This window comes from Xenopus laevis, chromosome 3S, assembly GCF_017654675.1.
Source record: "Xenopus laevis strain J_2021 chromosome 3S, Xenopus_laevis_v10.1, whole genome shotgun sequence".
NCBI lineage: Eukaryota > Metazoa > Chordata > Amphibia > Anura > Pipidae > Xenopus > Xenopus laevis.
Window position 1 is genome coordinate 46,446,365 of NC_054376.1, and position 144,179 is coordinate 46,590,543.

General features: G+C 39.6%; 1 protein-coding gene across 1 annotated transcript; it reads right to left on the reverse strand.

Moving 5' to 3' along the window:
- Positions 1 to 2,303: 2,303 nt before the first annotated feature.
- furin.S (furin, paired basic amino acid cleaving enzyme S homeolog) lies at positions 2,304 to 109,517 on the reverse strand. The gene is given in 16 exon segments (NM_001087807.1): positions 2,304 to 3,280; positions 6,558 to 6,668; positions 11,062 to 11,186; positions 11,971 to 12,150; positions 18,538 to 18,655; positions 19,577 to 19,680; positions 20,787 to 20,887; positions 22,460 to 22,672; positions 23,017 to 23,189; positions 24,016 to 24,104; positions 30,633 to 30,709; positions 32,017 to 32,145; positions 36,406 to 36,501; positions 47,782 to 47,880; positions 96,946 to 97,296; positions 109,389 to 109,517. Coding segments are annotated over 15 exon segments (2,352 nt in total). The 5' UTR covers positions 97,117 to 97,296; positions 109,389 to 109,517; the 3' UTR covers positions 2,304 to 2,714.
- Between the last annotated feature and the right edge of the window lie 34,662 nt (positions 109,518 to 144,179).

Sequence of the window (144,179 nt, forward strand, 5' to 3'; positions counted from 1 at the left end):
TTTTCCAAGGCATGCCCGGCACTCACTGTCCAACATTATTGCTCATTTGTACAAACGCCGTCCTGGAGATGCAACAGGCTGTGCGGATATCGGCACACAATCAGACGGGGGAGAGAAGGCACACAATTCAGGTAACCAGGATTCCTTAACACCAAAGCTTTTCTGGATGGGTAAGAAAGCCTAGATGGCAATGAAGTGACAATTGTATAAAATACCCTAGTAGACCTCAGCACATACAAACAAAATGTTTACATTTTGTCTCTCTCTGTAATAATAAAACAGTACCTTGTACTTGATCCTTACGAAGCTGTATAGATCCACACTGGTGACAAAACAAGCCCACTGGCTTTATGTCAGGTTTTTTTTTTTTAGTAGACATGGGGGTATGTAATAAAAGTCGCAAAGATAATTTGAACAAATAAGAATTAAAATTCGCATTTCGCAATGTAATACTCTTCTTTAAACTGTGCATTGCCACTTTTTAGAAGCGCTTGAAGGTGTTGCAGCAAACGTAAACTTTTTCAGTAAGACGTTTTATTACATTCACTGCGCACTGGCGCAAACGATACAATTCGCTAATCTTCTTCCCCTGTCAGAAGTGGTTGCTAAAAAGGTTCGCAAAAGCTATAGTAAATTCACGCAAAGGAAAATTTGTTCGCAGAGAGGCGTGACTTTATGCATTGCGAATATTTTTTCTGTTACCGAATTTTATTACATTCCCCCAATAATGTGTGAAGATTGTGGCGATCCCTTTGCTTCAGCAGTTGCATCCTCCATAGCTTGTTATAACTGTTTATTGTTATCTAGGTAAATAGTGTGTGTACTAAGTGATCTGGGTACCTACCTAAATAATTCTTGCCAAGCTTAACAGGCTTGCCCACCGATTTAGAATAATGAATACAGTAATTAAAATAATTAACACTTAGGGGCACATTTATTCAGCTCGGGAGTGAAGGAATAGAATAAAAAATACTTTGAATTTGAAGTATTTTTGTTGGCTACTACGACCTCAACTCGAACGATTCAAACTAAAAATTGTTTGACTATTCGATAGTCGAAGTACTGTCTCTTTAAAAAAAACCTACTGAGCACCAAAGTTAAGGTGGCCATACACGGATAGATCCGCTCGTTTGGCGATGTCGCCAAACGAGCGGATCTCCCTCCGATATGCCCACCTTGAGGTGGGCAATATCGGGCTGATCCGATCGTGGGCCCTAGGGCCCAACGATCGGATCCTAGCGTTCGCCAAACGGGCGGTCGGATCGCGGGACCGCATCAACGAACAGATGCGGCCGCGATCCGACGGGATTTTTAACCCCATCCGATCGAGATCTGGCCGACTTTCGGCCAGATCTCGATCGGGGAAGCCCGTCGGGGGCCCCCATACACGGGCCAATAAGCTGCCGACTCGGTCTGTCGGCAGCTTTTATCGGCCCGTGTATGGACACCTTTAGCCTATGGGGAAGGTCTCCGTAGGCTTTCTAGGCAATTTGGGATCGAAGGAAAATCATTTGATCGATGGATTAAAATCCTTCAAATCGTTCGAACGATTTTTCCTTCGAATCGAAGGAATTGAGCTAAATCCTTGACTTCGATATTCTAAGTCAAAGGATTTAACTTTGAGGGTCGAATATCAAGGGTTAATTTACCCTCGATATTCTACCAATAGTAAATGTGCCCCTAACTGTATCACTGCTAGGATAATCCAAGCATCTCTATGCAGTCATTCCTGTACAGAATGAGCTGAACCTCCCCAATGAAAATCCAATAATCAGGGTGTCTAGGGTGCATTCATCATATAACTGGCTTCCCTTTCAGTCAGACTATGTCAGCAGTGTACGAAACATGGCTTTGGTTCTTTGCATTAATATTCATCTAGATTATCTTTTAAAATGTTTAGGGGGGGACGATTGGTTGTTTCAGTTCATCTACGGTGTCTGGTGGCCCTTACAAAATGTGCTCTACATTAAAGGGCAGATTTATCAAAGGTCGAAGTGAAAATTCAAACTAAAAAAATTTGAATTTCAAGCTAATTTTTGTGTACTTCGACTAGGGAATAGTCCAAATTCGATTAAAATTTGAAAAAAATTTGAAATTTCTCTCTCTTTAAAACTCCAACTACAATCATTCACCATCTAAATCCTGCCAAATTGCTGTTTTAGCCTATGGGGGGGCCTCCTAGAACACATTTGGATTCAATTGGTGGACTTTGAAAAATCTAAAAAAAAGTTTGATTCGTATGATTCAAATTCAATCGAAAATGGACCTATTCAGCCAAAAAAAAAAAAATACGATTTTTTTTAAAATAAATTTTGGTTGGTCGAATTTGAAAGTTTTTTTTAAATTCCTTGATAAATCTGCCCCTAAATCATTCTGATATGCAGAATCACATCTTAAACCTGTCACACAGCCAATAAAAAGGCATTCTGTCACTGAAGGGGTTCATTTAAAAAATGGTAACGGACAGTGGGGCAAAATAATAAATTAAAAAAAATAATCACAAGACAGCATCATGAAAAAGGGTTAAACATAGTGATAATACCATGATTCAAAACAGGAAAAAAACAAAAAAAAAACAGGTTAAGCATTTGCTGGAGCCAACATTTTGCAGTATACCTCGTATCTTACGTGGACACGTCCAGTGTTGAAAAGTAAGGTAAAAAGGGATCTGGCTGAACGTTTTGGTGAGTGGTGAAGGGAAGTGATCATAGTCATCAAAGGGTGCTCTGTTGCTTTAAGAAAGCAGTTCTCTCGCTGTGAGCAGCAGTCTCTTCTGTTTCAGACTCTGAAAACCCCTCTTCTTGCCACGCCCCTGAGGGGATTCCCTTGTAGGAGATAATCCCGCTGTCCAACATGTACAATCTCTTTCTTCCAAGGACTCCCCCGGATCGCAGTTGAAGAAAGAGGAATATACTGCCAAACACCACGATTATGAATAAGCAGCTCAGGATGGCCACAATAAAGGGCAGATTAGATGTCCTGGCAACGTAATCATGACTGGAGTCTTTTAATGTGGGAGATTCTCTGCTCCTTTGAGTCTGGTGAGTGCAGCTATAGTCCAGCAGGTTGTAGTGTGAGTGTGCCGGACATGTCAGGCAGTCATTGATTGTGGTGCCTTTACAAGTGGCACATGAAACATGGCACGGCACACACACATTTACCAAGAGAGGCTCTATGTTGTTGTCAAGGGTGTAGTGGATATTCTGGATACTGGACGTGAAGCCCTGTGGGCAAGATTTTATGCAGCTCTTTTGATGGAGGAAGTAGCCTTCTTCACACACTGCAGACAACAGAAAACACAATTGTCAAAACAGTGACCAATAAAGAAGAAAAAAAACAAGACAAAAGAAATGTATAAATTCAAAAAGTGCAAGTATTACAGTTAAGGGACCTGTTTTCTAGAAAACCCCAGTCCCTGAGCATTCTGGATAAGAGGTCTTCCCACAATTGGGATCCCCATACTTTAAATTATTTTTAGTTAAATGACCCCAATAGGATTGGTTTGCCACCTATTCGGATTTAGTATATCTAAAGGTGGCCATAGACGCAAAGATCAGCTCGTTTGGCCACATCGCCAAACGAGCGGATTTTTCCCCGATATGCCATTAACAAACATGGCTCTATCGGGGGTAATCTGATTGTTCGGCCGTATGGCCGAACAACCCAATTATGATGTGCCGTGGGCTCCGGCGGGTCAGAAACAGACCTGACCGATCGACCGATCTCGCCGGACGAAAGATGGCGGCACACGCCACACACGATCTTAAAATCGTACGAATCCTCGATTCGTACGATAGGATCTGTGTGTCTATGGCCACCTTTAGCTGGGATCAAGTAGCCGGTACAGTTTTATTATTACAGAGGAAATAGAGTCTATGGGAAATGACTTCTTGTAATGCTGAGCTTTCTGGATAATGGGCTTCCACATAACGAATCCCATCCCTGTACTTATGGCCATCTGTCATTAAAGAGGGTGCAATTCCAAATAGAAAATTCCACCTGACAGCAGGGTTCTTCTAAGCACTTTTTTAATTGACACTAATTTGCTATTTTTAGGAGTTTTAAAGATGGTATTCGCAGATTATAGTGCTAAATGGGATTTATGGCTCAGACAATCTGACAATTGCTGTGCTGGCAATCTTGCAGGTGTATGCAGTAAATATCCAGTTCTACTGTCAAAGAGCCCAGCTCCGTTTCCTAAATCCCAATATCAGGGTAATGGCAGATGTTGGGCTTTTTATTGGCCACACTGAGTTGCCTTGTGGACCCTTATATTCATTAACAATGGAATCCTATCCCAACCGGCACAGAGGATTTATTGCTTGAAGCTGCTAAATGCCAAATTGTGTAATAAAACATTGTGTGCCATCAAGACAGGGTTGCCAGGTCTAATTTTCTAAACCAGCCAAAGTCGGCTACGAAACCAGCCAAGAGGCACTTCAAAAGTAGCCCAAAAACATGTGCAGTGAAAAAAAGTATAAAAAAAATAAATGAACATATGTGAAAATATGTCCTTTTCACTGTTTTGCTAATTTTTCCATGAAGCAAAATGGGACATATTCGCCCATCACCAGGGGGGCCCAGGAGGTATAGAGGCCCCATAAGGCCCTAATTCATATACAATTTCAATAAATATTGGTAAAACAGCTCAACCTCTAGACATTTTGTTGGCCAGATGATTTTTGCCCCAAAATTGTCTGAAATTGAGAAAAGGCACCAGAAAACGCGAGAATGCTTAAGGGAGACAGAGCCCAAAACCTGGTAACTCCCGACCTCTACACAAGTCAGTCCCATTGCATGCTGGTCTTACATTAAACTTGGCAGTTGGCAAATTGTTAAATAAAAACTACATTACCCAACATACATTGGGAGACTCAGGCGTGGCACTTTAGGGCAAGAAAAACGTTGGCTAGTTTCCAAACCAGCCAAACGCCCAAAAAGTAGCCCAAATCCATACCTTGGCGCTTGGCTAGTTTGTATTTTCAAAACCCACCCACAAATCCCTGGGCTTTAAATTAGTAGCCCAATTTGTCCGGAAACCCACCAACCCTGCAACAAGAACAGAGTGGTTTCACAGCCACTCAATGTAAAGTTAAGTTTGGATATATTGTTGCCTGTGGTTTCCCAGGGGTGACAAACACCCCATCTGCTCTTATCCATGTGACAAACACCCCAATTGCTCATATACATGTGACAAACACCCCATCTGCTCTTATCCATGCTTTCACTCTTGGGAAGGTGAAATTAGGAATTAAAGAGAGGAGCAAAAGTGCTCTGAAGAACACGGAGCAAGTCCTAAATAATTTTGCCTAGTTCTGTAGTATTTACTGTACTGCACTGCAATGGGAGAGAGATTCCTTATTGGCAAAGAGGTTTAATTAGTGGAAATTGAGCCCTCATTTACTCTGTAATTAGATTTGAGAATCTCATTACCACAAGGTGGATGGGGCCTCACCGGTGATATCAAAGTACTTCAGTTGGAATTAATCTATTATGGACTTTCTCTAGAGAAACCACTTTAATCTGCTGCCACATGGATAGAAAATAGGAACGACTCTTTTAACTTATGTTACTCTGGGGCATCAAATCGCACAAGAAATTTTGGTCAGTGACAAATCAGCATCACTTCTTGGGAGAATGCCCTGTCCAAGAATACTAAAGAGCACCGCATATTTGTCTCCTGTCATCAAATGGTAATATGTAGTTGTAGCTGCCACGCCAAGAGGGTATAGAATTATTTGTAGCTCTTACAAGCTAAATATTAGGCATAAAAGATTCCACCCAGCACTCGGGCACAGATAGAGAGAGCGCGCTATGTAAATACCACCTTTATGCCCTTGGTCTGTTAGTTCTATAAAAACTTTACTGCGGGTGGATAAGCAAATGGTAAAATTAATTATTAAAGAAGCGCATTACTTCGGGCTAGTGTAGTTTTCTCTTATCTCAAAGAGTTCTCTAGCCCACCTGTGCTTATTACATGTTCTGCAAGCAGGGCTATTGTAAGCAGAATCTGCCTCTGAAAAAGCAGTCGTGAAGCTAGATTGAATTATGCAAATAAGTCCTAGATTTTTCTTCCCTAGAAGGATCAATTTTGGAGAGAGAGAGAGAGAGAGAGAGAGAGAGAGAGAGAGAGAGAGAGAGAGAGACAGACACAGAGAGAGACAGAGACAGTGAGAGAGAGAGAGAGAGAGAGTAAAAAATGTGTAGTATTTGTTAATTTAATTTTTTGGTGTTACTGATCCTTTAAGCCTACCAACACATTGTTTTTCTTTAACACTTAGCAGGGCTATTGTAAGCAGAATCTGCCTCTGAAAAAGCAGTCGTGAAGCTAGATTGAATTATGCAAATAAGTCCTAGATTTTTCTTCCCTAGAAGGATCAATTTTGGTGAGTGAGTGAGAGTGAGTGAGTGAGTGAGTGAGTGAGTGAGTGAGTGAGAGAGAGAGAGAGAGAGAGAGAGAGAGAGAGTGTAAAAAATGTGTAGTATTTGTTAATTGAATTTTTTGGTGTTACTGATCCTTTAAGCCTACCAACACATTGTTTTTCTTTAACACTTACCAATGCAAGACTGGCTGGAGGCCACATTTCTGGATCCATCCCCATCAAACTTCCTGGAGAGGCCTTCTGATGCAGTTCCATACAACACCAAGACAAACTGGGTAAGTGTTCCTAATAAAACAAGGAATGAAAATATTTGACTTAATATTAAGATATTTAAACATTTGCTGTCTCTTACTTCGAAGGTGTCTGCTGGATATGAGATATCATACAGTTCAATGGATTACAACAGTGATCCCCAAACGGTAGCTTGTGAGCAGCATGTTGCTCCCAGTGGCCTCAATGTGTACAAGAAACAGATCCGCACACACGCTGATTAATGCAGTCGGGGAATATCCCATTTTATCCAGCCACCAAACATCAGCCACAACATCGATGTTTGGTGGCTGAATAAAAGGGGATATTCCCCGACTGCATTAATCAGCGTGTGTGCGGATCTGTTTCTTATACACATTGGTTGCTAAGGGACCCGCCCGGGTCAACAGAAGGAACGCACCACCAATTGCAGGATTGGTGAACTACCGGTGTGTGGTAGAAGAATTACATTGTAACCCAGTGGCCTCAAAGCATTTTTTAATTCCAGGCTTGGAGGCAAGTTTTTGCTGCATAAAAACCAGGTACACTGCCAAACAGAGCCTCAATGTAGGTTGACAATCCACATAGGGGCTACTAAATGGCCAATCACAGCACTTATTTGGCACCCCAGGAACATTTCCCATGCTAGTGTTGCTCCCCAAATCCTTTTATATCTGAATGTTGCTCACGGGTTCCCTGGATTACAACTTTACCATATTATACCTGTACACACACACTCTTCGTCATGATCCGGGAAGCTTCAGCACTGCTTTGAGAAAGTATTGCACTTGCTAGATGCCTCAAACTATATCTCAGTCCCTTTGAAAACCCACATGTAACAAGCACTTCCCTGTATTTATAGTTTATAGGAGAAGCGGAGAAAAAAACAGGGGGGTTTTCTTCACAGCTGGCGGCTTTTTCCCTTATGGAACACTATTTTTATTACTATTTTTATTAGTGGGGAACCACTTGAGAATTACTCTATTATTAGTGGTGGTACCACTTGAGAGTGGGTTATAGTCTCTTCATGGAAACATGTGCCATGGAGCAGAATGATAAGGGCCTTCTGATTGCTTGTGTTCTATCTGCTGACTGAAAGCAATAAACCTGGAAATACTTTTCCCACCCAGATAAGCAAAACACACAAACGTATTGAGACAAACGTATTGAGAGAGTGCAGCAAGCAGGGCCTCTTGCCTTCATGTATCTCGATTCATTATTGTTATGTTAATATGCATTTGTGCAGCTCTGCGGATTATAAAATGAAGGTTAATAATAGCGATACAATGCAGAGAAATGGCAGGGTGTTGTGTTGTACTAAATGATTTTTTAAAGGACAAGCTTTGAAGGATTATGTCTTCCATTCCTCAGATCTCCAGCAAAGCGAATAAATTGAACATTGACATGACAGCTGAGATTAATATCTGGGATTTCTACAATATGCTCTTTCCCAAAGCAGCACACAGTCTTGGTGGGTTTGAAGCTTATTCCACAAAAAGCCTTTATTCCTATGCCGCTTAATAAGTTAGGGCACCCATGATGCACTTCCTTACTTTTCACAATCCCCCAGTGGCTAGACAATTCTTTGTAGGACAGGAATCTAACATATTTACACCATTTTTATACTCAGAGGGGGGTTTTGGGCCAAGATCCATGCTAAGAGCTGAGGAAGGACTTTGTTTATGTTGTTATAATGAAAATGGCTTTTTAAAAACTATCCAGTCAGTGACTTGTCTCTATTGAACTATACTTGAAATATGCTGCCAGTCATTTGATCTAATAAAATATGTGCAGGGATCCCCAATCACAAGGGAACTAATGTTCCCATCATGCTCTGCAAAGCTAAAAAAATATGATAGACAAGTTCTGTTTTTTCCCCAGCAGCAAATGTTGGCTCTAAGGATTATCAATAATATTATAACGTTAGAAATGCCTTTGCTTTGCGCTCGGTCTCCTGGAGTTTATTCGGAATCGGCAGGGGACAGAAGCATCAATATCCAGTTTCTTGTATCATAATGAAAACTGTTCAGAGAAATATGAGCTATGTGTAAAAAAAAAAACTTTTAATATCTTCTGAATATAGGAACAGATCTGAGCTCAAGGAAAAAATGAAAACACAGATGCTTTCACACTTTTTACATAATCTTCATAAATGTCACACCCCTAGTATATTAAGAACTGGCTACATGGATGTGAAAATGAATTTTACTTGTAATTAAAGAAACACATGGTGGGTGATTATTTATAGGTTTGGTTGCAATTAATTATAATTCAATAATCATGCATTCTCTATCTGCCACAATATATTTAGGGGGATCTAGAATGTGTGTTGTATTTAACGCTCTTCTAAAACCCTCTATACTTCTGTAAAGCTTTCCCCTTCACCTGCTTTGGAACAAAACTAGAGAATAGGCAATAGTTTTATTGACTCCGAGCCCAAGAGAAATAAACGTTTATGTGTTATGCAGAGAAACACTGCAAGCTTGAGTCTCTCAACACCATTTTCCAATAAAATTATCATCTTGTATTCTTTCATCAATACCCACGGATAAAAATGAAACTGCTATATTTAACAGTCATGTGTTCTACTAACCTTAAAGGAGAAGTAAAGAAGTAGCTAGAAATGTTGTACATTATGTTTTGGGCTTCTGTACCAGCCCAAGGCAACCACAGCCCTTTTGAAGTAAATATATGTATCGACAAAGATGCCCCAGTAGCTCCCCATCTTCTTTTCTGCTGATACACTGCACATGCTCTGTGCTACTGTCACTTACTGAGCTTTGGGACACACTCACAATATACAGTACACATAGAATAGAAATGTCACAATATAAGGCCAATTAGTAATTAATACAGATAATTACTACATGACAGCACATGAAACCAGTGCAATTAGCATCAGAATTTAATAATCAGCCCTGTAGCATCAGCTTATATTACAGACCAACCTCATTTTCTGCTTGATAATTAGTGATGACCCCTAAGCTTAGCTTCTCAACAGCTGCTCAGAGCCCACTGAGCATGTGAGTGTCAGACACTTTCCAAGATGGTGACCCCCTGTGATAAGTTTGATATTGACAAGCTGAAACCTTAGGCTGGTGCAATAAGTGCATTTTTAGACACATCCATTCTTAGGGTTTAGTTCTCCTTTAAGGCTGATGAGTATGTCAAGCTGCACAACCCCCCCCCCAAAAAAAAACCCATTTCAGTGGGTTGTTTAACCCAGTTAAGGAGAGACAGAGGGTAACTAAATGCATCAGAAAGTACATACAGTATTACCACTAAACAGAATTTAACTCCGAATACGAGAACTGGTCTTTATTTATAAGAAGCGGTAAAAGTCATTTATTTTCAATTAAATAAATGTAATTGAAAAATAAATTCAATTAAATAAATTTGATTAAATTGAAATGGCTATCTGGTGTAATTAACAGAAACTCAGCTCTTAAAGGCATACGTTAATAGTGCTACTCCAGCAGAATTCTACACTAAAATCCATTTTTTAAAAGATCAAACTTTTTTGGAAATTTGTCATGGGGCTAGACATATCGTCCATTTCCCAGGTGCCCCCAGTCATGTGACGTGTGCTCTGATAAACTTCAGTCACTCTTTACTGCTACACTGCCAGTGGGATTGATAAACTTTTATGGGGGACCCTGGCGCCAATGCTTTTATTTTTAACTTATAGGGGGGCCCTGGTCACCAATTATTATTATTATTATTTTTTTTTTTTTTAACTTTTAAAGGGGGCCCTCACCATCAATGGCTTTTTATAACTTGTATGTGTGTGGGGTGTTTACCGTTTTCAATGCTGATGTCCGTGTGGTCTTTTAACTGTGGTGTGGGGTGGGACTTGGGGGCAGGGCCCAGAAAATTTTGTTGTACGGGCTCCGTGATTTCTAATGGAGGCCCTGCTTGTAGGTTAATTCTCACCTTGTCAGGAGCAACATAAATATTGGCAAGATGATACTATCTGCAAAGCTGCGCCTAATTTAGAACATGTCCCTTTTTTCTGGATGATGGGCAAGTCTAATGCACTTTGCATTAGCAGTGATGACTTGTTTTGATATTTTCATAAAGAAGTCAGCACAGGACTAAGGTAACAGGACTAACGAAGAACAGATTAGATGTAGCTGGAAAAAACATGCCGAGGTGAATGAATACACCGAGGCAAAGGAATTCACATTGTTCATCGGAATATTATACACAGGTGAGCAAGCAGCATATTTTAATGCATTACTTACATAAAACATTGGAGGCCATACAAAGAACCAGGAGTATCTATAGTAATAAATCAAACCAACAAGACTTGCTGTATGTTTTTCTCTTGAAAGAGTCCAGTTGATTTGACTCATTACAAGATATACCATGACCTTAATGAATGAGAACCTTTAGAGACACAGAACCAGTGTACATAAACGACACTTACCGTAATTATTGTTGTTGCTGACATTTTCAATTTCCAAAACCCACTCTCCTGCAGGATCCTCATCCCATGAATGTGTTGTCATAAAGGACCAATCATTGAAGCCATCAGCTGAGTAATCATGGGGTCTATGGCAAGTTGCAGATAACAAAAATATGTGGTTAGTAAAACGGACAGTTCTGAAAAGTGATGCCACAGAGTTAGTACCCCCTCTTCACAGTAAAACTTTTTTTCAGGGGCACACCACGCCTCAAATCCTGCAGATAATTTCTGACAAAAACACAAAAAATACCCAGGATACTCTCAGGGTATGAGTATGCTGCATGTATGGTTATGCTGATGTATACTAGCAATGCCTGTGTCATCTACAGAGTTTTAGGTTAAAACCCTTAGCGCAGAGACACACGCTCAGATTCGGGGAGATTAGTCTTATTCTTGGCAACTAATCTCCCCAAACTGCCTCCCCTTCCTTCCCTACCGTGGGATGGCACTCTGAAACTTCGGAAAACGAAGCGCTCCGAGTGCCACCCTGCCAGTGATTTACATTCTAGCCAGCGGGAAGGATGGGTAAGTCAGTTCGGGGAGATTAGCCACCCCGAAGAAAGGGAGATTTGTCACCGGGCAACTAACCTACTCGAATCTGAAAGTGTGTCTCTTTCCTTAACAGCAACTGTGTTTTTATTAGTGGCAAATACCTACAGTAGGCTCTGGGATCTGCAGTTTACTACTGCTGGGTTGCGGATTTGAATATAAATGGTATTTCTAGCATCAACCAAAGAAGAAGAAATCCTGCTGTAAGAGGATTAATTGGCACAGTGCAAGTAATAAGCTGCCTCTTCGGCTGATCAGTCACATGGAAGTGGTCCCCGAGGCAGATATTATATAGTGAGGAGAAGGTTTAAATGTACTTACCTGGGTGCCAACAGGCAAGAGCGGGTGCCCATTGGGCTGGTTAAATAGATGGCCAAGTCTCCTCTGCAATTGTAGGACAAGCTGAGTCTTGCCTGAACGTGTTCCAGGGTGCTGATGTAATTGGACATCCCTGCACAGGGCTCTACCTTGCGTCTGACTTCCAAACGTTTCCCAATGTCCCTGAGATACAGACAGCAAAATGACAAGAAGCATTTGTAAAACAGCAAATTGAACCAAGCAGTGAATTCATTCATTATTTAGGTTATTTGTTGTTCCACTAGCCAAAAAAGCCCTCCTTTGTGAGTCACTAGTCTTAGAATAGTCAGAAATGCTGGGGAAGGCAGGATGCTGGGAGTTTAAAGCTGCCAACAAAACTCCAAATACATTTTCAGACCTGTCCTAAATAAAACAAAAAATAAATAAAAATAAAATAGCAGTAAAGCTGGCCATACACAGAGAGATCTACTTATTTGGCGATGTTGCCAACGAGTGGATCTCTCCCCGATATGCCCACCTTGAGGTGGGTGATATCGGCTGATCTGATCGTTGGGCCAATCATAATGCAGGACTACGGGCTGTCGGATGTCAGGACTGTATCAACTAACACACGGTCCGCGATCCAACGGGATTTTTAACCCTGCTGATCGACATCTGGCCGATTTTCAGACCGATATCCATTGGGGAAGCTCGCCGGAGGCCCCCTTACATGCGCCAATAAGCTGCCGACTTGGACTGTCTGCAGCTTTTATCGGCCCGTGTATGGCCACCTTAAAGGGGAAGGAAACCTAGTTGGCGCAAAAACCCTCCCCCCCCCGTGTGTTGCCCACCCTCCCTCCTCCCCCCTGGCCTACCCGTCCCGCTGGGCAAATGCCCCTAACTTGTTACTTACCCTTCTGCGCAGGTCCAGTCCAGGGAGTTCACAGACGGACATCTTCTTCCACGCGATCTTCTTCCTGCTTTGACCGGCGTTTTGGCGCATGCGCCAGTAGATCGTACCGGCGAACTGCTCCTACTGTGCATGCACCAGTCAAAGCAGGAAGAAAGATCGCATGGAAGAAGATGTCGTCAGTGAACTCCCTGGACTGGACCTGCGCAGAAGGGTAAGTAACAAGTTAGGGGCATTTGCCCAGCGGGACGGTAGCCCAGGGGGAGGGTGGGCAACACATGGGAGGGGGGGAGGGTTTTTGCACCAACTAGGTTTCCTTCCCCTTTAACCATTTCAAAAACTGCGTAAACAGTTTTATTTGTAGGCAGTCGGATATCCTAGTAAATGTAATATTTACATGTAAGAAGTAAACCAGTGCTCATGCCCAGAATCCAGCTTTTCCTCACAAAGCAACAGCAAAATATTCTCATTGAAATAAACCGCTAATGGGAATTTCCTACCAAGGTGTAGAACATTTACTTTACACATCAATACCTATTAAGGCAATCTACACTAAGCAAGAACAGTTACTTTGGCAAAAAAACAAAAAACACAAGTTTCTTTGATAATAGCAGATGGGAGGCACATTATAAAGTTGAATAGAGCTGTTGTTTTTACAGAAGCCATACAGAGAAATGGGACAGCGTGTGCCCACCACCACAAATACACACCAACACGCAGCAGATGGGGTATTAAAGGAGGATATTGAGACCAGTTTGCTCACAGAAACCACAAGCAGAGGAGAAAGCTGCATCTGTTTCTCCTGCACTGCTCCATTCACACACATCAGGACAGAAGCTTTTTTGTCAGCCAATGAGGTGTGAATGGGAAGTGTGTGTTCTATGTTCCCTATGAACCAAGTTCAGGTACTAAAAGCAGGGTATATATTAAAAGAACATTTGTGCTTCGGAGAAAGAAGCTATTTACAAATGGCTGGCAAGAAGCAGATAGATAAGGCAAATAGAGTAAAAGAATCGTGTCTTGTGAGGGCACTGGGAGCAATAAAAGTCTGTCCTGTGGTTTGGTGAGTCAGTGACCCCCTTCCCTGCAGACGCAACCCTTCAGGCACAAATCATGTGCTCACCATCTGATTCACAGTCAGCACATGGACTAACAGAATTACTGCTTGTAAATTAATCAGCAGCACAATCCAAAGAGCTAAATACTGGAGATCTCTCTCTCTACCCAGGGGAATATTTAGAATGGAAAACACTGTTCAGTGTGTGTTTCTTTGAAGAAAAACAATTGTTGCCTCATTTCTTATTAAAACAAAGTTGAGGCTATCCTATCGCGGGTTTAAAAAAAAAAAAAAGAAAACCATGAAAATGGGGTTCAATGTAAAGGGGAACTATCGCGTAAATTAACATTTAATATAAGCTTCCTCATACTGAATTAAGAAACTTTCTAAATACAATCCATTAAAAATTCTGTATTGTTTCTGAAATAATCAAGTTTATATTCACTATCCCTCTCTCAACATCTGTTTCTCTTCATTCCGTCTTCCTGCAGCAGTTGGGTGAATGATCTAATTATAGGGGGGCTCCCTTTCCTAGCAGATGTATTAGAGCTCACTCAAATAATTGATTTTAGTACAAACAAACTCCAACAAAATAACTGCCTTTTGCACAAGTGAGCTCTAACACATCGTCTAAGCAAGAGGAGCCCCCCTATAAGATATATTGGATCATTCATCCGACACCCAACTGCTGTATGAAGACAGAATGAAGAGAAACAGATGCTGAGAGAGGGATAGTGAAGATAAACTTGATTATTTTGTATTTATTTTACTATGCTGAAGCTTATATTAAATTTTCATTTTCGTGATAGTTCCCCTTTAATGCTAGAAAGGCTAGAACTCAAAAGAATTTAAAAAAACAAACCTAAGCTGCTCTAACTGCTGCTGAATTTCAAGTCCCAAAAGGAACCCTCCCATTGAACAACAGTTAAGTGCATACTGTAAAGCTAATGAAGCCAAGGCATCTTGGGAACCAAGCCAGGGGTATCTTATTTGACTATGGCGTAACAAATATGCTGTTGTGCATAATATTAAGCTGCTCCTGATCTATTATGCTCCAACGACTGTACAATGTGCAGTGGGACACGTCAAGGACCAATCTTCTCCAGCAAAGAAAAGAACGCTGTTGCCATTCAACAGCCACTGAGGGATTTCAAAGTATGTTAATTCTGCCATTGTATATTATTATAGGGAATATTTATAAAGGCTATGTAAAACTGTCCAGAAACACAATTTCTACCACTGCTGGTGCAGCCACAAGTCAGAAAATACACTTACAAAAAAAAAAAGGATCTTTAAATGCTAAAAATGCCATATTTATATACTGAACTTATTGCACCAGCCTAAAGTTTCAACTTCCCAATAGTAACAATGATCCAGGACTTCAAACTTGTCACAGGGGGTCACCATCTTGGAAAGTGTCTGTGACACTCACATGCTCAGTGGGCTCTGAGCAGCTGTTGAGAAGCTAAGCTTAGGGGTTGTCGCAAATTATCAAGCAGAAAATGAGGTTGGCCTGTAATAAAAGCTGAAGCTACAAGGCTGATTATTCTGATGCTAATTGTACTGGTCTCTGTGCTGCCATGTAGTAATTATCTGTATTATTTATTAATCAGCCTTATATTGGAACATTTCTATTCTATGTGTACTGTAAATTTTGAGTCGGTCCCTAAGCTCAGTAAGTGACAGCAGCACAGAGCATGTACAGTGAAGCAGCAGTAAAAAAGATGGGAAGCTACTGGGGCATCTTCAGAGCCCTGCTAAAGGGCTGTGGTTGCCATGGGCTGGTATAGAAGCCCAAAATATAAATGTACAACATTTCTAGCTACTTCTTTAATTAAGCTTTAGTTCTCCTTTAAGGCATGGTAACAAAGCTAGAGCAACACGGCAATTGCCTTCAAACTATGCTTAAGATGCTAATCCAGGAGACTGCTTTTTGTTTATAGAATTGAGGCCCTGGTTTAAGCAGAATACAAAGCCAAAGCACAGTATGGACATTGAGAGCAGCTCAGCACAGTCACCCTCTGACCGCCACATCCAGCTCACTGGCTCTTTCAAAAATTCCAGTAATTACAATAGAGCACAGCCCAGCATGAGAAAATAGACTCACGCTGCATCACATGAAGGTTCTGCTGAACCCAGAAATAGGTCACTTCTCAAGAACAAGGCTACTCACAGTGTGGCCCTAGGGGCTTAAACGCAAGCTGCATCTTTACACTAAAAACACAGATATTGCAGACAGGATTCCTGTCAGTCCAACTTGAACGTTCATTCGTTTAGTTGCCAGGTATGCAATCTGAAAAGTGCGAATTTCTACAATAAAAACATTGTTATATATAACATAATAGTGAATGTTTTAAAAATGAAGCACAAGGTGCAGAGCACAACTCCCAAGGATATAATGTAACCCTGTCCTTAAAGGGATACTGTCATGGGAAAAAAAAAAATTTTTCAAAATGAATCAGTTAATAGTGTTGCTCCAGCAGAATTCTGCACTGAAATCCATTTCTCAAAAGAACAAACAGATTTTTTTATATTCAGTTTTGAAATCTAACATGGGGCTAGACATATTGTCAGTTTCCCAGCTGCCCCAAGTCATGTGACTTGTGCTCTGATAAACTTCAATCACTCTTTACTGCAAGTTGGAGTGATATCACCCCCCCCCCTTTTCCCCCCCAGCAGCCAAACAAAAGAACAATGGGAAGTTAACCAGATAACAGCTGCCTGGTAGATCTAAGAACAACACTCAATAGTAAAAACCCATGTGCCACTGAGACACATTCAGTTACATTGAGAAGGAAAAACAGCAGCCTGCCAGAAAGCATTTCTCTCCTAAAGTGCAGGCACAAGTCACATGACCAGGGGCAGCTGGGAAATTGACAAAATGCCTAGCCCCATGTCAGATTTCAAAATTGAATATAAAAAAATCTGTTTGCTCTTTTGAGAAATGGATTTCAGTGCAGAATTCTACTGGAGTAGCATTATTAACTGATGTGTTTTGAAAAAAACAAGTTTTCCCATGACAGTATCCCTTTAAATACAAAGCTCCCTATTACCTTCGATCCTTTGCAACTTACATTCTGAATTCCCCTTATGGGGTACATTTATCAAAGAGTGAAGTTCCGCAGCTCTCAATTCATTTCTATGGGATTTTGAAAGGCGTATTTATCAATGGGTGAAAGTTCACCCTTTGATAAATACGCCTATAAAAATCCCATAGAAATGAATGGAGAGTGCGGAATTTCACTCTAGTGGCGGAACTTCACTATTAACTTCACTCTTTGATAAATATACCCCATAAGGGGAAGTTTGAAGATATAACTGAGCCACCCACCTCCTGACCGCAAAGAGTTGCAACTCAAAAGCTGTAAAAAGCAGAGCGAAGTACAAAAAATGGAGTTCTGCACCTTTTCCCACAATAGTAAAAAAAAAAAAAAGGCCTCATTAGCAGTTACAATAGGAGGTCAAAAGCAACTTTCAGTTCAGAAGATATTTTCAAAATAAATTTTGTTAATGTAAGCAAAACTTCCTACCTTCCAGCAGTAGAACTACAACTCACAGAATGCTGGGGTCTACAGTTAAACAACATCCAAGGGCAGAGAACCTCCCCACAGTACATAGAAAGACAGTACATTTCACAGCTAATCGTTTACACTGTACAGCAGAACTATGCAAAGTGAAGCACCCCTGGTTCTCTCATTTGTAGTGTCCACAGGGAGAGCTATGAATGAAAGGTTTTTGTGTAAAGCACAGGTGGAATTATCTCAGCGGATGACCCAATATGACAAATACCCCCTTTAAACAGTTCCTGTAACTCTGAAAACCTGTGCAGCCAGGGACTCTTGAGGGCTTGCACCTTCCCCCAGACTAAAGGTTTAAACCCTTCAGTAAGGATCAGTAAAGTATAGAAAGAAAAGAAACCACAAAGACATATTAAACTTTTAAATCACTAAGTCTTTATTAAAAAATAACCAAAACTCCGCTTGCGCTCCTCACAATGGCATATCGACGATTCATCATGCGGCGCTCGATTTCTCCTCCCTGGCTATCTCCTATAAGGAAAGCAGGGAGGAGAAATCGAGCGCCGCAAGATGGATCGCCTTTTCTGAATAGGGTCGCCACCTTTTCTGGAAAAAAATCCCGGCCTTCCTATATATTTTTCTTTTTTTCCTATTAATAACATTGTAATCAACCATCATTTTTACCAGCAACCCTATTTCTGAAGAGGAGCGCAAGCGGAGTTTCATTATTTCTTAATAAAGACTTAGTGATTTAAAAGTTTAATATATATCTTTGTAGGTTTTTTTGTTCTATACTAACGAAATTTTTTAAAAAAAATTTTTTATGTCACTGGTCCTTTATAGCAGAGGTCCCCATCCTTTTTTACCTGTAAGCCACATTCAATTTTTATGCAACCAAAACTTGCCTCCAAGCTAGGAATTCTAAAATAAGTATCTGGTTTGAGGCCACTAGAAGCAACATCCAAGGATTGGGGAGCAGCATGTTGCTGATAAGCTACTCATTGGGGATCACTGCCTTACAGTAATAACTCACAGCCTTTCCCTTAGCAGCTGTAAAACCTAAGGAGAATAATAATATTTTATAAAAAATATTGCTTGATTCTCACTTGGGCTCACTAAGAATGTCAATGACGTATTTTCTTTGAGGTCCAACGGTGACCCAAGTCTTAGCCATTGCCACCATGGCTCCAGCATCCAGCAGACCATATCCATATGAATGGCTCACTGCAAAAAAAATAAAAAATAAATGGGAGTGCATTAAGGAACGGGTCAATACTGCATAACAACAGAAGAGAAATGTGAATAGATCGCCCATTCAGTACATTAACCTTGAGGGGTAAAAAGTTAATTTATTGAAATAGAGTGGCAGTTGAACAAATGAACTCTCTGATGACATAAAATAGGGAATGTTTGAATGTGAATATTGACGGTATAAATAATAGCAAATTAAAGATTAATTGCAATTAAACATGCAAAGAGGAAAGCAATAAAACATACCGCATTCTCTCGCACAACAAAAAAACAAACGTACAATTGATTAACGCTTTAAACTTTACAATTCGCCCTTGTCATTCTATATTATATACTCTTTTGCCTTTTCACCCAAGTAACAATGTAAATTCGGCAGCTGTTGATGTTGCACTACACTGCTGTAAAAAATAAACATCTCAATGTGAAATGTGCAAGATAATCTGAAGGGGTTACATAAGAGACTACTTTTGTTGAATATCCGCAAGAATCCCGAGTCCTGTTCTGCTCACTTTTAATTGAAGATGTAAGATGAAGAAAGTATAAATGGATCTATAGCCTTCACACTTTACTGCTGATGCAGGAGAAGCCTTTTCCAGAGGCTGAGCATACAATGACACGAGCAGAATTTCTGTGTATTCAGACTCTCTGCAAAGGGACTGCAAGTCAGATATAATCACTGTTGCTGCTTAAGCAGGGGCATATATGTGTTGAGTTTAGACTTTTAAAGAATATGTAAGATAAATGGAATCTGGAAAGCACAAACTTGCATTTAAGAAATCGAATAGAGCTGGTACAGAGGCATCCTCTCTGGAAAAGAACATACATAGCTTGCTACTACTGCTAATGGGCCCTTTAACTTCAAACCCTCGGTAAAGTTGCACTGATAAAAGTTACCTTTGCGCCCAACACCATTGGTAATCCAGTCATTCGCATTCAGGCCAGCTGGGTTTGACGTCTGTACAACCAGATGCTGCATGTCTCTCCAAGTAAGATTTTTACTGCAAATTGAGGAAGCGGAAAAAAAAAATGAAATAATGGATTACAATTCTAAAAAAAATGGTTTAACCAAATTCACACCAACATAGAAAGGACTTATCAGTGGGGCAGCCTTGTGTAGCAGGTGTATGACGATGTACAGCTGGAAATAAGTGCAAGTGCACAGCTTATCCAGAAAAAAGCAATTGTTTCCCAAAAATTCTTGCATCAGAAAAAAAAAAAGAATGTCTGGATATGGAAAGATCTGAAACCATGTGTGGTCCAATTATTAGAATTATGAAACAATCTCCTTGTACAGGTATGGGACCTGTTATCGAGAATCCTCGGGACCTGGGGTTTTCCGGATAACGGATCTTTCCGTAATTTGGGTCTTCATGCCTTAAGTCTACTAGAAATTCATTTAAGTATTAAACAAACCCAATAGGCTGGTTTTGCTTCCAATAAGGATTAATTATATCTTAGTTGAGATCAAGTACAAGCTACTGTTTTATTATAACTGAGAAAAGGGAAATCATTTTTAAAAATTTGGATTATTTGGATAAAATGGAGTCTATGGGAGACGGCCATTCCGTAATTCAGAGCTTTCTGGATATCAGGTTTCCGGATAAGGGATCCTATACCTGTACTTCTATTTTATGATTTATTACTGCTCTACAATGCTCTTGCTTTCCAAGATTTAGGACAGGAGTGTCCATACTTTACTAATGCGAGGTCTACTTTCAGTGATGTTGTCCCATTATGATCTACATCCATAAAATAATTTTCAGCACTCTGTTCCATGGAAAATATTACTTAAATATTATATTGATTTATGAGAAAATGTATATTGCTATATTTAACAAATAACTATTTCTTATGTAACAATAACTTCAATATCTGAATGAAAAGCATGAAATAGAAGGTTCATTTAGACAAGCCGTTTGTTGACAGTGTCTTGAGATCTACTGTTTACCAGCTAAAGGTCTACTGGTAGATCCCGATCTACCTTTTGGGCACCCCCGATTTAGGAGGTTGTGAAAAGATTATACAGTTTAAGTTTAACCCCCTTTCTCCAGCGCTACAGTAGGATGAAGGGCTCTCCCAGAACATTATTGCACACAATTCATACTTTGCTTCCAGAGCGAGAGCGATGATTCCTGCAGCCAGCGGTGCGGATGCTGATGTCCCGGTGTGAGAGTCTGTGCACTTCTGTCTCAGATCTGTCGTAACCTGGTAAAAACAAATACTATTGAGATCTCTAAAATCTTGTGCCCGCATTATAAACTCCCAGAATACTAATCCGTGGATGGAGGCCATGGATTTACCAACACTGTTCTAAACAGACCCAAAAGCAAACATGAAAATACAGTTTACCTTGATGAGAGGAAGAGACAAAACAAGATAAAGAATCCTGAGTGCACTGAAAATGGGCCTAACTAATCAATTTAAGGCTGATACATAATTCATATAGATTTGAGGCTTAACAATTAGAGACAAGCAAATAAATACTTCAAATGCATGAAAATCCTTCTCAGCATATCCCAAATCATGTTACACAATTAATAGATTGGAAACAACTCATTAGGCGCAGAAATAATTCTCATTAATTATGTATAAGGCTCTATGATCATTTCATCGGAGCTGTAAAACAGGGGTGAACAGAACAATTGGTAAACAATTACCCAAACACTAGCTGGGATTTTACTGCATTATGTCTACAATGGTGCAGTGAGTTAATGGCCCATAACAATAAACGTGGCCCTCGGGGGAAACTATAGAGATTAGGACATTCCTCGGTCATCACTAATAAGAATTATTACATATATAATAACAATCGACCGCAGTGACAGTCTAACAAACAGAACTTATAGTTCACCAGTCAAATCCAGGGAGAAGAACAATTTAGTAAATATTCCTAGCAATACTCTTCATTCCTATGCTGGGACTATAAACCACTTATTCACTGAAACTTCAGCTTTCAATAATACATGTGGGATAATAGGAAATCTGTGCTAATCTGTACAAAGCAATCTTGAAGGAAATGTCAACCCAATAAATTATTTATTGCCTAATAAAAGAAAATACAATTATAAGCAACTTCCAATATGAATTTATTAAAAATCGTTAGAGCCTTACAAGTTATTTGTAAATATAATTGCTATTGAAAGCAGCATTTGCTTAACTCCTGGTTGTTACTTTTTAAACAATGTTGCAAAAGTCTTGGTGCCCAACATTCTGGAAAATGGTTAAAATGTCAGCATTCACCAAAAGCAAAAGAGAAAAAATAAATATATACATAATATATAGCTCCCGAGTCTGAACCACTTCCAACAAAATTAATTTGATCAGACTGCATATGTAAAAGGGCTTTATGCATTTTTAAAGGCACACGTAAACATAAAATAACACAGCTATAGGGTTTTTTAGAGATACAGGTTATACTGGGGTAACTAAAGAGTAATAAACTACTCAAGAGAATTCCTGTTTAGCAGCTCTTGAGAAACTGTAAACTAACGGAAGCCATACAAAAGGAAGTATCTGTTTCAGGAAAACATAGGGGCATATTTCTCAAAAGAGTGAAAACAGAGCTTGCAAATTGCAACCTCTATTCATTTCTAATGATTTTTAAGAGACTATTTGTCAAAGGTGAACACTCACCGTTACCCATTGATAAATACACCCTCAAAAATCTCACTAAATGAATAGAGTATGACAATTCCACTTTGGTGGGCAGCAGCAAGCTTTACTTTCACTGTTTGAGAAATATCCCCAATGGTGAGATGCCCGTCCATTTAAACTTACAATTTGCTTCTCGTTCTGGTTGCCACTGCTGTACGTAGTCGCAAGAGTGGAAGAACATGCCTCACTGTACCAAGGAACATTCCCCATCTGGGTGGTGCTGCTTATAGAAAGGGTGTAAATGCTGTTGGTGTAGCCATCACAGTTACAGCTGTCGTGTTCTCTTCCACCATTGCCAGAGGCCCAAACATATATGGAGCCCAGGCCTCCACGACCCTGCAACAAAAGTCAATAGATGCAACATATTCAGATTCATGGTACAAAGACGCTACAAAATCCTTGCTGATTTAAATAGATGCACAGGAAGCCCTTTGAACTCAAGAAACTGCTGAAATGACTATTAGCAGTATCAGTATGGCCAAACTGCAGCGGAGAACCCCAACAGGCTATGATATTAGCCTCCAAGGGGAATTCTGGCTTAGTAATTATTGCACATTTAAATATTAAATACTATAAATTGACTTTTATTGTTCTAAAGATGCTCCGTAACCAAGAGTAGCATGGTTGCCTCTTTAAGCAGTTTAGAACTTGTTTGCTCTCAGACTAATCTCTTATTTCACCTGTGTAACTCCTCTATAAAAAGCTTCTTCAGCCAACTTTGCTGGCCCATCCACAGTTTTCCCATCATCTTCTGGTCCCCAGCTGGCACTATAGATGTGGATGTGGTTAGGGTTGAGTCCCAAAGACCTTGCTTCCACAGCATCAGTCACTTCTCCATCCAACATCCGCACTCCTATGTATGGGGGAAAAAGTGCGTTTAATTGTACAAAAAAACAGGTAACAATACTAATTATACAAGTTGCAACATATCTTTGCATAGGTTTCATTATACATTTCCAAGCAGACTATGTACCAGTGTTCACACCAATAAATACCGGATTATTCAGTTAAAGGGTAAATATGTCCATCTTTTTGACATAGGCTTATGTAGAAAAGGTGCATAAACACTATCTCAATGTACAGCGATATAAAAGTATGTATTTTTGCACAGACAAACTTCATTCCACAGATTAAAAATCCATACTGCAACCCACGTCATTATGTCTGAGGGTCAAAGTGTAATGGACTCCCTCCATCTCACCTTGTTCCACTGTGAAGTGATGGATTCTGCAAAGCACATTGTCTGGAAAAGACTTCAAAAAGTAGTATCCATGACTTGACAATGAAACAAGGTATGGAAGGGGTTGAATCACTTCTGGCAGTTCAGACAGTGTTTATGCAACCTTTTAACACAAGCCCAACTGAATGAGCCCATTGCTCCTTAGGGCAATGACACACAATGAGCTTTTGACAACAAATCTTCCAAAGCTGAAGGTTAGTGGGTGGCAATGCAGATTTCCCACGGGTGCCAAAACTCTGTGCGCCAAAACTCTTGTGTGCGATTGCCCTTTTAAGTGGCTTAGAACACAACAGAAGGCTATGAGGGGGATAAGGAAGACTGTGGGACAACCAACATGAAAACAATAGAGGCTTGCATATGGAGGCCTGCATAGAAGCTAAAGGTAAAAGATAGAAGGCAAGTATATTTAGCTACTGTAGATTATGAAATTCTTCCTTACCTCCAATATTAGCATTATATGCAATGCCAACACCACAGATGCCATTATTTGCCACTGCCGCCACCTCTCCGGCACAGCGAGTGCCATGCCTTAAATCAGAAAGAAAAAAAGCACTAAATATCTGTGATTCGTAGGCATCATATCTGCATGGCAGTACTTAATGTAAATAACAAACAGTATCTGCTCAAGGGACACCTGGTATGTGCTACATCTAGTGGGTTATTTATCAAAACCCAAAAATATCTCATATTTCCCCTTATTTATCAATACATTTTCCCAAACATTTCATGTTTGGGAAAAAACCTGAAAATTTTTTTTTGAAAAATTTGCATTGTATGAATTTTTATTTTCAGACTTCTCCCATTGACTTATATACAACCTTGGCAGGTCTAAGATGCTGGATTTTTGGATTCCTCGGGGTATCATAAATACTGAAACATTCAAGTTTTTTTTTTTTTCACAAAAAAAAAAAAAAAAAAATATCGGATTTTATAGTAAAAAAAAAAAGTTTTTGGCATTCAGACTTTAAAAAAATAGCCGCTTAATGCCGTATTGATAAATTATGTTCTATACAATGTGCCAGGTCACCAGGCCCTTTCCATAATTCTCCAATAAAACATTAAGTTAATAAAAAAGATCCAAGCATGGTCTGCCATCTGCCTGCATATAAAAACCCCTCTGAAGCAAGGAAATGGTTAATCTTATATTATATGGAAAATGATATCAATACAATCTGTGCATCTCTCACCAATTCCACTACTTGCATTACACTAGTTAATGCTTTAGCCCAGACAACAGAAATGTATGAGTTAGACCGTTTATCTAAACCAAGAGCAGTGGTGGTGCTGCAGTAGGGTAACCAGCTATTTACTAGTTTACAGGCACTCCTTCAAACCCATAAAATATTGCTGCACCAATGTAAGCGTGAACAGAGCGGAGTATTCCTGGATACGAATGAAATGGGGCTTTGTGAAGACAGAACATTAATCTTGTGTGTCTGCAGCATCACGCAGTAGAGACAAGACCCACATCTCTGCAAGTCAAACAGGAGAACGGCAGGAACTTTGGCAAGAACTCGGCTGGTATTCGGTGTGCTGCCAGTCATCTTAACCAATTGTTTGCACACCACCGCCATCTGTTAGTGTCAAGGCTATGCTCTATGAATGACCCCAGGCACCCGTTTGCTATTGAGAGCAATACTGGAATTTTACAATGGAACAATACATTGTCTGTGCGGTTTATTCCTACAACTTTACATTTATAGCTGGGAATAAAATATTCACTTTTACCTGGGTGAGACAGCTTTGAAACAGAATGTTTGTTGCAGTTATGAACGAGTCTTAGATTCCTATGGTGGCTACTATGGCTATAAAATAACAATATGCACATTGCCCACATTTATGACCGGAGCCAAGACCTGCAAAACCAACTTGAATCCTCTGCATGTATGCAATACTATAGGAACTGTATTTTGTATTATTAAATGTGCAGATTGGGGGCTACTCTACAGCTCAACTGAAATATATAAAGGAGAGCATACGATTGGACGTTTTCCAGCAGAAACAGTCTCTTGTATAAGAAAAGATCAGTAGCCATATACTCAGGAATTTTAAGGTTAAGGTCACACTGGGAGATTCAGGAAGATTTTGTTTTCCAAAGTCACCCGAATTTGCCTCACGAGGAAACTTTGGGCGATTTGGAAAACGAATCTCCGCGAGTGCCATGCCGATTTTTCATTCTAGCAGGCGGAAGCAGTTCGGGGAGATTATTCGCCCCAAAGAAGAGGCGATTAGTTGCTGGGCGACTAAATCTTCCCGAATCTCCCAGTGTGACCTTACCCGAAGGCAACATTTAAAGGAAAACTATACCCCCAAAATGAATACTTAAGCAACAGATAGTTTATATCAAATTGAATGACATATTAAAGAATCTTACCAAACTGGAATATATATTTACATAAATATTGCCCTTTTACATCTCTTGTCTTGAACCACCATTTCGTGACTCTATCTGTGCTGTCTCAGAGATCACCTGACCAGAAATACTACAACACTAACTGTAACAGGAAGAAGTGTTGAAGCAAAAGGCAGAACTCTGTCTGTTAATTGGCTCATGTGACCTTACATGTGGTTTGTATGTGTGCACAGTGAATCTTACGATCTCAGGGGGCGGCCCTTATTTTTTAAAATGGCAATTTTCTATTTATGATTATCCAATGGCGCATACTACTAAAAAAGTATATTATTATGATAATGGTTCATTTACATGAAGCAGGGTTTTACACATGAGCTGTTTTACTCAGTATCTTTTAATAGAGACCTACATTGTTTGGGGGGTATAGTTTTCCTTTAAGGGAAAAACGTGCCCTTCAATAAAATTCCTTCAACAGGAACAGTCCAGTTAGAGCAGCTATGTGAGTAAAAGAGAAGCGCAAAACATCTTTATGCAGCAATTGCAGTAATAAGACCTTCTTAGCCAGAGCATGGCAGGCAGCTGTGATATGTACATTCATCTGGAACAGAACAACATTTTCCATGCACAGCTCTTAAGCCTTTAGAATCCTTGCCGAGTCTTCACTTGATAGTGATACCAATGTGTTGGCAAAGGTTAAACAGATGAAGCTGGGCTATAAAACTTCAAATAAAAACTTCCTGTAACTAAAAGTGAACTGTGAAACTGTCACAAATCTCTATATACAGTATGTAGGTTTGAAGACACCCCAAGTCTCCGTATAAGAAATGGCAATCAAATAGTGATGTATGAAAGCAGGTGTGAAGCCTATAATTATTTAAAAGCAGGAACCAATGCGCAATATTTAAAGCCTTTGTCAATACCTCCCAACTGTCCCGTTTATCACAGACAGTCTCAATTTTGACAACTCAACCCGCAGTCCCAGATTGTTACTGAAATGTTCCGACTTTTTCTTTGATCTCCTGCACTGAACAGTCAGAAAAAGATACAGTTTCTAAAACTTAATTGGTTTTTGGCAGAGAGCCCAGAATATGGTGCACTTAGATACTTTTGTAACAACTTAAGATAAGCAAGCAAACAAGGAAGATAAAACATTTTTTCCCCCCTTCTCACCCCTAATTTGCATATGCAAATTAGGATTCGGTTTAGTATCGGCAGAATCTTTCACGAAGGATTCAGGGGTTCGGCTGAATTGAAAATAGTGGATGCGGTGCATCCCTATTTTATAATACACAACTAGCGAGGTATGAATTTTATTTCTGCGTTAGAATAGAATGCAGAGAGAAAAACATAAACTTTGATTTTTAATTTTATGGGCACATTTCAATTTTATTATTCTGCAAGATACAGATTTAAGACTAAAAGCAACTAGAATCTCAGAGCCGTTTTTTATTAACGGTAACATGACAGCCAAAAGAATCAACCAAATCTAACACTGCGGACTTGATAGCTGCCCCCCCCCCCTAGAAAAACAAGCACTGGTTTAAAGGATCAAATGATCATCAAGGCAAGTAAGTTTAGACAATGTTAGTGTTGTGTCTCACTTTGCATATGTGGCTCTGAAAGTGACAAATGTTTCCATTACTTGACAGAACAGAAGATTTATAGAGTTGGCTGCTTTTCAGCAGGGCATAAGAAATAATGCTTCTTTTGCAGAATCTATCCTACTGTCAAAAAGGATAGGGATTGGAAAGACAAAATCGCTTTAAGAAATACTAATTGTGTGCTAGTTCTTGTAAAAGGGAAACAAATTCTTAAAGGGCAGTTCAACTTCATCTCTTTGTACACCACAAATTATATTTTTCTATTGCTATTTAAAATAAAATAAAACACCCTTAAAGGGTGGTTCACTTTTAAGTCAACTTTTTAGTATGTTATAGACTGGTTAATGCTAAGCAACTTTTCAGTTGGCCTTTTTTTTTTTTTTTTTTTTTATAAATTATGTCTTTATCCGCTGACTCTTTCCAGCTTTCAAATATAAGATACAAAGGCTACAAATGTACGGTTCTTGCTACTTTATATTACTCATCTTTCTATTCAGGTCCTGTCCTGTTCATATTCCAGTCTCTTATTCAAGTCAATGCATGGTTGCTTTGGTAATTACGAGCCTAGCAACCAGATTACTGAAACTGCAAACTGGAGAGCTGCTTAATTGAAGAGCTAAAAAGCTCAAACCCCACAAATAATAAAAACCATGTGGGGGCAAACAACCATGTAAACTAGGGATGCACCGAATTCCAGGATTCGGCCAGGATTTGAATCCTTCTGCCCGCCCGAACCCGAATCCTTATTTGCATATGCAAATTAGGGGCAGGGAGGGAAATCGTTTGACTGTCACAAAAACAGGAAGAAATGTTTTCTCCTTCCCACCCCTAATTTGCATATCCAAATTAGGATTCGGCTTGGTATTCGGACGAATCTTTCGCAAAGGATTCAGAGGTTCGCCTGAATCCAAAATAGTGGATTCGGTGCATCCCTAGTGTAAACCCACATAAATTGGGATAGTTATAGTTAAATGGCATAGTAAAGGTGGCCATAGACTTGGAGATCCGCTCATTTCGCGATGTTGCCAAATGAGCGGATCTCTCCCAGATAGACATTGAAGTGGGCGATATTGGGCCCAACGATCAGATCATAATGGATCCGATACGGACGATGGGATCTTGGGACCACATACACACATAGATGCGGCCGTGATCAGACGGGCCGGCCAGATATGGATCGGGGAATCCCGTCGGATGGCCCCACATACGGGCCAATAAGCTGCCGCCATAGTCTGTCGGCAGCTTTTATCGGCCCGTGTATTGCGGCCTTTAGAAACCACAACATCTGACCAAACCAACATTTCACCTTGCTGCCCATTTTAGCCAACAAAGTTATAAATATGAAAATGTCAACTTAAATAGGGACATATAGTGCTTTGAGTTCCCCGGGCCACAGCAACAGAGTTTGGAATGTATGATTTCACCTTTTTTGCATTCCTAAAGTTTCAAACAACTGGAAGAAAATAAGAAAGGAGAATAGAGGCATGCAGAATGGATATGTTCTGAAAAAATCGTATTGCACTGCATTTCGCGTCTGTAAAGTACGGACTAGTTAGAAATCAAGATGGATGCTTGGAAACGAGGTTAACAGCTACCAAGAGGATCACAATTCTCTGTCGTCGTTAACAGAATGGCACAGTACAAACACCCACCAGTCATGAATAGATGATTAATTTCCTCCAACTCAAAGCCAATATAATTGTAAGTGTCTCAATGGAAAACAAGGTGAGAGGTGATTATAGACAAGAGAGAATAAAGTGAGGACTGAGATATGAATGCTACAGCTTGCCACAATAAATGTAGCCATAATATAACTCCGGGAGAAATAAAGCAGGAGTGCATTAATAGCTCAGATTCAAAATGCATATTTAATAGGTTTTTACTAGGTAACATCAAAGAAGAACTAAAGCTCAGCACAGACTAGAAAACGCTTTAGGCTTTTGTACCAAAACAGGGACACCAGAGCCTCCAATGTTTGACCCAGTAGCCCTTCATCTTTTTTCACAGCATATACTTATAGCTTCCGTTAGTTTCCTAAGCTTAAAGCCTATCTCGCAATATACAACTTCATAAAGCAAGCTGATTATCGACTGATGCAGATTGCTGCCATATCAAAAACTAATCAGCATTGTCTGACAGTGATCTACCATCTGCTAATATTTTGATTTCTGAATTATCCTTATCCTTAGCTTCTCCACAGCTGCCCAGCAAACATTGAGCATGTGCAGTGTCACTTATATTTGTCTCAACAAGACCAGAAGATGGACAGCAGACGCCTGTGTCATGGACCATTACTGTAAGAGGGTGGCTGAACCTCTGGGCAAAATTATTATACAAAATACAGCCTTTCTAGTCTATATATTCTATATTAATCTTAAACTCTCATTTTATCTATAGAAGGGAAGATTTGCAAAAAAATCTTTGATTCTGATCTGAATTTTAAAAGTGCAATATAATATAAACATACTAAATAAGATATTTCACCCATACTTGTTTGAATTCTACTCTTGGATTATCCCCAACAAACCTGGAAGTTTATTCCAAGCGTTTATCTACCTTTCCAAAAAGTTGTATTTTCTCTTCAGGTGTTTCTTTAAATTTTATTTTATGTTCATAGCCATCTTCCCCAGAAGCAAATTTCTTATTTTATACCCAGACAATTAACATATTCTAGATCTATAATTTTTACATTTAAATGAGTGCTCTCAGCCTAATTATATGAAAGGAAATTATTTTTCTCTAAAATGTCATTGGGATGGATTACCCAATGTACCAATCCAAGAAATCACAAAACCCAAAACCAACCAATTAGATTTTGCATATGTGTATGTGTCTGACTGTCTGGATGCCCATAAAAAAAAGGTCATGTATACAAAACTAGTTTACGTCAATTATTCTGGTTTTAGGAAGGTTATTATTATTGGGCCCTGGATGCAAAAAGAAGAGAAATAGACTTGCAGACTTATTTTTAAAGATAAAATCAATAGGCATGATCCTTTAAAGCAAACATTTTTAAAAGATAAAGCTTAGCTTTTAAGATGTAACCTAAACAATAAAATCAGCATTGGCGATTACTTATGAATAAAACATAGCAGTGCCCACCTGTTATCATTCAGCTGAGTATATCTAGGCTGGGGATCTGGATCTTGGTCATTGACATCATAGCTGGCAGCCGGATCCTGAAAACAAACCATTGTACAATTAAGAAAAAAAACACACAAAAGGACTATAATCAGTTTTAGTGACACCCACATTCATCTCGCTTCCCTTATCGCTTTTGCCCTGCTCATTTATATTTCTGCAAACTGGCGTGAAAAGATCAAGATGTCTAACTGCATTCGGCTTTTTTTCCCACTGTTCAATCAACTTAATGGCTTCTTGCTCATAAATTTCAAGCGCACCGGAGCAAGTGCATCTCTAGAGTGGCGGGGATCGATAATCTATCCTTGTTTTTAACCCCACAAAGCAGATGAATGTATACACATGCATTATCGAATTGCTCATTAAATACACATGCAGAGAAAGTAAATTACACTAAAAAAAGAAGGCTCACAAATGTCTATTTACTATTGCAGTCCATAGTAATGTTAAAAGCCATCTCAGTAAAATAAAAAAAAGTGTGAAAAAAGCCTTTTAGCTCATACGCACTGGGATGTGTGCAAACTGTGTATGTAGAACAAGCGGCTATCTGAGGTGCTCCTAATAGCAAGGCACCTTTTTTGGTTCAATGATTTAGTTATACGTCGTTATACCATCACCTGACATATAAGTGCACCTGCCACTCTAAGGCTATTGAGTAAGTGACATTCAAAGTGAGTGAGTGAGACATAGGGGCCGATTCATCAAGAGTCGAATATCGAGGGTTAATTAACCCTCGATATTCGACTAGGAACTAAAATCCTTCGACTTCGAATATCGAAGTCGAAGGATTTAGCGCAAATGCTGCGATCGAACGATCGAAGGATTATTCCTTCGATCGAACGATTAAATCCTTCGAATCGAACGATTCGAAGGATTTTAATCCAACGATCGAAGGAATATCCTTCGATCAAAAAAACTTAGGCAAGCCTATGGGGACCTTCCCCATAGGCTAACATTGACTTCGGTAGCTTTTATCTGCCGAACTAGGGGGTCGAAGTTTTTTTAAAGAGACAGTACTTCGACTATCGAATGGTCGAATAGTCAAACGATTTTTAGTTCGAATCCTTCGATTCGTAGTCGAAGGTCTAAGTAGCCCATTCGATGGTCGAAGTAGCCCAAAAAACACTTTGAAATTCGAAGTTTTTTTACTTCGAATCCTTCACTCGAGCTTCATGAATCGGCCCCTTAAACAGGACAGGGATTTAGTTGTTCATAGAACTGCCCTGCACTTTCAAGCAAAGCCAGGCATAGTTTTGTAGATTACAAAAAGGGCAAACTTTCCACATTCTATAAAGTGGCAAGTTTAGAGTCAGGCAGATTCTTATTGGACTGGTAATTAACTCACATAATTCGCTTGCAGATCTGGGTGATTCTTTTCAATACCGTCGTCCAGAATAGAGACCACAATGCCTTTGCCAGTAAAGCCTTGCTCCCAAGCCTCCTTCACATGCAGATCGTGTCGGTTTGTATCAAGCTGGAAAAGATATTGGCTCTTCAGAATACATCACATACTGACAGTTTTTTTTTTTTTTTTTACTTTTTTTTAAATAAACCAGTTGCCTAATATGAGAATACAGATAAAATAATTCAACGATCTGTAAGTGGAAACTATGAAATAACATAATGAAGTTTACTTTACTTTTTGTGCTTGTTCAACTCTCCTTTATCCAAGCATATGTGAATACAATTTTGCATCCCAGCAGCACCATCTCCATAATACCCATTTTAGCATTGCAGTGTTACAACTTAAAGGCACCCAAGAGGAGGATGTGCAGCTCTGACATTAAGATCCAGCATTGGACTTTGTGGGACATTCACTAAAATTCGTAGTTGCGCCAGGCGTAACTTCGCCAAGCGTAGTTTCGCCAACGCTCCGCAAATTCACTAAAATCCGAAGTTGCGCTCAGGGGTAGCGTAAGGTTGCGAAGTTGCGCTAGCGTTGATTCACTAAGCGAAGCGAAGTTACGCTAGCGATGGTTAATTTGCATACGGCACCAAAATTCAAATTTCAATGGAGGAATATGTAGCAGCACTACAAATGCCTGGGAAACCTTCAAAACATCAAATAAAATTTTTATTTTGACCTATACATGTGCCCACTGTATAGTTAAGTTGCCATGAGTCAGGAAATGTAGGGGGGAAGGAGGGGAGCCCCAAAAAATGTTTCGATCTTTTCCAGCCTATCACCCATAATATAGAAAAAACGCCAGCTTTTTTTGGGACTTAGAAAAAAATGTTAACTTTTTTTGAAGAAATCCCTATCTACTCGATTGCGCTTCGCCTGGTCTGAGGTGGAGAAGGAAGTCTAGCGTAAAAGGTAGCGTTCAGAACAATGCACGCGTTAGTGAATTTGCATAGTTACGTCCGTTGCGCAAATTCGCCAGGCGTAAAGGTGCGAAGTTACACTAGCGAAGTTGCACCAGCGTCCGTTAGTGAATTTGCGAAGTAACAAATTCACTATGCTTCGGCGCATAGTGAATTTGCCCAGTTGATTCTAGAAAGTCTGAGTTCAAGTCCCGATGTTCTTTGTGATGAGAAATTTGCAGAAATTTGTTTTTATGTTCTTTCCCAGTTAACTTTATAAAATGAAAGGTGTGATTGGCTGGTATGGATTACTGGTGAAGGGCACAATTTGCTGTTTTGTTGAGTTTCTATTCTAAACATGCCCCAAAAAACCCTAAATATATAAAGAGAATTTTTACTACAGTATATGTTTACATTTTGCTTGGGAATGGAATAAGAGGAACTGCAAAAATGAAAACTGAAGAGTATAATCTTCCCTTGTACCATAACAATGGTGGGCACAAGGAGCTTGCCCATTTGCTATTCCTAACATCAGTGATCCCCAATCAGTGGCTCGCAAGCAACATGTTGCTCACCAACCCCTTGATGTTGCTCCCAGTAGCCTCAAAACAGGTGCTTATTTTTTTGTTTTAACTTCTGGTTTGAAGGAAAATTTTAGTTGCATAGAAACCACGTGTACTCTCAAATGGAGCCCCCTATAGGATTCCAGTCCATATAGGTGCTACTAATAGCCAGTCAGAACTCATATTTGGCACCCCCAGGAACACAAACCCTGAGAAAAAAAAATTGGTGCCCCTGCCTTACATGATGGCACACCAACTCAATGTCATGAACAAATCATTGTGCCCAATTCCAGAGGTCCAAATTTCTACTCTTGACTGTGGTGGGGGCACAAATTAGCGAGCAGTTTACATTATTGCACACAACATTTTTCCCTCCTCTCATAAACGAGTCATTAATGCGATACTCTAATGTCTGTCATGTTGCACTCGATTAAAGTCAACTGCAAATAGGAAGACTTCATGCTAAAGAGCTCCAGAGAACCATGTGTCATAAAGGAAACTCATTACTTCAATATTTCTTACTTTTCCTGGAGGAAGAGAAATGTAATTGCTACTAGCTGGGTGAAATGATCTCTCCAGTGTACAGAAAGATCATATTTTAAACCCTTAACTGGTGAACGGAGGAATCACTCACATTAAGTTAATAGTACTTTTAATATAAATGCATTCTCGGATCTGAACTAAAACTGCAGAACAAGCAATTCTAATCTCCATGGTTTAAGTTACGATGCGTGAACAGGAACAAAGATGGACGATTTTTAGAAAGTTCCTGGTATCAGTGGAGCATAGGTGTCATTGAAAAGTAACTGAAAATGTTCTGATCTTGATAAGGAACTCATATTATCATGCTATGTGCACTGCTCTGTGTTGTGTGTGCACATGGGTGGAAGTCAGCAAAAATCCATGAAACAATGCAGTTTGCACTGAAATACACTATGGGGTTATTTATTAAACTCTGAATGCTAAACCCCCCCCCCCAAAAAAAAAAATCTAATTTTTCTGGATTTATTACACCCAGAGGATGGAAAAAGTCAGAATCCGAAAATCCGGCATCTCAGACCTACCAAGGTTGCATATAAGTCAATGGGAGAAGTCCCGAAGATATCTTGATCTGCGCTGGGTTTCGTATACAATAATCCGAAGTTTTTTTGGTGGAAAATCGGAAAAATTCTTACCATGTTTGTTTTTTTTTTCAAGTTTTTTCCAGCACAGAAAATTTTTGGTAAATTGCATTGATAAAGGGAAAAAAAACGGTGTGGATTTGTTCAGAGTATTTTTCAGAAAATAATGAGATAAATTCGGACTTTGATAAATGGGTCTCCGTGTGTACTGTTAGGCTGATGCCATGCCGGTCAGTGTACAAACAACATGGAGCTGAAGCCTTTTCTCCTCCTGTGCTGTGTGTGCCACTGACCAAGGAAAGTTATACTATACTATGAGACGGTCCTTGCTTCTGTTTCTATTCATAGAAAGAATTTTCAATATTTGTGTATATCTATCTATTTCTCTCTACACACACATACACTGGGGACTCTAAACTATCTTTCAAAACTCTGCAACATATGCAAAGACTAGATAGACAAGAAATCCATGCAAGTGTAACTGCTAGGGACTGAAGAATTAGAACTCTTCCTGTAAAACTCCGCACACACCAGTAACAATGATTTTTTTTTTTTTTATATTACACATTGTAAATTGTTTTGCACGCATGTTTGCAAGTCCTTTAACCTAATTTAACCTGACGTCTCTGCTAGCCAGATGTTTTCTGTTCTCCAAGGATTGCTTACAGTGTTGGAATACTAATCACCAAGGATAAAGCAGAAAGGCTGATTTCATTTTAATGGGAGAAAAAAAACCCTTAAAAATGTGCACTGAATGACTTTCCTGTCTCACCGGGGATAAGCATATTTTCTCATAAGCAATAATTTTGGCAGAACAAGTGCAAAGTCAGTAGTTCTGAGACTTTGCTACAAGCCACAAGATGCCCACTGGGTGTTTCGCTCAACCTTTGTGAGTTATACTTACATTTTTCTCTTCAACTGTGTAGGTCAGCTCATATAACTCAACTCAAGGCAGTGTTCAGTAACAATGCAGCAATGGAAGCAAAGCCGGAGCTAGAGTATCCTATATAGCCATATCCACAGGTTAGGTTTACTTACACACACACAAATGTGGAATTAGTATTGACAGAATGTTGACTTTATTGGGGATATTATTTTAAAACCTTGCAAGGGCAATCTGGACAATGTTATGAAAAGAGCAAGTGTTAAAGGGGCCATTTTAAATATAAGAATGCAAACAATTCTTTTAACAGTACATTTAGTGTTTTTTTTCTGTATGTATGCTAGCGAGAAGCAAAACTATAAACCACATATGTAATGCATTTTTTTCAGACAAGCACATATGGATTTATTTTTCCCATTAAACGTTACCCAGAATCCTTTGATAAACTGGAATATTAATTGTGTGATTACGTGGTAAGGCAACTAAGCATATACAGCCAGTTTACTGCAGCCAGATGAATACGGTCACTTGTTAACCAAGGTCACAAAGCCAATCCGAACAGCAAAAATATAGGTTCACTTTTATTCTTATATTTTATTTTATAATATTTATATATTTATTTCAGTTAAAGCTGGGTGGGGGGAAGAAAGACACTAACAGACAATCTACCAATTACTGTATTCATGAAAATACAGTAATTAAAACATTATTGAAAGTTTTAGAGAATGCAGTAGAAGAGATGTGATTAAGGGATTTCTGCATGTTCCTTAGAATTCAAATGGAGTGTGAAATTCACTTACACCTTAAAGAGGCTCTGCAGAAATACTGAATTGGTCTTTGCATCTCAAGGATCTGTTACTTACCAGGTACCACTGCTGCATAAATTTGGGATCTGTTGGATCTGTATAAATATCTCTCTTTTTCCTTTTTTTTGCCACTTGCTGCTCCAACCAGTGCACCTGATATTGAGAAAGACACAATAATTAAATTATAACTCTATAAACCTTCCACGTGCAAGAAGGTTAAATCTAAAAGCTAATGTAATGCAGTACTAACAGGTACAGTCATCCTTTTACAGGACTTCTAGCTACATTATCACACTAGGAATATTAGTTAACATCTCTAAATCAATAATCTTGAAAAATTAAAGTTTCCATTTTTTTGCTTTAATCACTGTAACCTGAAAAGGTCACATTAAAAAAGCACAATACAGGACAGATAAGAAGTTAGCAAACAACTTTTTTCTAATTTTGGTTCTGTCTTGAACTCATGGACATCACCAGATTCTGGGTTTCCTCCTTTTTAATGCTCTGCCAGGCCTTTACTGCAGCGGCTTTCAGTTGCTGTTTGTTTATGGGCCTTTCTGTCCGAAGTTTAGTCTTCAACAAGTGAAATGCAGCTCAATTGGGTTCAGATCAGGTGATTGACTTGGCCATTCAAGAATATTCCACTTCTTTGCTTTAATAAACTCCTGGGTTGCTTTGGCTGTATGTTTTGGGTCATTGTCCATCTGTATTATGAAATCCCTCCCAATCGATTTGACTGCATTTAGCTGGATTTGATCAGACATTATGTCTCTGAAAACCTCAGAATTCATTCGGCTGCTTCTGTCCTGTGTCACATCATGGATAAACACTAGTGTCCCAGTGCCATTGGCAGCCATGCACGCCCATCCATCACACTGCCTCCGCCATGTTTTATAGATGATGTGGTATGCTTTGGATCATGAGCTGTTCCACACCTTCTCCATACTTTTTTCTTGCCATCATTCTGGTAGAGGTTAATCTTGGTTTCATCTATCCAAAGAATGTTTTTCCAGAACTCTGCTGGCTTTTTTAGATGTTTTAGCAAAGTCTAATCTACCCATTCTATTCTTGATGCTTATGAGTGGCTTGAGCCTTGCAGTGCACCCTCTGTATTTACTTTCATGCAGTCTTCTCTTTATGGTAGACTTTGAAATCATAAGCCTACCTTCTGGAGAGTGTTTTTCACTTGTTTGGCTGTTGTGAAGGGTTTCTCTTCACCATGGAAATGATTCTGCGATCATCCACCACTGCGGTCTTCCAGGTCTTTTTGCGTTGCTGAGTTCACCAGTGCTTTCTTTCTTTCTCAGAATGTACCAAACTGTAGATTTTACCACTTCTAATATTGTAGCAATTTCTTGGATGTTTTTTTTTCTGTTTTTGCAGCTTAAGGATGGCTTGTTTCACCTGCATGGAGAGCTCCTTTGACTGCATGTTTTTTGTTCACAGCAAAATCTTCCACATATAAGCACCCCCCCCCCCAAATCAACTCCATGGTGCTTCATTGATAATGACACAATAAAGGTATTGCCCACACTTGCCCATGAAATAGCCTTTGAGTCAATAGTCTAATTACTTTTGAGCCCCTGAATGAAGGCTTTAGTTCCTCACATTTTTATGCAATCTTTTTGTTCAACCCACTGAATTAAAGCTGAAAGTCTGCAGTTCAACTGCATGAGTGGTTTCATTTAAAATTCATTGTGGTAATGTACAGAACCAAAATTAGAAAAAAAAAGTGGTCTCTGTTCAAATATTTATGGACCTAACTGTTCTGGTGTACCCAAAAAACATAAGGACAATTGCACTTCCTGATGACTGCTTCGATGTAGGGGCTGAAAGGTTGAATAAATCCACCTCAATTTTCACAAGACCTGTGAGTATATATATATATATATATATATACACACACACTTGTATGCTACCAGCTACTTACCTGCTGTCTAAGCTTGTGAAAAATAAATATAAAAAGTAGATGATTGGAGTTATTTCTTAGGGCAACAGATCCACAAATTAATTTCTATTGTGCTAGTTAAGCAAAATAAACTTTGTTACACTGTATACATTTAAATCTTGTTTTCTTCAGTCTTGGAATACACAATTATAGTAAGCAGGTATGAGCCATTTTATGAACCTTGTTAAGGCAATTTTTGCATCATTCCAAAATGTTATTTATGCAGGAATGGGGAACCTGATACTCATGTCCATGCACAGGCTACACAATTATAGATAGTAAGGATGAAAGGGGAAATGCACAAACATCTATAGAAAGTGAAAAACACAAACCGCACCACAGATCCCTTTGTTTACTGTAAACGTTTTTACCCTTATGATTCCAGCAGAGGTCTGACTTCTGTCAGTATTAGGTAATTCACAATATAAAAGAAGACTGAAAAGTACCCCCGCTTGATCAATTAAACTAAAGCAGTCACAATATAGGCTATCTTCTATCAAGCGGGGGTACTTTTCAATCTTCTTTTATATCTATAGAAAGTGAAAATAGTAGTCTGCCCTGCTGCTATGCCTCGGGCATAGAAGGGGCAGGCAATATATGATAGAAAGCTGAGATTTTAAGATAACTTTATAACAAATATGGATGTTTTAATTTAAAAAAATTGCATTGCATGTTTAAATTGGTAAAGGACGGTTATTCTACAACTTTTATGTCTGGGTGGCAGGTCTCCTTAAAGAAGGAAAAATTATCATTTAAAGACGGGGACAAAGTCACAAAAGCTACGTTTTTACAGGGGATTGGGGGCAGGCCAAGGGGTATTTTTAAGGGCATTACAAATTTACCGGCAGCTACATTGCTGGTAAATTTGTAATATCGGCCCCGGCAGGTGTTTTACCGGCTAGGCCGGTAAAATACCGGCCGGGTGACAACACTACTGGTGGCAGACGTGGCGATTGTGGGGAGATTAGTCTCCAAGTGACAAATCTCTTCTTCTGGTGACTAATCTCCCCAAATGCCTTCCCGCCGGCGGGATGGCACTCAGATAGCTTCGGCTTTCCGAAGTCGCCAGAAGTTTCCTCGTGAGGAACTTCGGGCGACTTTGGAAAACAATCGTCAAGTCTGCCACCACCCTTATTATGATCAACAATGGACCTCTAGAGCAATTAGGGGCAATTACTCTAACCTGCACAATGCAAAGTGCCTGCATAGATGCCAACCCAATATGAAGACCCACCATGGCAAAGTTGCCTATTCTTCATCCGAATATGGAAAGCATAAGAGTAATAAGAAATATACATTTACAAGTTCACATTCATTTGCCAATAATAATTGCTTTTTTTATTTAACCAGGAGTCCTTGTTTGAGCAGTAAAGTCTATTTTAAAAGACCTGCTCCTTTAAATACAACGGATGAGACAGAAAAGAACAAGTAGTCAGAATTTAAGGCTTACAGAAATCACTTCAGGCTTTGACAGTCACTTTTTTGTCATTGCCTATGCCTACTTTCTTATGTAATATAGAGTATCTGGGCAAAAAACCCCACACACATAAGGGTGCCTTCAGGGTAATCCAAAAGAACCAAACAAAGCCCAGCTTTCATTGATCGAATTTTAATAAGAAGTATCAAAGTAAAGAGCTGTTGGGAGCCTTTAGATTACGAACACCCAAAAAAGAACTCAAACAAATGAAAGACACAAAGCAATGTGAAAGACTTAAAATTATTTTGTCATCAATGTTTATATTTCTCCATTCTTCTGATGAAAGCTGCCCCCACAGACTTCTGATCATCACACCAGATGCACACTACAGTGCTCTGCAACGTAACAGAGATAAACTTCCACATTTCAGCCACATTTGTAAGGCCATTAAGTCTTCATCAAAAGCACAATGACTTAAGGGTACGTGCGGGTACATTTGTTAACAGGGCGATCCATTCATTTTATGGAGCTTAAATGACATATGAAACACCACTTTCCTTTATCTGAGGCATTATAAATAAAAGGAACTTCACAGAAAGAAAACCACTCGGCTAGTCCAAAAATCCCCCACACAAATTCTATAACAAGCAGAAGTAGGAAATGTAAATTCTGAAGTCCCAGTGTCAGATTAAAGGGCACGCAGTTTGTTTAAGATGTCAAGGCAGTGGAGAAGAAGTAAATGCCCTTTCTTTATTAGGACGATATCGTTTTGTGTCTAATAGGCTATTACTGGGGAATTTCATAAAGAGCAATGTTATTATACTCTCAAACTATCTTTTTAAAGTGTTAATATATGTGCCCTAACCAAAGCACGAATAATCTGAAGACATGAATATGTATTATTAGGAGGTTAACATCCTTACAGCTGCAATCAGTGTAATCTAAAGAAGTTCATTTGCACGGAATACAATTTAAATGTAGCTGGCCATATTGATGTAAAGATTTTTAAAAGATCTTTTCGTTATGGTTAGACCAGGGGTGTCCAAACTACGGCCCGCGGGTAGCAAAAAGCAGAAGAGGAGCCGAAGTCACAGCAGCACGTCGCAGTGATTTTTTAAACATTCTGTCACTCCCCCTCCCTCCCAGAAACCAGGCATGAAAAAAAGCTACACTGCTAAAAAAAAACCCGTTCTATCCTCTGGCTCAACTCCCCCTTCAATAGTTTTACAACTACGGTCTCCGTTACATACCAGCTGCCAGCTCCCCCCTCCCTGCCAGAAACTAAAGGTGGACTCCGACTGTGACTTACATTTCCTGCTGCCGCACATTCATTTCTATGTGATCACTGAGAGACGCGAGTGTTGAATGTGCTGCAGCTTGATCCTGCTTATCAGCGATCACATGTGGCAGGAGGGAAGTAAGTTACAGTTGGAGTCCACCTTTAGTTTCTGGCAGGGAGGGGGAGCTCCAGAGGGAGTGCTTGTGTGCAAAGGAGGAGACAGAGTTTTAAGCTTTTTTTTCATGCCTGTTTCTGAGAGGGAGGGGGAGTTACAGGTGAGTGTCTAACTGAGAAAGAATAAACAATTGAAATAAAAGTTATTATAGACTACAGAGGCTGGATGTGGGGGTGGGTAAGGGCTGTCTATGGGGACAGAAGAAGATCAGTGCAGTAGGGCACTAACATACCATAATGGCTTCACATTTAATTTTGCCTGGATCCAGCAGCTTCATGAATATATACTTAATGGTTCGAATCAAACAATGTCAGGCTGATTGGTCGGCCCCCACACATTTTCATCTCACCAAATCTGGCCCCCGTTGTAAAAAGTTTGGACACCCCTGGGTTAGACCAAGCTCATCTTGAAACAATCGTTTAAATGTACCATTTGTCCATCAACTAAAAAGACCATTTCAAGCAATGTTGTCTAGTTGAAGCCAGGAAAACTTAGGGTAGCTGCCTGCTTGGCCCTGCAAACAATTGGACAATAGATAGATTTAACTGTGGCAGATGAAAATTTTCTAACCTGGCCGATCAGTTTTATGACCAATGTCGGCCGAAAAATCATTAGATGCGCGATCGTTCGATTCCCACTTACCTCACGATAATTTGACGGATTGGTTGGATTGCACTAAAAAGAAGTCGTTCAAAGAAAAATCTTTGTGTCTATGGGGACCTTAAGATGATTTCAGTTTGAAACCCTACACCTCTCATGACAAACCAATGTGCTATTTAGCTTTACGATGCAATGCTCTTGCAAGTCTGCAAAGTGGGATCTGTTTTAGTTTTTTTTGTTCATACTTATGTATTTATGCCTGTATGTATAACTTTATTTATAAAGAGCTTTAACAATACACAGTGCTGAACAATCTTACAATATTTAAAAGTACAAGTAACATAATAAATCTAATCTAAAAAGACTATGAATATTCTCATTCATCTAAGTCATGGTATATTGGATATAAGTAATTCTAAAACAAGTGGACTTTTAAGTAATCATTGAGGACATTTCACTACTCATCCTAGCAGCTTGTTTAGTTCAACCGACTGGTGTGGGAAGTCCTCGGCATATAAACTCTTCCATTAATACAATGGCACATTGTAACTCTTCAGAGAGGTGACAATCAGAAGAGTAGTGAAACATCTTCAATGATTACTCAACAAGTCCAGTTGTTTTAGAGTTACTTATATCAGATATAAAGTACACAGAGCTTAAGCGCCATGTGGTAAAAGACAGTAGGAAGAAGGTCCCTGCCCCATAGAGTTTACAGTCTAAGTGGGTACAAATTGGAGGGCAAAAGTTAAAGCATTGTCTCTTTAGTTATACATATACGTTTATATATATTACATATAGCTGGTATAGTAGTATCACTCCCAAACAAACAAAAATCAATAGCCCAGGTGCATCCAGTGAAATGTATATCCATGTAATAAACATTGGAGCCCACGTGGGACTAAATAAAGTGAATTTATTGGGGATTATCAATGTTTCAGGCTCAGACATTATCTTGACAAAGGTCACTTTGCTGGCAATGAAAACTTGAGATAGTTGTATGTACTTTATTTATATAAAATATATAATTTAAGTGCATTTTAGTGAGTTCCAAACGCAACCCTCTATTGCCATATGAATGACCTTCAAGTGCAAAACAAATTCAGCATGTTGCAGTTAAAGAAGTAGTTCACCTTAACAGAAACGTTTGTGGGGGAATGTAATAAAAAGAGCAAAAACGTTGCACAAATAAGAATAAAAATGTGCATTTCCCACTGTAATAATCGTTCTTAAACGGTTATTGCATTAAACTGTTATTGCATTACTTGAAGGTGCTTGAAGGTGTCAATCTTTTGGAGCAACGATACCTTTTTCAGTAAGAAGTTTTATTACATTCAGTGTGCACTGGCGCAAACTATAAAATTCGCAAACATTCTTCCCGTTGGAAGTGGTCGTTAAACAGTTTCCGGGCTCGCAAAAGCTATAGCCAATTTGTGTGAGGGAAAATTTATTTGCACAAAGCCATAGCTTTTCGCATTGCGAATATTTTTTGGTTACCATTACATCCCTTAAGTTTTAATTTATTTTTTTGAATTATCTGCTTTCTGCTTCTTCCTAGATTTCAAATAGGAGTCACTGAGCCCAGCAGCCACAAAACTACTGCTCTCTGTAAGGTTTTTTTTTTTTTTTTTTTTGTTTATTTCTTTTTATTTGTTATCGTTCTATTCAGGCCTCTTTTATTCATGTGCCATTCCCAAATTCACACCACGGTTTGGTTGCAAGGATAATTTAGACCCTAGCAAGCAGATAGCTGCTGAAATCACAAACTGGAGACCTGCTGAACAAAGAGTTAAATAATTCTAAAACAACACATGAAAAAAAGGTGGAGAGAGTCCAACACGCTCTGCTGTGTCTCGGACAGGGATGGAGTCGACCTTACCCTCTCCCTGTGGAGGAAATATAGGTAAGGAGAAGTCGTGGCTGCTCTACTTTTTCAGGTCACCGCTTTAAGAAAGGAATATCATCATTTAGCTGGGAGTGGAAAATCTGTTAGTAACTTGTTCTAAAAAGGTGCTCATCTGGTGACTGTCAAAGATATCTGTAGTAGATTTATATATAGAAAATAAAAAGACCAAATGCACCCAAATGTATGGATCTTTATAGATGTAACACTACTGTGTAGGCTGAACTTTACAGTAGTCACTTATTTCTTGTATAAAGTAGCAAAAAAAGCCTAGTGTTTCTCAATCTCTCTATACAGTCACATTACTTATAATGATCTCACAGGAAATCTGCTAAAACAGTGATCCCCAACCAGTAGCTCGTGAGCAACATGTTGCTCTCCAACCCATTGGATGTTGCTCTCAGTGTCCTCAAATCAGGTGCTTATTTTTGAATTCCAGGCTTGGAGGCAAGTTTTAATTTCATAAAAACTAAGTATAGTGCCAAGCAGAGCCTCTTGTAGGCTGCCAGTCCACATAGGGGCTATCAAATAGCCAATCACAGCCCTTATTTGGCACCCCAAGGGACTTTTTCATGCTTGTGTTGCTCCCCCAACTCCTTTTACATTTGAATGTGACTCACAGGTAAAAAAAAGGTTGGGGACCCCTGTGCTGGAATCTTCTGCATGGTATGGGAAGCCTACCCACTTGTAACAGCCTATAGTGGGCAACAGACATATGTAGCTTAAAAATAGCAATTTAAGATCTGCAAATAGTTCAGTCTAGTCGTATTATTGCACTCAGCTACCTTAAAATTCAAACTTAAGAAAAATCATATTTTCAAGATTTATGGCAAAAAAAAAAAAAAAAAAGCACTTTGTACTGTTGAGTAGAACAATCTGAATTGCATTTAAAGCATTGAGATCTAGCTGGTGCAGGTGGCCCCTGTGGCCAATACACATAAAACAGCTGCATCCATTTGCTTTTAGCCATATTTCAGTAGTCTTTTCTATGGAGATGTACTGAGAAGCAGAACAAAGGACTGACACTGAGATTCTCCTGATCTACTGGACTACAGACTCTGCTGGATTAGACCTTTTTAGATCTAACTTCTTGTAACAAAACTATAATTATGTTCAATGAATGCCCCCCTACTTCTCTGGTTGTGTAAGTTCAGAGCTAAAAGGGTTATTTTGGTTCCAAGTGTTTTCCCTAACCCTTCTGACAGACCTGTAATCCTGTTTGCAGGCACGTGTTCCCCTTGCTTCTGCCAAGACTATAATCAGTACAGTAAAATCATCTGTTTGTTGGTTGCAAATAATTTATTATATCAATGTTTATATCTAATTTAATTGATCTTAATAAATTCTCAATTTGGCATCATTGTGTGTTCAGACACATTGAACTGATTTTGAGAGTATGCATTTTGGAGCTGTCTGTACACAGGCAGAGGCAGTGCAGATAAAGAAGTAACCAGAGGCAAACAGATCGGTTGTTTCTCGGCCTGCGTATTAACAGGCTACATCTGTATGTACATAAGGACGCAGAGCCTCAAATTCATTAGTTCCTTCCTATCAAAATATTCTGAAGAGGACATTTTGCTTAAATGTTAACTTCTACGCAGGGGTGGAATTAACATTCTTATGGCCATAACATCATTCTTATGACCATTTTCGTTTACTTGTTCCGTTACTGCTTCTATGATATGAAAGTGCATGCAGTAACACTGCCAAAATGCCCCATGTACCTGAAATACTAGCTTTGTACATGAGTTGAGACCCCTCATTTTTGCACTAAGAAGACATAACCAAATGAGAACGAAACAGAAAAAAAATTATTCTAGTTTCTAAGTTACTAATGGATTTATTTGTTCTGTACAGGGGTATGTACTAAATGATGCAAAGTTTGCCATGCGTCTAGTCACCTATAGCAACCAAATCGCAGGTATTATGTACTGGGCACCTTTTATTGGTTGCTATGAGCTACAGCACCATGGAAATCTGGTGTTCATGTTGACAAAACAAAAGACAATGAAAATGACTGGATAAGCGATTACAAAAACATAGGCTATATACACAAAATAAATAAATTTTCAATTGAGAATATGTACAATGGACAGAAATTGAGTGCTGGAGGCTGAACACTTAAGATAAAATATAAGCACTTGTCAAGCCAAGATACTTAGTATCAACAGCAAAAGAAAATTGTCAGCTTTAATCAGGAGCATTACATATGACAGCTATGCTGCCTTGAAGAGAAGGGAGAGCGAGGTGAAAAATAGGAACAAAAAAAATGAATGAGGAGCCCTCAGCACAGGTCAGTGAGCACAAATTGGCAGCTAAATGGAAAAGATCTTACAGTACAAGTTATCTACACATAAACAAAGACAGATGCCGGGAGAAATCCACTTGATGAGTCTGTGTATGCTCACAAATGCCAACACAGAAGGAAGACAAGGAAGGCAGGAGTGCCAGCGAGGGGAAGTTCTCAGAACAAATACATGAAGAGAATAAACAGAATCAGACTGCAGCTAACCTGTCGCATGGTCACATTCAGCTCAGTGCCACACAGAGATTAGGAAGACTCTTTTGCATGGGAATAAACTATACTTTCCATGGCACAAATATAGATTTCCTTGTGAACTATCCTTTTATAGGTCTGTGTATGGTCTATTTCGTGGATAATTAAAAGGTATAGTCACTTTCAAAACAAACACTTTTTTCAGTTCAAGTTTTTTGACCATTTTTATAAAATGAAAGTTAAAATTCAATGTTTCTGTCTCTGGTGTTTTAGTCTGGCAGCTCAGTAATCCAGGTGCAGACTCTGCTGTTACATAGTTAGACTGGGTTGAAAAAAAGACCAAAGCCCATCAAGTTCAACCCCTTGAAATGAATCCCAGCATCCATGCATACACACACAGGCCCCTCCATACACTCACATTAACTATATATACCCATACATTAGTTATAGATTTTAGTATCATAATAGCCTTGGATATTATGCTTGTCCAAGAAATTATCCAAGTCACTCAAAGGCATCACAACATTATCCGGCAGTGCATTCCACAACCTCACTGTAAAGAACCACCTACGCAATTTCCAATGAAAAGTTATTTTCCTCTAAGGTGATCCTCTTTATGGGTAAAAAGGTCCCCTGCTATTTGTCTATAATGTCCTCTAATGTACTTGTAAAGTGTAATCATGTTCCCTCGCGAGCGCCTTTTTTCCAGAGAAAACAACCCTAACCTTGACAGTTTACCCTCTGGTGGAGTCCAAAACTGCACTGCATACTCCAGATAAGGCCTTACCAGGAATTTATAAAGAGGCAAAATTATGTTTTCATCCCTTGAGTTAATGCAAGACAGAACTTTATTTGTTTTAATGGCTACAGAAAGACACTGCCCAGAATTAGACAACTGGGATCCTTCTCAGTTATGGAAACTCCCAACACACTGCCATTTAGTGTATAACTTGCATTTATATTATTTCTGCCAAAGTGCATAATCTTGCATTTATCAACATTGAACCTCATTTTCCAGTTTGCTGACCAGTTTTCCAATTTAGTTAAATCCACAGGTGGACACTGTACTTTTAGGTGCCGATACAGGAAGCCACTAAGTTCAGAGGATCTTAGAGGAACAGTAACATCAAAAAATGCAAGTCTTCTAAAGGACTGAAAATATAATGTGCTGCACTGGTAAAACTGGTGTATTTAGCTCAGAAACTCTACAAAAGTTTATATTAACAAGTTGCTGTGAAGCCATGGGGGCAGCTATTCAAAGCTGAAAAAGGAGAGAAGGCACAGATCTATAGTATACAATGGGATTATTCAGAACTTATCGGTTATCTACTGTGTATCCTGTGCTTGAATGGCTGCCCCCATGGCTACACAGCAGCTTGTTTATATAAACTATAGTTGTGTTTCTGAAGCAAACACACCAGTTTTACCAATGCAGGGCAACACAAACTTTTATTGTAATTCCTTTAAAAACACGTAATTTTTCTGACATTCCTTTAAAGGTATTCATTGAAATAAAAATATTATATGATACATGTGATAAGCTGAAACATGATACAACTAATCTAAGCAAACACCATTTACCAGAGGATTTTATGCAATAGTTTGAAGTGAACTTACCTGAGGCTCTCTCTTTAACAAGACTTGTCTAGTTCTCTTGGGGGTCAATGATCTTTTCATCACAGCTCGGTGAGAGAAATGATAATGGTCTTCGAAAATCTGAAGAGATATAGACAGGAACATTAACAATGTTGCACACAAAGTATTTTTTACTTTTAGCAAAGGAAAGTTAAACGCTAAAGGCCATCATACATCTTTGTTTAAAACAAGATCAATGAATAGTATGAATAGTACCGAGAAATTAATAGTAAAAATATATCCTGCCTATTATCTAAAAACAATCCACATTTTCCAATTTCTTAATATAAACAAAATAAGGCATGCTATTGTTTTTTCCTTTACTATATCTCCCTCTCGTGCGCTACAATCATGAAGGTTTGTTTAAATAGACAAAAGCACTGTATAAACAAACCCCCTCCTTTCCCAAAGCTACAGTGTGTTAAGCTGGCCATAGACGCAACGATCCGATCGTACGAATCGTGGATTCGTACGATTTTCGGACCGTGTGTGGAGAGTCCCGACATTTTTCGTCCGGTGGACCGGTCGATCGGACAGGTTAGAAAATTTCTGTCACCTGCCGATATCTCTGCGTGTATTGCCGATTGTACGATTTTCAGTGTGAGACTGTCACTAGATTCTGTCGGACATAACTATCGTACGATTGCTGTCAGAGGTAGAACATTGGCTGATCTGTTTTTTTGTACTTTATTTGATCTGAATGGTAAGACTTTGATCTGAATGGTTAGTGGCAGGTCGGGTGATGGGAAAGTCCGATCGTACGTTGATTCATACAATTGGATCTTTGCGTCTATGGCCAGCTTAAGGCTGTGAGATAAGGAGGAGTCTATTAAACAGAGAGCATATCTGTGGGCTGGTAATTTGAAAAACTAGAAATGACAAAAAGATAGGTTTCAGGATATACAGAACCATGCATCTCCATCTCCCATCCTATAACACTGGTAAATGCCTGGAACAGCACCATGCCAGTACAATCATGGGTCAGGCCCTGCCCTTAAAATCTAAGAAAAGAAGGGCCATTGAGAGTCATGATGAAATTAAATTTGAAGCACGACACTCTGTGCTAAAATCACATTTCAGAGGACTGTTGAGGACATGAGGGGGGAAAAAGTTGAAGAATAATAACAAAACAATATGATGGTGGCCTGCAGGATGAAGGCCTTCCCAGGAGTTGAATGATCACCCAGGACAAGTGTAACCCATTACAAGCACAGTCATTTTAAGGATAAGAGTACATGTCTGTGGAAGGTTCCTAAATAAAAGCCACTGTGGCTCTTATATTCGCAATGACTTTTCTGACCTTGCAATGATCACAAAAATAGAATAGAGTGTGACGTGACCATTTGAGTCATTTCTCCTTCGCTGGTTCAAAGAGCAAGCTGACAAATAAACAAAAGGGCCATCTCTCCTGTGCAGCAGCAGTTGGGAAAGTGCTAAGGGAGCAATAATATTGAAAGCAAAACACTGCCTGTTAGGATAAGGCCACACTAGGCGATAGCGCCGCGATTTGACTCGCGGCAACTTTTCGCCGCGACTTTTAAGCCACAATCGCTGGGGAAACTTTTGCGCTGGCGTCTATGGGGAATCGCGAAAAATCGCCAGCGTAAAAACACACACGGCGATCTTTTCTCTACTGTCGCTCGAAATTGCCTCGCTAGGCGATTTCGAGCGACAATAGAAAAAAGATCGCCGCGTGTGTTTTTACGCTGGCGATTTTTCGCGATTCCCCATAGACGCCAGCGCAAAAGTTTCCCCAGCGATTGCGGCTTAAAGGAAACCTGTCACTTTTTTACTTATAGTAGAACTGTAAATAAAGAGTTAATAGTAATCACATAGCTTCTCTTTTTTTTAAATACATGTAACTAATAGAGAGGTTTAAAAGTGTGCACGAGACTCCACAAGCCCCGACTTTGTGAAAGTCGGTGTGCAAAGCCTCATGGGAAAAATATGCTGACTCAAAATCTCGCGAGATTTCACCTCAGTGTCAATGCTTGAAGCGAGGAAGAAGTATCTGCACGCCTCTTAAAGCCTCTGGCCAGCCTGCCACCAAACCTGCACGGAGTGAGGGGTAAAAAGATCTTACTATCAATGGTTTTGTCAATCTTGCGGCGTCATTGCTGCTAAGACTGGGAGATAGAGGAGGAGAGAGATTTACAGCACGCTGGGCTTCTGCTTCACAGTCACTCATCAAGCAGCTGCATGTTCCTCCTCCTCCCTCCCTCCCTCGATCAGTCAGGCAAAGGCGATTGGCCAGCAGACGGGTTGGGAGGTGTCAGTTCCCATGCTGTTACACGAAGCTCCTAGGAGAGGTAGAGGGGAGGTAGGGGTGTCTGTGTCTCTGTGTGTTTGTGTCTCTGTGTGTCTCTCTGTGTGTCTCTCTGTGTGTTTGTGTCTGTGTGTGTCTCTGTGTTTGTGTGTGTTTGTGTCTGTGTGTGTCTCTGTGTTTGTGTGTGTTTGTGTCTGTGTGTGTCTGTGTGTTTGTGTGTGTTTGTGTCTGTGTGTGTCTCTGTGTTTGTGTGTCTGTGTCTGTGTGTGTCTCTGTGTTTGTGTGTGTGTTTGTGTCTGTGTCTGTGTGTCTGTGTCTGTGTGTCTGTGTCTGTGTGTCTGTGTCTGTGTGTCTGTGTCTGTGTGTCTGTGTCTGTGTGTCTGTGTCTGTGTGTCTGTGTCTGTGTGTCTGTGTCTGTGTGTCTCTCTGTGTGTCTCTCTGTGTGTCTCTCTGTGTGTCTCTCTGTGTGTCTCTCTGTGTGTCTCTCTGTGTGTCTCTCTGTGTGTCTCTCTGTGTGTCTCTCTGTGTGTCTCTCTGTGTGTCTCTCTGTGTGTCTCTCTGTGTGTCTCTCTGTGTGTCTCTCTGTGTGTCTCTCTGTGTGTCTCTCTGTGTGTCTCTCTGTGTGTCTCTCTGTGTGTCTCTCTGTGTGTCTCTCTGTGTGTCTCTCTGTGTGTCTCTCTGTGTGTCTCTCTGTGTGTCTCTCTGTGTGTCTCTCTGTGTGTCTCTCTGTGTGTCTCTCTGTGTGTCTTTTTGTGTGTTTGTGTCTGTGTGTGTCTCTGTGTTTGTGTGTGTTTCTCTTTGTGTCTCTTTGTGTGTCTCTCTGTGTCTCTCTGTGTATCTTTTTGTGTGTTTGTGTCTGTGTGTGTCTCTGTGTTTGTGTGTGTTTCTCTGTGTGTCTCTTTGTGTGTCTCTTTGTGTGTCTCTCTGTGTGTCTCTCTGTGTGTGTGTCTCTCTGTGTGTCTCTCTGTGTGTCTCTTTGTGTGTCTCTCTGTGTGTCTCTTTGTGTGTCTCTCTGTGTGTCTCTTTGTGTGTCTCTCTGTGTGTCTCTCTGTGTGTCTCTCTGTGTGTCTTTTTGTGTGTTTGTGTCTGTCTCTTTGTATGTCTCTCTGTGTGTCTCTCTGTGTGTCTCTTTGTGTGTTTGTGTCTGTGTGTGTCTCTGTGTTTGTGTGTCTGTGTGTCTCTCTGTGTGTCTTTTTGTGTGTGTTTGTGTCTGTGTGTCTCTCTGTGTGTCTTTGTGTGTGTGTGTGTCTCTGTGTTTGTGTGTCTCTCTGTGTTTGTGTCTGTGTGTCTCTGTGTGTGTGTATGTGTCTCTGTGTTTGAGTGTCTGTGTGTGTGTGTTTCTCTGTGTCTTTGTGTGTTGTGTCTCTGTGTGTGTGTTTGTCTCTGTGTCTCTCTGTGTTTGTGTGTCTCTTTGTGTGTTTGTCTGTGTGTGTTTGAGCATGGGATGGGGCTGATTTAATGTTTTTTTTTACAGTTCTGTAAAGTGTTCTAATTTATTTCTGCCAAATTTTATTTAAAAACAATTCTGTCATTTTTTTTTAATTAAAACTTTGCTCAGCGATAATCCACCTGGACGTAGTGTGGCGCCATCTGTGTCCTCAAAGGGATCAGGAGGTACAAAGTGGGGTGCCCTTGGGGTCATATCTGCATCACTACACAGCGGACCGCAGCTTGAGTTGTATTGCTATAAATGGCGCTGTATCATCACCGAGACTTGCTGCTGTGCATGGTCACACTCCACCGGTGGTTATAGAAACCGTATAGGTAGGACCCCTATACGGTTTCTATAACCACCGGTGGAGTGTGACCATGCACAGCATCAAGTCTCGGTGATGATACCGCTAATCACAGCGTACATTATTCAAGAAAACGTGTTGCTATGTACAGAATCCTTGGCAACCGCTAACCTGTGCCACAGAATACAGCGCCATTTATAGCAATACAACTCAAGCTGCGGTTCTGCTGTGTAGTGATGCAGATATGACCCCAAGGGCACCCCACTTTGTACCTCCTGATCCCTTTGAGGACACAGATGGCGCCACACTACGTCCAGGTGGATTATCGCTGACAAACGTATGGATAAAGCAAAGCAACCTGCCTAGCCACCAGAGTAGATCTGGGGTACCCGATTGAGGGGTCCTACCTATACGGTTTCTATAACCACCAGTGGAGTGTGACCATGCACAGCAGCAAGTCTCGGTGATGATACCGCTGATCACAGCGTACGTACGTTTTATCTATATACTGTGGATAACTTGGGGTCACTGTGTCTATATCCCTACAATGGATTGATTGGTGTAGGAGGTGGGTTGCTATGCACGGACTGCATGGCAACCGCACACTACTTCTGACGGTTATTAAGCTGCTTACAGCCGCATGACGCGTCTAGCGGCTTAGCTAAAACGTGGAGAGTGCTATGACCCTAGATGCACCCCTGTATGACCCCCTGTGACCCCACTCAACCTCTAAGTGAACACTGTGATGGTTACGCTGCATTCCCGACCACGAAGACTTACACAAGCATGCGGCCACCAGGAGAATGTGTTACACCTGCCCCACAGGCCTCGGGTGAGACTACACACCGATGAGCAATACAACCATCGGCAATGAGAGACTTAGCGCAACAACGGGCGCAGCCGACCTAACTTGACGGACGACCTTTGGAACCGCTATTGCGGTCACACACTACACCGAACATGAAGCGGCAGGAGGGACATTACTCAAACTGACTGGTAATCTTTATTCCTCATCTGACACCGCTGCCTTAATGACTTTTCCCTACTTGGACTTTTGTCATATGCCTGTAGTGCTGAGGCTTACATCCGGAGCTGCTACTACAATGTATTTGTGTTATTGAAACTTTAGATATACTGCTAAACATTGTTACACACTTGTTACTTATGTTACGCTGTTGTTGCTAATACCGTCTTGAGTCTATTTAGCTTTCATATTTGTATAAGTCACGTTCTTGTTTTATTTTGCTTTTGTATATACCCACTTTCTAATGGAAAATCCCCAATTTTCGTCACTGTGACGTCACACTACACTGTTTCCTGCCACATTTGGGTTTAAATGTTTGGTGTGAGACTGCAAATTCACTTTGAGAAAGGCTTGAGTGCAAGCCGAAACGTTAGTCGTTTTTTTGTTTGAAATAAACACTTTTTGACCTTGCGAGTTCTATCATCTTTCTCTCTCTCTCTATATAATATATATATATATATATATATATATATATATATATATATATATATATATATATATATATATATATATATATATATATATATATATATATATATATATATATATATATATATATATAATAGAAACTATAGTTCATACAGTATATTGCATATCTAGCAGAAACTATCATTTCTAGGTAACTTATGAGGTTAGAGACTTTCTTTCCTCCTTCTCCTTAGTCACATTTTAATCACACTATCTCTCTCTCTTTCTCTTTATCTCTCTATCTAACTCGCTCTCTATCGCTCTATCTATATCTCTATGTATCTATCGATCGCTCTATCTCTCTATCTATCTATCTATCTATCTACCTCTCTATCATCTATCTATCTCTCTATCATCTATCTATCTCTCTATCATCTATTTATCTCTCTATCTCTCTATCTATTTATCTCTCTATCTATGTCTATCTATCTCTCTATCTATCATATGTATGTCTTTAGGAAGACACAGTGCCTCAGTTGCTTGCCATAGCCCTACATTTTGCTATCACAGAGTATACTCTATGACTAGACATGCATGAGATTTGGCAGTTTGGCTCAGCCCACACAAAAAACACAAAGGGGTCCTGTTTCAAGATGGCAGCGCCTATGAAACACTTTTTACATATAGGATATTTTCTAATCTGTTTAGGATATAGACAAAAACAGCTGACTAAAGGATTTAACTAAGGAGGGAAAGCTATATATTACTCATGTCTCAAGGTGACAGGTCCTCTTTAAAAGTCACGGCGAAAAGTCGCCGCGAGTCAAATCGCGGCGCTATCGCCTAGTGTGGCCTTAGCCTTAGTGTGTTTTTCTCTTTCCCTAATATGTGTCTGCATACAAATGTAAGCCTGAACATCATTAAAAAGTTCAAGCTAATTACTGCTTAAGATATTCCACTGAGAATATATCCCCCTTTTAGTCTGATTAATCCTGTTGAATATGATACTAGCTGCACTTCTTGGTTTCTGTGACATATGGGTACCATGAACAGCAGAGAAATAGAAGGAAATAGAAACAGAAGAGCTTGCCATCTTTGCGGGTCAGTAACAAGTATATAGAGGATCTTGTCAATAGTAGCTTGAGGTTACAGCTGGTTAAAGTCAATCGAGTACATAACAAAGCAACACAGTTTTTTCTATAAATGATATAACCACAAAAGTGTAGCCATTTATAAGCAAGGTTTATCTACTCTGTCAGGACACATGCATGATGTCCCAAGTATATACGCTTCATGCATTACAATACAGTACAGACTGAAGGAGTGCCTATTCTATGTATCCGATTTCCTCATTCATAGTTTATAATGCTCATTAAACCAGGGTTATGAACTTACAATGTAAATTTTCAAAACTTAATAGCTGCAGCTCAAGGTTTTTTTTATGCCCTCTATCAAAAGAACAGAAGGCTACTTCTTAGCATAAAAAGAAAATGAATAATCTGGCCTGTAGGTGTCCTACTTTATGCCATATAACAAAATAAGGCCATTAAAGGAATATTTAAGCACAGATCTATTAAAGACAGAATACATCACATTCTCAATACTACAGCATGGATCCAGTTCATCATTATAATATACATTTTTCTCTTCAGGTGGAAAAAAAAGAAAATTAGGGCTCAGGAAACACTGGGCAAATAAAAAAAACTCACCAAGATATATTATTCTATACTTGCAGCAACATATAAAAGAAGCAGAGTTTTCAGCTGATCAAAGCGTAGCATACATAAATGTGTGCGCTACCAAACATACATCATGTCCTCCAGTAGCTACACTGAATAGTATTCAGTGCAAAGAAGACAATAGGAAGATGTGACATTCAGATGCTCATATTTCTATTCATTTTAATCAGCACTGCTCTTACAATCTGGAGGACGTAACCCCTTTCAAGCTGTCACGCACAAGGTACAAGAACTGGATGGCTCTAGAATAATGAAAATTCCTACAAAAAGGTAGAAATCCGTTATGGCTTCCAAGTCAGTTAAAATGATTAAGAAACGGACATACAATGTGTCTTTGAGTTTAACAATGTAAACCAAATAGAAAAGATAATACACAATTACTGTTCATCATTATTGGGGAATCAGCATTATTGAGTGCCTTTCTGTATTAGTTAAGTACAGATTCTATTCTGTTCAGCTTGAGCAACTTTGCTTTCTTAGGGCTCTTACACACGGCCGTTCCGACCTGCGCTCCCCTGCGTTCCGTTTTTTGGCGTTCAGCCGCAGGGGAGCGCAGGAATAGACGCAAGTCATTATTTCAAATGGGGCTGTACTCACTCAGGCGCGTGTAGGCGCCGAACGCAGGAAAAATGCAGCATGTTGCGTCTGAACCTGCGTTCGGCGCCTACACGCGCCTGAGTGAGTACAGCCCCATTTCAAATAATGACTTGCGTCTATTCCTGCGCTCTCCTGCGGCTGAACGCCAAAAAATGGAACGCAGGGGAGCGCAGGTCGGAACGGCCGTGTGTAAGAGCCCTTAAAGTGGAAGTAAACACAAAAATAACCAATAAACATAATCAATGCTAATTTCATCCTCGCAAACTTCCAATATACATTAGACAATTTCAATGATACCGACAGCAATATTTGTCTGTCCTTAGCCATTTCATGCACTGCAAATCCTAACCAGATATACCAATGAGATAATATAGCAATACATAATAGTCCACCTTTTCTCCAGGCAAGTCTCCGGCCCCCACAGACAACGGATCTCCTTTGCACTTCTGTCAAGGCAGTTACACAGAGGCAGATCAAGTTTGCTCTACCCCTGTAAACTGCAATGATGGAAGGACATGCAAAAATGATCACTTGTTAAATCCAATTTTGCATGTTGGAAATACATTTCATAGGATCCTTGTATTAATTAAGCAAACAGGGCAGGTTAATAGAAATTAAAACTGGGAAAAGATTGAGGGGGTGGGTATTAATGTGCTCTCATCTATGTTAGGCCCCAACCACTTGAGTCCCATTTGCTTGTTTTACCTTTTAGGTCACTCCAGTGGGAGCAAACAAAATAATGAAAATAAAAAACTTGCCAAGAGATTTTATTATTACTAAATGCTCAAGGTTGCTGAAGCAGCTCCTGGTTATGAAAGTAGAGCAGAGACCTGTCAGGAAACTTGTCCCTCTTGTGACTGGTGATACGTCTATTTGAGTCTTAGCAGGTCACAGAGGAAAAGTAACCTGCTGTTTACTGGAGAATTATAGGTAACTGTACTAGATAGTGTCCTCTGTGGCTGACTGAAATTTACATTTAATGACAGCCACTCACAAGGGAGTCTTTCAAGTCTCCTGGCAGGTTCATGCTCGTCTGTTCTGGATACTTTTTATTTATGGCTACTTGCACACTCAGAACTGTACTATTCTCTGGCAGGACATATGGGGATTAATACAAGAGCAGAAGTGATGAGCGGGCAGACCCAATACCCGCTGGGTTTACCACCTCTCGCTCCGCCCCTTTTGTGACATCATTGGTTGGGCAGGTTGGCGCGGTTCTACAAAAGAGACCCGGAAGTCGGATTGGGTGGGAGGGAGGGTGTGGGTCGCGAAAAGCCTGACCCGCACATCACTAAAGAGCAGACATTAAGTACTATAAACACGTCATTCAAAATTATGTGTCAAGGGCTAAAAGGGAAACTGCCATAGTAGAAATTCAAGTATGGTGTACCTGTGCTATTATTGGTACTTGCTCTTATTGGTACCATAGCATTGTTTAAACTAACCTTCATTGCATGAAATATCCAATTTAACCTATTGCAGATACTGTAATTTGGTGACAATAAATCACTGATGGACACAACTGTCCAGCTGTCCAACACCCATAAGTGCCAGGTACTGATGTGTAGGCCAGGTCGAAATCTGGGGGACACAGGGGTTCACGACCACTTCCACACACTTTTTGCAGCTCGCGGGTGGGTTTGTGTTGATCGCTTCTTCTACTCTCCCCGTACACGACATTACACTGCCGACTTTTGGCTCTGGCAGCCTCCATTGATGCACATGTACCCCACCACATGGGGATGGCCAGTCGGGCATGGATCCAGGCCCGGGCCTAGGGCGCCAGGATTTTAAACCCCACGTGTGACAATCTCCATTGCTCCAGTCCCGATGATGAAAATTTGAGCGAATAAAAGGGAGGAGACGGGGGCAACGAAGACAGCAGGCCTAGGGACGTCCAGTATGTAAATCTGGCCCTGCATGGATCTATAAATGTAGGCGCAAGCCAAGTTATTGTCAGGTGTGAGTCCATTTTTTGTCAGAAGATAAAGAAGCAGGGCTGACCGGCACTCAAACGGATCCACAAGACCAGAGATATTCAGTTAAAAGATAAATTTATTAGTAGAAAAATTAAGTTATAGCTTCATCTCCATCCACCCTACGCGTTTCACACCCTTCCGGGTGCTTAATCATGGGCCCATGATTAAGCACCCTGAAGGGTGTGAAACGCGACTAATCTCCCCAAATGGCCTCCCCTGCCTTCCCGCCGGCTACGATGAAAATCGCCAGTGGTATGGCACTCTAGCGCTTCGTTTTCTGAGGAGGCAGTTCGGAGAGATTAGTCTCCCTGAAGAAGTGGAGATTTGTCGCCTGGCGACTAAGAGGCGATAAACTGGATTTATGTCCAAATGGACTGTGGGTTGCCAACTTTATGCTTGCTTGGTTGCTGAATCCCATTATTGAGGCATTGTACTATTGATGCCAGAACTATTCAAGACTTTTTACTAAAAGTTTTCATTTTATGTTAACTAAGGAGCAATCTAATATATAATGCTTTTTGTTTTATATGCTCTATTCAAAAGAGTGATCTGTTTGCACACAAGCATTATTTGTTGATCCAATTCCAGAGCTGGAAAGGATAATACTTAAACTATGGAGGGGAAGATTAGGCAGCTGCAGAGAACTGTGCTCTGATAAGGAGCAATGAGGGAAGGTGGCAAGCAGTTTAGCTTGCCAGGAGGGAATGTGGAGAGGTATATAGAGCTAAGAGAATGGATGTGCTTAATATTGCGATCGCTCTAAACCAGGCTGCTTTCCTTTTCCATCCGCTTAATGCAACCCAGCAACAAGAACCCACAATATATCACACATTACTGAAGAGTCATCCATGGTTTGCTCCAAATTTTTATCTTCCTCGCAGGAGTTAGACAATAAATCCTACAACTCTACATATGAAACACAAATCATTTCCTAGATTAAAATACCAGTCTAGGCAAATTTAAAAGCAGTGAATAGGTCTTGAGGGAAATTCTCCCAGCTTGGAGTTATGATCTCACTTCTCTCTAGTATGTAAACACTACCAGGGAAATTAAGAAATGCAAAGTGGCAGATAGGAGCAAATGTTTTAAAGAGATAACTACTCTTTAGGGTTGGGGCAGACTAATCGCCTCTTCTGTGTGGCAACAATCTCCCCGAACTGCCTTCCGTCTGCTTGAATGAAGAATCGTCTGCGCTAATGCACTCGCGTCGCTTCGATTTCCGAAGTTGTCTCATGAGGAAACTTCGGAAAATCGAGTGGATTAGCGCAGGCGATTCTTCATTCAAGCAGACAGAAGACAGTTCGGGGAGATTGTTGCCATGCAGAAGAGGCGATTAGTCGTCAGGCGACTAAATCTCCCCGAATCTGCCCCAACCCTAAGGGTCAGGGCACACAGGCAGATTCAGAGAGATTAGTCGCCCGGGGACAAATCTATTCTTCGGGGCGAAAAAACTCCCCGCACTGCATTTGCATATGCAAATTAGGGGTGGGAAGGGGAAAAACATTTTTTACTTCCTTGTTTTGTGACAAAAAAATTAAGATTTCCCACCCTAATTTGCATATGCAAATTAGGGTTCGGTTCGACTGAATCTGCATCCTGCTGAAAAAGGCAGAATCCCGAACCGAATCCTGGATTCGGTGTATCCCTAGTAATTACAAATGCTTATTCAAGTAGGCATTAGTCTCTTGGTCTTGTATAATACATATATCAATGAACATGATGAAATGGTCAGTCTGCCAGGAAAACAACAGGTTAAAACAAAAAAGCTCCAGAAGCAGGAATATGATATTTTAACTGCTTTTAAGAATATAGCTACTTCAAATAAATTTCATCCAATGCACGTGCAGAAAGGTTTATGTAAAAAAAGAATGAAGTCACCATTACCAGATGCCGAGTCCCAACTCCATTTCAATGTCAAGCACTATGAAATATCCAACCACTTCCCCTATCCCAGCATATCTCCCAGCTGTGCCTGCTAACTTTCAATCACACTGCACTCCCACCAAGATTGCAAACTTACATTGCTAGAACTGAAGGCTAAAAAGTTATTAGCTGCAGAAAATAGGAAGCCTAACATAAGCAGATGTGCATCTTTTCCCAATCGTATTCAGAATCAGTCACACGGCTTTAAGCATCAGGCTCTTGCACTGGAAGATGTAAATACATTCAAAGTCCACCAGTAATAAGGAGCAAACGTACTTATATCATTTTATAGTGTACGGACATATTTCCAGCATTTTGGAATTATCAGGCACCCTCTATTTAGTGCTATGTAATCATAAGAATACTTTTTATCAAACCAATGCATGCATTACCAGACCATTCAGGGACCTAGGGATTATTGATGTGGCCTTTTGCTCTATATTCGGAGCATGCCAATGAAGGATTTGCTCATCCACTTGCTTATCATTATTCTGCAGGGGTAGGTTGGGGAACAGGTTTGGCAGAGCGAATGTTGCAGGCAGACTGGCTCAGAACTAACAAATTCGAGGTGTTTTTTTAAACTGACCTCTCCTTAACAGACACAATCCAAGGACTTTTGTCTTTTTTTTTTAAAAAAGAGGACAGGTCACCTTTAGCATGGTGTAAACTAGTGGCTTGCAACAATTTTTTTTTAACCCAGTTCACCCACTTCAAAAAACCCACTTAAAAGGTCAGTTTGGGTTATGTCAGCATAAATAACTGCTGTATCAAATTTTGAATTGCTTCCACTGGAGAAGTAACAACTTAAATGCAAGATTTTGGCACTTCAAGCAGGTCAACAGATGACACAAATCTTTTTGTACTTTATGCATTCTAAAAAATATACCTAATAGATCGAACAGTCAATCAAAATCTGCCTCCTACTACTGCATGAGGAGAGAATGAAGACACACAAATGCTGAAAGGGCGGGAGTTAAAATAACGCGGCTATTTCAGAAACGGTACTGAAATTTTAACCGATTGCATTTAGAAAAGTTCTTATTTCAGTAAACTGAAGCATATATTTTATTTCATTTCTTACAATAGTTTCCCTGGTAAAGGGTAGAACTGCAGATTTTACACAGATGATTAGATGGGTGCTTTAATTCTCCAGGTGCCAAGATCAGCAGCTAGACTGAGATATCCCTGAAGTGCAATTTACTTTACACCAAGAATTCACTGAGCTTTCCAATAGATTCTTAAAGGAATTGATCAATGTAAAAACAAAAACTAGGTAAATGGATAGTACATGCAAAATAAAAATGTTTCTAATATAGTTAGTTAGCCAAAAAAGTAATGTATAAAGGCTGGAGTGACTGGATGTGTAACATAATATCCAGAACACTACTTCCTGCTTTGCTGCATTTATTGGTTTCCATGGATGTTACCAGGCCATAACCAATCAGTGACGTGAGAGGGGCCATCTGGGTCATGACTGTTTGCTTTTGAATCTAAACTGCATGCGAAGGATTAATTGCAAACTCACTGACAGTTAAGTCCCATGTGGCCCCCCTTATAGTCACTGACTATCTTAGAGAGCTGCAAAGCAGGAAGTTGGGTTCTGTCTGTTTTGTTATGTTAGACATCCAGTCATCCCAGCCTTTATAGATTACATTTTTGGCTAACTATATTAGAAACTATATTTATTTTGCAAAACTACTTACCTCTGTTCTATTTACCCAGTTTTTAATTTTTACACTGAACTGTTCCTTTAAGGTGGCCATTCATTGGCCAACTAAGTCAGCAGCTTATTGGCTGGTGTATAGGGGCCCTCCGATGGGCTTCCCAGATACCTGGGCAAAAGTGGCCAGATGTTGATTGAGCAGGTTAAAAAAAATCCTATTGGATCAAGGACCACATCAGTGCGCTTATGCGGTCCTTGCATGGACCTCCTGCATTTCCCTTAAGGTTGGCATATAAGGGCATGATCCACTCATTTGCTGAGCTCTCCTTTTGAGCTCAAAGGCTCAAAAAATTATGATGCCAAATAGAAAATGTCTCTTTGGTGGGCTAAACACATTGCTTTGCTAGAATGCTCACTTGCACAACTGACATGTGGTTACTCACTTCCTTCATGGTACAAGATTCAAATGTAAAAAATAATAAGAGATGGTGTTTTTAAATTGAAAGAATGCCATTAAACTGCATAGAATACACTGGGGTAAAGATCAGTTGAGACTGAAATAGGAAGAGATATCCTGTTCTGTAGTGATTTGTGGTACTTAGCAATTTAGCTTTATATCCACATTCATACAGTAATTCCGTGGGAACTTTGCACAATATAGAGCTGAACATGCTCTATGAGACTTAGCAGAACAGGTTTACTGCTGCCGTGTGTAAAAATAAAACATTGCGATATAGCTGGTACCATTATTGTTTTTAAAATTTAGTGGATATAAGGATAAGGATAATTGCTTTTTCTGACTTTTCTTAACAAGAGAGCAAAGTCATCTGACTCCTGAATATGGACTTGGCCTGTTAAAGCGGAAACATTTTCATTATAGAGTTGTATTTAAATAGTAAAACTGTGTGAAATATGGTAATGGAACCCTTTGGTGATGTTATAGACACATATAAACACAGACATTTACATATTTCACAGTTAAAATAGGCAAACATATTTACAGCACAACCACCGCTCACTGAATGATGAAAAATGTTTATGATGCCCATCAGGTGCAATAAATGTCTTTTCTAGAATTAATATGAAAGATAAATAAGGCTTAGTGGCCAGAATAGCCTTTTACAAATGGCACACTTGAAAAGCGAACATCAACTATATGGGGAGTGACAATGAAAAAACTAAAAAACAGTAGAAATTCAACTTTTTGCCAGCGACTAAAACAGCTCAGAACTAAAAAAAAAAAAATCTAACTAAAAAGTTTGAAGTATTTATTTAAAAGATCAATGATGTCAGCAACTAGACAGAAGCCATGCATACACACAAAATTAATGAAGTATTTATGTGCCAATTCACCAAAATTGAAGTAGCAGTAGCAAAGAAAAAACTATTATACTGTACATATTGCTTACCCCACCCGCTAGTAATTATCAGAAAAAAGGTTTTATGGGTTTTCATATTTTCTAGTGCATTGTTCCTTCATATTATATTCAGATATTTTAATAACGTTCACGCATTCGTAGTTTTAGAGAAAATGTGTTTTATAGTGGTTTCAAAAAGCTCTAATACCACTTAAAATCTGACCTTTAATAAAAGGGCCTCCTAGTTTTGTCATTAGTATCTTAAATGTTAATACAGGTATGGGACCCATTATCCAGAATGCTCGGAACCTGGGATTTTCCAGATAATGGATCTTTAAGTAATTTGAATCATGCCCCAAGTCTACTAGAAAATCATGTAAACATTAAATAAATTGAATAGGATGGTTTTGCTTCCAAATTAGAAATAATTCTATTTTAGTTGGGATTAAGTACAAGGCACTATTTTATTATTACAGAGAAAAAATACATTTTTAAAATTTGAATTATATGGAAAAAGTGGAGTCTATCGGAGAGGGAGACCTTTCCATAATTCAGAGCTTTCTGGAGAACAGGTTTCCGGATAACAGGTCCCATAACTGTAATTTAAAAAAAAAAAAAAACCCACAACTGCACAGCACTCCAATGAATAGGATATTGTAGAGTATATGTTGTATGCATTTAAAAAGTACATTATAAATGAGGAGGAAGGGAATAAGAAATAATTCTGAAATTTAAAAATAAGTATTCAACATATAGAAAAACTGCTGGGCATCTGCAGAGTTTTGATAGACATTACATTTGTCCTGAAAAAAAAAAATTAAAAAAAAAAAAAATGATTTTAATTTAAGTGTTAGTTTCTACAAGCAGCATCCTAATTTTGATTTCAAACGGAGTTTAAAAAAAAAATTAAAACAAAGTTAGGTATTTTCGATGTCTCAGGATGCAGACCAGTGAGGCATAACAGAGAGCAATTTGTCTTAAATGAGGATAAGATTGGATATTCAGATGGAGCCAGCAAGCCCTTTTCCTCTTCGATTATTGAACCCTGTGCAGAGACATCCGGTTTAGCAGGTACATAATGAAATCCAGCATTAAGCTAAGTTAATAACACTGAAAAGATTCTTTATCCTTTAAGATCTTAAACAAACTCATCATAGAACACAATGGATGGGGGCAGGGGAGGGCTAAAAACCTTACTACATATTTAATAGGACAACATTTTAATAATTAATGTTGTTGTTTTTTTTTACCAAGAAGTAAAAAAACAAAAAAAAACCATAAAAAACAAAACAAAAACAATCATAACATCGATTCAAGGATGGGATCAAGGACAGAATACAAATCCTCTTTGGGAAGAAAATCTTATTCTTTGCTCCTCTGCCTGTCACAATGCAATTTTTAAAGCTGTAAATGGTGATTAAATTAAAGCTGCTGACCACGATCCAACCCCATTATTTACATATGTAAGGCCTTCATTTGCAACAGGGCTGTGGCAGTTGTAAACAAAGACTGGTAAAATCTGACAGGGCCTCAGGTAAGTTAGCAAAATCTGAAGGTAATACCAGTGTATGGTTCACATCTGTCTTCATATGTCCCCTAATGATAAACAGCTATTCCAGTCAGATGAGATTACACACCGCTACAGTTTTCATGCCACATAAGGAGGATCTGAATGCTGTTATAGGAAGATAACGTTGCCTTTACACATCCTCCTACTCATTTCAAACAAAGTCTCATTGGTTATAAATGAGACAGGTTAGAAAAAACAGGCACCCATTGTGGGACTGATGTTTTACAAATCGAAAGTAGTCATCCTTCTCTAGGATGAGCCATTGGCCGTTGTAAATTTCAGCTGCATTCGGTGTTCAACTGTATGAATGGTACATGCGACAGGACCCCAACATATGGAGGGCCACTGTATGCATGTTTGGGACCTTGATGTTTTTGGTGAGCGGATGGTCCCTGAGAAGTTTAGTTACGTTACTGACAAATATTCTTTATACCTTCTTTCATTTTCTGCTGCACTCTCCACTTCCTTTGTGGCTTGCTTTCTCTTTCAGTTTATAAAAGTTAACTCTGTTAAAACACCAATTTAATGAACATTTAATTCAGCACTAAGACTGTATTTCTGCCACATAACACTGTTTTTCCTAAAACACCATTCTTCCAGCGTTTCGGGGAGATTTAGTCGCCTGGCGACTAATCGCCTTGTCTTTGTGGAGACCAATCTCCCCGAACGCCTTCCCTCACTCTGCGCTGGCTAAAATGAAAAACACTGTAGCTTTTCTGAAACAAGGACACTTTTTTCATTCAAGGACAGACAATGAGAATATAGGATGATTTACTTACCGGAAAATCCTTTTCTCGTAGGCCCGTACTGTCAGTGCAGGACGACTGGGGTTAAGTTGCTCCTCTGTGGAGGCAGGACAAACTAAGAATTCTTCCTTCCCCTCCTCTTCCGTGACTCCACCTCCAACCTCAGTTTTAGTCCCAAAGTCTGCCGGTGGAGAATGAGAAGATGAACATCCAACTAACTAAGGAAGCGTAGTCAAAAAAACGGCACCCCTGCCATTGGGTGGGATGCTGCACTGACAGTACGGGCCTACGAGAAAAGGATTTTCCGGTAAGTAAATCATCCTTTCTCCGTACGGCCCTACCTGTCAGTGCAGGACGACTGGGGATGTCCCAAAGCAGTCCAAAAAAAGGGGGGGGATCTAACTATAGTCTTGGTATGCAGGATTACTTATGTGCCACTGCAGCTTGCAACACTTTCCTGCCAAAGGCCGCTTCAGCCGAAGCTAGAACATCTAATTTGTAAAATTTGGAAAAGGTATGTAATGATCTCCACGTTGCTGCCTTGCAAATCATATCCATGGAAGCCTGGTTGTGGAATGCCCATGAAGCACTCATCTTTCTGGTGGAATGAGCCTTCAGATGATTCGGTGGAGCTTTCCCTGTTGCGGAATAAGCTTGGGAAATTGCTTGTACAATCCACCTCGCTAGGGTGGCTTTCGAAGCAGGTAAACCTTTTCTGGCACCTGCATGCAAAACAAAAAGTGAGTCTGTCTTCCTGAAATCTGAAGTTCTGGATAAGTAGAATTTCAATGCTCGAACTGCATCTAGCTTGTGCAATGCAACTTCCTTGGGATTTGACGGTTTAGGACAAAAGGATGGAATCCCTATTTCCTGGTTAATGTGGAAGGCTGAAGTCATCTTAGGAAGATGCGAGGGCAATGTATGTAGCACCACCTTATCTTGGTGAAAAATAGTCCAAGGAGGTTTGTATGACAGAGCAGATAAGTCTGATACCCTACGAGCCGAACACAAGGCCATCAGCAAAGTCAGTTTGTAGGATACAAAGTGGAGAGGTACTGTAGCCATGGGCTCAAATGGTGGATTCTGAAGTGCCGTTAGAACTAAATTAAGGTCCCAAGGTGGTACGAGTTCTTTCCGTGGAGGATGAAGTCGTACTAAGGCCTGAAAATATTGTTTGATTTCCGGAAGAAGGGCCCATTGTTTCTGAAATAACACGGCCAGTGCGGAAACTTGAACTTTAAGTGCAGATATGCTGAGCCCCATGGTCACACCATCCTGCAAAAAGTCCAAAACATGTGTGGATTGACAGGCCGACCAGTCTAGCTGACGTGTTTGACTCCACGCCATGAAAGTTCTCCAAACTCTATAATAAGACGTTGAGGTGGATTGTCTGCGTGCCGCCAGAAGGGTCTCAATCACTCTTTGAGAAAACCCTCGTTTTCTCCACAATTGGGATTCAATAGCCAAGCCGCTAAATTTAGTCTTTGGAGATTGTCTGCCCTTGCCGGTCCTTGTAGCAACAGATCTGGAATCTTTGGAAGAATCCACGGGCTGTCTGCAGACATTTGTATGAGAGTCGCGAACCAGCTCCGTCTGGGCCAGTATGGCGCTATGAAGATCGTCTGAACTCTCTCTGACCGTATCTTTTGTAAAAGTCTGGGAATTAACGGAATCGGAGGAAATGCATACATTAGGCTGCCAACCCAGGGACTGACTAGTGCATCCACTCCGATGGCTTGCGGGTCGTGTACTCTGGACATGAAGTATGGTAGCTGAGTGTTGAGACGAGTGGCCATCACGTCTACGGTTGGTATCCCCCACCGTTCCGTCACTCTTTGAAAGATGGACGGATTCAGCTGCCATTCTCCGGGATCCAGTGTGTGACGGCTCAAATAGTCCGCTTGCCAATTCTGCACTCCCGGAATGTATATTGCTGAGATGTGTGCTTGACAGTATTCGGCCCAGTCCATGATTCTGGACACTTCCTTGAGAGCTGTTGCACTTCTTGTGCCTCCTTGTCTGTTTAGGTACGCTACAGTTGTTCCATTGTCGGATTGTATGTGTTTGTGTAGCAGTTGTTCTTGCCAGTGAATCAGTGTGTTGAAAACTGCTCTGAGCTCCAATGTGTTGATGTGGAGTCTGGACTCCGCTGGAGACCATTTCCCTTGACAAGTTCTCGGTGACCAGAAGGCGCCCCAACCTGTTAGGCTTGCATCGGTAGTGATTACCTCCTGAACTGGCCAAGCCCACCTCCTGCCTTGCTGAAGGTGTGGAAGGCAGGACCACCATCGGAGACTGGCAAGGGATGAGTGCTTTAATTGAATTAGCTGAGTGAGATCCTGATGATTTTTGTTCCACTGGTGGAGGAAGTCCCACTGTAAGGGTCTGAGGTGTCTTTTGGCAAAAGGAACCGCCTCTATGCTGGAAGCCATGAGCCCCAAAAGTTTGAGAATGCTGTGAGCAGTCTGTTGAGTAGATGTTGTAAATTTGAGGGCCAAATTCTGAAGTGACACTGCCTTGGACAGTGGCAGATACACCTTGCCTAAGGTTGAGTCTAGAATCATGCCGAGAAACTCTAACCTTTGCGAAGGAATGAGGACACTCTTTTTGCGGTTGATGATCCAACCGTGTTGAGTCAGGGTTTGGATACAGGTTTCTACCTGTTGTTGAGTCACTGCTTTTGATGGGCCTGTGATTAAGATATCGTCGAGGTATGCTGTTACTGCTATACCTTGAGTTCTCAGTGTCGCTAAAAGAGCATTTAGGACTTTGGAGAATATCCGGGGCGCTGACGTGAGGCCGAATGGAAGAGCCCGAAACTGGAAATGTTGGTCGCCTATTGCGAATCGGAGGAATCGTTGATGAACCGGGTGAATGGGTACATGTAGGTACGCCTCTTTTATGTCCACTTTTGACATAAATACTTGTGGCTGAAGGCCCTTTAGTATCGCGGGAAGAGATTCCATTTTGAAGCGCTCGTACCAGATGGATAGGTTGAGTGGATGGAGATTGAGTACTGGGCGAAAGCCTCCATCTTTTTTTGGAACTAAAAAAAGGTTGGAGTAATATCCTCTGAACCTGTGTATTGTGGGTACTGAGGTTATAACCTTGGTTTCTAATAGTTCCTGAATAATAGCCCTTAGTGCACGCTGTTTGTGAAGAAGTCGGGGCATTGGGGACAAAACAAATCTGTTTTTTTGTGGCTTTTTGCGAAAACGAATTTTGTAACCCTGACTCACTATGTTCAATATCCACGGGTCGGAGATGGAGGCTTGCCATGCTGGCAAATAGTCTGTCAATCGGCCTCCAATGCACATGGGATTTACTCTTGGAGAGTGTATCAGGAATCCTGCCCTTTAGTTGGGACTGGTTTCCTGGTGGAGCGTTGAGATGATTGCCAGGGCGGTTTGAAACGTCTGTTGGTTTGATCTGAAGGTTGCTGTCTGTGATTTCTAGGAGACCTACCACTAAATGAACCAGTTTTATGGTGGTAATTACGTTTGTGAAATTCACGTCTTGGCTTCCTACCTTGTGGAAGGAAGGCTCCTTTACCGCCTGTGACATCCGCTATAATTTGTTTGAGTTCTGATCCAAATAGCTGGGAACCGGAAAATTGTAGAGATGTAAGCTTATTTTTTGAAGCCGTATCTCCCGACCAGTTACGGAGCCACAACGCTCTACGAGCCGTAATAGAAGCTGCTGTGGCCTTGGCCGCCAGTTTGGATATATCAAGAGCTGCCTCCCCTAAAAAGGATAATGCCGATTTAATTTTGTCAAGTTCCCCTTGAAGATGTTCCGCAGATGATGGAGGATAACTAACTAACTCCTGGCACCAATATTTAGCTGTCTTGGCTACTGTAGCGGCTGCTGCTGCCGGCCTTAAAATTGCCGCCGAACATTGGAAGTCTCTTTTTAATGCAGAATCAATCTTTCGCTCCATAGGATCCTTTAGAGATCCAGCATCCTCTGCTGGTAAGGTGGTATTTTTAGAAATTCTGACTATCGGAGGATCCACTTTTGTAACTTTATCCCATTTTTGCATGAGATCATCTGCAATTGGATAAGTATTATAGAACTTTGGAGGAATATGAGACTTCCTGTCTGGGTGAGACCATTCAGCATCCACTGCTTTAGTGACTGATTTAGAGACTGGAAAGGTCCTGGGCCGCTTAACTGCATTACCTAACACCTTATCAGCTTTGGAACGTGCTACTTGTTCCTCTTTAATTTCCAATGTGGAAAAAATGGAGCGAAGAAGACCTTTGACTTCTTCGGGTTGCTTAGAAGTATCTTCAACGGAGTCCGAGTCAGAAACTGATGCGGAATCCTCGTTAGGTGAAGTATAAGCTTCACTATCCTCTGATTGTAGGGAGGATTGATCTGACTGTGACCCTGAAGGAGAAGGTGACCTGGGTCTGGAACGTTTTATTGCTGACTTGGATGTGGTTTGAGGTGTACGGGCTATTATAGCTTGATCCACTGTTTGGTGAATGGTGGACTGAAACCACGTCATAAACTGAGTGAAATCATGTGGTAAGGCTGGCCCTTGAGCCGTAGCAGGAAGTGGCCCACTCTGTGGCAGTATTATGCCTGTTGTAGTTTGCTGGTCTAACATATTATTAGTGACTGATAGGTTATCCGCAGTATTTGGCTGTGAATCCTGTGAATTATGGACCTGAGCCGTGGTAACAACCTTCTTCAATTGAAGGTCTGCGGTAGTTGTTGAAAACTGCGGGGAAGGGGACCTGGAACGGTCCTTGCGTTTTAGCACTGGCTTATGAGGTTTCCTGACCTTAGATTTAAGCTTCCGGGGTTTATCCGGGAGATCTATGTCCTCAATGAGGGAAAGGAGCTCCTCGTCTGCCGAAGCCATTGTGTTGTACTTGGCTAGAAGTTAAGACGTTCCGGAGCGGTTGCGCTAATAGCTAACCAAAATGGTGGTGACTATTTGCGAATGAAATCTCGCGCGGTATCATGACGTCAAAGTCGCGTACGCCACAGTGTGGAAGTCTCGCCGGTCGTTCCCAGCAGTACTCCGAGAGCACCAAGATGGCCGTAAGGACTGGTGCGAGGACCAAGATGGCTATCAGACCCGACCACGTTGGTTAAGGTAAATCAATACCACCAAGCGACACCGGGCTCGACCATGAGGGAGCACTCTGAATATGGTGTACGGGTGTCATGGGCTCAACCAAGGCTACTGCCGGGGAGCACGCGACCTCTATGCAGAGGGAGCAGATAGGCTCAATATAATCAGGGAGCACACCTGGGCTCAACTCTGTTATATTACTTACCTGATGGTCATGTACCGTTATAGGCTCTACCCATAGCAGATATATATATACAGGGAGCACTATAACGAATCTTATAAAGGAGAAGGAAAAAACGCTGCCTCCTAGGCAGGACAAACTAAAAAAACTGAGGTTGGAGGTGGAGTCACGGAAGAGGAGGGGAAGGAAGAATTCTTAGTTTGTCCTGCCTCCACAGAGGAGCAACTTAACCCCAGTCGTCCTGCACTGACAGGTAGGGCCGTACGGAGAAAAAGATGTATATGAAGTCACTGCGTTTATTTTATTTAACCAGTCCATTAAGGTGGCAGTTACAATAATAATAGACCGTATTTTAACATATTTTGGGAAGGCTTAGAAATTGATTGGGTTCAACCTTTTCAACAAACCATTATGCCCCCATTTGACAGTTTTGTTTTCTAGCCTCTGATGGCAATTACAGGCTTTTATGTTTGAAAACAGATAACATAAGCATGAACTTAACCATTTTCTGCAGATGTGATCATATGCTGCTAGATGGGGGTTGATGCTCAGCCTGTGAATCAGCCGAACCACTGGCCTCTGTACCTTAAAGGAAAACTATACCCCCAAAATGAATACTTAAGCAACAGATAATTTATATCAAATTGAATGACATATTAAAGAATCTTACCAAACTGGAATATATATTTACATAAATATTGCCCTTTTACATCTCTTGCCTTGAACCACCATTTTGTGACTCTATCTGTGCTGCCTCAGAGATCACCTGACCAGAAATACTACAACACTAACTGTAACAGTAAGAAGTGAGGAAGTAAAAGGCAGAACTCTGTCTGTTAATTGGCTCATGTGACCTTACATGTGGTTTGTATGTGTGCACAGTGAATCTTACGATCTCAGGGGGCGGCCCTTATTTTTTAAAATGGCAATTTTCTATTTATGATTACCCAATGGCACATACTACTAGAAAAGTATATTATTATGATAATGGTTCATTTACATGAAGCAGGGTTTTACACATGAGCTGTTTTACTCAGTATCTTTTAATAGAGACCTACAATGTTTGGGGGGTATAGTTTTCCTTTAAGTGCAGACACAGCAAGGAGCAGAGTTGGCCTGCGTGTAGACACAAGTGGTATATTTCAGCACAGATGTATACCAAGGTCAACACAGTGCCTCTAGGGGCAGGCATATTTTAAATAAAAATGAAAAATATTTTGATGGTGCTGGTCCTTTAAGAATAACCAGGACATAAACAAACACGCTATGAGGCTGGTGACAACTAAAATGTGGCACTGCATCAGCTTTCAGCACCCAAGCACATTGTAATGCTGAAATATGCTTCCAGATTAACCCAGTGCTTCTTGGGGCAGGCACAAGAGAGGAGTAGATCGGCTTCTTCTTGGACTGTTATATGCAGGCTGGGAATCAGCCTCATCTGGCAGTAGCCTTGATCTGGGAGTAACCATACTGTATTGATATAGGAGACCTATAAAACTATGCCAAAATATATCCAGTACACATTTTATATACATATAAAAATGATATATTAAAAGAGAAGGAAAGCTACCGAAGCAGTATTTTGCCAATAGATTAGCCACAATAGTGCAAGCTATAACACTATTTATTATGCATAGTGCTTTACCATACCAGAGTAAACAGCTCTAAGAAGCTCTCTCTGTTTGTTTAGGATAGCAACTGCCATATTAGCTTGGTATGACATCACTTCCTGACTGAGTCTCTCCCTGCTCAGTCATAGCTCTGGGCTCAGATTAGAGGAGGGAGGGTGGGAAAAGGAAGAGAGGAGCAAACTGAGCATGCTCAAGCCCATGCCCTGGACGTTTAAGATAAACAGGAAGTCTGATACAGAAGCCCATGTGTACACAATAGAAGGAAAAAAATGCTGTGTTTCCTTTGACACATAGCAGCATTACTTTGAGGGTTTTATTTATATAGAACTTTCTGATAAAGCATACTAAACTTTAGCCCTTTCCTTCTCCTTTAACCGCGGGGGGGGGAAACAATTCTTTGAAATTCCATTTATGGGAAGAACAGTTTTATAGATGAACAGTACCACAGTATAGCTAGAAGAGGCTACTGAGAATGCTCAGCATATCTCTACATGCATTTCTCAGAAGCAGTCTGTGTGCTGTATGTACCACAGTGCTCAGAAGCCACGTCACAACAGCCCACTCCTCCAGTCATATAACAATGACCAGAAGCAAAGTTGGTGTGGCAAAAGAAGAAAAGAAAATCCGGCATCCAAGACAGTCCTTGGCAGTTACCTAGGAGACTGGGAGTTAACAGCTGGAGAAGATATTTGCCAGTTATTGGTGTAGCATATTGTAGGATAGTTGCAGGGTGGGGGAAGCAGATACAATTTGTTTATATAAAATTTCACTCTATGCTGGAAAAAGGGATTTTTATTTTTTTTTATAGTTTTTAACACAAAAACTCCTTAAACAGACATATTGCATCACAGAGCAGAAACTTATTAAGTGTAAAGCTGGCCATAGATGTTGAGATTTTTAAAACATCTGATCATCATTGTGAGACCACGATTATCTCGGAACAATTGTACGAATTGTCCATCAACTAAAAAGACCAATTTGCCAGGAAAACAAAGGGGAGCTGCCTGCTTGGCCCTGCAAACATAGATAGATTGCACTGGGACCGACAAAGATTTTTTAACCTGGCCGATCGATTTCCTGACAGATGTTCGATCGTTCGAATTCCACTAACTGCTCGATAATTTCGCAGGATTGGTCTGACTTCGCTAAAATCGGTTGTTCAGCAAGAGAAATCTTTGCGTCTATGGGGACCTTAAGCTACACGGCCAGAGACAGCAATTTGCTCCTATGTGGCCTTTCCGTGCTCTAAATAATTCCTTGCTGGTGGACTGAATACGGGAGGGTAGTCTTGCTTATAAACTTAACCATACACAAGAAGATGGATCCTCAGCTATGGGCACATCATGATATCAAATAGATTTCAGACATCATGCCAGAGGGCACTCTCCTAACCTTCCAAGAACTTAAACAGTCATTCTCCCTCCCCAATAAAATGCTCTTCAGATACTTGCAACTACGGCATGCTGTGGGGGCCCAATTCGGGAATCAAACTATTGACATATCCCCAAGAGCAATTGAAACCCTAGAACATATTGAGGACCTAAAGAAACCTCTCTCTGTGTATTATGATAAGTTATCGTTAGCAGGAAGCACTTCGTTACCCAAACTGTTTAGCAAGTGGCAGCGAGACATCCCACAATTTACTCTAGAACAATGGGAAGATGTCTTAGAAGCCACTTTTGAGGGGATCATTTGTAGCAGGGACAGATTAACCCAGCTAAAATATCTTCATTGCACATACCTCACACCTTATAGATTGCACACAATGAATCCGGAAATCGGAGAGAGTGTCCCAGGTGTCAATTCTCTCCAGCTGACTTTTTTCACATGGTGTGGAACTGCCCCAAGGTACAACGTTTTTGGGGGAAAGTAGCGAAAAATATTCAAGATAATACTGGCTTAGTCCTTCCAATAGACCCCTTGGCAATTTTGCTTAACCAGGTTGAGGACCTCTCAACCGCTACAGGCGATTCACAAACGCGCTGTGGGCACAGGAGCTGGCGTCTTTCATTTGGTTTTGTTCAGAGACAAAACGAGCGATATGTCGCCGCGATTTGCTTTTTAAAAACGTTGGCGACAAATCGTCCAGTGTGTCCTTACCCTTAACTTGCAGTACAGCAGTAAAGAGTGATTGAAGTTTATCAGAGCACAAGTCACATGACTTGGGGCAGCTGGGAAATTGACAATATGTCTAGCCCCGTGTCAGATTTCAAAATTGAATATAAAAAAAATCTGTTTGCTCTTTTGAGAAATGGATTTCAGTGCAGAATTCTGCCGGAGCAGCTCTATTAAAGGGGTTGTTCACCTTCGTAACAAAATGACAAATCTAACAGTTCACATGAATAGAACAAACTTTTCCATAGAAATAGTTAACAGAAAAGGTACAGTTCAAGAGATATTCACCCTAGAAGTGTCCCTGTACTAATCCTTCAGTTCCACACAGACCCTGTGCTGGGAGGGGGTCACTGACCCCCAAAAACACTACAGTGTTCACTTCCTCTTCCTTATATGACATCACACATTGTACTGGCAGCTAATTTAACTCCTATTGGCTATGTCTGCTGTCAATCTGCCACTGCTTCCTGTGCTGGGCTGTGCTGGGGAATTTGAGCAGCATTCAGGTACTGAAGAGAAACTGTTACAAGTTTGTGAGAGGGAGGGGGAGTGTGGGCTGTGTACTGCAGAGACTTCAACTGTGCAGATGGAGGGGATCAAGGTGCTTGGGACCTGGAGTTTTCTGGATAATGGATCTTTCCATAATTTGGATCTTCATACCTTAAGTCTACTAGAAAATCATGTAAACATTAAATAAACCCAATAGGCTGGTTTTGCTTCCAATAAGGATTAATTATATCTTAGTTGGGCTCAAGTACAAGCGACTATTTTATTATTACAGAGAAAAAAGAAATCATTTTTAAAATGGATACTATGGGAGATGACACTTGTACTTTCCAGAAATATATTATTTGGGGGGGGGCATGTATTATTTTGTGTATTTACCTCATAAAAAATCATTATTCAGCAGCTGACTATTTGTATGAGCTTGAGGCTTTCCAAATGAGTTGAATTTTTGTGCATAAAGTAAAATATTTTTCTGGTATAGATCCCTATAACATGAAAAATATAACTTTTTAATTTTTTGGTATTTAGAGCTCTAAATCTTGTTCCAGAAGTGGAACACTTAAACACTTAAAAAAGGTATCGTTTTCCTAGGTAAATTACTGCCCCCCGCCCGGGAGAGCGCACAAAATCACTTAGGGTTTCCACCTCACCCTTTTAAAACCAAACACATATGAAATCCACAGCCTGCATGGCTAATTAGCAATTCATTTAGATGCATGATACATGGCTGCACAGAAATCAGTTCAGTCTGCAGCGTCTCAATGAGTTGATAATTAGCCATGTAGGCTGTGGATTTCATATGTGTTTGGTTTTAAAAGGGTGAGGTGGCAGCCCTACTGTCCCTGCTAGATGTGTAAGTTACATACGTTTCTAAGCAAGTCAGTGCTGGTTTTTGTTACAATTTTGTAAATAACTGACATTATGCTTAATGCCAAAGGTATTAAAAGATAAAAATATAGAAAAGCCAGTATTTATTCCCAGAAAAGTTTGCACCCCTTTGGCACTCCATTCAGTTTTAGTCTAGGCAGAAGGAGAGGGCCAGAATTGGGAGAACAATGTTGCTCCTTCCTTTTCTGCAGTATTTGTCTGCATGGCTGTGTGATTGTTTGTTGCAAGGCAGGTTTGTTTATATGCTGCGTCTGTTAACCTCTGCCATTACAATTGAGTAATCAACCAATGACCATTCAAATTATGTGACTGGTTACAGTTCACAAGCACCCAATAAATTACTAGGAGGAGGGCAGTATCAACATCCAATAGGAAACAAGTAAGGGCAAAGCCTGGGCATGATGATGTCATCATATAGGAAGTTCTTGGTGTGTCAGGTTCAAAATAGGCCACTCCCATCACTTCAGAAAACTGGTCAGAGAGACAGGAGAAGGGCTGAGTTAATAGGTATAAAAATTAGCTTTTACAATGGCATTTTTACTTTTTGTTATGGAAAATGGTTTTTCTAACACATTGAGAGCATTGTTAGTGGTTTCATAAGATTTGTACATTGAAGGTGAACAACCCCTTTAACCGTTTCATTTTGAAAAAAAAAAATGTTTTTTCCCCGTGACAGTATCCCTTTAATGAAAACTTTAAATGACGTTTCTTTATCATTGCCATATCATTGCCATACACACTTGTGAATAAATACAATTTGGAGCACTATTGCCAGTCCAAATCTGGACTCCTTAAAGGGGTTGTTTGCCTTTAGAGTAACTTTGAGTTTGCTGTGTAGAGAGGGTGATATTCTGAGACAATTTACAATTGCTTTTCATTTATTATTTTTGGTTTGATTGATTTCGTTTACATTCTGCAGCTCTCCAGTTTGCAATTTTAGTAATCTGATTGCTAGAGTCAAAATTATCCAAGCAACCTTGCGCTGATTTGAATAAGAGACTGGAATATGAGAGGAGATAATAGGAGAGTGCAAGACCAGAAAAACGAGTAATAAAAAGTAACAATACATTTGTAGCCTTACAGAACATTTGTTTTTAGATGAGGTCACTTACACCCATTTTAAAGCTTGAAAGAGTCAGAAGAAGGCGGCAAATAATTCAAAAACTATAAAAACCAATGAAGACCAAATGAAAAGTAGTTTAGAATTAGCCATTCTTTAATATACTAAAAGTTAACTCAAAGGTGAACCAACCCTTTAAGTTGCATGTGGAAAGATCGGTTCATTCCACCACACAAAATGATTACATCTAAATCTGTATTGTTTTTTTCAAGCAGCAGAGGTAAAAATTATTTCAGGTTAATACTGTAATTGGCTCCTTTGTCCCACACTTGTGCAAACTTTTCTAGCACTAGTAACTAACCAAATAATGGGGAACCTCAAAGTAGGGATCTCCCCACAAGTAATGCTTTTATTAGGAAGTTGTAGGACTCCCCCGGGTGTTTTACTCGCTAACAGAGATTGGCAATACTGCTACTTTGTTGTGCAGCACCTCAAGTGGGACAAAGCTCAGGGTGTGAAAGTCATGAAAGATATGAAAGTCATGGCTTTCATATATTCCAGGATAGTCTGAAAAGAGGCCCGTGGGCAAGATGTGGCCCCAAGATATTCTTATTGCTCCCCAACTGCGTATGGCTTGAATAGACTAAGGGGGAGATGTAATAAAATTCAAAAGAGAAATTTACTCACAAATACAAATAAAAATTTGCATGTAGCAATGTAGTATTCATTAGACTTTTATTGCATTGTGAATCTTAATAGCATATTGTGAACTTTTAAGACATGCTCAAACTTTTGGAGCATACGGTAAGTAACACGTTTTATTGCAAACACTGCACACTATTCCAAACTATAAAATGTGCAGTCCATATCCTACTGTCGTGTGAGGGGCAAAGGGTATGCATCACTAATTATTTTTCCATTAGCAACCTATATTTCATTTCCACATAGGACATTAAATTTAATATAATTTAGCCCACAACCTTGCAGTATGTCAAGCAAAGACCCAGGTGGGTTAGAGAAGAACATGTAGTATTTAGTGCTTTATTTAGGACTGCCGGGCCGCGGAGATACCTGAACTGGGCCGCCGAGCCCGCATTTGACGCGGACGTATGTAATTTTCCCGCAAAACACAACTCGTTTGACATGGGCTCACTGAATTTGACTCAGCGCGTGAAGTGGATCCCCCTCCCCCCGTGGTCCTTGCAAAAAAAAAATTCTGTCTTTACACCGGTCCCTAAGGCTAAAAAGGTTGGGAACTGCTGATTTAGAGAACAATCCTATTTAGATTTTACCAGTAGCTAGGAACCCGTTGTTTCTTGTGACAGAGCACTCTGAATATCCCTAAAAGATGGTTTTTATTTTATGCCCACATACATGCAGTATGGTAATGATCAAACTTCAGAATCAGAGCAATGCACAGCAGGTCAGCAGAAAATGCTATACTGAATTCAAATTGGATTTATGAGAAATTCAGCACTTCCACCTAAAACTATTTTGTTATTCAGGAATATATATGAGGTGAGTTAATCCATTCAGCAGCCGAGATCTGGCAGATTAAGGAAGCAGCGTTCCTGATTGCTTAAATTATGTTCAAGGACTCGTGACAAGATTTGCACCTTTCAAATATCCTAATAACTCATGTCATTCGCTGCCTCATTAGGAATATAAAGCAGGTAATCATCCTGTTGGTGCGGCACTATTAGCAGTGTATGGATTGGGACTCTTATTTTAATTCAATAACCCAGTTTCAGTATTTGGGCCACTAGAAAAAGACTGTAAAGTTATGTTTGCCTTCCACTGATGAATGTTAGAAGCTGCTTATTTTTAAAGGGGTTGTTCACCTTTGAGATAACTTTTAGTATGATGTAGAGCAGGGGTGTCCAAACCTTTGGCTCACAGGGTCACATTGGAAAAGAAAAATTGTCTGGGGCCCACACGTGAAATACACAAACACGTTTGATTTGTAAAAGTAAAGGAAATACACAGAAAAGAACTACAATGCCAGTTGGATAACCAGATGGAGCTATACACTGGAATGGGCGACATCTGGATATTAAAGACTTATAATTATATTATTATTATTACTAACTGGGCAGAGTCCCCCCTCCTCCTATATCCTTTGCGACACAACGTTTCCTCGGGAACCAAGCTGGGCCGCATTCATATGCATTCTGGGCCGTATGTGGCCCTTGGGCAGCAGTTTGGACACCCCTGATGTAGAGAGTGAGATTCTGAGATAATTTGCAATTTGTTTTCATTTTTTATTATTGAAGGTTTTTGAGTTATTCAGTAGCACTTCAATTTGCCTTTCAAGCAATCTGGTAACTAGGGTCCAAATTACCCTAGCAACCATGCACCGATTTGAATAAGAGACTGGAATATGAATAGGAGAGAGTCTGAATAGAAGGATCAGTAAAAAAAAAAAAAAAAAAAAAAAAAGGAGCAATAACAATAAATTTGTAGCCTAAGGGTTGGGGCAGACGGGCAGATTCAGGGAGATTTAGTCGCATGGCAACTAATTGCCTCTTCTGCGGGGCAACAATCTCCCCGAACTGCCTTCCATCTGCATGAATGAAGAATTGCCTGCGCTAATGCATTTGCGGCACTTCAATTTCCAAAGTCACCCGGAGTGCAAACTAGTGAGGCAACTTCGGGCGAATTCGGAAAAATTAAGCACTGCAAGGGAGAAGACAGTTCGGGGAGATTGTCGCCACACATAAGAGGCGATTAATCAGGCGACTAAATCTCCCCGAATCTGCCCGTGTGGTAGCTCACACATTTTAAGTCTTAGGGGTATATTTATCAAAAAGTGAAGTTCGAGGTCACCACAGTCCACTAGAGTGAAATACCACTCTCTCCATTCATTTCTATGGGATTTTAAAGGCATATTTATCAAAGGTTGAACTGCCACCCTTTGATAAATATGTCTTTAAATATCCCATAGAAATGAATGGAGAGAGGCGGTATTTCACTTTAGCGGACTGTGGTCATCTCTAACGTCACTCTTTGATAAATATACCCCTAAGTCTTTAATGGCCCTATGGCTACAATTCCCAAAATATAGGTGAAATTTTGTAACGGAGTAGAGGGAATGCAGGGTAAAGTTTGAGTGTGAGCGTTGTATGAAGAATTTAGAGGCAACTTTAATGTAGTCAGATTTTTCCAGGGGGTAAACAAGATGCATAAGGTTCAGCGGCATAACTAGTGTGCAACAAAAACATTTTTTATAATGGTTCGATGCACAGAGATACCTAAACACCAACCCTGCCCACCCACGCTCATGACCATAATTTTTCTCACAATGAAAAGGGCAAAAAAGTATGTATGTATGTATGTATGTATGTATGTATGTATGTATGTATGTATGTATGTATGTATGTAGGCTTGCTTTGATGAACACAGATTAAAAAAAAAAAAAAAAAAAAAAAAAAAAAAAAAGATACATAACTTTTAAGGTTCCTGCAATTCTTAATCTAATCTGCAAATCTTGGCCACCCATATCTGAATCAGTACTGTTCAGTGTAGAACAAACCTTGATCAAGGAGGTAGTAAAATACATGTTTCAGTCTCCAGGCAACCTCACTGGCCAGGGTTCACCATAACACAATTAAGCCCAGAGGCTAGAACTTCAAATCTGACCATTTTAGCTCCTGTTGAGAAATGAAGAAGAAATCCTATAGTTCTGGTCTGTAAATGTCACTATTTAGAATTGGCATGGACTACTGGATGTTTGTGCAACTTGTCAAAAGTACTAGGCCGGGAACTAGGGGTAGGCAGAAGAGGCACGTGCCTAGGGTGCAAAGCTTGGGGGATGCCAGGCAAGTACCTCACATGCAGCCTACCCCTAGTCTGGCAAGTGTTTCCTCAGTGAAAAGTGGGTGCATTCTCTGAAGACAAAGTGGTTTGCGCTCGGTGACGCACCCGTGTCCCCAGTTGCGCACGGTTACACACGCATCCCTGAAAAGCACCAACAACTTTTTAGGCCCCAACATTTAAATAATAAAGTAATCTGATCTGTTATTTTATACTTCCTTCCTTGCTCAGCCGGCCTTGCAAATCCATACAGGCATTTTCCAGTGTTTTACAGACAGCTGGTAAACAGGAAGCACTGGGGGAAAAATCATCTCATCAACAGAAGAAGAGATATGTGGTCTATGCACACAATGATCAGCGGTGCACAGGCAAGGCAGACCAGTGAGTATTTTTTTCTGGTCTCCTGAATACTGTATGACCAATAAGACTTGCACTGCAACAGATAAGGACTGGGGAGAATGAAAAAATGATTAAAATTTCAATTTCACTGGTTAGTGTCAGACAATTCATTTAACGACACAGGTAACCAGAAAGTAGCTCATTTAACTTAGCAAGGGTACAAGATAATAATCAGTTAAAGAATATATAATGTGTATAGAGAGATTTAAATGTATATATTCTGCATATTAAGTTCAATTTGGTGATCACTAATGAGTGTTATTAAATTACATAGATTATTATTATCCTTTATAAAGAGTTGTGTAGCATTTTATAGAGACTGTTCTCCATACTGTAAGTCCATTGCTCATTACTTCTTATAATGTCAAAACCCCAGGTATAACAAAAGGTAACAAGTTTGCCCAGGAGCAGGAACCCATAGCATCCAATATGATGCTTTTTAACAGATCACCAGTAAATGGTATCTGCTAATTAGTGGTTATGAGTTACTGCTCCTGGGCAAACGTATTGCCTTTTATTACAGAACTACTATATTCCTTATTATAGTCACATACTCCAATTTCATTGGGAGCCAATTTACCTGCCTGTATATTTTGAGTGACCAAAAATAAAAATATGTCCAAATTCCCAGAGCCCACACACGAATCAAATCGAGGACCCAAGCACTGCAAGAAAGCAATGCCAACCATCAGGCATACTTAATTAGTCCGGCACTGAACAGAGAGAGAGCAGAAATACGCAGAAAAGGCAGTACATAAAACAGCAAAGCCATTGGGAATAAGCAAACGGCTATGATTTCATGAATGGACTTCTCAGAGCTGGTGTTTTACAGCATTTGCCTAGTGGCCCTTGGCATGGGGTTTCCTTTAAAATAAATAAAATATGCTTAGGCACAATGTGTTTTGACAGCACTGTTGTTTAAGTAGATTGCCAAATAAGAGAGAGTTTAATGTTTCACTGTAAAGAAGGCAGATGCAAGAGCTCTCTTACACAGTGAAACAGCCATAAGTCATTTCCACCTAAAGACTTTCACTAAAAGTAAGGGAATGCAGGCTGAAGATGTCTAGACAGTAAATTAAACACTGCGTGGGCGAGGGGGCCCTCCTTCATAAAAATTATACTAATGTAACTCATTGCCACTGGCTGTCCCCCACCAAGGGGTTGTAAATTGTGACTAATATCTGTATTTATTAGGATGTGCTCCTGGCTACAGCTGGAATCTTGTTTAGCTTTTGCTCAACCACAACCATTAGTTACAGCAACACGGGGAATAAACAAAATTATGTGAATAGGTAAAGTTATAGTTCACCATGTGCAGCAAAACCACAGGTTGCTACGCTGGGAGACAAATAGCAATGCACACACCGCTGGTTGATGAATGCAGCACGGGAATGGGAAGAAGTGTTAAATCACCTTTTATTTTTTCAGACACGCAAAGAATGATGTGCAACTGTACACAGATTTCTGCTGGATTCTATGCTGCTGTGAACTTTAGATGCTGCAGCTTTATATAATAAGATTAAAAAAGATATACATAATACAGAATACATAACACAACAACAATCCTTTCAGCTTGCCACATTCATACGACCTGAAAGTATAAGTGAACATGAACAGAGCTGTACAAATTCTAGTGCAGTGCAAAATGAGAACTTTTATTCATATTGTTGCTTTGCCACCAGAGCAATGAAATGGCCGCCTGTACGTGCACATGTAGCCGTATCTGGAGATGTGTTTAAAAGTCACAATAAATATTTGTTCCCTTTTATAAGCACTTTGCCCTGTGCTACTAAAGGCTTCCTTGTGTACACATTTTAGAAGCACACACACATTTAGAGGGATAAGCTGTAAGCTGCAAACAAACAAAACAGAAAAAAAATAGTATGCGTGTCTGTATTTTAAGTGTGACTTGTGTGCAAGACCTTTAGTATGGTACTTGCAATGTAAATACATTAAAACAACATCAGAGAGGGTAAGGAAATGAGGGACTGTAAACAGTGCAAATACACAGGTTGTTTACAGAGAGTTCGGAGTACTCAGAAATGGAAACAGTTTGTTCTGGAGGACTCTGAACTCACCCATCATAGATAGGACACCATTTGTAACACTAAGTTTAAAACAAAGAAAAAAATAAAAGTACGTGTCTGTACAGTACAGATGTATTATGACATAGTCCTGGAGTATAAGACACTTACAGAGTAGAACACATTTACACTTTATACAGTTCAGAATTACTCTAGCTGTATCCTAGTCTGTGTATGGCATCCATATTGTAGTATGTAGTAGCATAATTGGATTGGCCACATCACACCAGGACAAACTGGATAAAAACAGAAAAGAAGGAAAATGACGGCTGCATGTGGTCACTGCCCAGTCTCAGGAACTAGCATCATAATTCTGACAGTAAACGTGTACAATATCAAAGGTTTTAGCCAGTAGGTAGATATAACAAGTATATAGCTAGTGGCTTGTAGAATGGCAACACATATTTTTATCAGACCCATAACCCTTCATATAGGGTAAAAAAGGGTAAGAGGGGTTATGGTGTAGTGCTGCCCTGCATTACTAGCATCGCAGGTTTGAGTCCAACCATTGCATCTTAAATGTTTTTCCTGTTTCTACATGGGTTTCTTCCACGGGCAACCCATGTATGGCTTAATTGCCCAATGACTGGCGTGCATGATGCACAATATCTGTATAGCACTCCAGAATAGGTCAGCACTTATAAAATAATAATAATACTGTATGTCTAGAAGACATTACTGCTGACATCACAATAAGCACCCTAAAATAAGCTCTAAATGTAAAATAAAGTCAGATGGAAGGTTCCTTCAGTTGATGTGGATACTTCTATGTATGGAATGTGAATTTCAAACAAGTGCTGATGTAGACTAATACTAAATTAGTTAATTGAATAATACTTGTGCTGGACTCCCAGATATATATGCATAGGTACTTGATCACAGGGACAATCAAAACACTCCATAGGAATTTTTTTTTTTTTTTTTTTTTTTTTAAGGAATTTGTTCTCTATATCCATGTATGCTGCAGGCAGCCCAGACTAACATTGGTTAGGCTGAAGTCTGTCAATATCTTTTCACCACGGATATATTTTAGTTCACACGGTGCGCGTTAAGAGTAAAGGGATGTCCAATGAGGAGGCTTAATTGTAAAAGCTTGAACCTTGTTTGGACGTTTAATTTCTATATAGACACACACACACACACACACTTTTAAACTCATGTTGAACTTTGGGTATACTGCCCCTTCGAGACTATATTCTGTTGGTATAAAAACTTGTTGTCAGTTATTGAACAGAAGTTTAATTTTACAGCATAAAAAAGTTGATCTCGCTGAGATGATCAGACCATTCACTTATTTTATACTATATTTTCATTATAATCGAGTTAGTAATAAAATACTATGTAAAGCAGACCACTAAACGTAACAATTTCTGACATCAACCAATTACAATTCACGCTGCAGTATAAAATAATCCATTTTGCACAGCAGTTTAACCACCGTATTTTACAACTAGTGCTAAACTGGGCTTGTTATCTGTGTGAGCATAACTGCTAATGCTCCAATAGTTTCACTTAATGCAAAGGGAGTCATTTCACTTAACACTTTAGTTAATCTCAACCATAATGTTTGAAAAATAAACAGAACAAAAAAAAAAAATTTATAATTAATTATTGATTAGAGGTCACCAAGATTTAAAAATGAAAACAACTTTACAATAAGACTATCATTTTCAACATTTATATAAAAACAGATTTATCATTTCAAACCAAATTACAAAAAAGTAGTTCTGTTTGCCAAGAGGGAAAGAGGCATGTTTAAACCTTATAAATACATTTTAGATAAAAAGTTTATGAAAATAATTTGTGGTAAAACTTAAGGCAGATTTATAAATCTTCGAAGTAAAAATTAGAATTTTCGAATTTTAATTTTTTTTTAAGGCCAAAATTGTCAAATTCGACTAGGGAATTATTAAAATTCGATTGGAGTTTTTGGCCCTAAGGGCTCTTACAGACGAGCTTTTTTAGCGGCGCTCCCCTGCGTTCTAGTTTCATGTGTTCAGCCGCAGGAGTAAACGCACTGAATTCTTTTCAACTGGGCTGAACTCACACAGACGCATGTAAGCGCGGAACACAGGAAAAATGCAACATGCTGCGTCCCAACCTGCGTTCATCGCATACATGTGTCTGAGTGAGTACAGCTCTATTGAAAATAATTCAGTGCGTTTACCCCAGAGCTCTCCTGAGGCTGAACGCATGAAACCAGAACGCAGGGGAGCGCAGCTAAAAACGCTTGTCTGTAAGAGCCCTTAAAGAACTCAAATTAGACTATTCCCCTCCTTAAACATTTCGAATGCCAGGTTTTAGCCTATAGAAGACGTCCTGGGATAAATTTGGAGAGGTTTGCAGCCTTCCTGACATTCAAGTTTTTTTTCAGAGAGAACTCGATTAGAGTTTGAGGGCCAATCCTATTCACCTGAGTTTCAAAAATTAGATTTTTTTTTTTTAATGAATTGCAATTGGTTGAATTTTGAGTTCATGGGACAAAAAAAAAAAAAAAACACAAACTCACTTTAACTCGAAATTTGACCCTTGCTAAAACTGCCCCTAAAAGAACCCTCCACACAAACCTCAAGAGATTTCCTTTTGAGCCCTTCATCCTCCAGGCATATCATTTTTCTCGGTTATTCCATGTACAGCTGCATTGCCTTGGGATTTTATTAACAACATGTGTCCAGCCTTCCTGACTGGTGGTGTTTCTTTACCTCCACTGCACCAACTAAAAACAAAGCCTTTTCATCAGATAGGAAGAGATTTATAAAATATTCAAAAAAACTTGTATTTCTGTAAAAGGAAGGGTGCTGCCAAACCACACAACCATGTAATTACTACGGAATATGCCCTATAAAAAGTCTGGTTTAACAGGTTTTAACTGTGCCATGCAAGGTCCAAAATATTCACAACTCATAGATGTATGTACGGTATTGTATGTAAATAAAAACAAGTTTACGGTATCAGCAAAAACCAACTTACAGCCCCGATCCATGGTGCCAAAGTCAAGACAGACGCAAGCATACAAACATTTCAATAGGCAGAACTATTTTATGGTAATTTATAGCTCTCCTACTGTAACCCCAGAAAACATTTCCAGATTTTGTGGGGGCTTCTTATGAATGGTAGGGGAAATCCCTACCACTCAGTAGAACTGAAGATGATGCTCTGATAAGTTGTGAAAGATTTAAGAAAATTCTAAAAGACCAGTTGCCTTAGATTTAATTCTAGTATCCATCTCTTTTGCATTACACAGGGTGTTTTCTCTACCTGCAAAGAAGCACCCCAAAGTACAACTGTCACCTTGCTCAACGCGCTACTACTAGTACAAGAAGTGCTCACAGGTGCTTTATCAGACTGAGAATGACTACTAAAGCCAAAAAAGATTGTGTAAGGGGTTGTTTCAGAATACTTGTCTGCCAGTTTCACACACCATGTACCATTTGTTTTAATCCCTCATGTACTCCTGTGTCTATCTTTTTGCCTTTCACAATCTTCCTGGTCTATCCTCTGCTCTTCTGATCTCTTAGGGCAATAACACAAATTGAATTTAATAGCCATAGTGCCTCGGTGGTCCAAACACCCTTAATCACCTGACACCACTCCCCACTGAAAACAACTGGATATACTTTATCTATGGAAGCTACTGATGGCAATTACAGCAGTTAGGTTAATAGGAACATATTGAGAAGAGAAGCAATTGCATACAAAGACAAGGTTCAAGCCTCACGGGGTACAACACTGATTTTGTATCTGAAATATTGTATCAGAACAGCATGTGTACATCAGGTACAGCTGTTCATTGCCCAAACAGCTGGAGATTAAACTGGATTTTGAAAAAAATTCCTACGTTTCCAACATGTAGCTGAAAATTGGCAAGGGATCTGCACTTTTTATTTATTTATTTATTTATTTTTTTTAAGGCTTTTTCAGAGTTCTGGAAATAATGGGACCTTGTAAAAGGCTTTGCAGGATTTCAATCACAAGCAAAAATGAAATAAAATCTATACGAATAAGCCCAAAAATATGTATAAGCGTACTGCACTGACAGGTGTCCGTTCTCCCACCTTACACCCCACCCTCACCCCCCAAAAAATTGGGCAATGTTAGTTAAACTGGACAACAGGAAATAATTCCCATTTCCGAAGAAACTGGATGACTAAGAGTACAGTAAAAAATAGTTTTAAGTACTCCAGCAACGCACTATGACAAGATCTTCAGCTTATCATAGTGGAGGGGGAAAAATAAGAAACCCCAGCACAACAAAAACAACTAGAATGGTGTAATAAAAAAAATAAAAAACATTTCCCAAAAACTTTTTTTTTTTTTTTTTTACACATTTAGCCTTAGGGCCCACAATCGAATCAGCCCATCTGCCCATGTTTGGCCACCTTAAAAACGTATGCATCTTTAATGAAATGTTGGGAACCAGTGAAGACCTTTTCTAAGTAATACTGTGTAGTAGTGGCTAAACATATTATAATGAACATCTTTAAGTGCATTGTTCTTTAAAAAGTACTGCTGCATCAAGAAAAAAAAAAAAAAAAAAAAAAAAAAAAAAAGTTTCTTTTGTAAATTAACTAAAGATGTAGGTGTCCTTCAGACTGGACTCCCCAGCTATTGCTGTGTGCTCTGCAAGAGGGGCAGCTCCTTAGTTTGGTAACCAGTGCAATATCTGCATTGAATTACAAATAACAGCCTATAAAGGGGTTGTTCACCTTTGAGATAAACTTTTAAACTGGCCATAGATGTTGAGATTTTTAAAAGATCCAATCCTCATCGTGAGACCACGATTTTCTCTGAATGATCGTACGAATTGACCATCAACTAAAAAGACCAATTTGCCAGGAAAACAAATGGGAGCTGCCTGCTTGGCCCTGCAAACATAGATAGATTGTACTGGGGCCTACAAAGATTTTTCGACCTGGCCGATCAATTTCCTGACAGATGTCGGCCAAAAAATCGTAAGATGTACAATCTATATTCTATATTCATATTCTAGTCTCTTATTCAAATTAAAGCATGGTTGCTCGGATAATTTGGATCCTAGCTACCAGATTGCTTAAAATGCAAATTGAAGAGCTGATGAATAAAAAGCTAAATAACTCAAAAACCTTAAATAACGAAAACTAATTTCAGTCTCTACATCATACTAAAGCTCCCCATAGATGCAACGATTCTTCTTGCCGAACGACCGATTTTAGAGAAGTCCAACCAATCCTTCGAAATTATCGTGCGGTTAGTGGGATTCGAACGATCGTACCCACGATCGTACTAATGACTCCTTTCTACCCACAGAGTGATACATTTTTTCAGTTTGCATGAAATATGACTGTAGTATACTTTGATCAAAATGTATAAGATTGAACAGAGTTGTACAACCTTCAGCAGATAATATTAATAATGTACTTTATTGGCTAATTGATGTGGTGATAGGCCATATAAAAATATTTTCACCCCTAGATTTGACACAGGTCAAAGTGACTCATACTGTGGCTTTTCAGCTAACAAGCGTCCAATGCTCTTAGGCTAACTTTATTTAGAGACATGTGACCGATTGAATTTTCCTGGTGATTGAATAACTTATGGACTGTTTTCAGGTGTTCTTCTTTTCATACCCCAGAGGAAAAGGAAGGGTGGCGATTGAAGGCCGGCCGTAAGTAGTGAGACATACCTTTGTGCATAAGCAAGCAAACCCTGACGGCTCGACCTATGGATAGTACGAGTCCAGTATGGTGATATGGCGACTAATAACACAATAACGCTCCGGTGTCCGAATATAGCAACAATATAACACGATGCTCCATTGCGGTTGGACTTCGACTACGGCCCCCCCTCTGACTGACTGGTCGGCGTTAGCAGCGGCGTCCTGTGGACTACCGGTGCGGTGCGCTGACTGCCTCAGTTTAGAGGATTAGGCCCTTGAAATGAATAACCACAGGTTAAGGCCGGAATGATGCTCAGGGTGACAGATCCCTGGATGCTCACGAGACAGGTCGATGTAACAGATTGTCCCTATTAGGTAACAGCCGACCATGGAGCTACTGAAAAAGCCAGATGTCAGCCAGAGGGATGTCAGCAGTGTGCACAGATGTGCGCAAACACGGGCGCCCATTGGGAGGCGGTGTTACGCGCTAATTGGCGCTACTGAGATGGATCGGCGCTACGGAACTGCTGCGGAAGAATGCATACACAGTGAGCCTTAGGCGAATCGGATCTGTGCGCACACACGCTGGGAACCTCAGTAATCGCGGATTAACCCGCTCTTGACACGTACCGATGGGCTCAGGATTTGGTCTACGGATTGTGGCAGTACAAAGCTTGCGGTTGCAACGATCTGAGGTATGTGCACTACAGATACGGCGATAAGACAAGTACTAGCGCGGTGATTAATTTCCTTGGGGTATGAGAGCAATGGCACATAGGGTATGTGCTATGACAAGTGTTTTTATCTGCACAAGTGTTTTATATATATATATATATATATATATATATATATATATATATATATATATATATATATATATATATATATATATATATATATATATATATATATATATATATAAATAATGAAAAGTTGCTTAGAATTGGCTGTTCTACAACATCCTAAAAGGTGAACCAACCCTTTAAGAATTCATTAATCCATTTAAAGTAGAGCACAACAGTGTTAAGGTCGCTCAAGGAGGTTCATTTCAACAGAACTAGCAGTACATAGGTCTGTGATAACCACCCCTAAACAATAATTTTGACTGATAATCACATCATTAATTGAGTGGTTAAAAGAGAAAAACTTTTTTGGAGAATGACTTACCAGCACCATAGAGCAACCTGGAATAACACGGGGATTGCAATCCAATCTCTCGCTCAAAGATAGATAGATCTGTTAGCATGTGGCTTTATTAATAAAAAATAAAATCCTGAATACTACCTGCTAGAGGCTCATCAACCTTACATGGTGAAATAAGTGCAGACTGAGAGGGCACACTCATCTGATACCTAAGTTGGATAGATATAAGAGAGCTTAAAGGAGAAGGAAAGCTCCAAGACAGTTTATTGCCAACAGATTAGCCACAATAGTGCAAGATACAACTCTATATTTATTCTGCAGAATGCTTTACCATATCTGAGTTAACAGCTCTAGACACTGTCTCTGTTTGTTTAGGATAGAAGCTGCCATATAAGCTTGGTGTGACATCACTTCCTGCCTGAATCTCTCCCTGCTCACTTACAGCTCTGAGCTCAGATTACAGCAGGGAGGGGAGGAGGGAGAGGAGCAAACTGAGCATGCTCAAGCCCTGCCCTGGAGGTTTATGAGGAAAACAGGAAGTCTGATACAGAAGCCCATGTATACACAATAAAAGGAAAGAAATGCTGTGTTTCTTTTGACAGAGGACTCAGAGCAGCATTACTTTGAGGGTTTACTGGTGTATTTATATAGACCTTTCTGATAAAGCTTACTTAATTTTAGCCTTTCCTTCTCCTTTAAGAGCAATATGCACACTGAGCAGATAACCTGCTTTTCCTCCTGAGTTTTTTTTTTATACTTTGCGTAGCTCCACACAGGCCTACACTATTCCTGTCTAAGAAGCAAAAAAAAATTTTTTTTAAGCGATGATAGCAGATCCACTTTTCCCAACTGAGTACAAAATGCAGGCTGAGGAAAGCAGAGGATCCACTCAATGTTGTACCCTTACCCTTAGGAAAGAAAAAAGTAGCCGTAAGGATTAAAGATTCCACACCAAACAGTTAAGCCATTAGCGTTTATTTCATGTCCTGTGATTCTGTTGCCTCACTATGACCTTGTGTTCAGAGACAGCAGGTCTGGACAGTGAGGTCACTGAAACAAGGGAATCAAATAAACACCTTGTGCACAGTTCTCAAAATAAGAACAAGGAACTGCGAAGGGTGGAAATCTGAAGAGCAAAGGCTAAAAAACATTAATGGCTGTAAAACGGTGATATACCCCATTAACTTTATAGCACTCTTCATTAGGAGTACATATGACCCAGTGGGGCTGTGAAAAATTGAATGAGTGTATTGCTGTGTATTGTACAGACATTCATCATAAATGTATTGCTGTGTATTGTACAGAGATTCATCATACCGTATATACTCGAGTATAAGCCGACCCGAGGTACCTAATTTTACCTACGAAAACTTATTGACTCGAGTATAAGCCTAGACACAACTACAGCCCTGTCTCCCAGCAGCGCACATTCTGCCAAAGCGACCCCTCCAGCGATCAACCAGACTTCTTTGCAAAGTTGATGGTGACAGAGAATTGCCAAACGGATTACTGTGTGCATTGTCCCACTACCATGTGCAGAGGGTGCTGTTTGATATTGCCATCACTGTTAATCTTTCGTATAACCAACAGAGGGTGCACTGTTCTTTCATACAACCAACAGATGGCGCTGTGTGTTATTGCAGTCACGGTTATTCTTTTATATAACCAACAGAGGGCGCACTGTTATTCTTTCATATAACCAACAGAGGGCATTGTGGGATATTGCAGTCACTGTTATTCTTCCATATAACCAACAGAGGGCGCACTGTTCTTTCATACAACCAACAGATGGCGCTGTGTGTTATTGCAGTCACTGTTATTCTTTTATATAACCAACAGAGGGCGCACTGTTATTCTTTCATATAACCAACAGAGGGCATTGTGGGATATTGCAGTCTCTCCCCAAGTGTACTGTTGGTATAGAAATGATTAAAAGTGACTGCAATCTCAGCTACTCGGGTCGGGTACCGCTGACCCGAGTATAAGCCGAGGTAGACTTTTTCAGCACATTTTGGATGCTGAAAAACTCGGCTTATACTCGGGTATATACGGTAAATATTCTTGCGCACTTTCATTTTACTCACATTCTCTACAATGTGTGGGTCAGCTCACATGGACATTAAATTTGCTTCATGCAGTTAGACTGCTACATTGAAGAACTAACAATTCAAACGGAGCGCACAGTTCTGTAACATTCAGAAGAAACCCCTCAAACAAACGTACTGTCTATATCAAAGTGATTTTCCATTAATAAAATAATAATACATCATGCAAAGTACTTTATGGAGATACAGACCTCCATAGTAATGGGTCAGCCAGTTTACTTAAAACATTTACACATTTGATAAATCCAACAGAATTCTTTTGCCACCACTATGAATTTATGTGGCTTAGTTACAGTCAAGTTATCACAAAGAAAAAGGAAATCATAAAAAGTTATAAATAGAAATATTTGCTTATAAATGGATTCTATGGGAGATGACCTTCCTGTAATTCAAACTTTTCTGGATAACAGGCTTGGAAAGTTGCTTATAAAGTCCATTTAATACGCAACCTTTATTTAGAGATAAACTATCACCTTTTTATGAAGTAACAAACTTTTTAAATGCAGAGTAACAGGAAGAATTTTTTTTTTTTACTTAATGATGGAGAATTTGCAAGAACAATGGAGTAACTCTTACACTCACAGTATATCATTAAATCGCGGCATCCTGCTGTCTGGATGTTGGCAGGGCATCAATAACAAAGGAAAAACACAAGGGCAGCATATTTTGGACTGCGCGATGGTTAATAAAACCGTTTATTGCTATAGTGAATGACTATGGTTCTGGACTAAATGAAGGATTTAGTTGGCTAATTCGATCTGTTTAATAATAACCAGTTATCAACAACAACAGTCATCTGTGTGCTGGTGATGCATTAAAAATAATACTATAGAAAGAGGGCAACAATAAATATAAGGTTTATGAAACCACATGATAAAATCAAGGTTCACCACACTGGGCCAAGCTAAACATCTCATGGCAAGCTGGAATCCTGCAGTTAAAGGGGAAGGAAACCTAGTCAGCGCAAACCCCCCACCCTCCATCCTCCCCTCTGGCCTACCCGTCCCGCTGGGCAAATTCCCCTAACTTGTTACTTACCCTTCTGCGCAGGTCCAGTCCAGGGAGTTCACCGACGTCATCTTCTTCCACGCGATCTTCTTCCTGCTGTGAACGGCGTTTTGGCGCATGCGCAGTAGGATCATTTCGCCGGTACGGATCTACTGCGCATGCGCCAAAAGTCACGCGCAGTAGATGGTACAGGCGAAATGATCCTACTGCGCATGCGCCATTCACAGCAGGAAGAAGATTGCGTGGAAGAAGATGTCGGGAGGGGGGGTTTGCGCTGACTAGGTTTCCTTCCCCTTTAAAGATGAAACACTTTACATTAAACGTGTCCCACCATCTGGCACTATATTGTATTGGGAAGGAGCTCCCAGTTTGGGCAGCCATGATGAGCTTGCTCATTATGCACTTTTGTGTGGTGCAATATTAGTCAACTGTCCCGATTTTACATTGTTCGCATGAGCCAGGAGACGCTTTTATACAAGCACATGCATGTACCCAAACATGGTTGCACACACTTGGAGATCCCTTGATAGTGGGCAGCATAGCACTCACTAGGAGGATTTTCTAGCGCAAATATAATTTTTTCCCTCCCAACCAGGGAGCAGGCTCTAGTGGCAAGCACCTCCAGCGGGATAAACAATTTTGCTATTATAGGTACCCTTTAATGCAATGTAAATGAAATTGCATTTAAAGCTGCATTTGTTTATCCTTTTCTGTTCTCTGGTTCAAATTCTTGAAACAATGTTGCAACAGTCAATTCCCCTCCAAATTTGCTTATTATGTGGCTTCTGATATATTGATTTTTATTCTCTGCCTTTCTTGTTCTTTCAGCCCAGATTTCAATAGCAGTTACATTTACAAAATAATTTTTCAAATTGTTTAAAATACATTGCTAAGCCACAGAGAATTACATTTTTTGTTTTGGAGTGGAGCCCTTTGAACCACATAAATAAACAAAATGATTACATGCAGTGTCACAAAAACCACACTGCACCAATACAAAATAACTTTGCAGGTTTTCGGTCATAAGCACTTCAGAGACCCCCTTGATGAAGTACTTACATAATTAAACTTGTATGGTTGAGTTTTGTTTTGTTTTTTTAATCTCCAAGGTTGCACCACTCTGTTAAAATGTTTCAGCCAGTTTGATTGTTTTAATATACCTTCTCTGGACGAGTACATAAAAATAATTCATTTGAAACCTTGTAACAACCCTAAATGGTATATACAGTGCATAATTAAATGTAGCTATAGCATGAAAGATGGTGCACTTAAAGTCCAAATGGCTGCTTTGGAACACAGGTCTATGAACCCTGCCAACTTCGAAATATTGCAAAGTTAACTGTTGCTTTTATACAACCTCTTGCAGATTAGATCCCGGCACGGCACAGTAGAAAAAGTTATATAAAAATAAATAAATAAATAAATAAATAAATAGTGGCTCATTACTAGACAAGCTCCTTGCTTCTCCTCTCCCTTTGTGTGTCGTGTGTCTAGTTTGAATATCTCCAAAAGAAGGAAACAAACTTTTTAATGGCGTTTGAATATTTCCTCACACCTGCCCCCACATACAGGTTGAAGGGGTTTATCATCAGTAAAATCAGTTGTAAAGAAAAGTCGTTTCCTGTAAGTATAATTGCAAAACCGAGGGGTGTCAACCTGCAATAGTGAACACACATCCCACCCACCTGTGGTTCCCGTCATGCTAGCTCCTGTAACATTGACCCACATTTGCCCCAGATTTCCCAGACTTAAATAAAAATCAGGATTTGTTCTTGAGCAAGGAGTCATGCCACCCGCTGATAAGGGAGATATAGATAGATAGATCTATATATGTTAAAGGATCAAAGACTAAAGATCTAAATTTGAAAGCTTTTTTTGCTGCTGCAATGTGGAACAGGGTTTAACACGATCATAATGAAAACCACAGATCACATACAGATAAAGTTCAACACACACCCTTTTATATCCTGAACATGTACCAGCTTTCATCAAATCTGTTTACTACCTACCTCTTTCAAAACAAAAATGTGGCAAATTCCATTTTTCGCCAGAATAATAAGCACAAATTCAAAGATAAAATGGATATAGAGAAGTACAGGAAACCATTATTGTCCAGGCTTTGTCCCACTGCTTCTTGTGCGAGTAGTATTTTTTTCACGAAAAGCTAGCAAGTATTTACCAAATATACGAAAGACAAAAGAACAGAAAAAGGCCAATTTGAAAACACCTGTGCTGCAGTCATGCAAGCCTAATAATATTGCTCTGCAGACAAGCAGTGGCTGGCCTTTTGTTCAAAAGGCAAGACAAAATCTGTCATAACCCAATTGCTGCCAAGAATGGTCAAACAACTCGAATCTCAGCTAAAGGATGTCTACCATTTTTTCAGGTCTTCTGGAATTCTTTAGTCTTTAATCATGTGGTTTCTAGACCTGACCCAAGTCCAGTATTAGCACAAGTTATATGTATGCCTACATCTATAAAGACTGCTTTTAATTACAGATATATTTGTATAGAACTATAAAACCATTGATAATTTAATTCTAGGCAACTTTACAAATTCACATTCATTAAAATTTTCTTTCATTACGCATCTGTTTTTATGGTTTATATACACCTTTAGGGCAGAGACACACACTGCTATTTCGAGATTAGTCACCCAACGACAAATCGCTTCTTCTTCGGGCGACTAATCTCTCTGAACTGCCTTCCCATTGGCTAGAATGTAAATCACCCGCAGGATGGCACTCTGAACGCTTCGGCTTTCCAAAGTCACCCTAATTTTCATCGTGAGGATTTGTCGCTAGGAGATTAATCTCCCAAAATAGCGTGTGTCTCTGCCTTTAAAGGAAAAATTTACAGATAACTGAAGCATGGGCCATAGCAGCTCTGGAATGGAAAAGATGTACTAAAAATAGGACATTGGATGGTCCACATTTAGACCTGGGGTTTATTAAAAAAAAAAAAAAATTTAAGAAAACACAGCACTATTGTGATCAAATATATAAATAGAGTAAATTCAGTAATTCAGGATGATCCTTACATCAGGTTAAAACAGAAAATAAATGGTTTCTATATCAACATACACTTACAATGAGTGTAGATTGCCAGCTTAAGAGGTCTTTATGACATATTTAACTGTGCTATCAAATGTTCCTCTTGTGTTCTGCCTATATACTGAACTGTGCCAACAGTTCAGTGCTGTAGAGAGAATGGCCGATTAAGCTCTGCAGGTGTAGGGTCAGAACTACCAAGGATCCAGTCAAATGTATTAATCAAACAGAAAAGTGTTGTCTCCTGCAGTATCAAAGACAGCAATTGGCCTAATGTTAGACCCACAGTCCTATAAAGTAGTTTTATCCTCTAAAATAGCATTAGTCGACACTCATTTCTAAATCACCTGTCCCTTGGGCTTTGAGCCTGATTTGACTTAAAAATGATTGAATATGTGGTTAAACTGCACAGTTCAAAATTGAACAAATTGTGAAGTCAGCCCCATTCAAAAACCAACAGTGCATGGTAATTGGAGCAAATGGACATTAACAATGCAATACTGCAAAGTATTACTGGAATTATTTTAAGTATCACAGTTTGTCTTCTAGAGACTTCTCCATTCTGATTTAATTTCACTATAATCACGAGTGATGTAAACCACTTGAAATAAATGTTTTTATCATACAGCATTAAACAAATGCAAAATAACCAGAGTGCACTTCATTTCCACAGGGCTAATATTTGCACTCCAAGAACTGTGCAAGAATATTGATAACCGGCAATTCAGACTACTAAAAATAAATAAATCTCACCGCGTCTTAGCTAATGTGAATCACTGGCACAACCAGAAGCCTTGAGAGTCCATCATTTAAAAATTCAACGGAAGAGCAAAGAAAAACTGCTTAACACACAAATAAGTACTGAGAAAATCAGCGAGCCATGAACTATTCAGAATCCATGGAGACACAGCACAGGCTCATGTCTATAGAAATGCAACATATGAGAGACTGATAATGATCACAGAGAAAAAGCAATCTAAAGTAGGAAATAAGAGAGCACAAGGGGAAAAAAAAAATTCAGGTTGCTGAAAATTTCATCTGGCATGTCAAAGCATTATTAAGCCTGAATACTTGAACATCCAAACAGACAAGTAGAATTTGTCAGCAGGATGGATAAAGCCGATAGCATGAGATATTTTCGGTACCCAGCACATGTGCAGAAAGATCTGTCTCCACATTGCTAATGATTAACTAGAGTACATCTAAATAAAGAGACTGCTAACTAACAAGTGCAATTGTGTTCACTAAGATACAGATATGTTACAGATTTCACAGTAGGTATTGATCTCTCTCAATTTCACCACAGGGGCCAATCAAAGAGGACATAACATTTGCAAATCCACACATTTATGCAGATGTGTCAAATTTAATAAAACTCACACAATAAAATCTCAGAGTAATGAACAACAATGCGGGGAGAATCACTTACCAAACCATGGTTAATGAATCCATATTTCTTGCATAGCCTGTCAGCTTCAGCAGAGCCTCCAGATATACGAGCCGCCCACGTGTTTGTATACACTTTTTGTCCAGTAATCTCCTCGACTAGCACACTCAACAAAGTCCATAACATGAGCAGCAAACTGGGCGACAGATCCATGGGAATATATTTGGTTCCTGGGCTAGTTAATGACCAGCTTTAAATAGAAAAAGAGATGGAATCTTGGGCCCCACACAGCTTCCTTTATGCAAACTCTATTCCATAGGTAAAACTGAGTACTTTTACCAACTCATTCCACTTGAAGAAGCTTGCAGGATGGACTTTGGTTCAAAATTATATCTGGAAACAGAGAAATAAAAAGTTACATATCCAAATGTATGTATACAGTGCAGTTGTAAAGCACTCAATGATCAGGGCGCTCCTGAAACGAAGCAAGGTAAACAGCAAAAAGTCATCACATGTAACTTAGAGCTGAATTTCCAGTTTTTATGCACCCACCTTTGCCCCCGCTCCAACGATTAAAGGGATACGGTCATGGGAAAAAACATTTTTTTCAAAATGAATCAGTTAATAGTGCTGCTCCAGCACTGAAATCCATTTCTCAAAACAGCAAACAGATTTTTTTATATGTTCAATTTTGAAATCTGACATGGGGCTAGACATATTGTCAATTTCCCAGCTGCCCTCAGTCATGTGACTTGTGCTCTGATAAACTTCACTCTTTACTGCAAGTTGGAGTGATATCACCCCCCTCCCTTTTCCCCCCCAGTAGCCAAAAAAGAACAATGGAAAGGTAACTAGATAGCAGCTCCCTAAAGGTGGCCATACACGGGCCGATAAAAGCTGCCGACAGACCGTGTTGGCAGCTTATTGGCCAGTGTATGGGGCCACCCCGACGGGCTTCACCGATCGAGATCTGGCCGAAAGTCGGCCAGATCTCAATCGGATGGGACAAAAAATCCCGTCGGATCGCGGCCGCATCTATTCGTTGATGTGGTCCCGCGATCCGACCGCCCGTTAGGCATCGTTAGGATCCGATCGTTGGGCCCTAGGACCCACGATCGGATCAGCCCGATATTGCCCACCTCAAGGTGGGCATATTGGAGGGAGATCCGCTCGTTTGGCGACATCGCCAAACGAGCGGATCTCTCCATGTATGGCCACCTTTACACAAGATAACAGCTGCCTGGTAGATCTAAGATCAGCACTCAATAGTAAAATCCCATGTCTCACTGAGACACATTCAGTTACATTGAGAAGGAAAAACAGCAGCCTGCCAGAAAGCATTTCTCTCCTAAAGTGCAGGCACAAGTCACATGACCAGGGGCAGCTGGGAAATTGACAAAATGTCTAGCCCCATGTCAGATTTCAAAATTGAATATAAAAAAATCTGTTTGCTCTTTTGAGAAATGGATTTCAGTGCAGAATTCTACTGGAGCAGTGCTATTAACAGATTCATTTTGAAAAAAAAAAATGAATCTGTTAATCCCTTTAAGTTTTAAGCATAGAGCGAGACAGAGGGCAGCAGCCCCAAGATCGCCCCTGTTAATGACACAAACTACTCTTTAAACATATCATTGATCTCCTGTAAAGCTGCCTTCATGCATGTTGCATGGCATAGTCAGATTACATGAATAACTTTATTTTAAAATATTCTGAACTATAAAAGCAAATCTGTTCCCAAGTACAACTATCTGCAGTAGCTACTACCTTCAGCCAAAAGTTGACAGATGACTGTTGACTGAGGGTACAGTCCCAACGAACTGAAGCGCTGCAATCCAACATTGCCCTTATAAAAATGAATCGCAGAATTCAAGAAAAGTTGGCACCTCCAGTTATTCAAGTAGGAGGATTTTTTTTGTGTGGAATGGCTTATCTTGTAATAAAACAAAAAAAAAACTCAAGAAAGGTCAGACCCCAAAACATAAAAAATGAAACAGACCAGGGCTTTACAAATACAGCAGGCATTTACACAGAATTCTCTAGCAGCTGTTCTCTTCTGAATAAACTAAACATTTTGGCCTTATCTGATGAGGGTGAAAAAAAAAAAAAAAAAAAGCATACAGCATTCCAGAAAATGAAATCTATTGATTTCCCCCACACATTTCCTCTGGAAAAATAATTTCACTCTGCTTATATCCAACAAAACGCATACAGACTGCAAAGTATTCCCCTGAGCAGAGCTTCACACTCACACAGATAAAGTAGAACTTATTACCCTTAAACATTATAAACAGAGTTATACCATTTTCCCCTCTTACGTTTCATCTAATGCTGCAAAATAGAAATTTCTATACAATAGAATGGCTTGTACCGCTAATTTGACAAAATAAAGTGAAAACAGTAAATTGCACAGTCATTCATTTAAAACACATTAATTTTTTGGCGTTACTGTTCCTTTAAACTAATGTGTAGGCAAACACCTTTTAAAAATGGAAGGTTTGCATTCACTTAAAAGAATTATTCACCTTTCCAACACTTTTTTCAGTAGAGCTGTTGTCAGATTGTTCATTATAAACAAATATTTTTTTTATTAGCAACTATTGTATCAAGTCTAACAGCTGCCTGTAATGAAACTCAGGGATTCTGCTCAGCAGGGACAAAGATAAGAAATGTATCAACTAAATGTATCAATTTAGAACAGTTTACAGGGTCGGCAATCCCCTCTGCCCAGAGCTGCTTTAGAAGGTGAAAAATGACACTTTACACTTCAATACTAGAAAAAAGGTCACACATAGAAAATAGAAAGTAATTGGAAAAAGTAGTTAGTAGGGATGGGCGAATTTGACCCGTTCCGCCAAAAATTCACCACTGGTGAAATGTCGCCGACGCCCATTTAAGTCTATGGGTGTCAAAAAATGCGTGTGGTGAAATTTTTTTGACACGCGTCTTTTTGTTTTGACGCACGACGCCATACAAGTCTATGGGTGTCATTTTTGCGGCAAAACAAGGCGAAAAACATTCGCCCATCCCTAGTAGTTAGAGACGATACATTTCTTATCTTTGTCCCTGCTTGAGCAGAATCTCTGGGTTTAATAAAAGGTAGTGGTTAGAATTGATACAATAGTTGCGAATGATCCACAGATACAGCTAAGAAATGTATCAACTAAATGTATCAAATAAATGTAGCAAATTGTAACCATTTCGAATGCCCCTGAATTACTGAGCTGCCAGACTGAGACACCAGAGACACAAACGTTCAACTTAGATTTTGGAAAAACAGTATATAAAAAAAAAAAATGGAAAGTAATTGGAAAAAAAAAAAAATTATTTCTGGGCAACAATCTGAAAACAACTGAACTGAAAAAAAGTGTTTGGAAGGTGAACAACCCCTTTAAAGGCAGCTGTTAGAATTGATACAATAGTTGCTAATACGCCAGAGATGCTGCTGAGAAATGTATCAACTCAATGTTGCAAATTAGTAACAGTTCAGATTTTGCGCCTGAATTACTGAGCTGCCAGACTCAAATAACAGAGACAAGAACATTAAACGTTTAAACTTAGATTTTGGAAAAACTGTAAGAAATGGAAAATATTTTTAAAAGTCTTTATTTCTGGTGAACCTGAAAATAACTGAACTGAAGAAGTGTTTGGAAGGTGAACAACCCCTGTAAGAAGCTTTACACCCCACAAACTACAACAGACCACAGAGTAGGGCTCTCAGACGCTCTGTAATTTGCCAGGACCTATTTGTAGACATGATGTGGTATGAGGTCTGTCTATAGGGGAGTGGTTGGCTTTTTGCCCTCAAATGACCACAGCCATCCCATCTAGCTTTGTGCAGGTGCAGACATGCTGTGTTCTGGAAGCTACTGACTTGTTCACTGCTGGCTAAATCCCTTCAAACAGCCAGTTAGAGAGAAAATGCCCATAATTCATCTATAATTATTTTTCTGCATCTTCCATCAGCTTTTCTTCTGGGCTGGTCATGAATATATGGTATATGGCTCCACAGAATGCAGTGGGCCAGCGGAGATATTTAGTAGAAATTGGTGAAATGATAGCTGATCACAGCAGAAGTGATAAAACAAATTTTAAAAAATGTTTGCAATTTAAGCAAGTGCTCTATGCTTGGCGATACTGGTCCTTCATGTTGAAGGAATGCTGAATTCTCAACAGTACTTGCTTTGCAGCAGATTTGTCATAAGATGCCTTTAATCTTGGAGCAGCCTTGCAAGACCCATTATTACAAAAGAAACACTTGCTTTATACGTATTTACAACTACTAATGTATTTTTACCATCAAGTGACTGTGAAGGGTTAAAAAAATGTGTTTGGTTTACAGCTTGATATACGGTAACCCTAGTTTTATTTAAAATGCATAAACACAGTAGTAGGAATGACATTTTTATTCAAGGATCTGATTAAAGAACGCATCCTGTGTATTTCAACTGCCATAATATGCAAAACAAACAAAAAAAGCCTCAGACACAAACCTGTTCCACCAAGCAATAAAACTCTTAGCTGGCCATATACTTAAATCCATATATACAGCCCAACCGCCAAATAAGCTCCACACGCACAAGAATATATATATATTTGAACCAGGCAAGCTTTCAACTAGATGCATGAGCATCAACAAACATTAACTTGTTTGTACATATATTATATTGTTACATATCAAAGCTGAAATCCTCATTCACAGCACTTAAAAATCCAACAGAACAAAACACAAACATTAAGGCTTGATCCTCAGCCTTTGTAAAATGCTAGCATTCAATAAGCAAATGTTTGGATGAAAAGCACTCAGAATGTAAAGTGTTGTCATCCCAGAGAGACACCTACTACATCCAATACATGTGAGTGACATTTTCCCAGGGAGGCAGCCATCATAAACAGTTTGTTTAATGTTTATGGGTGATTTTCAGCCAAGCAGTTTATGATGGATGTCTCATTGGGATGATGTCACTCGCTTTTCTGGTATGTGGTGGGTGTCTATCTGGCATGATGTCACTTTACATACTAATTGAGGGCACTGCATTTAAAAGATTTGCTTATTGCACACTAGCACTTCAACAAAGGCTAGAGATCCCAAATTTTATGTTTTGTTTTCAAGTAAACCACTTGTTGGGTTTAGAAGTTCATTAGGCTTACAAACTCATTTACAAACTTATTCCATTGTAAAGTCATGGATTCTGGGACTCGGAAGTCCTGCTTTCCAGAAAATCTGTGCACAACCCACTACAGAAAGCAAAGGGTCCAGAAAGCATTAGTTTGCTGGAATAAAGTAAGAGAGGAGTTATATGAATGGCAGCCTAAAGCTAAGGCCACACTAGGCGATAGCGCCGCGATTTGACTCGCGGCGACTTTTAAGCCGCAATCGCTGGGGAAACTTTTGCGCTGGCGTCTATGGGGAATCGCGAAAAATCGCCAGCGTAAAAACACACGCGGCGATCTTTTCTCTACTGTCGCTCGAAATTGCCTCGCTAGGTGATTTCGAGCGACAATAGAAAAAAGATCGCCGCGTGTGTTTTTACGCTGGCGATTTTTCGCGATTCCCCATAGACGACAGCGCAAAAGTTTCCCCAGCGATTGCGGCTTAAAAGTCGCCGCGAAAAGTCGTCGCGAGTCAAATCGCGGCGCTATCGCCTAGTGTGGCCTTAGCCTAAGGCTACGGCCACACCAGGCTATTAATCGGCCTGTGTATAAATACAGGCAGGGAATCAATCGTTATCCTCTTCTTAGTCCCTTCCAATATCTGCGCTAATGATCAAAATTTTGAGTCATTTTAGAGGGTTTTTTTTTTTTTTTCCAATCTCAACTAAACTCACATTTTAAAAAAACCACAAAGGTCTACTTATTTATTAAGAGATCCAAATATAAAAATTATAAACATAATCTGAAGACCACTAAATCCTCATTTACATTGTAGTTTTGCATTAGAGTTTTAAAACATTAAAAACATTCACAACACTAAAATGTTTGAATCGTATCCTTATTTTCGATTTCTCTAACTTCTACTACGTTCCATCTCTCTGTTGGAGTTCTTCAAAGATTTGTCCTTGGCCCTCTGCTGTTCTCACTCTATACTATTTCACTAAGAAAACGTATTCAGTCATTTGAACACCCAACTTGAATAGTCTACTCCTGACCTCTATCCTTCTGTCCTTAGCAGACTTGCCTCTCTGCTGTCTCCTCCTGGATTTCACAGCACAGCCCTAAACTGAATCTTTTTATAAAAAAAAAAAATAGATAAATAAAAAATTATTTCTCCAAGATCTTCCCCTGTCCCTTAGATTTCACTCACAGTTAACATCACCTTCTAATTGACCACACAGGAACGCTTGTGTAGTAGAATCAGCTCCCAAACTTTGTCAAATTGTAGGTCCTGGTGCACGTACCCTGACTGGCGACCTTCCAATCCTTTTCACAAGTATTGATTGAAGTACAGCACCAAAAAAAAGATTTTTATAGATAAAAATGCCTTTATTAGAACGTTGGCAGGACCTGGATAAGCGACATTTCAGGCTACACAGAGCCTTTTTTCAAGCTTGAAAAAAAGGCTCTGTGTAGCCTGAAATGTCGCTTATCCAGGTCCTGCCAACGTTCTAATAAAGGCATTTTTATCTATAAAAATCTTTTTTTTGGTGCTGTACTTCAATCAACACACAGGAACGCTGCCTAGGAATTACCTTAGACTCTCATCTATCTTTTCTACGCACATTCTAACACTTGCCAAATCTTGTTGTATTCAGCTGCGCAACATTGCCCAAATACGACCATATCACAGTTCAGATACAACCAAAACACTTATGAAAGTCTCCAATCTCCCACCTTGATTACTGCAACCTACTGCCCCAGGTATTCCAACAAGTGACCTTTCACAACTCCAATCTGTTCTAAATGCTGCCACTAGACAAATTCATCTAACTTAGAGTCCTGCGCGGGTCCATTTTTTGGAACCTGTACCCGCAACCTGCAATCCGCAACTTGCATTATTACCCGCAACCCACTGACCATCAAGAATCAGGAAGTGCTAAAAAAATAAAAAAAAATAAAATAAAAAAAAAATCGCTATTGGAGCAGACCCGCGGCCCAACCTGCGACCAACAGACCCGCGTCTAAACCTGCACCCAGAACTTCTAATCGCAGGTTTTTGCGGGTAACCCACGGGTACCAGACCGGCTGCAGGACTCTAATCGAACTCACCATTCAACATCAGCTGCTCTCCTATACATATCCCTTCACTGGCTCCCAATCTCCTCTAGAATGAAATTCAACACTCACATTCAAGGCCCTTAACAATAAAGCCCCTCCCTATATATTTCATCTCTGACCTCAAAATACACTCGTTCAATCAACCTTTACTCTGCTTCTGAACTTCGCCTCTTCTCCTCTCATAACTTAATTCCATTGCCATCTACAAGTATTCTCTAAAACTCTGTCCCGAGCCCTTTCTTCCTTCCTTTTCAAATGCTCCCTAAAGACCCACCTGTTTAGGGAAGCTTATTCAATGCATCTTAATTAATCAGACATAAAATGTATTTTAAACCTCAAATCTGTTCCTATAATCCTTATGTCTCAATTGAACTCTAACCCTTTAGTTTGTAAGCTCTTGCATGTAGGGTCCTCTAATCCTATTGCACTCTGTAAACTTTTGTTTGTTATTCGTTCCCTGTTCTTATAAATTAATGTAAAGCACTGCGTAATTTGTTGCCGCTATATAAATGATTATTTTTTATTTTATTTAAATAAATAAAATACAAAATTTGATAATGACATTATCCCCATAGCGGATTTTGATGCAGAGACTCACGAGTAGTCAGTAAAGCAGGCTGAGAAGAGTGGATTCTCTCTCTCGACCTACATTTATACGCAAGCAGAGAGACCGCTCCATATAGCTTAGCCTAAAGGGAATATGCAAACTGGTTTCTAGGATTCAGGCAGACCATTATAAATTCCTCTCAGTATGAGCAATTAGGCAGTGTTTAAATGCTATATTTATATAAATATGTATTAGACAGATTTATATACATATATACATATATCTCCCTTTAAGAAGGCCAACAAGAAACACCACCCAGACAGATAGAGATCTATAGTGACTCACTGCAGTGATGAACAGGCAGGCATATTTACCTAATCTTAGGTTCTGGGAAAAAAGGGAGCATGACATGTAAAAGAGTCAAAATGATGACCAAGCACTCTCACAGCAATAGTGAGGAAATCTTAAGTGAGTCAGAGCAGACACACCTGCCTGTGCTGCGTTACTTTTATATTAGGAGAAGAAACAACTTCTTCGCACAGGTTAAAAATAACAATGCCTGGTCAGAGAAGCTGCATGAGTAATGTCAAAAGCAGCCAATATGGCATAATTAACAAAATAAATATTTATAAAAAACATTCACTAAGCAGATTTATTTTTAAAGAGATAGTCGTTTCTTATACTACATCTTTGGGGACCAGTTTACATTAAAATTATTTTATACAAAATTCCTTGGAAAGTCACATCTGGCTCACAGGTCTCCATTTAGAAAGCAACCACCTATTTGCAAGGTGGTACTCCTCAGATACAAGGCTGACTTGCCATCACAAACCAAGTTATGAGAAACAATCAAAAACAGAAAATAACTGCACAAGTGCCCAATCTATGGAGAACATACAGATAAATGATTCAGCTGTTAAAGAAGACCGCCAGATGGGTGTTGTGCACCTTTGGCTACAGTAACGAGAATACACCTTCTCCAACTGTCAATACAAAGTCCAGAACACAAGGAATACGTTGTAATCTAGAAACGTTGATAAAGACCAGGTGAACCCTTTCAATAACAAAAATAGAATGTAAAGCTGTACAGTAAAGAAATTGCTGCCCCCACCCTGTTTGGAGCATAGAGAGTTATTGCAGCAGAACACGGAGGAAAAAGCTCTGTGTGACAGCATACAGTACATGTATCATTTTTTTGTGTTTTCCTCAAGTAAAGCAGGCAAACTTGATGGACAGGTTGAACTTGTCAACATATATTGCTTTTCATCCTCATCTCCATATACAAGTAATACAAATCAGAGTATAAACTAGCGGTCATGGGCCTTGGGCAATAGTGAGAAAAAAAATGGCTGCAGGTCAATTCCAGACCATAGAGAGAACTGCAGCAATAAGAACTTCGATGTGCTACTTAGCTGTGCTACTTAGCTGTGCTTGGTGAAAATAATGCTAATGTAGGTGTAGCCTGTTAGTGAGCTCTATAGCCTGAAATAAAGTGAATACCATGCCTTTGGCATCAATGCATTAGATTAATAAATCTCAGGCACAATGATTGTTTAGTTTATAATGTGAAGCATTGTTGCAAGTTAAAGCTCCATTATTTTCAAATGCAGTCACTAAGGTAAAACAAAAACAAAAACAAAAAAACAGATGCAGAATCAAAATGGGCATTAGCCAGTTATGGGTCATTTAGGATTTTTATTGAAAATATTAAAGACAAATTTTCAGATTTTTTTGAGAGACAAAACCTCATAAGTAAACTGGGGTGCTGTCCCTGTACCTTAGGTTTGACAGTTTTACCTATTATTGGGTTAGCAATACGTTGCAGGCCTCTGGCAATTTATGGAGAAGTGAGGAGTCCATAAACTGACACCACTTTTGGCTTCTGCCAACTGCTTCTTGCCTCAGGCAAGTCACTTTATCTGCCAGTGCTTCAGGCCATTGCAATGCAAAGCAACTTCTGAGGAGAGGAAAAAAAGGTTGATGCCTGAAAAGTCCCATACAGACATCAAGTCTCTCAAAACATGAGGAAAAGTTTAAACATTTTTAACAGTTACTGAGCTTGGTGGGAAGGGAAAGAGAAGGCCCTCAAGTTCCAGTATTTGATCATTTTTAATGCGATTACACCCTGCCAGTTCATATTTAATAGATCTTCTCATTTAAATCTTTTTAGAAATGCATATACAACCATTCTTTGGCTTAATTCCCATCTGCTGATTTATTAGCATAAAGTAATCTTCTCATCTAAATGTCTATATTTATTTAAACCATGACCCTTTTTATCATGCGTGCCATGCTTCACTAATCTCATTAGTTACAATATCTGGATTGGAATCTGTGCGGGGCCTGAACTGTTTCCGATTGCATCAGCCACCATTACTTCCCATAACTTTACTAATTACCTTTCTCATAAATCTCCAAAAATGATTATGTTTTGCTCCTTACCTTATTATATAACCTAGGTTTCTTGCTCTCTCTCTTAAATTTCCATTCTAGTATTTGCCACATTAACAGTCGCACAGCTAATGTATGTCCAATTCCCTCAAGCATTATGCTCTGCAATAATGCAATTATAACAGCAGCTAAGCATGATGGGCATTGTAGTGATAAAGTAACTGAAGAGCTAATGATCAAAAAACACTACCATGCCAAGAATACAAAGTACTTCAGCGTACCCTTTAGTTGAAGGACAGTTTATTGGAACGAGCGGTTGATTACATATACACCAAATCTACTCATTTTGCACAGGCCCAGACTCACTAATATTGAAATTCAACACATGAATATATAAAAAAAAAAAAAAAAAAAAAAAAAACTTTCAGTGTGCTTAAAGTAAGCCTGTGTACCTCATTTGTGTGTGTGTGTGTGCGCGCATGCATGTTAGCCAGGAGCTGAAGGAAAGGTGTAGGCTGCTTGATAGTTAATGCAAAAGTTCACACAGAGCAGACAGATTTCTGACTTTGAATTTGTACTTCCATAACATAAACAGTGCTATGTAGCTGTCTGGAGTATTCGGTAGAGGGTGCCGCACATAGTTTGTCTTCTGTAGGCAAGATATCCGGATACCCCTCATTAGTTCTTATTGTCTTACAGTCTCATAGTTGTGTGTTGGTTACCACAGTTTGTATGCATCTGGCTTAGATTAAAAAGGTAAGACTTCAACAACGTAATCATCCTTTAAAAAACACACTGACATCCGCCGACTTCTTAGTGACTGTTCTTTTGAAGTCACAGAATGTGCAACAAAACTACACATTCTTAAGCTGGCCATAGACGCAAAGATCCGATCGTTCGAATCCTCAAACTATCGGACTTCCCCATCTCCCGACCTGCCACTAACCATTCCGATCAAATAAAGTAGTAAAAGAACAGATCAGCCGATGTTCTGCCCCTGACAGCAATCGTACGAAAGTTATGTCTGACAAAGCTGGTGACAGTCTCCCTCTGAAAATCTTACGATCGTAGTACATGCAGAGAAATTATTGGCAGCCGACAGAAATCTTTTAACCTGACCGATCTCCGTGGGACGAAAAATGTCGGGACTCAACACACGGTCCGAAAATCCTACAAATGCTTCGTACGATCGGATCTTTGGGTCTATGGACAGCTTTAGCCTCCAGTGTAACAAGCAACCTGGTCGTGTTTCGAACATTCCATTCCCGTGAGGATTCACCTAAACAGATTTTATCTAAAATTTCCACGAGAAAAGAATACACTACCATAAGGTGAACCAATGCTAACGTAACAACGGTATCATAAAAACCTCTACATTTTCTTCCCAGATTTCTAAATGTATAAAATAACCACAGACAACATTGTGCCATGGCCAGCACACAAAAAAGAACACAAAGAAACACAATTTACTAAGGTTTTCGCATGTGAAATGAAACATCACAATAAAAAATATTTTTCAGTGGCAAACATAACATTCGGATCCCTAAACACACAACCTTTAACAATATATATTGGCATTTTGCAACAATCAGGACCCTCAGTCCTAAATATTTGCAACCCTGTTCACAGAAGCAGTGTGTAAATAAAGGATATTTGTCTGCACTTTGAACAGAACGCAAATACAGGGATGAAAAAAAAAATAACCTCTTATTAAGAGGAAAAAACAAACTACAATAAATGTTTGCTTGAGACCAAAGCTAAATGAACAAAAGAAGTGGGTTTAGAGGATACAAGGAAAGGTTCAAGGCTTCTGGGTTTGTCATGAAAGGAGGATAGAGACATTATTCTTTGGCAGCTACTTTTCAGTGGGATAGCACAAACATACAAAGAGGGCGAGGAAAGATGAGGGATGAAAGGAACAAATGGCATCAGAAGGGAAAAAGGAGTAAAAAAAAAAAAAAAAAGAAAGAATGCAGAGGAGACTTCAGTGAGCAAAAAACTAACCTGGGAAACGTACAGATCACCTTGAAGGACAAAACAGCCTTATATTCCAAGCTGTTGGCCACAAAACGCAAGTGGATTTTTAATGCTGTGCTGGAGAACAGCTGAGAAGATCCATAAATAAGTCGCAGCCTGTGTCCTCTAAAAGTTCTTATAACTTACTTACAAAAAGGTTCCCTTTCGCAGGAAGCGAGTATAAAGCTGCTTGAGGATACATAGCCCTATACATTACAGACACGATCACAATCCCGACAAGCACAACAGTTTGACACATGATTTAGGAAGGACTGTACCGATGTGCCACAGACAAACTCTACGCAGCTCATTTACATACCGTTCAACAGTCCCGCCCTTCGCGGGACGTCCTCGATTGTCTCCACATAACCCGCAATCCCAGATCGCTGCTTAAACGTCCCGTAACGTCGTTAATCTCCAGCTTCTTGGCTCCCGCCGGACACCTAGTACCGATGTCAAGTCCCTCATCTCGCGAGACTGGGTATATAAACGCAATGACGCGCAGGTAGCCGCCTTGTGGGAGTGGCCAGGACTGACGGAGTGTTACTGTGTTACACAATCATGAACTACTGGGAAACCCCGGTTGTCTGTGAGCAGTCTTATTACACCCCGACTGCTCTCAGTTCCTACTTTTGTGAGGGAACGGGAAAATAAGCTTATTTATGTGCTGGTGGTTGTAATGTAATGCCTGCTGCCACCGGACCCTCAGCTCCCACTCACGACTTAGTCATTGTTTTTTTTGCATACTTCAACTCATACTTATACCAGGCGACTAGGGTTCGGTTTTGACCCGAACTGTTCGGTTTTTGCAAGGCCTGTTCGGGTCTGAACTTTCTGTTCGGTTTTCAACCTTATGAAACCCGAACAATAATCTGGCCAATAATATACATGTAAAGCTTTTAAATACTAAAGATACTCACCTCACTTATTATTACAGATAAAAAAAAAAAGCAAGTCATTCAGAAACAAGAGTGGGTTGTTTTTTTTTGAATTACCATAGCTGTATTTCAGAGCGTTGTGGATAACGGCTTTCTGTATAAAAGAGCTCATATCTCATGTAATTAAAGGCTTAATCATCAAGCAGAATATAGAGATAGGGGTGCGGAAACTCAATAGAAATCCAGCCAGTTGCATCTTCTAAGTGATGCAATAACCTTGCCCTGGTGTCATAACTCACCAACATCATTGTGCCCACCTCTGATGTCATCATGCCTGTTCCTACATCGCAGCCCCCCACCCTATGTTATCTGCTCCATCCCCCATTTTTGGGTTTAGCCATCAGCAAAGGTGGCAACCCTAAAGGCGACACAACCTCCCCACTTTATCTTCAGGCGCTCCGACCAGGTCCGGACTGAGAAGTAAAATAGGCCCTGCCATTTCAGGTACACAGAGGCCCAATCAGCCCACACAGAGGCCCAAACAGCCCCCACCAGCCCACTAAATACTGACTTTCTATGGGACCTTATAGCGGCCCTTCTGGCATTTGCCAGAGCCCACAGATTGCCAGTCCGGGCCTGGCTCCGACTATCCTAATGTGACAAAAAGTCAATCGATTGTGCAGGAACTAGGGCACTATGTTCATTTTAAATAGGGATGCACCATATCTACTTTTTTTGGATTCGGCGGAAGCCCCGAATCCTTCGTGAAAGATTCGGCCGAATACTGAATCCTAATTTGCATATGCAAATTAGGGGTGGGAAGGGGAAAACAGTTTTTCTTCCTTGTTTTGTGACAAAAAGTCACGCAATTTCCCTACCGCCCCTAATTTGCAAATGCATATTCGGATTTGGTTCCGAATCCTTCTGCCGAGTCCTGCTAAAAAAAAGGCCGAATCCTAGCTGAATCCTAAACCAAATCCAGGATTCGGTGCATCCCTAATTTTAAATGAGACAATTTGCAATTGGTTATTTAAGGTTTTTGAGTTATTTAGCTTTTCATTCAGCAGCTCTTCAATTTGCATTTTAAAGGGCACCTGTTGGATAAAAATTGTGATCAACCATCATTTTTCCAGCCAGGTAGGCTACCCGCACTGGGAGGGAGCTCTCGGTGCGAGCAGCCATGTCCGGTCACTCGCATGCGCCCAGATCCATCCCTCTTCCTGCACTCCCTCTAGGTTAAAAAAATTATAAAATGGGCATAATCCGTTAAGCAATAAAAATTATTTATTGTGTATTACTTAAGGAACAGTTCAGTGTACAAATAAAAACTGCACAAATAGGTTGTATGTGCAAAATAAAAAATGTTTCTGATATAGTTAGTTAGCCATAAATGTAATGTATAAAGGCTGGAGTGACTGGATGGCTGATCTAATAGCTAGAATACAACTTCCAGCTTTTCAGCTCTCTAACTCTGAGTCAGCGACTTGAAGGCAACATGGGACATAATTGTTCAGCTCAGATTCAAAAGCAACAGTTATGACCTGAACACCGAACCGAATCCTAATTTGCATATGCAAATTAGGGTAGGAAAGGGAAACATTTTTTTCTTCCTTGTTTTGTGACAGTCACGCAATTTCACCTTCCCACCCCTAATTTGCATATGCAAATTCTGATTTGGTTTGTCCGGGCAGAAGGATTCAGCCGAATCCCAAACCTAATCCTGTATTCGATGCATCCCTAGTTACACATCCAGTCACATTTTTTATTTTGCACAGCCTATCTATTTACCCAGTTTTTATTTTTACCCTGAACAATTCCTTTAAGGTTTTCACCTGAGAGAAAACTGCTCCAGATTTTAAGCGAAGGGTTCAGGTGGTGTGCACCCGAACCAACACATGTAACCGGTGAGCAGCTAGAGGAATATGGTGAACTTGCCTTCCCGGTGCCAGTAATTACAGGGTTATTTAAAAATAGCCCCTTTAGGACAATAGAAATATTGTTGGGTGTGATTCATTAATAAAAAATAGCAATAACAATACATTTGTAGCCTTACAGAGCATTTTTAGAAGGGGTCAGCGACGCCCATTTGAAAGCTGCAATTAGTCAGAAGAAAAAGGCAAATAACTATACAACTATAAAAAAATGAAAACCAATTAAAAAGTTGCTTAGAATTGGCCATTCTATAACATACTAAAAGTTAGCTTAAAGGAGAAATCAACCTGTGGGAAAAAAACCCTGTACCCCCACCCCAGGTAGACCTCCCTCCCTCCTCCCCCCAGGCTAACTACCCCACAGGGGAAATGCCCCATATTCCATACTTACCGTCGGCGCAGATTAAGTATGGAGTATGGGGCATTTCCCTGGGGGGGTAGTTAGCCTGGGGGGAGGAGGGAGGTCTACCTGGGTGGGGGGTACGGGGTTTTTCCCCACAGGTTGATTTCTCCTTTAAAGGCAAACCACCCCTTTAACATACCTAAGTAACTTCATAAATGGTGATGCATCCTGACTTCCATTAATGGGCAGATGAGAAGAGGTTATGCCACTTTTTCATGGGATGCATGGGTGCCCCAAACATGTCTGGGGTCTGCTATTTATATCCAAATGCAGTAGCAAGGGCCACTGATCTGCTGTGAGGGCAGGGAGTTGGGGTCTGCTACTTACATCAGTGCATGCAGTGGTGGGCCCCAGCTTTGGGTCTGCTACTTACATCAGTACGTGCAATGAGGGTCACTGGCCTGGGATCTACCACTTACATGATCAGTCTATGCAGTGGGCACCACTGGTCCAGGGTCTGTCACATGGCAGGGGCCACTTATATCACCACTTAATTGCACAAATATACTTTTTTATATGTTGTATTTCAATGAAGAAAACATCATCCCTTTTTTCTAATTTGAAGAATCCAAAGAACTGAAGATTTTGGAGATTTACTGCTGAAATATACAGTCCAATTTCAGTCCCTACATAGACAGTAACATTTGGAACCATTGTGTTGACTGCAGCGCAAACACACTCACCTGGTTTCTGCGAAGAACCATGAGACTTTGCATTTTCGTGCCAAAATCAGCCAAGTCTGTTGCGCCGGAGCTCACACAATTGTTCAGAGTATGAAAAGAAGAAGTGGTTACTGCCCGTGTAGGGGCTGACATTGTCCTGAATATTTCAGCAGGCTGATTACCTCCCTTATGTGGCACTAGGCTAAAAGTATGGTTAGCAAGACAGGATCACTTCTAACAGTGTGAAACTGCATTATTGTTATTACAGAGATGTGTAATGTCAGATGAATAAAACATCCCATACAAACCCAAACTTTGCTTTTTAATTCACCATTCTGCTTAGTTTTACTATTAACGGAATGCTAAATAAGTAGTAAAGAAAACTATCTGGGTAATTTTAACTTTTATATACAGCACGGATAGAAGGCAGAGTGGTGATTCGACTGAAACGTTTACATTAGCTAAAGGGTTTAAAATTCAGTAGGGAAGGTTATTTTAGAAGAAAGGGAATAATAGTGAAAGAGGTAATGCCCTGAAGCTCTGCAGTTTGAAACTCAAGTTATGCTGAAACACATTAGTTACATTTTACTGAATACTTGGAACTTCATTCCAACAGACATAGTAAAGGCTTAAACAACAGAAGTTGTTAAAATGCTTCGGATAATTGTGGTCTAGGAACCAAATGCAACATCCGTCTGATAAGTTATTGGATAGATTAGATGTCTTGTGTTTTATGTTTAGCTCTCCTTTACTGACTTCATACTTATATCTGTTGATGACAATCTATGATTGTGTAGCTAAGGCAACTATTACAGCGTGTGTTTGTGGGGGGCGGAAGGCTTATTTAACTTTTGCTCAAACACTGCTAGGCCCTAGAACTTGTGAAACATGTCCTTTCATGAAAGTCTACTTAATTTATAACGTAGGTATTTATCATACTTTTGTAAAAGATCGTTACAGGAGAGGTTTTATAAGTGTTCGTGACCTTTTTGGTATGTAGGAAAACCAAACATAATAATCCACAGTAATTACGAGTCTAAACATTAAGTATCTTATTACACATAATGACAAAAACCTAGTGGCTAGGCATTTGTATCCCTAATCACTCTGTGGTGTGAAATGCAAGTATAAGAGGCTGCAAGAAGACTTCTGCAAAACTTTCTGTATCTCTAATCAGCAATTTGTTCTCTTTTAAGCATTTTTAATTTGATATTCATATTATTGTTATCATTTAGTCCATTAAGTCCAAGCTGCCTGGTCTCCAGTAAAGGAGAGATCAAACCTTAGTTTTGTTGGCAAACCCATAAGTTCTGTAGTATCCGTTTTTCTACTGTTGGATACACAGCACTTTACATAGATTATACATCACCTTGGTCCAAGCTCTGGAGGTAAACCATTCAGACTAGAGTCCTACGCTGAACAATTTGGGAAACCCAGACTTGATGGCTACCCACTGGCCATCAAGAAGCTGTAAGTGAAATCTTTGTAAATTTATAAGTGACTTTATCAGAAGGCAGGAGAGGTGAAAACTTTGATTAAAAGTAAAATTTGCTTATTTTGAAATCTGTGATCAAGTCCTAACAATAAAATATTTTGCAGATAAACCATGGACACCCAACCAAATACAAGGATTCTAGCAACAGACGCTAATGTACCCCTGGATGAAAAAAATGAAACCCAAACAAGTATGGAAGAAACAATACAAATGCCTTGCAGAATGTGCCCCGGCTGGAATCCAGGACCCTAAGCATAACAAGTCAGTAATGTTAACCAGTGAGTTATCAGTGCAGTATTACACAATAATTATTTATTAACATGTATTTATATAGTGCCAACATATTGCGTAGCACTGTGACCTATATTATATTTAATCTAATATGAAACAGAATCCACATTTTGACATGTAGAGAGATTATAGTACAATGATGTCCTGCTTTGTAATGACAATGTCAGTAGGTGAACCAAAGTAGCTCTATTAATTCCTCCAGCACCGAAGACATAAGCACAAACTCAAAAATGTTATGATTAAACAGTAGGCCATTAAGCTACACCACTGGAGAGCTTCATGAACTATCCAAGAGCAGATTAAATATAAGTTATTCAGTGTAAATGGTCCAGCGATACCTGGTAGTGCCTATGCTGATTTAGGTACAAGAGGGCTTTTTTTTTACACTGGTTCCCTCATTGGAGGAATGTGGGGAAGCATCAACAAGAATAGGGTATGTCAGTAAACTAAAATGCAGGAGATTTTTATAGCTAAAGGACCAATCAAATTTTGCACCAGGGCCCCCTCCATATGGGCCACAAACAGTTATGGAGCCAGCAACCACCAGTTACTAAATTGCTCTGTTTCCATGAATCTCCTTATTCCCTATCTTCTTGGTATAGTGGCAACCCCCAGAAAACTTTTTGTACCTGTTACTATGGACAGCAGACCTATAGGCCTTTTTACATGAGATTAAATTTGTTCGTTACATTAAGGTGGCCATACATGCTACAATTACGGTCATACAATAGATCTTTTGTCCACTCTACTAACGTTAAGAGGTGAATCATCAGATATGCAGGTAAAAACAAAGAGTCATTTAGCTCTATCTGATGTTTGAGCATTAAGGTTATGATGTTCAGGCAACAGTTGATATCCAAGGCTTTTTACCAACATCAGTCGCCTTCTCTCCCACCACACGCACTGATTATCGTACGCAAGATCTTTCTTATGATAATATTAGTGCATCTATGGCCACCTTTACCTTCTGATTTACCCAGATAGGCAACATAGATGATGTTTGATATTTACTAACATACGTAAGTGCTTAATTGCAACCAAAATTTAGCAAGTAACGTTTGCTTTTATTTTCTAACTAATTGCTGATTAGTTGCTATAACTAGTAACTATAAATCCTAACATGACAAAATATTATTTTCCAGATTGTGGTAAACTGTAATTGAAAATGGGTTTATGATCTCTTGTATGGTGTTGGCTGTTTCGGTGTAAGCAGAAATAGTCTTTTCGTTTCCAGAAGCCCAAAGAAGAGTAATAAGATGATTTTCCTCATCTGTAGTAAGTATAAATCAACTAATTTCATGGATTTGGGAAAAAGCCAGACTCAAAATCTGTCTTTGCTTAACTGAAATATGGGGATGTATAAGTAATACAGGTCTGAGAAGAAAGTGTAGCCTCTTCTTCTGTGCTTGGCTGTTTTCCAGATTTGCAAAAGGAAATGTCCAGAAATTAGACTTCTAAGCTGTTTTTGAATTACAGTCAGAATTAATGTTAAGCATATGTATGACTGATGTATGACCAAAAATGTTTTATTTTAAAACGGTAAGTGGTTATATAGGCATGAGCACTCTATTTTTCATTTAAACTCTAGTATATTTATACCCACGGCAGTAGCAGAAGAATGTGGGAATTATATTTGCAGTGGTGATCTAAATATGAACAAAGGTAGAATACTGGTGCTTGTTCCATGCGAAGTAGACTCTATCCCCAAATGCCTCCCCGCCAGTGATCTGTATTCTTGCCGGCAGGAAATTGCTTCACAAGACTTCGGAAATTCGAAGCGATTCGTATGCCATCCCCCTGGTGATACGAGTTTTCGCCAGCTGGAAAGCATTTGGTGGGAGGTTAGTCGCCCGCAGTAGAGAAGATTCGTCTCTGGGTGACTAATCTCCCTGTGTGCCACCACCACCCTTAGGCAAGTAACGATTTCCTGGCATCTGCCAAGCTTTGCCAAAATGCAACCTTTTCACCACTCAAGGCAACAACTTTAGTGCACTCAGCAGTGATGTTCAAACCAAGGGCATGTTAATTTAGATGGAGTGGCCAGATCCATTTGTCATAAAGTGTTTCTGAATACTTTTTGCCATGCAGTGTAGTAAACCAATGCCAAAATCCACCTTTCAACCATTTTTTGTAGACCAGAAGGGAATGGAGAGATTCAGTTTAATAAGTTCCTGTTTTTGTTTTTTCTGTGTTTCATGTCTCATACAATACACACTTGTCCCTTTTTTTTGCCTTCTGCTCTGCTTGTGTTTGATAGTTTATAACCACAATCTTAACTGTTTATTATTTCAGATTATATCTTGCATGGCACATTGAAAAGTCTTTCAAGCAAAAGGTTGAAGGGGTTTGCACCACCCAGGACCTTTGCAAAAGATAAACCAACCCTGGAAACAATAATACAGGTATGGGATCCATTATCCGGAAATCCATTATACAAAAAGCTTGGCATTATGAGAGGGCCATATCCCATAGACTACATTTTAATCAAATGATTAAATTTTTTAAAAAATATTTGCTTTTTCTCTGTAATAATAAAAAGAACCTTGTAACTTGATCCCAGCTAAGTTATAATTATTCCTTACTGGAGGCAAAACAATCCTATTGGGTTTAATTGATTTTTATTTTATAGTAGACTAAAGGTATGCAGAGCTAGATTACAGAAAGATCAATTATCTAGAAAACCCCAGGTCCTGAGCATTCTGGATAACAGGTCCCTTATCTGTATTCAGGGCTGCCATCAGGGGGGCACATGGGGTACTGCTGTACCTGGCCTAAAGAGGGCCCGGGTGTGCTGCACTTTTTGAAATAGCCGGGCCCCCTTGACAGCGCCTAAACTGTGCTGCACCTGCCGAAGTCCTGAACTTCTGAAGAGGCGAAATCCTAAAGAGCCAAAGTCCCGAAGCAGCGAAAAATAGTGATGGGCTTCGCCGAAAAATTCGCGAATTTTCGCGCGAAATTTTCGAAACGGTGAAAAATTCGCGAAACGGCGGCAGCGTCTCGTTTTTGACGCCGGCGCCCGTCTTCGACGCTGGCGCCCGTTTTTTCGAAAAAAATTTTTTTTGACGCCGCGAATTCGCGCCTGCCGAATAAATTCGCCCATCACTAGCGAAAAAGACCAAAAACCACGAAAGTAGCCGAAGTTTAAGTGCCAAAGCCGTGAAAGACCCTAAGCCACCAAAGAAATTGAAGTTCCGAAGCCGTGAAAAGACCCGAAGCTACAAAAGGAGCCAAAATTGAAGTCCTGAAGCCACGAAAAGACCCGAAGCTACGAAAGGAGCCAACATCAGCATCAATGGCTTTTTATAACTTGTGGGGGGGGGAGGTTTTACCCAGGGGGCCCAGAAAATCTTGTTGTTCGGGGCTCCGTGATCTTTAATGGCGGCCCTGATTGTATTTGTGTAATTTATATATTAGGGTTATTTTTTTGAACCTAAGCATTTTTATATTGGATGTTTTTATTTTCATCTGAGTGTAGCTAGATTTTAGAGCTATAAAAAAATTATCTAGTGGCCAACTAACTTCAAGTATGCCATAAAAATCCTAGCTTATTACACAGATACAGAAAATGACAGTTTAGATAGAGCTTCCTTCCATAAATGTGAATTTTGGTCCCTGAAGTGTGGAGGAGTTAATTGATTTGCCCAAGGTCCCATTGAGTATGTTTGCAAAGCATATGAGTCAGGATGCCACTATTGTAGATAAAGACCCCTTTATCAGTGTACTGCACAAAGCATTAACTTGAAAATGAAGATTAAAGATTTTTCAGAAGAAAATTTATGGCCCTAGTACAGACATAAAAAGGCAACATCAAGGCAACTGGTCTTGTTTTGAAGAGAAATGTGTTGGAATGACCTTGACCTCAATTAGAAAATAGTTTTTAAGTCATTATCCTCTTATAAATATCTTCTGAACAAGAGATCAATGTATGAAACAACATACAGGCCATGTGTAAGTCCTCTGGATTCCGGAGCGATGGTGTCTAATATTTTGTAAAATGAATTGCTATAACTCTTGTATCTATATAATTGGGCAAGAAGGTATACATCAGTTATTCTGTGGCACATATATATAGCATAACATATATACAATTTGTGTCTTAACAGGTGACTGCAGCAATAAAAATGAATATACAAAATATGCATTACAAATGTAACTAACATACAATAAGTAGTGATGGGCGAATTTATTCGCCAGGCGCGAATTCGCGGCGAATTTGCGCGATTCACGTCCAGCGAATAAATTCGCGAAACGCCCGCGCAAATTCGCCGAAAAAATTCGCCGGCGTCAAAAAACGGGCGCCGGCGTCGAAAAAACGGGCGCCGGCGTCAAAAACGAGACGCCGGCGCCGTTTCGCGAATTTTTCGGCGAAGCGCAAATTCGCCCATCACTAACAATAAGTGGCCTGGTAAATGTACACACACAATCACTCATATACTGTTATTTGACACAAGTAAGATAAGTGAAGAAACTGTTTTAAGATTTTCTTATTTTGTGACTTGAACATTACTTCTGCAGCTAAAAATATGTCGTACCCAAATGTGCAAATAGTACAAAAACAAAATTAAAGGACCAGTAACATCTATAATTCAAAGATCTTGTAAGCATAATGTACTGTAACCTTACACTAGTCAATATGTGTCAATGTGTATTTGCTTAAAAGGTTCTGATACAGTTTATATAAATATGCTGCTGTGCAGCTATGTAGGTAGCCATTCAACTTGATATTGGGCTATAGGGCACATATAGCAGGTAACAGATAATCTGTTTGGAATAAAATGTTATAGTTATTATACAGGAAGATAAACCATTAATGTCTTTTTTCAGAATGACAGAAAACATTTTTCATATAATATGACATTTGTTGCCAAGTAATAGCTTATTTTTAGGTGCAGGATGAACAGATATTGTAAGCTCTGACAACCAGGGCCCTCTTTACTTCTTATGTCAGACATAATCTGTGAATTTGATGTTTAAACCCTTCTGTTGTACAAAGCTGCTCTATATGTTGGCACCATCTAAATGCTTGTTAAAGGAAAACCACACCGCCTGAATAATGAACGTCTCTATAAAAATATATTGCATAAAATAGCCCATATGTAAATCCCTGCTTTGTGTAAATAAACCATTTTCATAATAATATACTCTGAGGGGTAGTTTTATCAAAGGTCGAAGTGAAGTAAAAAACGTTGAATTTCAAAGTAATTTTTGGGTACTTCGACTAGGGAATAGTCCAACTTCGATTCAAAGTTGAGAAAAACTTCGAAATTCGAAATTTATCATGTACTGTCTCTTTAAAACTTCGACTTCGACCATTCGCCACCTAAAAGCTGCCAAAGTGCTGTTTAGCCTATGGTGGACCTCCGAGAACCTATTTGGAGGCAATTGGTGGAGTCTGAGATTCACTCTACCATATAAAGTTTAATTCTTGACCCAGCAAGTGTATTTTTTTTATTTGTAATATTGGAGTGTAGGCAGCCATCTCAAATAATTTTGCCTGGTCATGTGCTTTCAGCATGGAACTGCTTTCTGGCAGGCTGTTCTTTTTCCTACTCAATGTAACTGAAGGTGCCTCAGTGGCACCTGGATTTTACTATTAAGCACTGCTCTTATATCTACCAAGGAGCTGTTATCTTGTGTTAGGGTGCTGCTATCTGGTGATCTTACCGTTGTTCTGTTGTTAGGCTGCTGGGGGGGAGGGGTGATATCACTCCAATTTGCAGTACAGCAGTAAAGAGTGACTGAAGTTTATTAAAGCACAAGTCACATGATTAGGGGGAGCTGGGAAATTGACAATATGTCTAGCCCCTGGTCAGATTTCAAAATTAAATATAAAAGAAGTTTGCTCTATTGATAACCTGATTTCAGTGCATAAGCAGCACTATTAACTGATGCATCAGTATCCCTTTAAGTATTTTTAGGATATATTTTTCCTTTAATAATAATAATAATAATAAATCCAAAACTTTGAATGTAAAAAAAAATTACTATTACTGGTCCTTTACAGATTTCTATGCCATTATACTGCAGACATAACATTATAAAATTAATTTTGACTTTTAACTTCATCCAAAAGTATTCTCAAAATGATACAAGCAGTTGCTTTGTGTTATCCATGCTTTCTGGTTGGCAGGAAGTGGTCAGTCAGAATTTCAACAAAAAGGCCTTAATATCATATTTCATGTATACTGAGTGACTTCAAATCACTATGTTAAAAACAGACAAAAGGCAATTGTAGTGATCAAATGCCCTTCCTCACCCATATTTGCTTTTGTGTTTGAATGGTAGATATGATATTAAGGTAATCAGATCATTTAAACATGAAGGCATGCTTTCAATAACTGCAGGTTGCTGGGCTGCACCAATTGCAAACTGATTGAATAATTATTTATATAGTGCTGACATATTAGCAGTAAGGAGAACACTGCTTGTTTATGCACTATAACAACATCACAATAGCTTTTCTGTTTAAATATGTATTTCCTTATTATCTCCAGATTTCCCATGCATCATAAGTAAGGCACATATATGATATATAATTGGTACATGTATAAAATGTATGTTGTTTATTAAAGCAAGAAGCTTGGATGGTAAGATGTGAGAGCTGGAGTTCATAGCTCTGAATGAGAAGCCTTGCCTGATGATATTGGAATTGCTGAAACATGGCTGAATAAGTCACATAACTAGGTGGAAATATTGAGGGCTATACCTTATTTCTGAAGGATAAGGAAAATAGAAAAGGAGGAGGGGTACCTATGTTTGTATATTTAAACCCAGTATTAAGGAAGAGGTTGTGGAGATGAATAAGGGCAAAAAACACTGTATCTTTCTTTATTTTTGGAGATCCTCACATCCTTTTGGATACAGTGTTTTTGGTCTTTGCACATTGGGACTGAGGTGAACTGTGAGTGTATTCTCCTTTATTATTTCTATCATATTTTTGTATTTTCATTTAATACTTATTTGTTGAGTGGTACCATAGATATTTGCTGTCATGTGGCAGTAGCACAAACCTAAGTATTTTCAGTTTTCATTTTGAGATGAATAAGGGGGCTAGATCTATAGCTGAAGCAAACTTTAGCACCCTAAAAATAAGTAATTGTTGCCAACATATATGGGATCAACAAAAATTCTAAATTTTAGGAAAGCAAACTTTAGCACCCTAAAAACATTACCTCATTGGGTAGATTGGGACATGACAAGTACACTTGCAGAGCCACTGGGCGTGCCCCTGTCATTTCAACTTAGAAAATTGTATGCTATTTTTCCCGGTTGAGTACAGGGCTGAGACAAATATAACCACACATCCAATAGGTGACAAATTACCAACTGAGTAAAAAGTGCTATCCAAGTAAGTAAAATATTGAGCATGAGCAAATAATTGAACATGGAGCATCAGGAACTCTCCCATTATGCTAGTCTCTCCCTTCCCCAATGTGTGCCAGTCTTTGGCTCTTTCCCCCACTTAATGGTCCAGAAGCTTTTCACAGGAAGGAGAAGAGAGTGGCACATGGGGTAAGTAGGGAAAAATGGATAAATGGCACAATGGGGATGAGAACAGAGGAAATAAAGGCTCATAAAAGGAAGAGCAACATAGAGAGAATCACAGATGAAAGGGAGAGAAAGAAGGTAAGATTGCACTAGAAAAAGGAGAAAATGAGAGACCAGTATATGTTAGTGGAACAGAATAGTGGAACTGTAGCACAGGAAAATATGATTTGCATGATACCTGAGAAGAAGAGAAAGGCACACCGGGAAATGATACACTGTGAAAAAAGGGGCAAGCTGACAGATGGTGATGGTGGAGAGAAGAGAGGAGCAGAGAGACACTGACAAGCTGAAAAGAAAGAAGGGAATGAAGATGGAAAACAGAAAAATGAAGACCCAAAAACTAAAGATTTATTGGTAATATAGATTTTAAAATTTGCTTTAACTATTATTACTATGCAGGTAGGGCATCTCAATGCCTAAGGATGTAAAACATTTATGCTTGACACGGAATACGCTTGCATACACACAGATGCATTTAACACACACACATACAGTATATATATTATATACAGTATATATATATACATAAATCAACTCATATGGAAACACACATATTCAGTATATTTAGGGTAATTAACAGCTAATTGCCTCTAGGATAATATAAAACATTCTGCTTTGACTTATTCAGACAACAAATCCCTGCTATACACATCCATTCTTATATTTGTTTGGGTCATGAAGTGCTGTGGCTCCTCTTTACTTCATGCACCTGCTTGCATGGAACATCAGCAGAGGACATTGACATTGGCATGGATTAAATGCATATTGATATTGCATGCAGACCTATAATGTGACAGACCTCCATCACACTGAAAATGTTTGAGAGAGGTGCTTCCCCAAGGAACCCCAACAGACAGCAAGGAAATGCAAATGGGTAGAGCACAGGATCTGCAGTGAAACATCTGACTGAGAAGGCTCCTTTCTTCATAATAAAAAAATCCTTTGACCCACTGGCAGGGCCACCTGAGGTGTCACATCTGAGGAAGGGATTGGGTAACACACCTCCATGAAATGTTGTGAATAGGTGTCAAACCACGAACTCATGAAATAAACACACATTTGATGAAAGCATTTTTGTATTTGTTTACTGAAATGTATGCCTGTATGCTAGAGCAGGCTTCATGAAAAATTAAAATACATAGAAAGGTAATGCAGAGGGTTATCCAACTAGAAGCAAGAAACTAGTGCAAGAAAGAGCAACTACTGCTCTGTATGGGGCCCAGCAGAGGTGCTGTTGGATATAGGAAAAGTAAGGCAGAACCAGCAAAGAAGAGCAACATGGTACCAGAAGATGACAATAGCAATCCAGTATATTAGTGCTGTGGTGCTTGAGAGTTGAACTGCAACAGACAATGAAAAGTCATTATTTTGACAGTCCTATGTTGTACTGATTTACCTTAGGACAGGAAACATGGAGCAGACTGTCCACTTTCCCCTACCTGTGTTTTGTACATGGCTCTGTCTTCTTTCTTTCTTGAAGCTCCACTGGCAGGCATTGGATTGGTTTGTGTGGAGCTACACTGACCAGACATCGGCATGATAATCTATACTTTCGTGTTTCCATGCCAGTATCGGCACATTGTGTAATTGCACACAGGCTGACATTGTGCTTGTCAATGGAGGAGCAGGAAGGAGCAAATAAAAGCGCATCTGCTTTCCTCCACCTGTGAACAAAACACAGACGAAGCAAAGCAGACAATCTGCTTTGTGCGCCCCTAGCCTTAGGCCCTGCAATGGGCCCTTACAGCATGAAGGAGAGCAATTCAATAGCCACAAGTAAGTAGGTTGTTTTCTGCCTTTTTCCTTTAAGGAATTTGATTTATTTTGAGTCAAACTATTTCAGGGAAAAGATCTGGAGAGCTCATTTTTCTTCCTGTGCATTCTGACATCCTGCTTTTGATGGGAGACAGGATCTGCTGACTTTATACTCCGAAAATCAATGTAGGAAGGCCGCTACAATAAAATACTGTCTCTAAAGTTTTGCTGTCAATGTATTTTTTAATGGCTCAAAAATGATATGTTTCAGTATTTTCTCATGTGCTGGATCAAGCTCAGGACATAGTTTTAGTTTGGTTTTATTTCCTATTATCCTCATTTTAGAGCATAGAGAAAGATCTTGTTGCTCGTTGGTAAACTGTATTAAGGATATAAAAGTCAGTAACTTGACTGAGGAACATTCATTATGGTTATATTACAGGTAACATTTAGTTAAAGGAGAACTAAATCCCCCCACAATCAAAAGTCCTCACTGGCCCCCTCCCTGCTTAGTATTACCCCAGAATTGTGTCCACTGTAGGATTACTGACCACACATGCAGAGTCAGAGCAGCGGAGCTCACGGGTGCCAACTTCCAGGCTCTTCGGTATTCTTCATGGCCTCTTCCTTCCCTTCGGCAATTTCCATTACTTTCGGCGCAGGCTCACTTGTAACAAACCAAGAGATTGCTCCAACTACGCATGCACCAATACGGCTCTCACTTTATGAAGAATACCGAAGCGGATGGTGCCCGTGAGTTCAGCTTCGCTCACTCTGCTTGTGCGGTCAGTAATCCTACAGGGGACACAATTCTGGAGTTACACTTAGCAGGGAGGGGGCCAGCAGAGGGGGGGCAGTGGGGACTTTTGACCGTGGGGGTTTAGTTCTCCTTTAAGGACCATATACCCAAACAGAGCCAACTGGTTTCAAACCAAGGAACTGCAAAGTTAGGGCAAGGGGGAGTTTACAAACGTGGAGTAAACTGAAACTGCACTGAACAGGGCCAAACTATCAATCTGGATTCTGGCAAATGCCAGAGGGGATGTTGTTATGTGCTATAGACAGTAACCATGTATCCACCAAAAGACTAAAATGTGTGACCATGTCATAATGGGGCACAGACATACTTGCTTTTTTATCTGCAACTTTCTTATATACATTCATTACATATTTCCAGTGTATTTAAAGTAAATATGTAAATGTGGCTGCTTTCAATAACAAATACATATACAAATAACTTTAAAATTGGTGTAATGTATAATTTGTATAAAGTATACTGGAAAGTTACTTAGAATTATATATTCTTTCATTATGCAAAGAATCCCTAAAAACAACAGATAATGGGCTGCAAGTTATACATCTCTTCCCTGTTAAGCCTATGAATGCACGTGGCTTTCATTGCTGACATCCCTTCTTTAGCTGTGAGTGGGTTAACATAGATGTGATGGAAGAAGCCAGGCAGACACTTGCTGTAGAACACAGACACTCTGTCTGTTCCTATCCCCCACCCTCTGAGCATGCACCGCAAATCTGCAGACGTGCACTGGATTGCTTACAATTTCCTTCAGTTTTTCCTAAATCCAGAGCTTAGGTATGGTTCAAGTCAATACCGTCCTTCTAGGCTGCAATTTGTCTTATTTTGGTTTGATAGGTCTAAGACAGAACTTCATGGTTAATTGGGTTGGGCAAAATACATGCTGTTTTTAAAATTTGACTTGGTTATAATATGAAATCGCTAATCAGCCTTGGTCTCCAGCTAATTTCCATCACAAGAGACTGTTTAAAGATGATGGGAATTGTAGTTATTAGTTAAAGGAACCATGTTGAACTAATTGATATAGTTTATAAGAGTATGATGGATCATCTGTGATCAAATAGCCACAAGCCAATTGCCCTTTGTGCATTATCCTTAATGAGAAAACACTAGGGGTCATTTATGAATGCAAGTGCAAAATGCTGTGTTTCCCCCCCATAATGCAGCATTTCCCTCATAGTTCCTGTGTAATTGTGGCCATGCTCTGAGTTACAACCACTGCAGTTGTTCCCCATGTGTCAACACAAACGCAATTGTGTTCGCAAATCGGAGTCACTTCTGGTGTTTACATACAATTCACTGGATACAATTTGGTGCACCTATAATAGAAAGCCCTATTCACTAGGGGGCACCATGTTAGGCAGCCTCCCATTGAATAGAATCACTAGATTTGTCCCCAAGCCAATTCTCCTGTGAGGAACATTTGAATTGCAGTTCTATGAAGCAATCTTACCTTTCTTTCCCACATGTCACTAGCCAAATGTAGACACAGTCCCGTAAAAACGGCAGGACTTCAATCTAATGTGGAGGTGTAAGGCTAAATCTCTGTCTAAGTCTGATAAGGAACTGGGTAAGCAAGGAATAATGGAGATGTGGCTTAGCTGGTAAATCACCAGCTAGGGTCATGCTCAGTATTGGTGTCTTTGCTTGAGAAATGCTACTATAGTTGATATAAATACACTGTTGTATAGCCATTGGGGTAGCCCTTCAAGCTAATATAGGGCTAAATAGCACAGGTTTAATAGTAGATAACAGATAAACTCTGGGAATGCAATGAATTTAGACTCCTGTGCAGGTTGCACGTACTCAGTTTAAACAGATTTATAAATAAATAAAATGATTGACTCATGGTATCCACAAATATTTTCTGGGGGTTAAACATCTTATAAATAGGACAAAATTACAGTTTGAACTGAACCACTAACACTACAGGGTTGTTCCACCCCTTGGCGTGACTGTGGCTCAGCAACCAAACTTACTGTACATTTAGAAACAGAGTAGAGACCACAGACCTCCATTAGGCCGGTTTCCTGGCTGCAAAACCATATAACTTTCTTCATCTGAACCATTGACTCTGCAATAATCTCTTTTCAGTCATCGTTCCTTGTCATTTCTCCTAACCATGTGCTTCAGTCAGAGCCTCTATAAACTTTCTTTGCCAGCCCTTGGTGGGTTTTCCCTTCTTTCATTACTTTAAGGATTTGCTTTCCACTCTGTCTCCAACATGTACAATTACACATCCTGACAATTATAACTTACCCCCACATTTGTGTTATGCTTCCTTCCAATACACAATAGAACCCCAACAAAATTAATATAAACTTGGACAAACTCTTTTGCCTCTTAACTATGGGTGGAGCTTTGATGGGAGTGTGACGTTACTCTATAAATTGTCATCACATGCATTTGGGCTTCTGTTGGCTTCAGTTTAATTGCTTATATACGTCTTAGGTTTCTTTTTATCCTTCATATATTTAGTAATTAATAAAAAATATTTTGAATGCTGTGAGGACAATTAGGTAACTTTTTAGCAATGTACTCTATAAACAAAAAGAGTACAATATCTTGAGTTTTATTTTATTTTTTGAGAGACAGTCCTAAACACAGCATAACCATTACAAAAGAAAAGTAATAATGTTGTGGAGACTCCATAATTAAGGAATATAAAGCAACGCACGGTTATTACAGAAAAAGAAGGAAATGATTCTACAATAAGAATTGTTTGCTTAAATAAGACTCTATCAGCTGTACAATTACAATTACCTTTCAAAGACACGTGCATACAGGTATGGGACCTGTTTTCTAAAATGCTCAGGACCTGGTTGATTAAATACAAGTACTGTTTTATTACCACAATGAAAAAGGAAATCAATTTTAAAAATTATAATTATTTGATTAAAAGTGAGTCTATGGGCTATGGTTTTCCTATAATTTGGAACTTTCTTGATAACTGATCCCATACCTATCTAATAAAAAAAAACAGTACACAGTCAGAAATTGTGTGTATCGTGAATGTACAGTTCAGCTAATTTATTTATTTAGAACCCAAAGTTTGATAATATAGCTATAGGTGTAAATACAGCTCTGTACTTAACTTCCAACCAGAATGTTTCATCTTGTCTGATCTGATCACTGCAAGACATGGGAGAGTGGCTTTTGAAGAGTATGATTGTAAGTGAAGAAAACCAAACTGACATGCAAGAAGCAGCCACAGCAAAAAGGTTCTGCTGAGAGAATTAACAGGTGACAATGATTGATAGATTTTCACAGTGGAATACCATACCCAATAATATACTCACTCTTCTTAGCTCTTTGTTTGAAAGGCAGAGCACTAGGGAATCATGGAAAGTAAGTTGGATTTTGTTTAAAAGGCAAAGTGCTGCTGGCTATGGGAAGTAGCACACCTGTTGTTTGCAATAGTACTACTAATCTAGTTTACATGACATTAAGGTTTTGCTTGCCCATTAATGGAGAACTAAGGCTCAATTAATAAATAATTTATCTACAATTGCTAAACCGTAGAGGTTGTTCACTGACAGAGGGATAAGGGAAAAAATGCAAAAAACAGGTGCAAACCAGCATTTTTTTGTTGCACATTGAACCCTGCTTTACTGTTACTGACAAGACCAGTGTTTCCTCCATAGGCATGTAGGCACCCCACGTCTAACCTTCCCATTTAGACATGAAAGTAAGGGAGTGCCAGCAGGCAGAGGCTGAATTGAATGAGCACTAAGGAATGCAATTTAGCACTTGTATTGATGGCTCATCATATATGACCCCTTCATGTCTTGAGTTTATGTACAAATTTAAGGTAGCCATAGATTAAGATAGGACCTAAAATGCACGACTTGTCCATCAGTCGATATCGTCTAGTTGAGCCTACTAAACCTTGGGTAGCTGCCTGCTTGGCCCTACAAACAATTGGACAGTGGATACATTTCACTATGATCCATGAAACTTTTCTAACCAGGCCAATCAATTTTTCTGACCGATGTCAGACAAAAATTATTAGATGCACGATTGTTCTGTGCCCACTAACGTCACGGATTTGTCAGATCGCATGAAAATTAGTCAAAAAATCTTAACGTCTATGGCCATGTAGCCTTTTAGCATTCAGGATCTGTATCTCCAAATATGACCCATTAACTCGCCATTTTCTGCGACTCAATATGCAGTATATTATCACAATCTAAGTCCAATTAGTAATTATTATAGATTCATATTATAATGGCATCACAGAAACCTGTGCATTAGAATTGATAAATTATTGTCCTGTAGCACCAGTTTCTATAACAAATGTAACTTCACTATTTAATAGGTTTGATAATTTCCAGCCACCCCCTAAGCTTAGTTTCTTCGGAGGAGCCCAGAGCACACTGAGCATGTGAAATGCCACTGACTTTCAAAAGATGACCTAACAGGCAAATCCACCAATGGATTATTGACCTCCACTCAGCCCCACTTCAGTCAGTTTACCATAGGTGATGTCAGAATATTCCACTGGAAGAAATAACTGACAGTCTTTTTCAGTTCCTGATTTGTTCCAGAGATCTGAATCTAGCACAAGTGCTTTTGGCACATGATTTGGACATGTCCCATTATCAGTAGATATTGGTCAAAAGTTACCAGGTATATGATGGAAACCCTAGCATTACCTTCAATTCAACAACCAGAAATATGTATTCTGGTTCTAAATTCCTCCCCACGAATCATGCAAGGATACTGGTAGGGTCCCTTCTTTATTATGAAAGGAAATTGATAATCATGCGCTGGATGGCCCCCTTGCCCCCCCAAAAAATAGCATGGATAGAATTTGTTAATAAAGGCTTCCATTGATTAAACTTATGTACAGAGCTCGGGGTCAACCCAATAAATTTGTGTTTGGTAGGAAACAGATTTACTAATGTGAGCAGGATAAAACCATGGATATCAATATGATTTGATCATGTTACTGTATGATGATGACTGGACTCAACAATCTATCTGTAACTGTATCCCTTACCTCCCCACCCTTCTTCCCTTCTGTTTCTTTAGAATTCAATAAAAAGCATTTCTATTAAAAAGAATGAATTAGAATCTGAATTGAATTAGAATCTGAATATAGAAAATCCTGTGTACAACATCGAAGGCATGAATCATTATAGGGCTGCCAATACGGTCACACTCTTAGGGTAAGGCCACACTGGGCGTTTTGGGGAGATTTGGTCGCCTGGCGACTAATCGCCTCGTCTTTGCAGCAACCAATCTCCCCAAATGCCTTCCCTCACTCTGCGCCGGCTAAAATGAAAAAATGCCGACGATAATCACATGGAGCCCCCAGAGCAGAACCATTACACTTTATAAAATCGTAGCTTCACAGTAGGTTCCAGGGGTGTAACTACAGGCGAAGCATTGATATAGCCTCTTCTATTGAGTGATTTTTGGAGATAATGCCTGTCTAAATCAATTTACAGTATGAATTATAAACCTTTCTATAGTTAGTAGGCTGAATGATCATTGTGCCATCATATGGGGCCAAAGCACCAACTCATTATCAAATAAAAACGTAAGCAAATGTTTGCTCTTATTTGCCCACAGGTCACTATGTGCCTATCCTTTTTCCTGAACAACTGTTAATCTTTTGTTCTCTTGAAATATACAAACGTTCATTTGTTCGTTTGTGTGCAAAACAACAATAGCTTGGCTATTTAAAATGCAGTAGCTTTATCATTCATCATAATTATGCTTTAGAACCTAGGGAATACAGTGGAAAAAAACATAATCCTCTCTATCCAGATCTTTACACACTTGGCTTCACCTGCTGCAGACTGAAATGAAAGCCAGAGTAATGTAACCTCATGTTCTCATCTGCTTTTATTTATGAATACATTGTAATAAGGAAGTTCTCAGTATATACAAGTCTTGGCCACACAACTCCAGGAATAAGCTACTACAAATCCAGCCCTGTTTACCAAACAGTAATGTACCTGCAAGTACTATACTAAATGTGGTGCATTAAATCAGACTGTGACGAATTCTAAAAGTGCAACCGATAATTAAAAAAATATTTTTAATTCTGCAGCAGGTCTCCACCTGAGTGGAACCATCTGATTGAGCTTTTCTCAATTATAAATTACCCTGGGTTTCCTAGAGGTTGAAGACAGATGAGTTTGTACCTCTGAGTCGAAAATAAGCAACATATTGGAAGTGTCATCATATTCCCAGCTCTGAATTGTTCACACCTGATTTCAGCTTATATGAGAAATTTACTTGCTGCCAGCCATGTCAAACACACGTTTTTAAAATGAAAATAAGAAGCAGTCAGACTTGACTAACATTTTCACAATGGAATTCGGCAGTAAACACGGAATATTGCGCTGGATGCAATTCACATGTGCAGAGTGTGAAGTTTCATGCTCCAATGCATATAATCTACTGACCTACAAGACAGAGAAGCAATTTTTGTCAGTGCAGGAGGTTTACCAGGATTTTGCATCTGTCTGCTTGGCTGCAGAACTTGTTCTACATTCTGTATACTGGAGCTTTTTCTAACCCCAGGTGACCAACAATTCAGTTTCTTTAAACTCTCCAGTTTGAAGCAGTAAAACCTTTTCATCACTGCCCTTTATTATGTGGGCTGTAGCCACTGGGATTTGTCAAATTCATATTTTTCTTGGAACTGGGCACAAAACCATGGGTTAAGGCATGAGAAAATGTTTCTATAAAATATTTATATAAAGGAATATAGCTTCTGTTGCACTGTGTTGTGTGTAAATTATGTTTCCACTTATTCTTATATAGTTACATAGTTACATAGTTAAATCGGGTTGAAAAAAGATAAAGTCCATCAAGTTCAACCCCTCAAAATTAAAACCCTGCATCCATACACACCCCTCCATACTTTCACAAATTATATATACCCACATCTATACTAACTATAGAGCTTAGTATCACAATAGCCTTTGATATTATGTCTGTCCAAGAAATCATCCAAGCCACTCTTAAAGGCATTAACTGAATCAGCCATCACAACATCACCCGGCAGTGCATTCCACAACCTCACTGCCCTGACTGTGAAGAACCACCTACGTTGCTTCAAATGAAAGTTCTTTTCTTCTAGTCTAAAGGGGTGGCCTCTGGTACGGTGATCCACTTTATGGGTAAAATGGTCCCCTGCTATTTGCCTATAATGTCCTCTAATGTACTTGTAAAGTGTAATTATGTCCCCTTTCAAGCGCCTTGAAAACAACCCCAAACTTGACAGTCTACCCTCATAATTTAAGTCTTCCATCCCTCTAACCAGTTTAGTTGCACGTCTCTGCACTCTCTCCAGCTCATTTATATCCCTCTTAAGGACTGGAGTCCAAAAACTGCACTGCATACTCCAGATGAGGCCTTACCAGGGACCTATAAAGAGGCAACATTATGTTTTCATCCCTTGAGTTAATGCCCTTTTTATGCAAGACAGAACTTTATTTGCTTTAGTAGCCACAGAATGACACTGCCCAGAATTCGACAAAAAACCCTAGATCCTTCTCATTTAAGGAAACTCCCAACACACTGCCATTTAGTGTATAACTTGCATTTATATTATTTTTGCCAAAGTGCATAACCTTGCATTTATCAACATTGAACCTCATTTTCCAGTTTGCTGCCCAGTTTCCCAATTTAGACAAATCCCTCTGCAAAGTGGCAGCATCCTGCATGGAACCTATAGTTCTGCACAATTTAGTATCATCTGCAAAAATAGAAACAGTACTTTCAATGCCCACCTCCAGGTCATTAATAAACAAGTTGAAAAGCAAAGGATCGAGTACAGAGCCCTGCGGTACTCCACTAACAACACTTGTCCAATTAGAAAATGTTTGTAGTCTATCTTTTAGCCAGTTCTCTATCCAGGTACAAATACTTTGTTCCAGGCCAACATTCCTTAATTTAATCAGTAACCTTTTGTGTGGCACTGTATCAAATGCTTTAGCAAAGTCTAAGTAAATCAAATCCACTGCCATCCCAGAATCGAGGTCCCTGCTTACCTTAGGTCTTGTCTCTTATGTCCTAATACAATTTTAAATTTTTAACTGATTGATTTATTATTGTTGGAGGTACTCACATCTCTTTTTTGAAATGTTGTCCCTGCTTGTCTTCTCATAAAAAGAAATTAAGTTATTCTGGCAAAGATCTATTACGCATAAAACAATGGTGGCACAAACTCATATTTGCTATAAAGTCCAGTATCCTATCCTTTAATAACCCTTCACAAAGCTTTCCTACTACTGATGTCAGACTAACTGGCCTATAATATTGAGGCTGAGAACGGGATCCTTTTTTGAATAGAGGCACTACATTAGCAATTCGACGGTCTTTCGGCACTATGCCAGACCTCAATGAATCCTGAAAAATTAAAAAGTAAAAGTAAAGAGGTTTGGCAATCACAGAGCTAAGCTCACTAAGTACCCTGGGATGAATACCATCTGGCCCCGGACCTTTGTTTATCTTAACATGTTCTAGTTTATTTAGAATTTTTGATTGACAGGAGTAATCCCTACCCCTACCCTGTGGTATACAGGATCATTTTACTAACATTTGGGTTATGTGGCTGTGCATTAAGTGAAATACACAGAGAGGTATGAGGAATGTGGGTAGGATTGCCACCTGTCTGGTTTGACATAAACAGCCTGATTTTTGGAGGCACTGCCTGCTCTGCAAATTTGGAAAACTGGGCAGGATTATCCTAGACCCAATTAGCACGTCATTCATAGCCCTTGCACCAAGATGCTGCCTGGCCCTGCAACATCAGCAATCTGCCCCCCATGACATCACAGGCCCGCCCCCCCCCTTCCTGAACTGTGTAGCCTTTGAAAGGTGGCAAACCTAAGGGGGTTATTTACTAAAATTCAAATGTTTCTATTTGAGTTTTAAAGGGGGGAAAAAACAATTTTTTCAGAAAAGAAATAGAATTTTTTGATATTTATTATATCCCAAAGCTGCTAACAATTAGAATCAGAAAATACTCAAGCTAAAACCAATCGTAATCATGAAAAGTCAATGGCAGATGGTCCCTTTTACCTTTGGAAATAGTTTTATGCCTTCATGGTTCTTGCAAGGGCTGTTTGTGTTGGTTTTTGTTTGCTAATCCTAATTATTTGAGTTTTTCAGTCAGCAACTTGAGTTTTGGAGTGACAATTTGAAAAAGTTGCACGATTCCAATTGACATTTAATCTTGTTGCACCAATTTTATCGAGAAAAACAATTGGTAAATTAAGAGCATTCGGGATTGAGAGTTTGGTTGAATTTTCTTTTAAAAAAAAAAAGTGAGAAAAAGTTGAGTTTTAGTAAATAACCAACCTCCTTAGTGTTGGTAGATAGTTAGTTGGATTTAAAAATTAAAATATATATTTTAGGGATAGAAAGAAGGGGTTCCAGAATGTGGCCGTGTTTGAGAGATTTATTGTGCAAGCTTTACTGTTTATATAGCAGGTATGCACAATTTTTCAAAACAATTTGCTCGCTTGACTAGAGGACACCAGTTCAGTGATCACAGCAACCAATATGGTAGCTTCCAAAAAGAAAAATTCAGGACTAATACTACAGTGTGTGTTTGCTGCATTGTGCTCATTGTAGTAAAGGTATGGGATCTAATATCCATAATGCTCAAGACTTTTCTGCAGTGTGGATATCCATACCATAAGTCTACTAAAACAATAACATAAAATAAACCCAATAAGATTATTTTGCCTCCAATACGGATTAATTATATACAGGGTAGGACTGGGCCGGCAGGACACTTGGAAAAAAACAGGTGGGCCCTGGCTCATTTGGGTCCTGCCAGCCCAGCACTGCTCCCTGCACTCCCTTTTCTTACCTCCCTCCCTGACCCTGGTTGTGTTAAGCGCCGTAAATAGTACCCGTGCAGAGGGGGGTGGCAGCATCAGAGAGGACTTTGCAGCTGAGGGGCCCAGGGGTTGGTGTGGGGGGATCTGAGGCTGCAGACCCGCAGTCCAATGCTGATTATATATATATAAATTAGATCAAGTACAAGTAAATTATTTTATTCAAATTGAGTCTATGGAGATGGCCTTCCTGTAATTCAAAGTTTTCTGAATAATGAGATACTACATATAAATTTATCCTGTACCAGTACAAGCAGAGGCGGGACTACCGGGGGAGCAGGGGGTGCAATTGGGCCAGGGCCCGCATCCGCTCAGGGCCCCCTGGCAGCTCGCGCACCACTGGTCGGGGCGGAAAATCACATACAGAGGGGGAAGGGGGCCAGGCTGCACGTCCCGCACCAGGGTCTGCCCCCATCTTGTTACGTTACTGTGTACAAGCTGTGTGAGAGCACAGAGCAATGCAAGTAAACAATTCAAATACACACAGACAGACTGTAAAGGATAGCACAGACAGACAGTGTGCACTATACATGACAAACCTCTCTATGGCTAATGAAACAAGGGGCTGATGTTTGGCCCGGGTGTAGGCACACACAGCAGATTTTAGCTCCTAAATAAGTGATTATTCTCTGCAGCCCCAAAATCTGCCACATTTGCTTGACACAGTTGTTCCAGGTGCAATAATTGTACTGTTTACACTGAGCACATTCTGCCTGAGACACTCACCCTACCAGCTCTAGATAATTAACAACCTCCCTGGATTCTGCTGCTTATCTGTGACAATAAATTCGGCCACAGCCATTTCCCTGACCCCATCACAGGCTCCTAAACTAGCTATTTCCTGTTTATCTTACATGGCTTTCTTTTATGAATTGGCCTCCTCCCAGGCACCTTGTATCAATCATTTATTTTTGAAGAAACAGCGTGTGAAATCCACAGAAGTAATAGCACTCCCTGATAATTCCACACTTTTTCATTTTAGGAGAAAAATTAGGAATGCTGCTGGGAATAAATGAAAACAAGCAGAATCTGGAAACATTAGTAGAAGATAATACTTTGCGCCCCAGAAAGAGGGAACCCCGTGTAGCTGAAAATATGTATATAGATTACTTTAGCTCTTGAGAAGAGATAACCAACATGATATGTCAAAGCTGAGATGTAAAACAAAGACTCTATCCTGAAAATTTCTACGTTTCTTGGAAGTAACTTTACATTCGAAATAAATGTGCTGAAGAATCATAAATATTTCTGAATGTGACAGGGAGCCCATTTCATCAACTTAAAAGTTGAAAGAAACTAGAGATTTCCGTAATGCCCATGGGTAAACTGTGGGACTTAATTTACTGTTTTTAGTTATTTCTTATTGTGAGGGATCTATTCACTGATTCTGAATAGCTCCAGTAAAGAAGTGTCCTTGTCCAACTTCTCTAAAAACATTTTTAACTATTTTGTTATTATTATCTGTCACAGGGCCGGAACTAGGAGTAGGCACGTGCCTAGGGCGCAAAGCTGAGGGGGCGCCAGGCACGTACCTGCTCTGTCGCCTACCCCGTGTCCGATCCCATCTCTCCTTGGCTGGCACTGGCATCTTCCGTGAAAATGCGCTTCTGCACATGCGCGCACACATTTCGCGCATGCGCACTGGAGCGCATGCGCAGTCGAGCGCGCACAGAGCCGGCGCCTTGGCCCGCCAGGCTGCCTAGGGTGCCTGGTCAGGTTGGCCCGGCTCTGATCTGTTAGTATACCGCCACCATTTTTTTAAAAAAATTTTTTTGTAGGGCCAGCAGATCGGCAGAGGGGGTCTCGGCCAGAATCATTAAAGAAGAAGGAAAGCTACTGAGGCAGATTATTGGCAATAGATGAGCCCCAATAGTGCAAGCTATACGACTATATTTATTCTGTAGAATGCTTTACCATACCTGAGTAAACAGCTTTGGTTGTTTAGGATAGCAGCTGCCATAACAGCTTGGTCTGACATCACTTCCTGTCTGAGTTTCTCCTTGCTCACTCATAACTCTGGGCTCAGATTACAGCAGGGAGGGGAGGAGGGAGGGGGAGAGGAGCAAACCGAGCATGCTCATGCCCTGCCCTGTAAGTTTAAGATGAAAGAAAAAAGTCTGATACAGAAGACCGTGTGTACAAAATAGAAGAAAAGAAATTCTGTGTTTCTTTTAACAGAGGACTCAGAGCAGCATTAATTAAGGGTTTACTGGTGTATTTATATAGACCTTTCTGATAAAGCTTACTTAGTTTTAACCTTTCCTTCTCCTTTAAGTCAGAAGAGTTTCTGCAGCCCTGCATACAGCAGACACAGCAGTTAAATATATACACTATAATAAAACATAATTCGTTTTATATCCGTCTGAAATGGCATTTGTATATTTGCCTTACAAAGTAGTTCCTACTTTGCATATCTCTAAATGCACAGCTTCATAAAGTCACTGGAAATTGAGTGACTCAACAAGGTAAGCTGAGGGGCTTGTGTAAGCTAGGGTGAAATGAATAAAATGTAGCAGCAGCAGCAGCAGCAGCAAGTGCCATCAGTTGTAAGTTACATTTAAAGCAAGACAATAGACATATAATTTAAATTTAAATTATATTCATGGGCTTTGCTTTCTCCTATAACAGAAGAAGCAGAGAGAAACGAGGTTACATTTATTTAAAAGAAATATAGGATTATCCAATGGCACATACTGCTAAAAAGGTATATTATGAAAATAGTTATTATTATTTACATGAAGCAGGGTTTTGCTTATGAGCTGTTTTATGCAATATATTTTTATAGAGACCATTGTTCGGAGGTATAATTTTCCTTTAAGAGACAATTCTCCACCATTAGCCACTATGCTGTTTGTATCCCTCTGCTAACCCTGAACCCCCCCTCCCCCAGACTGTGGCCTTATATTTAGTGCAGGTGGCATTCCAACCTGTTTTTATTATATTGCATCCCAACACAAACTTTGATGGAAAGTTTAGTACTATCCTGCTCAGACATGAGCCTGGTGTTGGTGATAGTAGGTGACAGATGAGTTTGCTGGAACATGGGAGGGTGGTGATATTTACAGCTGTGAGTCTGCAGGGCTAATTTTCTAACAATGGACATATTTGCACCAGTGCAGTAAACCTTGGCAACCAATCAAATTATTCTTCTTGCCGTTGAATAAACAAATCAAATCACAGTTCGACTGATATGTGTCACTTTCCATGTGCAACAGGTGGGTGTGGAGACGTGCTACGCACGCTTCTATATTTTTTTCTGAGGATAGATAAATGCCGTGTAGGTCTAATGATAGGTGAACGCATATGAAGATAGCAAAGGGCGGAGGATGTATCGATATTGCAGACAGCATGGTGGAGCACTGAATAGCACTGATGTCTTGTGGCCTTAGAATCCTAAGTTTGATTCTGGCAAGGACACTATCTACAGCAGGGTTGTCCAAAATGTTGACTGGGATCTACCAGTAGACCTTTAGTTGGTGATCAGTAGATGTCAAGACACTGTCAACAAACAATTTGAATAAATTACCCTTCTGTTTTATTCTTTTCATTCAGATATTTATTCTGTTACATTAGAAATAGTTTTTTTTTTAAAAGAAATATAGTAATATCAATTCTCTTATAAATCAATATAATAGTTTAGCAATATTTCTCATGGAACAGAATGCTAACAGTGATATTATATATGTAGATCGTTATGGGACAACATCACTAAAAGTAGACCTCTCATTAGTAAAGTATGGGCACTCGTGATCTACAGGGAGTGTGTATATTTTCTCGGGCTTTTATGGGCTTCCTCTCATACTCTAAAACCCATACAGGCAGGTTAATTGGAACCTGTTTACATTTCTATGGTTGTGATAGGGACCTTAGATTTCAAATTCCACTGGTAAGTGGAAGAATTATAATTTTAAATATGGTCATCCTATGCACCCTTATCATTCAACCCCACGTCAGAAATTAAATAGTATCCTTTGTCGCAGAAAACCATGCTAAGATCTTTGTTGGTGGCAAAGCACTCCTTATTCAGGTTATTGGGAAATGGTTGTCAGCATGGCACATTGCACTGCCAATGAGGGAGTTAGTGTTCCATAGATGTTTGGGTATTTCATTAGCAACTGTTCTGCCTCGGAGTATTTTGGCAATCAACTTAGGCAATTGCCCTTAAGCAAGTCATGTGCTCTCAATATTTCCCTATGGCACAAGTCCCAAACATTAGACTGTTCTGTAAGTTCTGGCCATCAGGAATCATTAGTATATGAAGTATCTGCCCGTTGTACTGTGAAACTGATCAGCCTTATGTAAGATTGCTTATAAATAGCATTGCTCTTAGGGGCTGTTTGTTTACTTGCTCATAATGATTGTTTGGCTAAAATACAAAATCCCAGGGAGAAATGTGTTATCTTTGTGAGTCCTTCCGTAGCCTGTTTATGTTCTCTGCTTAATATTTTCATATTTCTGAATTATATTAAACAAAAGCTTTATTTTAATCACAGAGCCTATTAATCCAACACCAAGAACATTTCTCATTTGGGAAAGCAGAGAGAGTGAAGTGTGGTAACCTGCTGAGAGTAATGAATATTCAGCTGTTAAACAGCAGAGCTGCTGGTACTGCAGGGCAAAAAATGTACATGTTTATGGGAGCTGCGCTGTTTTGTAATATAATAATTCACTTTGCTCTGCGACATTGCTAGGATAATTCATTACAGTCACAGCTAATTAGGAGTATGATGCCATTAAGTGTGCTCGTTTAATAGGTTTTATTCCATTATGGCTAAAACGTCAATAATTTGACAGTATATATCAAGTTACGTGAAAGTTGGACAGACAATTTTATCATTCAGTGTACCTTTGAGTTTTAACTTCAAAGCCTGAATTATAGATGTTTGTCTCCTGTAGTTACATGGGAGGGGGCATTGGGTTTTATGGAATTATATTACCTTTTCTTTTAGGCAGTTCCTGTTTCCTTGTAAAGAACCTTTAGAATAAAAACACAACAACATCCCATGTAATTAACCTTTAGAACACAATGTGATTACATTTCTCTTAAGGACAATTGTGTCTTTTACGCACAACCATAACCTCTCCAGTTTCACAGAGATCTACAATATGCTGGTAAGGGATAGAATTATATTTTGATGTGCGTCACTTTTCCTATACACAATACACAGTAACGCTAAATAAAGGGGACACATTAAAATATATTTTATTTTTTGTGTGTTTTTGAATGATTAATTTCTCTCGTAAGTAGTTTAAACTACTGTCTGGCTTCTAGGCTTCCACTGACTCTAGCAACATGTTTAAATGACAGACAGAAAGTAAGATTTAGCCTCACAAATAACATCTTAAATGATAATTTGAGGTACTCTGCAATTGGTCTTCCTTTTTTATTATTGATGGTTTCTGAAATATTTCCCATTGAATTACGTGCTTTAAAAATATATATGGTTGTTGGGTCACTGGAATGCATATTAATCCTGAGCTTTGTTTTTATGTCACTTGTCACTTATTATTTTTTGTCCCGATCCTCTCCTATTTATCTTTCAGTCTGCCGTTCAAACCACTGCTTGCTTTCTATGGATAGTAGGACCCTAGCAATAAGTTAAAAATTGAAATTCAAAACAAGAGGACAGCTGGTCAAGACCACAGATTACCGCCAAATACAAATGTCACCTGGCTGCATCATATTAAAGACCAAGATGAACTGCTCGTTCCATTTCAGACAGAGGCAGAAGATAAATGAAAATATATATTTATTAAAAAAGAAATTACAGAAAAAATCAAATGAAGGAGAACTGCAGACGTTCTCATCTTATCACTGCCCATATAATACTGATACATTTAAAGGTAAATTAGCAATTTATGCTACATAAAATGCCAATATGTAAAACACTGCTTCATATAAAAAGTATTTTCATTACATTTCTATTTGTATGTGTCATTGGTTAATCCCATATAGAAACTATCCATCTTAAAGGGATACTCCAGCAGAATTCTGCACTGAAATCCATTTCTCAAAAGAGCAAACAGATTTTTTTATATAAAATTTTGAAATCTGACATGGGGCTAGACATATTGTCAGTTTCCCAACTGCCCCAGTCATATGACGTGTGCAAGCACTTTAGGATGGAACTACTTTCTGGCAGGCTGTTATTTCTCCTACTTAATGTTACTGAATCAGTCTCAGTGGGACTTGGTTTTTACTATTGAGTGTTGTTAGACATACCAGGCAGCTGTTATCTTGTTTTAGGGAGCTGCGATCTGGTAACCTTCCCATTGTTCTTTTGTTAGGCTGCTGGGGGGGGGGAAGGGAGGGGGTGATATCACTCCAACTTGCAGTACAGCCGTAAAGAGTGACTGAAGTTTATCAGAGCACAAGTCACATGACTGGAGGCAGCTGGGAAACTGACAATATATCTAGCCCCATGTCAGATTTCAAAATTAAATGTAATGACCTGGATGAATGAAAATCTTCATAGTGCTTTTGAAAATTGGATTTCTGCTGGAGCAACACTATTAACATATGCATTTTAAAAAGAACATGTTTTTCCATGACAGTATCCCTTTAAGTACTCTAGGCTGCCCTTCATACGAGACTCTGCTCAAACAAACCAAGGTCACACATAAATGTTAGGTAAACTTGCAGTTTTCTGTCAATAGATCAGTGAGAGATGCACAAAACATCATAGAATGATGTATTAAAGGAACAGTAGCTTTTAAAAATTCGAATGTTTTAAATAAATTACTATATAAGTATAATGTACTATTGCCCTGCACTGGTAAAACTGTTGTGTTTGCTTCAGAAAGACTACTATAGTTTATATAAACAAGTTGCTGTGTAGTTATGGGGACAGCCATTCAAGCACAGGATACACAGTATATAACAGATAAGCTCTGTAGAATCCCATTGTATACTATAAGAGCTTACCTGTTATCTGCTATGTTACATGTGCATTTTCACATTTTTCAGCTTTGAATGGCTGCCTCCATGGCTATACATCATGTAATATTCACAGATATGTAAATATCAATGTAACTCTTTCATTGGTTACTTATTATGGTGTAAAGCAGGGGTGTCCAACCTTTTGTCTTCTCTGGGCCACATTGGAAAAAGAAAGATTGTCTGGGGCCACACATGAAATACAAAAACACTTTTGATTTGTAACATTAAAGAAAATACACAGAAAAGAACTACAATACCAGTTGGATAACCAGATGGAGCTATACACTGGAATATAGGACACCTGGATATTAAACAGACTTAGTATATTATTATTATTATTACTAACTGGACAATGGGCAGAGTCTCCCTACTCCATAGGTCACCACATTGTTACAACCTGGCATAGTAAGCCTGTTCCTAACAAGACGACAGACTGAAGTGGTTAATGTGTCTGGACTTAGAGAGCACAAAGTGTTATTTCACTCTCCTTTTCTCTGTATTTCCATACATTTATTTTTTAATTTCTTTCATTTTTTCCCTACTCTTCATTTTCTCTCTCCTTCAAGCTGGGCTGCATTCATATCCGTCTTGGGCCACAGGTTGGACACCCCTGGTGTAAAGCATATTTAGTGACAGAGAATTGTCCAGCATTAATTAGCAGTTCATAAACATGAAACATAAATATTTGTTAAAATGAAAACATCATGTTAAGATACAGAGTTTGATGAAGCCATGCTTCATTGGGATCGGAGAATAGCAGATAATGAGTAACCAGTGCAGAAAATATATACATTGCAGTAAAAAAATAAAACCTGTTCAAAGTGTGATAAAAGATAAAAGAGTGTATTGGAGATACATTCTGCAGATTTGTGATAGTATAAAACACAATACAGGTATGGAATCTGTTTTCCAGAATGCTCAGGACCTGGGTTTTCCAGATCAGAGATATTTCTGTAATTTGGAACATTAGATCTTAAAGGGATCCTGTCATCGGAAAACATGTTTTTTTCAAAACGCAACAGTTAATAGGGCTAATCCAGCAGAATTCTGCACTGAAATCCATTTCTCAAAAGAGCAACCAATTTTTTTTATATTCAATTTTGAAATCTGACATGGGGCTAGACATTTTGTCCATTTCCCAGCTGTCCCTGGTCATGTGACTTGTGCCTGCACTTTAGGAGAGAAATGCTTTCTGGCAGGCTGCTGTATTTCCTTCTCAATGTAACTGAAGGAGTCTCAGTGGGACATGGGTTTTTACTATTGAGTGTTGTTCTTAGATCTACCAGGCAGCTGTTAACTTGTGTTAGGGAACTGTTATCTGGTTACCTTTCCATTGTTCTTTTGTTTGGCTGCTGGGGGGGAAGGGATGGGGGTGATATCACTCCAATTTGCAGTACAGCAGTAAAGAGTGATTGAAGTTTATCAGAGCATGACTTGGGGCAGCTGGGAAATTGTCAATATGTCTAGCCCCATGTCAGATTTCAAAATTGAATATAAAAAAATCTGTTTGCTCTTTTGAGAAATGCATTTCAGTGCAGAATTCTGCTGGAGCAGCACTATAAACTGATTCATTTTAAAAACATTTTTTTCCAATGACAGTATCCCTTTAAGTCTGCTAGAAAATATTTAAACATGAATTATTTGATTGTTTGCCTCCAATAAGGATTACATATGTCCTAGTTGGGATCAAGTGCAAGGCATTATTTAGTTATTACAGAGAAGAAGAAAATCAATGAATTATTTAATTAAAATGTAGTCTATGGGAGATGGTCTTCATGGAATTCAAAACTTTCTGGATCACCTTATTCTACCATGTCTGCATCAGCAATTCATTTCCAATGTAGCCCTCTATCTATTAAAATATACGGAAACATAAAATGTATAAAGAGCATCCCTGTGCAAAAATATTTTGCATCCAGGAAAGCGAATATTTTATCAACTTTATCAACTGTATTTTCGGTACAACGTAATGACTATATTCCCCTGTTTACTGTTAGAAACTCATCTGATAAGTTTGATTTTGGCAGGCATACTTAATAGCAGTAGTTCTACAGCAGTGTAATTGGCTGGAATGTTCACAAAACAGGAGTAATTTTACACTGGAGAAACCATCTGCAGCAACCAGTTAGACTTTTGCTCTCATCATACATTCCTCTGTAGATGAGTCAGGGCTAATTGCTGATTGGTTGCTAATCCAGAGTAAAATTGGATGCTTCTATAATTTAAAATGTCCATAAAAATGTCAAACAGGGTTTCCGCAATTAATTCTTATTGTGATACACAACCCAGTGAACCCTAATGAGCTCATAAAAAGCTTTTACCACAGATTTGAGAAGAATTTGGTCAGATAAAATCTAGCTTCAAATTCTGCATCATTATTGCATTCAGTTGCCCCATTACCCAGGAAAAGGTTTCCTTTCTGCAGGTTATGTCTGAATCCTGTTACGCACGAGTAAAGCTCTTTAGAGTACAAATGTACCGAGTACTAGGAAGTCGGACTTTAAATTGTAATTTGATGCTATAC